General features: G+C 34.1%; 14 protein-coding genes, 3 long non-coding RNA genes and 1 pseudogene across 28 annotated transcripts in view; 9 read left to right on the forward strand and 9 right to left on the reverse strand.

Annotated features, from left to right (window-relative positions):
- Positions 1-1,356, reverse strand: part of LOC146953133 (uncharacterized) — a 1,606-nt gene extending 250 nt beyond the window's left edge. Inside the window, exon 1 of the mRNA XM_085707965.1 lies at positions 177-1,356. Coding sequence (XP_085564091.1) covers positions 177-1,356 — 1,180 coding nt within the window. The remainder of the gene's footprint in view (positions 1-176) is intronic.
- A 3,547-nt stretch (positions 1,357-4,903) lies between these two features.
- LOC146953134 (uncharacterized) lies at positions 4,904-6,214 on the forward strand. Its single transcript, XM_085707987.1, has one exon. It carries the CDS (start codon positions 5,023-5,025, stop codon positions 6,022-6,024), a length of 1,002 nt encoding a protein of 333 aa, XP_085564113.1. The 5' UTR covers positions 4,904-5,022; the 3' UTR covers positions 6,025-6,214.
- A 4,367-nt stretch (positions 6,215-10,581) lies between these two features.
- Positions 10,582-12,612, forward strand: LOC146953135 (uncharacterized). The gene is made up of 3 exons (XR_015008066.1): positions 10,582-10,966; positions 11,721-11,775; positions 12,441-12,612. It is a non-coding gene; the product is annotated as an uncharacterized LOC146953135 (long non-coding RNA).
- Positions 12,613-13,935: 1,323 nt separating this feature from the next.
- LOC146953136 (ras-related protein RABC1-like) lies at positions 13,936-18,501 on the forward strand. Its single transcript, XM_085708003.1, has 6 exons — positions 13,936-14,212; positions 15,373-15,441; positions 15,946-16,011; positions 17,578-17,699; positions 17,812-17,940; positions 18,224-18,501. Exons 1-6 carry the CDS (start codon positions 14,065-14,067, stop codon positions 18,335-18,337), a joined length of 648 nt encoding a protein of 215 aa, XP_085564129.1. The 5' UTR covers positions 13,936-14,064; the 3' UTR covers positions 18,338-18,501.
- Positions 18,502-24,285: 5,784 nt separating this feature from the next.
- On the forward strand, positions 24,286-26,699 carry LOC146953137 (chaperone protein dnaJ 10-like). Its single transcript, XM_085740972.1, has 7 exons — positions 24,286-24,315; positions 24,423-24,552; positions 25,025-25,183; positions 25,295-25,473; positions 25,791-25,871; positions 26,113-26,247; positions 26,374-26,699. Exons 1-7 carry the CDS (start codon positions 24,286-24,288, stop codon positions 26,512-26,514), a joined length of 855 nt encoding a protein of 284 aa, XP_085597098.1. The 3' UTR covers positions 26,515-26,699.
- Positions 26,700-27,715: 1,016 nt separating this feature from the next.
- Positions 27,716-31,763, forward strand: LOC146953138 (chaperone protein dnaJ 10-like). The gene is made up of 10 exons (XM_085708013.1): positions 27,716-28,053; positions 28,178-28,237; positions 28,321-28,403; positions 28,930-29,074; positions 29,322-29,451; positions 29,610-29,768; positions 29,889-30,064; positions 30,353-30,433; positions 31,207-31,341; positions 31,447-31,763. Exons 1-10 carry the CDS (start codon positions 27,967-27,969, stop codon positions 31,528-31,530), a joined length of 1,140 nt encoding a protein of 379 aa, XP_085564139.1. The 5' UTR covers positions 27,716-27,966; the 3' UTR covers positions 31,531-31,763.
- Positions 31,764-36,350: 4,587 nt separating this feature from the next.
- Positions 36,351-38,223, forward strand: LOC146953139 (uncharacterized). Its single transcript, XM_085708050.1, has one exon. The coding sequence runs from the start codon at positions 36,468-36,470 to the stop codon at positions 38,097-38,099; it is 1,632 nt and encodes a 543-aa protein (XP_085564176.1). The 5' UTR covers positions 36,351-36,467; the 3' UTR covers positions 38,100-38,223.
- Positions 38,224-49,308: 11,085 nt separating this feature from the next.
- Positions 49,309-50,718, reverse strand: LOC146953140 (uncharacterized). The gene has a single exon (XM_085740987.1). It carries the CDS (start codon positions 50,716-50,718, stop codon positions 49,309-49,311), a length of 1,410 nt encoding a protein of 469 aa, XP_085597113.1.
- Positions 50,719-61,462: 10,744 nt separating this feature from the next.
- On the reverse strand, positions 61,463-62,872 carry LOC146953141 (uncharacterized). The gene has a single exon (XM_085741002.1). It carries the CDS (start codon positions 62,870-62,872, stop codon positions 61,463-61,465), a length of 1,410 nt encoding a protein of 469 aa, XP_085597128.1.
- Positions 62,873-68,292: 5,420 nt separating this feature from the next.
- Positions 68,293-70,257, reverse strand: LOC146953142 (uncharacterized). The gene is made up of 3 exons (XR_015027049.1): positions 70,052-70,257; positions 69,890-69,930; positions 68,293-68,614 (listed from the first exon to the last, which is right to left on the reverse strand). It is a non-coding gene; the product is annotated as an uncharacterized LOC146953142 (long non-coding RNA).
- A 3,020-nt stretch (positions 70,258-73,277) lies between these two features.
- Positions 73,278-75,225, forward strand: LOC146953143 (uncharacterized). The gene has a single exon (XM_085708046.1). The coding sequence runs from the start codon at positions 73,381-73,383 to the stop codon at positions 75,016-75,018; it is 1,638 nt and encodes a 545-aa protein (XP_085564172.1). The 5' UTR covers positions 73,278-73,380; the 3' UTR covers positions 75,019-75,225.
- Positions 75,226-75,318: 93 nt separating this feature from the next.
- Positions 75,319-77,987, reverse strand: LOC146953144 (F-box protein SKP2A-like). The gene is made up of 4 exons (XM_085708055.1): positions 77,741-77,987; positions 76,656-77,004; positions 76,347-76,488; positions 75,319-75,929 (listed from the first exon to the last, which is right to left on the reverse strand). Exons 1-4 carry the CDS (start codon positions 77,953-77,955, stop codon positions 75,574-75,576), a joined length of 1,062 nt encoding a protein of 353 aa, XP_085564181.1. The 5' UTR covers positions 77,956-77,987; the 3' UTR covers positions 75,319-75,573.
- A 4,475-nt stretch (positions 77,988-82,462) lies between these two features.
- LOC146953145 (ACT domain-containing protein ACR3-like) lies at positions 82,463-92,959 on the reverse strand. Of its 12 annotated transcripts, none has more exons than XR_015008130.1 (9): positions 92,728-92,959; positions 87,373-87,482; positions 86,896-86,941; positions 86,275-86,389; positions 85,973-86,040; positions 84,885-85,520; positions 83,920-84,024; positions 83,495-83,646; positions 82,463-83,019 (listed from the first exon to the last, which is right to left on the reverse strand). XR_015008130.1 is itself a non-coding variant. In XM_085708060.1 (8 exons), the coding sequence occupies exons 2-8, from the start codon at positions 87,441-87,443 to the stop codon at positions 82,696-82,698; spliced, it is 1,365 nt and encodes a 454-aa protein (XP_085564186.1). In that variant the 5' UTR covers positions 87,444-87,482; positions 92,728-92,959; the 3' UTR covers positions 82,463-82,695. The 12 variants fall into 12 exon arrangements, 10 of the variants coding, with proteins under 10 accessions (XP_085564186.1, XP_085564210.1, XP_085564193.1 ...); XR_015008135.1 differs by lacking the exon at positions 92,728-92,959 and adding an exon at positions 89,370-89,651; XM_085708060.1 differs by lacking the exon at positions 83,495-83,646.
- Positions 92,960-106,860: 13,901 nt separating this feature from the next.
- Positions 106,861-108,605, forward strand: LOC146953146 (zeatin O-glucosyltransferase-like). Its single transcript, XM_085708031.1, has one exon. The coding sequence runs from the start codon at positions 106,976-106,978 to the stop codon at positions 108,377-108,379; it is 1,404 nt and encodes a 467-aa protein (XP_085564157.1). The 5' UTR covers positions 106,861-106,975; the 3' UTR covers positions 108,380-108,605.
- Positions 108,606-112,859: 4,254 nt separating this feature from the next.
- LOC146953147 (uncharacterized) lies at positions 112,860-116,002 on the forward strand. The gene is made up of 2 exons (XM_085708037.1): positions 112,860-113,690; positions 115,599-116,002. The coding sequence occupies exons 1-2, from the start codon at positions 112,963-112,965 to the stop codon at positions 115,663-115,665; spliced, it is 795 nt and encodes a 264-aa protein (XP_085564163.1). The 5' UTR covers positions 112,860-112,962; the 3' UTR covers positions 115,666-116,002.
- Positions 116,003-121,310: 5,308 nt separating this feature from the next.
- On the reverse strand, positions 121,311-123,695 carry LOC146953148 (uncharacterized). Its single transcript, XR_015008082.1, has 4 exons — positions 122,691-123,695; positions 122,310-122,547; positions 122,098-122,192; positions 121,311-121,633 (listed from the first exon to the last, which is right to left on the reverse strand). It is a non-coding gene; the product is annotated as an uncharacterized LOC146953148 (long non-coding RNA).
- Positions 123,696-123,979: 284 nt separating this feature from the next.
- Positions 123,980-126,743, reverse strand: LOC146953149 (bifunctional riboflavin biosynthesis protein RIBA 1, chloroplastic-like; annotated as a pseudogene).
- A 1,025-nt stretch (positions 126,744-127,768) lies between these two features.
- Positions 127,769-129,121, reverse strand: LOC146953150 (mitochondrial metalloendopeptidase OMA1-like). Its single transcript, XM_085745077.1, has 3 exons — positions 128,581-129,121; positions 128,337-128,470; positions 127,769-128,198 (listed from the first exon to the last, which is right to left on the reverse strand). Exons 1-3 carry the CDS (start codon positions 129,118-129,120, stop codon positions 127,949-127,951), a joined length of 924 nt encoding a protein of 307 aa, XP_085601203.1. The 5' UTR covers position 129,121; the 3' UTR covers positions 127,769-127,948.
- Between the last annotated feature and the right edge of the window lie 15,058 nt (positions 129,122-144,179).

A 144,179-nucleotide genomic window follows, 5' to 3' on the forward strand; every position in this document is an offset into this window, starting at 1 on the left:
AATCAAATTTTTAATAATTTGTGGTGTGTGTAAAACATTGTTAAGGTTTAAGGGTTTCTGTTTGTGAGATGTAGGTAAAGTTGTGTGACCAGACCCTTGAATTGGGATACCTTGTCCACTACCAACAATCAGTTTCTGATTTAAATGACTCAAATTAGAATAAGACGAGAGATTACCTTGCGATGCGGCTGTATGGGACGAAGCTCCAGTGTCCATGTACCATGTGCTATCCGGAGGAGTGAGAGACATGGTATGCATAGCAGCTGCAATGTTAGTGGGTGCTGGTGAAACCGTAGCAGTGTGAGCCTGAGGGCGCTGACCTAGAATGCCCGGCTGACTTGAAGGACCGGTGGGACGAGTCCACTGAGATGTAGGATAAGGGCAAGGAGGCACACCAGAAGGAGGTGGGGTCCAACCCCAAGGAGACCAGGGTGGATACTGCTGCTGCCAGGGCTGAGAAGGCCAAGAAGAAGCTGCTGCCGCAGGTCCAAAGGGGCCATCGGAGCGTGAACCACCACGCTGTCCACGCCCTCTTGGGCGATTCTGATTGTTGCGGTTGTGTCCAGATCTAGAGCGGTTGTTCTGACGACGATTTGAGTGCTGCTGAGAGGAGTCATCAGAGTCCTTTGGAGCTGCAGTGTGCAAGGCAGTATGAGAACTAGTGTTGTGCATTTTTGCCAAGCCGGATTCCTCCAAGGTAAGCATGGATCGCGCCTGAAAGAATGATGGCAATGGATTACTTTGGCGGATTAAGGTGGCAACCCCGCGGTACGGCTCAGAAAGACCAGACACCAGCTGAAGGACCAGACGGTGACTGCTGACAGGTGCTCCAACGTTTTTCAACTGATCAGAAAGTTGCTTGAGACGTTGACAATAGGCAGAAACATTTGGAAAATCCTCCATGCGAGTGGATGAGAAATCTTGCTCAAGAGCAACTGCACGTGAGTTTTGATTATCCTCAAAGATGTCAGCCAAACGTTTCCAGGCAGCCATGGCAGTGGATCCTTTTTCCATAATGGTGGTAAGGAGATCAAAAGAGATGGTGGAATAAATCCATTGAAGAACCGTTGAATCGAGAATTGTCCACATTTCAAAACTAGCATCAGTGGAAGCAGGCTTCTCTTTTCCAGGTTGAGGAATAATGTGATCGACAACCTTGTGGGCACGAGCATGAATCTCAAACAATTCAGCCCACATGGCGTAGTGATCCTTCTCCATTTCTAGCACAAAGGGAATGCTATTTTTTATATTGGTCACGGCAAGGGCCGGATGAAAATCAGGTTTTGCCGAATTGGAGGTCGCGGCAGTGGTGGAGGACACGGCGGCGGACGACGACATGGCAGGAGAGGAAGACATGGTGTGACAGCAATGGGTTGCGCAAGAGAGAGGCGCGACACAAGAGAAAGCTGCTAGTTGGTTTGGCTAAGGAAGACGCTTGAGCGGCAGTGGGCGGCTCAAGGGAGTAGGAAGCGGCGGCCTTGGTTGAAGAAAGTGGCGGCGGCTGTAAGGAAGAAAGAGATAGGTTACTGGAAATTAGACTCGTGATACCATGAAGGAAATCAATTCCGTGCCTTTCATTGATAATGATCAAGAGTACATATAGTTACAATAGGTAGAGTCAAACCTAGGAAAGTAATTACAAAATAATGGAGAGTAATTACCTAATAATAACTAACATAATGACTAACATAATTACATAAAGTCAAGCAATAATTACTAACATAATTACATAAAGTCATATTCTATCAATTCCAAGTTACAAAAATGCACGGACCTTGCATATTTCTCTGCCATTTTTCAATCCTTTACTCGCCAAAATGCACAGTCGTGTTTATTGAAACAAATGGTCATGCTCTATTTTCAACATTTGAAATTCTTCCTTTTCTTCATTATTTGATCCTGAAAAGGAAAAATAATGTTTTGTAGTATAATAGCTCCAAAGTAAGGTCAAAGTTCCACAAATATTATTGAATTTGAAATGGTTAAAAACACCCTAAATTAAAACTTATCACCTAGCACTCTCTCGTATGTCTACGGTGAATCAACATCCTCCTCGTCCTCGAGAGTCCCTAAATATTTAATCAAACCCTCCCAGATTGGGGTCCCCTGCCCCCAACGCCTTGTGTTCCTCTCTGTCCATCCTCTCATCTTTCTTTGATAAGTGCCAAAACTACTTAATTTTACCAATGGATTCTTAATAACTTGTTTGGCAAAAAATCTCATGAAAACCCCAATTTTGTGTAAATATTAGAAAGCTATATCACAAGTGAATTCCATTTAATATTACCCTTTTCAATATATTTTGTAACATTTAAAGATCAAGAATGAAGAGACAAAGAAAAAAAGAACAAAGAAGATTGAAGTCATACAATTTGTTTGGTGAGCCAAACCATTGGCATGGCGAGTTGTCATAGAGAGCATGAGTTTTCCAACATGGCCAATTAGCTACATTGAATTTCACTTCATATGACAAGTTGTGGTTGTTTAGCAACTCACATTGATGAGCTAATAAAGAATTTAAGGTGAAGAAACGTCAATTTTCCAACGAGTATGAAAATGGCCAAGCGGATTGTCACTTTTCAAAATATGCAAATATACGACTTCAATCACCATTTTTGCTCATTCTACCATTATTGGAGACATGGAATAAAGCTTTTGTAGATTTTAGTTGTGAGACATTGAGCTAGACTTGCGATCACATATACTATCAAAACAAAATGCTATTTTATTAGCTAACTGAGTGAGATATTGGAAGTTAAAAAATAAAATAGATCTTTTGTCATTGGTTAGACATCGAGATGAATGGAGAGGATATTCTTCTATGGTCACAAGGCCAAATCAATAGGGTTTGGACACACACATAAAAAGATTATCCACAAAATATTCAATCATTTTTTTTATCAATTTCCTCTTTATTATTAAAAAAAATTATTTCTTTATGTGTGTATAATCAAACACTATTTATTTAGTCATGTGACCATATTAAAATTCATTTGAATAGAGAGTGATATATGTGAAAGTATAATTGAAACATTAGAAGTATATAATCGATCAAGAAATGACATTAACAAAAAAAATAATCCCCACAAAATTTTCTCATTTGATATTTTCACCACGTCTTACATTGTTCTCATCTCCCTGCGTTTATGTGTGATTTATGTTTGTCTTCTACTTTTTTATCTCCATTGCATTTGTCTCCTACATTTTTAGTCCATATCTGTACCCTAATTCTATCAAAATAGTGCTCACTTAAATGAACAAGACAAAGAGTTGCCTTCATCAATTATGTCTTGGACACGTTTTCAACCACATGTCAGTTAACTTCTCCCATCTGCAATGTAACTGTCGTTAGATCACAGAGACAAATAAATGAATCAAACTGAAAAACGTTTGACAAAAATAATAATAATTTTAAAATATTAATATAATCAAATATTGAAGTGGTTTACAAAAGTATGAACAAATCTAATGATTTATTCCAAAAAAAAAAAAAAAAATTAATTTACAATGCATGACTAATTTACAATAGCGCGTATCGGTTTATCCATGCATGCCTCTAGACTCTTCCAAAGTCGTATGACTTTTATATGCATGATGTATATTTTAAAATATTAATATAATCAAATATTGAAGTGGTTTACAAAAGTATGAACAAATCTAATGATTTATTCCAAAAAAAAAAAAAAAATTAATTTACAATGCATGACTAATTTACAATAGCGCGTATCGGTTTATCCATGCATGCCTCTAGACTCTTCCAAAGTCGTATGACTTTTATATGCATGATGTATGTAGGTGTTGTCTATTCTTCAAGTTACCTAGGCTCATAACTAATTTCAGAAACATATGGATTGATTGGGTTTTCTAAATATAATATTTTTTTTTTACTGCATGTAAATAATATTTTTCAAATTGATCCAAGTAATTAATATTTTTTCACTTTTATTCATATTTTATTATTTAGGTTATGCTAACAAGTGTCTCAAAAACACTTGTTAAGGAAAATAAAAATAGTATGTTTATATTGAATTTAACAATGTTTTAACTTTTAAAAAGTTAAATTCTTCACTCTTCATCGTTTCTTAATAGGAATACAACTAAAAGATATTTTCAACCATGAAAGAGGTTATTGGGATGAGTTCTCATCCCATATTAGGTCGCTCGATCTCTTTAAAATATTGCGTGTCATTGCTTAAAATTATATAAACAAACTATTAATCACGAAATCCTAGAGATAAAAAATGACAACTCCATTATATCAACGTCTTACTGTGTTGTAGGATCCGTTCTAGAATATGGTGCTAGTGATATGACCACTCTAATATGATACTAGCTAAGACCACTCTAACATGTAACTCATTAATTGAAGGGACAATGATATTATAACCACTTTATATTGGTACTAGGATCACTTTAATGTGACACTAGGCCCTAAATATATACAAAAGGTATAGATAAAAATTAAGTATTTTTTGTGAAATAAAAAAAGGAAAGGTAAGTATTTGTTTTAATCAATAAAATATCTTCCAAAGATTTCTTATAGTATATACTTCCTGGAAAATGTTATTTCTCTAAAAAAATAACATCAATGATTTTTTAAGATACAACTAGCAAATTTTAATTGCATGATTTATTTGTTCACTTCCTATTTTTTGGTCACACCTCCTTGAATTATGACAAATAATGCATTGTGATTGACTGCTCTTTATTCTTGAAGAATTCTTGATGTTATTTTTTTAGAGATATAGCATTGCTTATACTTCCTATAGTTTGTCGGTCATTGATCATTTTATTTTAAGAGAAAAATACGCAATAATTCATTCATTAAGTAAAGAATAAAAATTTGTGAACAAACACATGGATGATAATTTAGAAAAGCATATACTAGTCCAAACTCTTCTTCAATCTAGATAATTTTTGTAGACTTTGACTCATTCTCTCTTTACCAATATAGACTTCTCCGCGTCTCTTCATCTTCACCACAACACAATCTCTTTTCCAAACCAAACACAAAACAAAACCATGGACAAAGAACAAGAAGACATGCAATTTCTTGGTTTCTTTGGTTGCTACAAAGAATCCTTCAAAATCATATATTCATGGAGAAAAATCTTCACACAAATCACCTTAACTCTTCTCCTCCCTCTCTCCTTCATCTTCCTCTTTCACATAGAAGTATCCAACCTCATCTTCAAGAAAATTCAACACACTGAAGAACAAATAGACCATACTCAACAAGGCACACCAAAATATGAAAAACTCACCGACATAGTCTCTTCACAATTCATCACTCTTTTGCTTTTCAAGTTAGTTTACTTCACTTTCCTTCTCATCTTTTCACTTCTCTCTACCTCAGCTATTGTCTACACAACAGCTTCAATCTTCACTTCAAAAGATGTTTCTTTCAAAAAAGTGATGAAAATTGTTCCTAAGGTTTGGAAAAGACTCATGATCACTTTTTTATGTGCCTATGCTGCTTTTTTTGCTTACAATGTTATAACTGTTTTTGTTATAATCTTGTTAGCAATTACTATTGGTATAAAAACTGGTGGTATTGCTTTGTTGATTTTCATAATGATATTTTATTTCATTGGATTTGTTTACCTTACTTTGATATGGCAACTAGCTAGTGTTGTCACAGTCTTGGAAGATTTATATGGAATTAAAGCTATGGTGAAAAGCAAGGAATTAATAAAAGGGAAAATGGGTTTATCAATATTTATATTTTTGGTGCTTAATGTTTCATTTGTTTTGATAAGGTTGGTTTTTAAGGTAGTGGTTGTGAATGGAAGATGGTGTTTTGGTTATGTGGACAGAACAGGTTATGGGATACTATGTTTCTTGTTGTTGTCTTGTTTGTTTTTGTTTGGACTTGTTTTGCAAACTGTGCTTTATTTGGTTTGCAAGAGTTATCATCATGAGAATATTGATAAATCTGCTTTGGCTGATCATCTTGAAGTTTATCTTGGAGAGTATGTTCCATTGACGGCTAAGGATGTTCAATTGGAGAATTATCGTGTTTGAGGAGTAGGAATCAAATTTGGTTATGTTATGTTAGATTTGTTACATATGATACAATGAAACATTAATGTATGTTTAAGTTTATTGATTATATTGTTGTTATATCTTTTGTAGTTTGTTGATGATAAATTAAATTTTATTTTGTGTGAATTTAAGAGAGGAATGAAGTGAATTCAAATGGTTGCTATGTTAATCTACACATTGATTATTTGTTTTACTTCGTAATAAAATTAAAATGACAAGGTCATATGTTTTTTTTTTGGTAGAATAACAAGGTCATATGTGGCTGCTATTGCAAATTTAGATATTAATCAATGCTCTGACTTTTATTCGTATGAATTTTAGACTTTCTTTTATATTAGTTTTATTGGCATATCAATCATGAAATTTTAGGATAGAATAGTTGTTGGCAAAGGAAAATTAGAAATTTAGAATCTCTCAACTGGGTAATCCTAGCTCAACTTTAGTCTCGTAGTCGGTCCAAAGATTCGAAACTTTGAGAATATTTTGTGGAGTCGCTAAGGTGTTAAAGACATTAAGGAGTATGTTAGTTTTCTCACCTTGCTTTGATGAGAATGAGAGGGGAGGGAAGGTGATGGGAAGATAACAAGTGTAATCGTTGGTGAATAACAATAACATTATGTCACTTGGGTTGGTCTGATGTTGTTAGTTTGAAACCCTACTTCTTTTAGGGTTTTAGGTTCGATTTTCTTGTTAGTTTTTTTTTTTTTTAATATAATGGTTCTTAAATATGGTCCATCGGGGACCATATGTTCCATTGATCCATGCTAGAAGCAACCTAGTCTTTGCGACTTTTTTTAGAAAAATGCTCAATCTTAGCAAGTTTATTGTGGAAGAAATGTATGAATGATGTGGACATCTAAACAATTAAATGAATGAACCTAAAAAGTGACTTTTGCTTATATTTAAAAATGGAGGGAGTATAAATTTTTTGGGGATGGGCTACTCAGGTTTTAATGGCTATATAGATAGATGCCTACTCAGGTATAGTAGCAGAGTAGAGGGCAATTATGATAGGCATCATTTTATAACTTTCTTGTTCAACCAAAATCTTTATGGAGCTTCACCAAAAAAATAAACTTTATGGAGCATAATGGTGATTTCTCTACCCCTCTTCTTGTGACGAGATAGGCCGATCTTATCGTAGATAAGTTTGTCAAGAGAAATGATATTTGTATGATTACTTTTGTCAGCTTTTAAACAATTATTTTTCATACTTTCATTATTTTTACTCTCTCTCTCTCTCTCTCTCTCTCTCTCTCTCTCTCTCTCTCTCTCTCTCTCTCCCCTATTGTTTTTTACATTCTAACACACACTTTCCAACACACTTTCTTTGATTGGTTAAAATTCATATGGGTCCCTCCAAATCATGTGAGTCCCATATAAATTTGATGGATCTCATGTGGATTTTAACCAATCAAAGAGAGTGTATTGAAAATTGTGTGTTAGAATATGTGTTGCTAGCATTTCTCAAGAATTAAATCAAGCTTTAGATTATAAACTGGATAAATACTTTATTAATGGAATCCAACAAATAAGAAGTTGTTTATTGTGGAACCTTAATTAAAGAAGTTTAGTTGCTCATGACAATCGACATCATTACAAAACAATAGAAAAACATACCCTAGAGAGAACAAGAGGATAATGGAGGTCCTTTTCCTTGAAGCTCCTGATGCTTGACCCTTGCCTTGTACCACTAGCTTTTGAATGAATAAAATAGCGTGCAAGGGTCTCTATTTACAGTGCATGATTACTTAGGGGTTAAGAGAGTGAAAATAGGGTTTTCCAACAAAATCGACTTGAAAATTAAGCAAATAGCACTCCCTGGTTGTTTCCATATGTGGGGCCCATGGTATGGTGCCAAGGGGCACATGGGACAATAGCTAAAGTTGTTCCCATGCGCAGGGCACATAGACACATGTGCAGTTACGTTTGAGGCAGCCTCTCATGTGTGATTTCAGCTGTTTTCGACCCTTTGAACTTGAAATGAATTCTATTAACTCTGTATTGTCTTCAAAAACCTTCTAATAACCATTGTCTTCAATCTTCATATCCTTGATCCTTCACGTGATTTCTCACCACAAAACACTCAAAACACCTATGGAGTTGCATGATTTAGGATAAAAATAAAAACAATACAAAAAGTTCCTCAAATCAATGACAACTCCTGTAATTGACTTCTAATTTGCCTTCAAATGCAAAGAATTAAACTAAAAACATAGCTAAACAGATTATATGTTATTCCATCATCATGTTTATAGTTTTAAAAAGAAAATTTAGTCATTCCTTTCCTTCCCCTCTGAAACCTTCAATCCAAACACACCTTTAAAATCAATGGCTATATCATCAACACTTCAATCCATACACTCTAAACTGAAGCTTCTAGTGTTATCTCTCGATTTGAATGTACTAACAATCATGGAGGAAAAGAAAGGTATTTTTGGTGTGTCAAATGTGACATAGAACTTCACATTGTATGAAAAAATTAGAAGTTTAACAACACATAACTGAAATGAGTGATATAACTAATGTTTTAAAGTTTTGAGTTAAGAAGTGATGTTCATTTTCACTTAAGTAGTTGCTTAAAGTCCAATGTGATGATGTCATGAATTCTCTCTTGACTCAACAATGGTATAAGTGCCACAAATTCAACTAAATGCATACCAATATGAATGGATGGACACTAATTTGAAGCATAGATGTACCTATATACATAATTTCTTAGGGTGTATTTTGGAGGGCTATATAAGTTTATGTCTATATTTAATATATATTAGACGTTAAAAAGAGTGGAAAGATTATCATGATATATGACCATACAACAATTTAATCACACTTCATTCATTTTTAAAAACATTTTATAGCTTGTTTAAACATATAAAAGAAAAATAAGTCATCCTTTTCCTCCCCTCCAAAATTCCCTTCCCAGGTAGACCCTTAAGGTTTTAAGTTAAAACGCGGTGTTTAATTCACTTGTGTGGTTTCTTAAAATCCAAAATGATAATCTTCCGAGCTTCTGTCATGACCTAACATGTGTTTGATTTAATTCACAACGAAAATTCCCTCAAAAAAAAAAAAAAAATTCACAACGAGAATTTTGAGTTATATTCTTTTAAACCCAATTGGTTAGGAAAATGACACCATGCCCAAAGGCATGACTATGAAAGGATTTGTATCAAGACTTTGTTGGCTAACTAAATCCTCCTCCCTTAATAGAATTTTAAATAGATTTATAGAAAACTATGCATTTGTTCGTTGAGTGGTTATATCAGTTGTGCCACCTACATTTTCTAGTCCCTTAGTTTCCTTTAGGAATGGATCTTGTGATTATTTGACAACCGAATTTGATTATCTTTAAGCACATAATAAAATATATGGCCAACCTTGGTAATATTATAGGCATACACAATTTTGTTTTTTGACGAGTTGGTGTTCTTCTCCTTGGTAGGCCTTAAGTCATGAAATGATCATCGTTTTCCTTTAAGGATTTATTCGTCGATATATCTATCGTTAGAGGTGAAAAATGGGTTGGCCCCGTCCGAGAGGCCCGATTATATTAATGGATTAGCCCGGCCCAACCCAATTATAATTGGGCTGCAAATTCTAGAGCCTGGCCCGACCCGTTTATGTTATATTTTTAAAAAATTTATTCACTCTTTTTTATGTATTTTTTTATTTATTAGTTACTCACCACTATTTTTTTTACTAAAATATGATTGGATGGACATAAAAATGTAAATAATTTTTACATTAACAATGAATAATAATTAAACTCTAGATTATTCCTTCAATTAAATCAAATTACTAATTTATAAACTTTAAAATTTTAAAAGTTTTAGCTAAATTCATCATATTTATTAAGTTTATTTATTTAAATATTATTTTATTATTAATAAATTTTAAATTAGTTGCTAATTTTTTAAGAAAATATACTGTTTTTTTAACAAAAATCAAATGAAATATCGATAACGGGCCGGCCCAAACCCGGATGGGCCATCCCAGCACGGGTCGCACTTTGGTATGGGCCAAAAAAGCCCAAGTGATTTTTGGGCTAGTTTTTTAGGCCCGACCGGACCCAAAATATGGGTTAATGGGTCGGCTCATTAGCTCGATCCAATTTTTAGAGCTCTATTTATCGTGGATTCCACTGACATATCGTCAAACTCTTTCATATTTATCGTGGAATCGACCAACATATCGTCGCACTCTTTCATCATGATTAAAAACTCAACAATCAAAATACAGTATTTGGCGAAATACACAAAATTTTAAGTAATGATACATTCAAAACATGACATGTGTAAGAACACGTCACAATCACTAATCAAAATACAATCATTGGCAGAATACATGTAAGTTTCTAAGTAATGGTACAATTAAAACAAGCCATGTGTAAGAATGTGTCACGGTTAAAAACTCGAAATGGTAATACAATGTTTGACAGAATACACATAATTTTCTATGTAACAAACAATCAAAACATCACATGTGTAAGAACACGTCATAATTAAAAACTCACCAATCAAAATACAATTGTTGTCGAAATACACGTAAATTTTTAAGTAATGATACAATCAAAACATGCCATGTGTACTTGTGATAGGTTTGTGTGCGGTTCAATAGTAATAAGTAGCAGTTTTCTTCTATTAAATTTCATGTCACAAGTCACAAATTACATTCAACACTCTAACTATCCTTTATGAACATCATTTCAATCTATAAACAATCGTAGACCAGACATTGTTCAGATTCATTTTCATTCTCCTATTTTCATCTTACTAAACACTTTGTTACTTACGCTCTAACTCCCTCTTTATAGGTAAACTTATATCTTTTCGATCTATACATTGATGGTTGCAGTTTGGGAGACCAATTGGAGGGTGATTCAACTGGCTTTGATCATCATTCAACTGCAATTTTATGTGTAATTCTCAATTCTCTTTTAGCTTTTGACAAACATCATGAGTAGCTAATTTTCATGTTGTTAGGGATGAGATTATCTAGATGACAACTTTTGTTCTATGACTTTCTTTTGATTATTGAAGAAGTTTATTGAATCATTTTTCTTATCTCTGTTCTTAATGCTTTTATTGCTTGCCCGCCTTTAAATTGATTTACGATTTATATTGTGAAACGGAAGTTGAATTTATATACGCTTGAGATAAGAAATTCTTGCCTTTGTAATCTAGAAATAGATGCAAACCCTTGAAACCAATTACGAATTCTTGTTCAATCATGCTTAATTCTAGTCTTAAATTCTCTAAGGAATTAGGGCAAGAATAAATTAGAGAATTCGGTAATGATTCGATACATCGATTCAATAGTCATATTCATGTTGATAACTTAAGATAATCATCTAGTGAAACTCATCCCTGCCAATTTTATTATTATAAAGTTCAAACCAATTTTATTTTGCTAAATTTTCATTATTGCCATCAAACAAACTCAGTACCTTTTTGTTCAATTAAGTTATAAATGCTATTCGACAGTATAACGCGATCCTCGAGTTCGACACTCGATCTTATCGTTTTAATTTTACTACTTGCACGATTTTGTACGCTTGTGAAAATCGCTATCACTTCCCTAACTATATTTATTGTTGAGATTCTATGTATTTAGATTGTAAATTGAGACAAAAATTATTATCTGATAAAAACTTGGTATTTGTCTCACAACAGATCTGATCAGTACAAATTTGTCACATCAATAGTGACAAATTAGTAATGCTAGCTGGTGAGTATCCCGTCTCTCATTTCCAATTTCTAATGTTGTCATCATAATTTGAATTTTCATTTCATAGTGACAAATTATTTTTCTAGTTTTGGGTTCGCCTACTAGTCTCTTGTTGTGTCATTTTACATTCTGGCTATTGCTTTAACTTGTTTAGGGATGTCTTTATAGCATCAATTTCGTAATTGATTTTCTATACCATGTGAATATCTCATAGAAGTCGTTTGTGTTTTTAAGTAAGAATTAAATTCACATTTGAAGATATTAATTGATTAAGAAAACCAAGATCCAATGAAAAATAAGAATTAAAATAAAATAAAAAATGAGAACACTCAATAATAAGAACAAAGCTAGCAGAAAGTCAGTTATTTTGTTGTTTTGGGTTTACGCTGTCAAGTGTGACAAACAAGCAATTTCTATCCATGCTAATAGTTTTTTTTTTTTTTTTTTTTTTTTTTTTTTTTTTAAGAAAATCAACGACAACTTGGATAATTAAGGGTTAAAACTAGAACTTGCACATTATAAAAGTTTAGGCTGAGGTGGACTATGACTAATAAAAGCAAATGAATGACATGGTCCAAACATGACACTGTTATTCTATCTGTATTTATCAAACTTTGTAAATTCTCTACTAATAATTTAATTTTTTAACTTGACAATATATACAGGGACCCATGATGCTTGTGTTCTAATGGAGAAATGTACATTATTTATAGAAGACCATCACTTATTCCTAACCCAGGTATAATTGTTCCATGTCCAGCACCTTAGTAGAACCAACATAACAATTCAATTTTTTTTTTGTCCATTAATGGATTCATATGATGGAAGAATCATAGCATTACTAAAATGTTCATGAAAGGATTGTTAATGAACAAGTATAATTCATACCATAACCATGGATGAATCTATAATTTTCATAGTGGTTATGAGGAGCAAAAGGTGAGATAAGGGATTGCAAATGGTAGTGGCATGACGACATTCCCATGCACTCCAGATATAGTAGTCTTACTTGAGTTTGTTTAATTTTGTGTTTAATGATTGGCAATATGCCATTGTGTTTGACTTCATGTGGCAATTACATATTTTAGATTTTGTACATCTTTCTCCATTTGTTCCTTCCATTACACATGTTTTGAACATAACTCATATATTTTATCGTATGAGGTATATGTACTCCCAATGATGGTGGATAAGGGAAAGGAATGCTTTGTGAATGAAGATATAGGCTAGAATTCGAGGTGAAGATGACAGAGATGGAGATGATATACATGCAAACACACCAATCCCTAAGTTAGTATACGATTGAGGTGGAAGTTATGTTAGAATAGTTTCCACCTCAAGCTTATACTGACTTTGGTATCAAAATGTTTGTAGGTATATCGCCTTCAACATCACCATCTCCACCTCAAATTCTAACCTCTATCTTACCTTCATTCACGGAACATTCCAATCTTTAGTCCACCATCATTGTGAGTATGGGTAAAACTTGAGTTATGTACTACACGAATGTAATGCAAGGAACAAATAGAAAGAGAAGTAGAATATCCAAAATATGAATATTCCACGTATAAAGGAAAACAAAATCATGGATTGTCCATCATTAAACACAAAAGTAAAAAAAAAAAACTCAAACATGACTACTATAACTCCAATGCACGGGAATGTCAACATACCTCCACAATTTGGACTGCATATAACTCCCTTTTGCATCTCATATCACCACTAGGAAAATTATGGTTCATCCATGATTATGGTATGAATTATATTTGGCAAAGTAACAATCATTTCATGAACAATTCTAGTACTAATATGATGTTGCTGCCTCATGATCCATTACCCTTCTTGTTTATTACCGATTGATTTGGTTTCTTTGATCTATGTTAACGAGTGCATCTGAGCACTCTTTAAGCATTTAAAATGGTAAGGTTTTATGAAAGTTTGTACGTATATTGCATTGGAAATTGAAGTTTTTAATTTATTTTTTAAAAATAATTTCTTCATTAGAAATGCTTAAAGAGTGCCCTAGAAGCACTCATTAACAAGTTCCGAAAAATGTTAACGGGTGCCCGGACCAAACCAAACCAAACCAACTTGCGGCAAAGAAGGAAAAACCGGTTCACCGCAAGAAAGCATAAATCTCACACAAATTTTCTTTGACTTTCGGCAAGCTTCTTCTAAAGATACTTTCCTTCTTTTTCAACTTTCCATATAATTCATTCAACACAAGTCTCGATTTTCGAATACAAAAGCACTTATCGAAGCTTAAACTCAAACGCGGTTTATTCTGAAATGGATGTTTCTTCTTCTTCGGCGAGTAACGCCGCTGAATTCGATTACTTGTTCAAGCTTCTTATGATTGGTGATTCTGGTGTTGGCAAAAGCACGTTGCTTCTTCGATTCACTTCTGATAACTTCGAAGATCTTTCTCCTACCATTGGTTTGTTCACAAAACCCTTGTTTACACTTTCATGATGCTTTTTTTTTCCTTATTCATGCATTTTGGATGAGATCTCTGTGTTTTTTCAATGTAGTGGTGCTCTAAATTATTCGTTTGAGGTGTTAACACGTACTATTCAAATTGATTTTGGTTCTGCAAGAAAATTGAATTTGCCTTAATTATTATTTTTTTTTTTGTAATTGATTTTGATTAAGAGTGACATTGTGATTTATGTTTGAATATATTCAGGAAAAAAAAATGATTTTTGTCAATTTGTGTTTGGATAGTTTTGATCAAAATTTTTGTGTGTGTATATATGCCTGCCACTTTGAGTGTATTTTTGAATTCTGAAGCCAAACTCAATAAGTGTATGGTCAAATCACATTTGATTTGACTAACCAAAACGTGATTTTAGGAGGTCTAGACTTGGAACTAAATGTAGGTGAAGCGCCTGTTTGGATCTGCATCCGTGTTCACCAAACGCGAGTTTATAGGATATCCGAGGCAAAACGATTGTGATTTTAAGAAGCTAGTAAAGGAAGCTTCTGTCGTATTGTGGTTTGTTGCCGTGATTTCAAGAAAAATGTGGATACCTTTTGTACCTTTTTCACGGAAAGACCCTTGAGATGGGAACTTTTGAGGGTTCATTAGGAGGTTTCGTTTGGTTTCGAGTATTCGTATTTGATCAAACTAGTAATGACTACTTGCAAGATATTGCATGAATGTAGGGGCTAAGTGACAAGAAAAGTGATGTGAAATTCCACCAAATGTCATTACTGGAGCCATTTTCTTAGTAATTCTTTGTTGTCTCACATGTCCTTTTTTTAGCTAGTTTACCATTTCATTATCTATCTGGAGTGTTGAGTTCGAACAATGGCATTTAGTCAACAGAAGAGCTTCTCTCTCATAGTGGGTTTTAGGCGAAATTTAAGGAATCAGAATAGTGGTTGAATCATGAACCTATAATGTTAATATAGACGTAAACAAACTTTATATTGCATTGGGGAAGGTCTTGATAAAACCTTTCATTTAAGAAGTCATATGAATGTGACGGTTTGTGTGGTCCATGATGCTGTTTTATCGTCCCTACCTATTCAATTTACAGATTAAAGTATAGCTTTCCTCATTTATTTGCATCGACTCTTTTGAACATAATGCAGGTGTAGACTTCAAAGTTAAATATGTTACACTTGGTGGAAAAAAGTTAAAACTTGCTATATGGGACACAGGTAATGCGACATATGCTGATTTAGTTTTTTGGAAAGTCAAAATTATGTTATTTTTCATCATTCATGGGATTCTATTCTGTTCTTCATTTTCATCGAATGTTTTCAAAATTCTGTAGTATTTAAGATGTGGAACTTCTTGTGTATTGAGTGTGGAAGTGCTAGAGCTCTCATTTACTTAACCGTTTTGATCTAATAATATCAATGCATGCCTACCAATATAAATCTTCAAAATTTATTCATGAATTTTCAAATCTATTTTGTTCGATTAAGAAGCTGATTGAAAGTTTCCCGTGTATATTTTAGAAAACATATTGCAGAGTGTGATGCTTTAATTGCTATATGAAATATTTAGCATTTCTTATAGACAGAAATTAGCAGCTTGTTTTGGCATACTATATTCTCCTCTCCTTGTTACAAAGTTACATGACTAAAACTTTTCAGAAGTCTGTTCAATCATATCTGGAATAAGTCAGTAGCATAATTTTGTGTTTTCTTGTTGTGCAGCTGGACAGGAAAGGTTTAGAACACTTACTGGTTCTTATTATAGAGGTGCACAAGGAATAATTATGGGTATGCTCCTTGATTTTTTTCCATTTTGTAGCTATGTTTCCTGCTCGTTATCCCATGAATATGATGTACCATTTTTCCCTAAATTTGTTTGAATTCTGTATTTCTGTTATCTTTTTGAGCTGTAAATCATGCAACATAGCTATGTGTTAGTTCATATCGATTTTTATTTTATTCCCTTTATGTTATTATGGTAATATTCCCTTTATGTTTTTATGGTAATGGATAGCAAACTTGGTGACTAAAATAGATTAATTTGATGATTTTGATTGTTATTATTATTAGCATTTGTGTTGTTATTCTTTAATCTTTAGTCTTATAAAACTTTCGTAATTACCATAGATAGCCTAAGGCCCTAAGCTAATCAATCTTATTTCGAAATTCAGGGATCACGACACTATTTCCTCTTGTACATTGCTTTGTAAAATAATAATGATATATTGATTTTCAAGCTGATCGATTGCGATACTTTCTTGAGGTTGAAGTGGCTCTATCAATGAGACTATTTCTATTTTCAAGAAGATATATGCCCTCGATATTTTGGATGAACATGGATACTTGATTGTGAACATGTTGATATTCTTCTGCAAATAAGACGATTTACTACTCACTTTCTCATTTTTGAAATTTGAGAATCATTGGAGAATCAAGGGCTTATTTTATATAGTATGATAGGGTCATACAAATTTCATTGCTTATAGCCTTATACAATATAGTTTGAGTAAGATGCTAGTGAACCTTGTGCTCAAATTCAAATTTTATTTTAAAAGAGTGAGGGCAACCAACATCTCAACTTAAGATATCAAGGTTAGGAGGCTCTGATACCATACATTGATCAAATACTTTGAAAGCTTAAACTGTTGGTGAAGGAACAAAAAATGGTTTGTCTGTAACAATATTTTTATGTATATAATAACTTGAAATGCAAGAAAGCTGAATAGTGAATTTAGGACCAAGTATTATGTTACTATATCTTTTAGTTGAGTGACAATTAATAATTCAGTCTTCTTGTTAATATTATATATGATCTCAATACCATAACAACAACAACAACAACCCAGCCTTTTCCCACTAAGTGGGGTCGGCTACATGGATCAAATGACCTTTTGGTTTTTCTAGTTTTTTTTTTCCTCCTCTATTTAAAGAATTCCTTGTACCGTAGAACTAGTCAGTCATAGTATGTATATTGTGAAGAAGAGTATTTTACTTCGGTTCTTGTCTTTTTTTTTCAACTCTACAATTAATTCGAACATATGATTATGTCGCTGTTTTCACATTTCAATGCTCTAGAATAGATATCTATTAATCCTTTTCTATTGTAATAGAATTAAATTCCACTCAATACCAAACCTAAAAAAAATAGGCAGAGAATCTTATATTAAGTAAAGTAGAACTAGGGAAAACAGGATTCTAGGATGGATAATTTGTCTTTTCCTAGATGCCTAAAATGCTATTTCGGTGACTTGTTTTGCTTCTAATGAGATTGTCTCTACTCTTTAGCTGTAGCTACCACATTTATCTATCGGTTTATATTGTAAACTTATCAGTGAATCTGGGTTATGAATACAGTATATGACGTAACGCGACGTGAAACTTTTACAAATCTATCTGATATATGGGCTAAAGAAATTGACTTATACTCAACAAATCAAGACTGCATCAAGATGCTTGTTGGAAACAAAGTTGACAAGGTACATCTTTTATGACTTTACATTTGTAATAATTTATTCTACCAAATTGTGTGTTAAGTTTTGATCTGTAAAAGTTTGATTATGAATATATTTTGCTTATCTCATATTTTAGGAAAGTGAAAGGGCTGTTACCAAAAAGGAAGCGGTGGACTTTGCAAGGCAATATGGGTGCCTCTATACTGAATGCAGTGCTAAAACTCGAGTAAATGTTGAGCAGTGTTTTGAGGAGCTTGTAATGAAGGTACATGTTCAGCTCTCCTCCATGTCCTCAAAAACATGAAAATTAATAAATAAACTTAAGCTTCCTGAAAGTTGGTGATTTTATGTTTCTGTCCTCTCTTGACAATTTTTTCTTGTGAAACATATTTTAAGATAAGTGCCTTCAAGTAATGAAACTTATCAGTAACTCAAATGATAATAAAATGAAAAATGGTTTTGTTTCCCCCTATCCAATCACCCATTTGCAGCATTTTCAGAAAGTGGAAGTAATGTTTCAATTTTGGGATTCCTTTTGTTGTTTCCAGATTTTGGATACACCAAGCCTCTTGGCTGAGGGCTCATCTGGTGTGAAAAAGAACATCTTCAAGCAGAAACCGCAAGAGTCAGATGCATCACCTAGCAGCTGTTGCTCATGGTGATTATGATGTTTTTAAGGAGCTGTCACCCTCCACTTTTAAGTATGATGTGAATTTCAAGTACTATGAAATTTCATTGAATGCACCAAAAAATTAATTTCTTTAGTCTGTATATCATGATCAATCTTCAGAATCTGCCTACATTTTTAATGCTTTGATGTTCAACATATGGAATCTGTCTCTACATAGGAAAGTAATGTATATGCTTGAGTTCTATCCCTCATGATAACCACCCATTCTCCTCTGCACTGCAGAAGAACCTGAATTTGGTTTCTTCTGCGGTTGTGGCAAAATAGTCGGAATAATTTGCCATTTTGCTTTCTGTTTCATTATTATGTGAACCAAAAGAAGGCTTTCTTTCGCGAAGCATAAGACATCATTACTTTGATGTCTAAATAGCTAGTAGTAGAAGGTATTGCTATATCTATGCACTAATTAGCGAAAGAAGACAAGAGGCCTTGTCTACAATGTGGTTGCTGCAACTCAAATGTCGTGCCATAGTTCATATTTGGATATGCTCTACAATTATTTTTCGTGGCTCAACATGATCCCAAAACTGTGATTTTTTCGTTACCTTTTCGTCATAACCACATTCGGTAAATGGTAATGTCTGCTCTATAGACATGTAGCAACCCAATATGCAGATTTCCATATAACCGATTTTTAATTTTTTGAGTGAATATAACAGAAGGGGTTTGTTAAAAGCAATCTCCTAATTCCTTTGAGAAATTATACTCGATGGTTTTAACAGGAGAGATATATAGACATGAAGACTTGAAATGATAATACTTTTTGAATAATTAAAGGTAACTGTGTATCTCCTACTAGAGCCGATGAGTACTGGAGAGAATCATTTGTCATGGCTCTAAGGTCCATGACAAGGGTGACACTAAAACGCGCGCGCGTGTGTATATATATGTCTGTTTTGAACTGGAAATATAAAATATATTCTCGTAAGAATAATTTTGATGCACAGTTAGTGAAAAATATTTTATACCTTCAATAAACAATAATCCATCATTTGTATGACTTTGAAGGTAGTTATGAGCAAAATTAAATATATATTATGTCGATGCATGTTGAATTAAAATCCTATTTATATTACTTTATAAAAAGTAATTAATAAATGAAAATGCTAATGAGTCTTACTTATTATTTTTCTTTTTAACAAAGAAAAATGGCCCTGATGCATTTGTTAAGACACCAAATATAATACTCCATCCGTTTCAAAATGAGTGTCATTTTAGCCAAAAAAATTTGTTTCAAAATGAATGTCACTTTACATTTCTAATACAACTTTAATTTTTTTCTCCCAACTTTACCCTCAATAAATACTTCAACTGTTCTCTCACACAATTTTCTTTTTTTTTTTTTTTGATTACAAGGAGGGCTAAAAAGCCCGGAAGGAGAAAAAACTACACCGAGATTAAACGAGGGACAGAAACCCCCAAAGCATCAGCTATAACCAAATGACTAAATTGAGTCGGACAAGACTCATAAAAACAAATATTTGTATGCAAGGAACATCCAAAATCAGCTAAAGCATCTGCACACCGATTTGTTTCTCGATAAGAGTGACGCACCACCACCTCACAATCCATCTGAAGAAGACGACGAATCTTTGCAACTAAAGAGCTACCCATGATACTTCCATTCTTTAAGTTTATCTTTTTCTTGGGCAATTTAGTAAAAGTGTTATGTCTAATGATTATTTCACTCCATTCCTTAATTTGTGTGCAATTGGCTAAAACAATACTCATTTTGAAACGGAGGGAGTAAAAAACTATTGGAGTTTATTTGTGTATTCAACCTCTTAGAGGTGTAAAAAAAATGCATGTTTTTAATATAACACACCTAATTCCCGATGGAATGTCTAATAGGCATGGCAATGGGGCGGAGCGGGGACGGTTTTTACCTACCCCATCCCCAAACCCAATTCCCTGATAAAGCCCCGTTCCCCGCCCCGTACCCCAACGGGGATGAATAATTGAACCCAAACCCCATCCCAAATGGGTTCGGGTATCCCTGCCCCGCCCCCATACCAGCAGTGGATTCAGATTTTTAATAAACATAATCCCTTGGCCCAAACTAGAACATATATCATGAACCCAAAATTCGTCCGAACATACAAAAAAAATATTTCAAATAAAGTGCAGCAACCATACAACTCGTAATCCAAATTATCAAAACCAATATCAAATTTATCAAAACCACATAATATTGTACTAGTAGATAAGAGTATTCCAAACTACCATCAAAACAACGACATAACCAAACCAATATTCCAAAACTGCCAACAAAACAACCACATAACCAAAAATATTCTACATCATTGTTCATTGAAATTGCTAACTAAGTAGATAAAAATCATTGTTCATTGAAATTGCTAACAAAAGTAGCTAGATAAGCTGCCACCACCAATGTAGTCTTCTTTCTTTCTCTTTTCTCAAAATACTACTGACCATCTTCAAAGAGGGAAGTAACGCCACTAGCTAATATTTCACCTATATAAAATATACAAGTTATAATATAAACATTAATATTTCACCTATATAAAATATACAAGTTAAAATAGGGGTAATTATGTAATTTAATATAATCGGGGCGGGTTCGGGGTGGGTACATGTTTCCCCATTACCCGCCCCACCCCCATCCTTTAAAATCGGGGAAAACCCAAACCCAAACCCAAACCCAGTCAAAGCGGATTTTCCCCGTCAAAATCGGGGCGGGTTCGGGTGGGTACCCGCGGGTACGGGTTCTGTTGCCATGCCTAATGTCTAACAAAAGAGTAAGAAATTGATCATAGGTTGCTCACAAGCCCCTTCAATTGATCTTTGGCCTTCTCAAAAACTAAAAAAATGCCCCTATCGGGAGTTGCTAACATAATCTATCAAGTCGAAACTTCCGATCGATCAAGTTCGGAGGTTACATCATAATCTTCTCTTACGTATATATCAGCCAACCTCACTTTACACTGCTTTACCTACACTCTACCTTTCTATTTCCTCCGCAATCCAAAGTTTCAATATTTTTGCAAGAAAGTGTCTCAAATCATCCTTGAATGATTGACAAAAGATTTCTACACTTATTTAACGTCAAAGAACATATATTACATCTTTTTAACCGATTACATTGTTGTTTTGCGTTTTTTTGGAGTTGTGTTGTTTTAACAACCATTTGATTGACAACTTTTGGGACAACCATAACTTTATAAAGAAAAGAAGATATCGACATAAATCAAAGCAATAGAGAGAAAATAAAAACATAATGTGAGTATGAGAGAGAAAGTTGTCACAAAAATTGTTAAAAAGTGGTTGTACAAATATCATTTCTCTATTTTTTTTTTAACATGCACCGGCCTAACTCAGAGCCTAACTCCCAAACTGTTTAACACACTAATTCCCTTGTTTAAATAGACTCAAAATTTGATGGATGAAGAATATTGTTGCTAAAAATATAAAAGATTTGTTTCAAATATATTTTGTGCTTCCATAAAATTGTTGCTGAAAATATATTTATGGATAATAAATATATTTTTGTACCGTATGAAGGAAGATTTGAAGCAAATATATTTTTAAAGGGAATATTTGATGCAAATATATTTTGCGCTCAAGGAGGAAAAAAAAGAAACGTATTTTTAGCGTGATATCTGTTCCAAATTTATGAGTTATATTTCTCTATAACCTTTTGATATCTCCTTTTAAAGTTACTAATCATTATAGTGGAACAAATATCTCCCCAAGAGTAGGTCAGTATTAGACCAATCTGAGTAAACAAATTTTTGTGTGTTCTCTCTCTCATTCTCTTCTGTTGTTCTATCTTTTGCTTGTGTTTATAACTGTCCCACATTGTTTTGGTTGCTTGATTAATTTGCTCCACACATCAAGTATTTTATTGGTGTGATTTTTAACGAATTCATATCAGGCTCATTGTATTTGCATGTTTTGATGTTTTAAATTATAGGGTTAATAGGTCTTTACCCCCTGTAATATAGGTCATTTCTGGTTTTTCCTTGTAATTTTTTTTTTTGATTTACCTCTTGTAAAAAAAAATTGTTTTGATTTACCCCTAGTAGGCCAAACAAAAACCAATTTAATTTTTTTTTTTCAAGAAATTTTCGTTTTTATTTGACCTATTAGGGAGTAAATAAAAACAATTTTTTTTTTACAGAGGGGTAAATAAATAAAAAAATTTATAGGAAGAAAACCGGAAATGACCTATATTACAGGGGGTAAAATCCTATTAACCTTAAATTATAATTAATTTTGTTTTGTGCTTTATTTATAGTAATAGTTGAATATCCCGTTGATAAAAAATACAGATATCTCCCGCGGAAAAGCACTTGGCGTGATTATGAAATCATAACATATTACGATAAATCCTACACTCCTCGTCACTCGTGACTCACTGACTCACCGATTTCTCTTCCTCATTCTTTCTTTCTTTATCTCTTCTTCATTCAGTTCAGCGTCATTCCTCAGAAGCTTCAATCGGTGAATAATGGTGAAAGAAACAGAGTATTACGATATCCTCGATGTTTCTTCTTCTGCTTCCGATAATCAAATTCGCAAAGCTTATTATCATAAGGTTCAAAAATTCGTTTCTTGTGTTTCTTTCTTTTTTCAAATTCTATATTATGAATATTGAAATCGCAATTGTAAATTTCCCATACTTTCTTGTTACAGGCAAAGCAAGTTCATCCTGATAGAAACCAAAACGATCCTAATGCTGCACACAAATTTCAGGTATAGCAGTTACTCTATATATCTCATCAAACTTTTTATTATTTCTTTCTTTTTTTATTTATTCTGTTTTGAAAGATATAATAATGATCCATATTAATAATATATAATTATAATTATGTTGTTCGCAGAATTTGTGCGAAGCGTATCAGGTTTTGAGCGATCCAGTACAGAGAAATGTGTATGATCAAAATGGGAAGAATTCTGTATCTAGGTACACATCAAATATTATTATTGTTTGTTGCATGCGATATTATGTAGAAATGATGGTTTGGACTGATGGTGTGTTAATATCAACACATGTATGTAGCTAGATGCAATCACTTCAGTATAGTATCATGTAGCGTCATGTTTGGTGTCTGTATCTTTGTCGGTACTTCATAAGTGTGATATGACCGAATCGTTGTATAAAAAAAGTTTACCTGATTGGTATATAGATTGAATACTATACATGATCACTTGTATTCTCTGATTTCGTATATGGTACATATAACAACATGAATTTTTCTATTACCTGAGTAAATGTCAGAGTTTCCATTTTTGTTATTTGATACTCACTATAGTTAATTTTCAAAAGAGCCTTTGCTGGCTATGCTAATACATAGGTATTATAGATTGGTGCCTAAGTCACAATTCTTGTCTGGTTAGAAACACAGCGCATTAGCCTTTGTTGCTGTGGTTCATGATCATGATAAATATGATTGTGAGTCCCGATCGATGGAGTCGCCTAAAACTAGTAGTTTTGGCCACAATGTAAAACTATGACATAGACATCATACATGATCACTTGTCAACAGTTCCTAAATACAATGCAAATTTCTCAAAATGAACAGGAAAAGAGAAAAAGAAAACTAGGATGTATAATCAATAAAAATTAAAAGAGAAGTGTTTTCGCAAAATATTAAAATATGGTTTCACAAAATATGCTTCCCTTAAGGTGAAGATGTTTTCACAAAATATTAATTTTTGCTTTCCTTGACAGAGAAACTATGCTTGACCCAATGACAGTCTTCGCCCAGCTCTTTGGAAGTGGATTGTTTGAGGACTATGTTGGGCATCTAGATGTTGCATCATTGGCTTCTTCTGGACTAGCTGATGGAAGTGAGGATTTTCAGGAAAAGCTAAAGGCAAGCATGTTTTGAAATTCAGTTTTCGTTATAACTTTGTTTTTCGCATTGTAATTTTGGTTAGACAAAGAGAGCTCAGGTTATGTTTTGGAGACCTATTTATATTTTCAAGGTTCTTTCTATATTCTTTACGTTTCTAGAACACAATAAGTCAGTAGCACAACTCAAAAGACAAAGATTGTTTTATTGAATTTAACATTATGTTGTGCTTCAATATAGGCTGCCAAGAAAGAAAGGAAAGAAAAGCTAGCAAGATTCTTGAAAGATTTTCTCAACCAATATGTTTGTGGTGACCAAAAGGGTTTCTATCAGAGCGCAAAATCCGAAGCAAGACGGCTTTCTCATGCAGGTTAGTGAATTCTACCTGCATTTCTTTGGTGCCAAACACATCGTGCAATTGCTTATCATTCGAAGCTGTTCATATTGAATGCCCCACATTTAACTTCTAAGCTTGACATAACACTTCTCTTACTGAAATTTTAAACGAGTTGATTCTTACATTTCTCATCAAAACTGGAATGCTTTATATTTACTTCCTGCCTTGCAAGCCATGAACTATGCTGATTTATGCGCGCAACTAGCGTCTGTACAATTAAACAGAATTTGCTTTATAGCATGTTATTGTATCAAGGATATTACAATGTCAAAATTGGATAACACTATAATGTAGTGGAATTTGAACAAATCAATATTTTTATGTGATAAGCTATTTAATAAATTGTGGGTTAGATAGCAGCAATATCAATGTAGCATAGTGGAATTTTAACAAACCGTTATTTCACCGGATATTACTAACTAGTTATCTGTGTCTCTGTTTGCAGAGTTTGGAGTTGACATGTTACATACCATAGGCTATATATATTCAAGACAAGCAGCACAAGAACTAGGGAAAAATGCCCTTTATCTGGGAGTGCCATTTCTGGCTGAATGGGTTTGCAGTAACGGACATTATTGGAAATCACAGTTTACAGCTGCTAAAGGTATAATGACAGACATCTCCATTAGCAACCCTTCCCTTAATGTCAGTTTCTTCTTATTGGAAGTTAGTTAGTCAGAACAATGTTTGATTATATTGTGCACATATGATTTAGGTGCTTATCAGTTGTTCCAACTTCAAAAAGAACTCAGCAAGCAATCTGAAATGGGTGGTAGTTGCCCCGAAAATGTTGACTCACATATTCGTCCTGATCAGGAGACATTTATATTGAATTCTTTGTGGAAGATAAATGTAGCAGACATAGAAGTAACCCTTGCACACGTGTGTCAAATGGTGAGTTCTTAATGCATATTGAAGTAACAATTCTTTGTGCACATATGGTAAAGTTGTTGATCGGCAAACATGTTATTGTATTCAATGCCTTTTGTTTAGACCATGAAGCTATTGGTATGAAAATAAAAGGTTCTCACCATATGATGAAATGTGGAATTGTCAGCTATAAAGACTTGAGCCTAAAGTAATGTATCTGAAACAAGTGATAGTGAATTTTGGATATGACCTTTTGTGAAAACTGTTTTTTCATGACCAACCAGCATAATATAGGAAATGAAAAGGCTAGAAGATTCTTACTGATAAATCTGCTATTGCAGGTGCTAAAGGAAAACAACGTTAGGAAAGATGAACTTCAAGGTCGGGCTGCCGCTCTTAAAATTCTTGGGAAAATATTTCAGGTGCACATACTAACATATTTAACATCAAGTTTTCTAACTTTCAGCTTTCTAGGAACACATGCCAAAAATTTGAAGAAAACTACTTTCCGTGATTGATGACAGCACCAAATTGCTATCCCATAAACGCAATACTTCTTAAATGATTAACGATCAAGAAAATTTGACATCCTAATATAGTCACAATGATGAGACATTTATTTTTGTGTCTAGTAAATGATATAAAGTGACGTGCTTACTTCAGGAAAAGAATTCAAAAGGAGAAACACCGAAAAAGAAACTTGCTGATGATTCTGATGACAAAGGAAGCAGCTCTGATTCATCAGACGATGAATCCCATAGAGCACCACTAATCGATCAAACTCCCTCTTTCAATCAGGTACGATAGTTTTACATTTAATCGGTTTTATTTTCTCATATTATTACTGGTATCTATATATGTTGGTGTTTTCATAGGTGTTGACGCTTTGATTACACAAATATGTAAATATTTCTGCTTCTGCAGGGTATGGGTAGGCTCTTCAAAAAGGAGAAAGTTATCGTGAATGATGAAGAGGAGAAAGTTTACAAAAACAAATGTCTTATCTTTTTGTCTCTTGCTATTTTCATTGCTATTGTGGGTGTACTTCTATCTTCCCTTCCATAGCAAACTTGACTACATGTAATCTCTCCTTCAAGAATTACTCTTAGCTAGAAATATTGTATTATGACAATAGTTGTAATTTTACAGGATTATTACCGTTAGTGGGTTTATCAGCTCTATTAGAGTATCACCGACGCCGTATCTCATTCATAATCAATTCAATATGATTCTATATGATTTTTTTTTTCTTTTTCAAGTTCTAAAGCATCCCTTTTCCTTGTTTCCTACATTAATTAGTGAAATACAAGAGACTCTTGTCTGCAATGTGTTAGCTGCAACTCAAAAGTGGTGCCAGAGTTCTGCACTAGGTTCTATACCTGTCAATTACTTTCTTTAGCCCACCATCTTCCTACAACCATAAAATCTTTTTTACTTTACTAGTGAATAAACTTTCAATTTAGTCTCTAAACTATCGCTCTCTTTTTAATTTAGTCCACAAATTATAAAAATATAGTATCAAATAAAAGTTTTTAAAATATACAAAATCCGTCAATTTAGTTCCAAAATTATATGGAAATTCTCAATACCAGAAACTAAATTGATGGATTTCATATAATTTATGGACTACTTATATATTAGGGACTAAATTGGAGAGAGATTGATTTAGCATTTCTCTTTGAGAATTGAGACTATAGCTTATCATTTTTTTCTTTCATATTTACCCTTATTATTTTATTTAAAATCCGTTTTTATCCTTTATATATAACACATTTGTATAGCCTAAAAAGCCCTCCTTAATGCGAATGGTTCTATTCTAACGCAAGAGAGATAGACACAAAGGCTTAAAATGAAAATACTTCCTTACATAATAAAAAAATTGTGTATCTCTCTCCTGCTAGTAGACACTGTACGGTTAAGTATTGGAGTCTGGAGAGCAACATTATGTGAATTCTTTTACTTGGCCTTTGGGGTGTTCCACGTACAAGGGTGACAGTAAAATGTACGTATACATGAAATGATGATGATATAGCTTTGTGTTTTGAGCTGGAAATATAAAATACGTTAGTATTTGTATTATTTTTTAATAAAAAGTAGCAGTTAAAAATAATACTCAATTCCCCAAGTAGAGCCCAACAAGTCCAAAAGTGAACTCAAATCCCACTGACAGCTCCTAAAATCACTACTATCTTTTTGACAAATAAAAAAAGCGAAAATTGAAATGATTAATGAGCTGCATTTTTCATTTTGATGGAAACATTAAAATAAAATAAAAAAAATTAAAAAAGAAAGAAAGTTGAATAATGAAATAGGAGTATGATGATGAAAGAAGTTAAAAAACAGTTATCTCCCGCGAAAAAGCACTTTTTGTAATGTAATGATGAAATCATAACATTTAGAACTGTAAAGCCTACACCTCCTCGTGACTCACTCACTACCCATTTCACTTTCTCATTCTTTTTCTTTCTTTCTTTCTCTTCTTTCCGTTCCTTTCTTCACAGTTTCAATCAGTGAACAATGGTGAAGGAAACTGAGTATTACGATATCCTTGGAGTTTCTCCTTCTGCTTCCGATGATCAAATTCGCAAAGCTTATTACCACAAGGTTCTTTTATATAATTTTATTATTCTTCAAAATTTCGTTTCTTGTGTTTCTTTTTTTCAAATTATATATTATGAATATTGAAATCACAATTGCAAATTTCACATACACTTTCTTATTGTTACAGGCAAAGCAAGTTCATCCTGATAGAAACCAAAACGATCCTAATGCTGCACACAAATTCCAGGTACTACTAGTTACACTATTAAATCTATAATTATAATAATTGATAGAATAATTATAATATAATTTAAATTATGTTATTGGTAGATTTTGGGAGAAGCATACCAGGTTTTGAGTGATCCAGTACAAAGGAATGGATATGATCGAAATGGGAAACATTCTGTATCTAGGTAGCTACACATCCAATGCTACTTTATTTATTTAATTATTATTATTATTATTGTTATTAATTATTATATATATATCTCGACAAATATCTGTGTTGTGAGATTCTGTCACAATGACACTTTTGATTGAAGGTGTGCACCGATGCGACAATGAGACATGTGATTACATTTAATTCAATCACTTAAAATTTAAATTATTACATCTTTATGTGTCGGTCTCACTCGTGTCCGCATTTGTGTCGGTGCTTCATATGTGAGATATGACTAAATCACTGTATATAAAAGGTTTGAAGGATTCGTATATAGATTGAGTATTAGAAGTGAACACTTGTTGAAATAGTGTACTAGAGTTTCTATTTTTGTTGCTATTTGATTTGATACTCATTATAGTTAATTTCCTCAAGAGCCTTTGCTGGCTAATACAGAGCCATTACCAATTCGCGTCTAAGTTACAAATCTATATCTCTTCACTTAAGGTGAAGATGTTTTCGCAAGATATTAATATATTATTATATGGGTTCCTTGACAGAGAAACTATGCTTGATCCAATGGCTGTCTTTGCCTTGCTCTTTGGAAGTGAATTGTTTGAGGACTACGTCGGGCATCTAGCTGTGGCATCGATGGCTACTTCTGAACTAGGTGATGAAAGTGAGGATTTGCAGGAGAAGTTAAAGGTAAGCGTGTTTTGAAATTCAGTTTTCATTGTAACTTTGTTTTTGCCAATATCATTGTGATAAGACAAAAAAAAAACTCAGTCTATGTTTTGGAGGTTTATTTGTATTTTCAAGGTTCTTTTTATACGTTTCTAGAACACAATAAGTAGCAAAACTCCAATTCCACAGTTTCTCGTATTGTGAAAGAAAATATCAATAAGTAAGGATCTTTTTAATGAATTTTACATTATGCTTTGCTTCAAAATAGGAAGTCCAAAAAGGAAGGGAAGAAAAGCTAGCAAGATTTTTGAAGGATTTTCTCAGCCAATATGTCCGTGGTGACCAAAAGGGTTTCTACCAGCGCGCAGAATCTGAAGCAAGACGGCTTTCTCATGCAGGTTAGTGAATAGCGGCTATAACGTAGTGAAATTTAAACAAATTGTAATCGTTACGCAATACGGTATTTAGTACATAGTTTTGTTAAATAGCAGTTATAATGACGCTATGGCAATGTATCGACGATATTACTAACTAGTTACCCGTGTCTATGTTGCAGCCTTTGGAGTTGACATGTTACATACCATCGGCTATATATACTCAAGACAAGCAGCACAAGAACTAGGGAAAAAGGCCCTTTATCTTGGAGTTCCATTTCTGGCTGAATGGGTTCGCAATAAAGGACATTTTTGGAAATCACAGTTAACAGCTGCTAAAGGTATAATGAAAGACATCTCAATTCTCCATCAGCAGCCCCTTCATTTAAATGCCAATTGCTTCATATTAGAAGTGTATTATTCGGAATTTTTTTTTATCATATTGTGTACATATTATTTAGGTGCTTTTCAGTTGCTCCAACTTCAAGAAGAACTCAGCAAGACATTTAAAACGAGTGGTAGTTGCCCTGAAAATGTTGACTCCCATATTCGTCTTAATAAAGACACTTTGTTGAATTCCTTGTGGAAGTTGAATGTAGTGGACATAGAAGTAACCCTTGCACACGTTTGTCAAATGGTGAGTTCTAAATGTGTTTTAATTATATATGATAAAACATTGCATGCTTCTCTGTACGTGTAATCTGATATAAGTAGTTCATCAGCAAACATGTTATTGTATTCAATATTCAGTGCTTCTTGTCCCGATACCATGAAGCCCTTGGTATGAAACGATAAGGTTCGTACTTGAGCCTAATGTATCAGGGATTAGTGATTGACTGATTGTGACTTTTAGACATGACTTCTTTTATGAGAATTGAAACGAAAGGGCTATAGAGGATTCTGACTCATAACTCTGTTATTGCAGGTGCTAAAGGAAAACAATGTTAGGAGAGAGGAACTTAAAGTTCGAGCAACCGCTCTTAAAATTCTTGGGAAGATATTTCAGGTGCACATTTTAACTTATATAGCATTAAGTATCCTAACATTCAGCTTTGTAGGAGTGACTAATTATTTCTTTATATCAATCCTTGTTATCCACAACTACATTCCATTTAATTGGACTAAGACCCTCTTTAGCCGGCTTTATAATACAGTCTACAGACCGTTAGACGAGAGAGAAAAACCATAAAATCGGCTGCAGAAGATCCATTTTAGTTTTAATGCAAGCATTATGCCTATCAATCTTTGACGAAAGATTAAGGTACCGATTATTGAGATCTGGTGAAAAATTGGATTGAATATCTTTCAAACATAGTACTTTTCTTGAACAAAAAAGTAAAACATTTTGGTTTTCATCTATGATTTATTTCCACATTCCAAGTTAATAAATAGCAGCATTATATAGTAGAACAGTGTTTGAACAAATCATTATTGTTCTGCAATATGCAATTTAGTATATATTGTCAAATAGTGGCTATAATGTAGCATAGCCGAATTTGACTGAACTAGTTTCCGTGATTGACAACACCAAATTCTTATCCTATAAATGCAAGACTTATTAAACTATTAACGATCACCAAATTTACCAAAATTTAACGTCCAAATCCTCTATTTTTACCATAAAATACTATATAATTCTCTATATTTTAATTTTTTTTTTTTACACTTGCTTTTTTATTGATAACACACAAGGAATTTAAGCAAGTTATCATATAGTAACAGTGATAAGAAACTTATTTTTCCTCTATTAACTGATATAAGGTGATGTGCTTCTTTCAGGAAAAGAATGCAAAAGGAGAAACATTGAAGAAGAAACTCGCCGTTGATTCTGATGATGAAGGAAGCAGCTCTGATTCATCAGACGATGAATCATCACATAGAGCACTAACCTATCGAACTCCCTTTTTCAATCAGGTACGATAGTTTTACATTTAATCACAATTGATATCTACATGTGAGTGTTTTCACAAGTGTTGACACTTCCATTACACAAATATGTAAATATTTCTGCTTCTGCAGGGTATCGGTAGGCTCTTCAAATGCCTTTGTAATCCCGCATTTGATGTGGATGATGAAGAGGAGATAGTTTACAAAAGCAAATGATCCATTTAAACATATGGAATATGAAACCAAAATTCAGCCACTGTCAATATTCCATTGGATGATATACAGAAAGAAATTGTCTCATTCCCTCTGAACGTGTAGTTTTGTGGAGACAATGGTGCAAATCGTTGATATTTTGTTGTTTGTTGTAATTACATTGACATCAAATTACACGGGCATACACAACATTTAATCAAATGTTAATTTCAGTCAATTCCGCATCTCTTTTGTTCACGTATTTCCTCAGCTTTTGTTTGTTACCTAATGAAGATTCATAGCAACTTCTTTCTGTTTGGGATGAGATTGGAAATTCATGACGAACTATGTGATTGATATTGTTAAAATCTTTCAGAATGAAAGGACTAGACGCTGTTTGATCTCGTTATATTATATGACTTACTGTGTGTTACTAAAATGGAAATCAAAATTTGAAATGAGTAAAAAAAGCTGAAGTCAATGACTCCTTGTTGGTGTTCAACACATGCTACATAGTCAATTCATGGAAATTACCACAAAAACAATCTGCAGTAGACCTTAAGTACTAGTTTAAGAATAAGAACTTCAATTTACAAATTTTCTGTTTGCAAAATAGACATTTTTATCATAGATTCCATTTTCCTTCAATTTAATCCAGAAAAAACATTGAGCTAAATCAGTTCCAAGAAGTACATTTCTCATTTAGAAAAATCCTAATCAAAGAAATCTAACATCATATTAACATTGCGCCACTGATGATGAGTGAATCTGACCAACTCCAACAGAAGAAACTTTCAAATAGACACATATATTCCAACCATCTGCTTACTCACAATCCGAACATACTTCGGATGTGATTTCACACTTCTTATTCCATTAAAATCGTCGTTAATTAATTGGTAATTCAGAAAAAGTGTCATTTTCTTCATCAGATACATCAACAAGGGAATCAATACTTGAGGCACCATTTCCTTTTGCACTATCTACCAAGTTAAATCTAATTCTAGCTGAGCTACTTAGTACTCTACGCAATTTCGGAATCAAAGCAACATGGTGGATTGTATCTAAGTATAGTTTTAAGATCAATGTCATATATTTTCCTCAATTGAAAATTCTTCTATATACCAATTATGCTTTTCTCTTCCTTCTTTTTTATCTCATCATCATTGTCTAAAGTTTGTATATAGTTCAGATGATTTGTTTAGAGCTCTTCGAATGATTTGCTTGCCATTTTGGGATTTGTTTATTATCCTCTAATCCAAACTTATTTCCATTATTCAATGAAACTGCATCTTGGAAACTGTTATTAACAACACATAATAATGAGTTAATATTTATATATTTATAACATTTAACTCGCTACATTTAGCATTATTTATCATCCGATGTATGTTGCTTCCTGAGCAAGAGTGAAGTACAGCAGAAGGGGTGAGTGATGTACACTAGCTAGCTATAATGTTCAAGAAGTTTTTTTTTAACAAAATATTAAAACAAAACAAAAATAAAAAATGATTTCAGGAGGAAAAAAAAAGTTAATGTTATTTTAGTTGATTCTTAATTAGTTTAAAAAAAAAATATGAAAGAAATATGTTTACGTGCTTTTAGGTGTTTTTGTTTAGACAATGCAACATGTAAACTCACATATTCTCAAGATAAATGATATTTGTACAACTATTTTCTAACAATATTTGTGATAACTTTCTCTCTCATATTCACATTATATTTTTATTTTCTCTCTTTATTACTTTGGTTTTTGTGACAATACATATTTTTCTTAGTAAAAATATTGTTGCCCATTTGGTTGTCAAACAAATTGATGTTCAACCCTGAAGCCCAGATACTTCAAAATGGATGGCTTACCGGTATTCTATCGTATCTTGCACCGATACTCCTCGATACGTATCGAAAGAGTATCCGTAAAATTAAAATTTATTTTTTATAAAAACAATTGTCTGATACTTTTCAGATACATCGGGGATACGGGAGGATAGACAGTAGAAAATCGATACGCTCATGATACATGATGTTTCTATTATTTTTTAGATATATGTAATTAACTAGGTAATAATGTTCTCTTTTTGGGATATATCATATAAGTGATTGACTACTATCATTTTCTTTATTATCAATATTGTTTATATTTATATTTATGTTGTTGTCCACCGTCTATTTTGTGTTCTTTTATTTGTGTGAGACGCTCCTATTGTTGATTATCGTGTAAAAGCAATTTCTTTGTTGTACCTTATCGTTGTTCTATGTTTGTTTGGTCTAGGTTTTGTGCTTATTCTTTTGCTTTTGAGTTTTAGTCCATAGTTTGTATCTTGAATTTTAAAATTTTTCCGTATCGACGTATCGGCGTCGTATCGTATCAGGTATCTGGGCTTCATTGATATTCAAATAACACTACTCTATTCTAAAATTGGAGACGAATCGTTGAACAACATAAGACATATCAACACAACATAAGACATAACAACAACAAACTTTTATGGTATTGAACAATTTTTTATCTTATACGATGTTTGGTGGACAAAAGACTATTTCAATATTAACATTTTGCACTTGAGACAAAAAAATTGCGTTGTGGTCTAAGGAGAGACAAAAATTCCAATTTTTGTCCTGTTTCTTGCTCCTTGTTTGTCTAGACTCTGAAATAGTTTTACAATTAAATTAAATTCAATACAATTGAAATTGTCATGTTCAAATCCTTATTTTTTTACCAGCAAATCAAACACACCATAACAGGATCAAAATATGTTATAATTTAGAATAAAATTCTATATTCTGTTTTGTTGGCAAAGCTTTTTTTTTAAGATTTATGTGGCAAGTATATTTTTAACAAATTTTGATGGTTAAATATTATTTTTCTTAGAGTAAATTACACTCCCCTCCCCTCAAAGATGCTTGAATTACACTCTCCTCCCCTCTTATGTTAAAATATACACTCCCCTCCCTTGCAAAGTAAAATTTATACTCCCCTCCCTTATAAGATGCTTGAATTACAACCCCCTCCCTCAATAATTAAATATGCACTACACTTTAATTTATTTTAACATAAATAAATATTCTTATGATATATATTAATAATAAACCACCATGTAAGAAAAATTAATTAATTTCTTTAAAATTTAAATGTCAATGATAATTAAATTAAAATATTTTTCTATTGATTTTATAATTTAGAGTATAAAATTAACTTTTAAATAACCATGTTTTATTGTCTTTAGTAATTTTTCACATTTATTATTTTATTTTGGATTGTTTCATATTTTATAATAGGGTTTAAAATTATACGTTAATGAAATTGTGAATGAAAAATAGCGAAAAATATGTATTTGATTTTTTATTATATTAAAATAGACTCGTAATATTATTTTATTAAGTGTGTTTAATTTTTTTTCTAGATTATTAGAAATAAAAAAAAATATTGAGGGAGTAAAGTGTAGATTTTAACATAAGAGGGGAGGGGAATGTAATTCAAGCTTCTCTTAGGGGAGGGGAGTGAAAAGTTTTCTAATATGTTTTGAATAAGAGGGGAGGAGAATGTATATTTTAACATAAGAGGGGAGGGGAGTGTAATTCAAGCATCTTTGAGGGGAGGGGAGTGTAATTTACTCTTTTTCTTAACGTACCTAAGTCGTATATCATATCATGAATTTCAAAACGAATTCACTTACATAGTTATTTGTGGGCTAAATTACATGAGAAGTCATTTAAGTTATTTAAATGTAATAAATTGGTTCTTTTAATTTTTTTTTGTACCACTTAGGTTCTTTAAGTTAATTAATTATAATAAGTTGGTCTTTTAAGTTTTTTCCGTACCAGTCAGGTCTTTAAGTTATTTAATGTAGCAATTTGGGAGATTTCAGAACTTAAAAATGTAGGTTATTCAAGACCTAAAAGTTACAATTAAATAAGTTAAACGACCTAACCGTTACGAAAAATACTTAAAACACTAACTTGTTACAATTAAATAACTTAAAAATGTAAATGGTACTAAAAAAAACTTAAAAACATTCAATGTAATTTGACCTTATTTGTATTGTATCACGTCCCACACATTGTTGGTCGATATTGTTTTTTTTTTTAGGAAAAAATTCATTGCTTTTCATTAGCTATCAGGTCTCGGATACATGAGGTACATCATCATAAACGTGGGAGCTAGCATGAGATGGGGCTACCCTAGCTAATTCATGAGCGACCCCATTGGCTTGCTCCTATTGAACTCGACATGAGAGTTCTGAAAATTACAATCGAACAACTGCCTACAAGCCTGAATAATACAACCTAGTTCACTACTATCACCTAGGTTTGAATTAAAACGTTCAACAACAGACTTGGAATCCAAAACAAAATCAACATTGTCATAATGAAGATCAGCCACCCATTGTAGTGCCGTGTGAAATCCAACAGCCTCGCCAACATCAACATCACAAAGAGGAGAGAAACAATCTGTCTTAGCCATGACAAAATCACCCTGATCATCACGGATGCATATGCCAATACCTACCATATTCAGAGAGTCAGAAAAGGAGGCATCAATATTACATTTGTACCTACCATATACCGGTTTCGATATTGTTAAATTGAATATTTGGTCGATATTGTTAAATTGAATATTTTCATCCGCATTCAAACAGACCTAAATTTTCCCAACAAACATAAGAAGCTGTAACCACCTTTTGATCATAAATTGACAAAATTTTCATCAAAAGTTCAACAGGAATACGTGTACACAGGCACCAGTTAACTGAAGTGAGTGAGATTTGAAATGGAAAATGCTATTTAAAGCAAAACATGTGGCATGTATGCTATGCCACTCATTCATTGTTTCACGATTTCCATTTTTTTCTCCCCACCTCCCATGATCAATCCGGGACAATTCTTCTCGCTATGTATAGCATTGCTGGATTTGAAATTTGTTTACACACGCACACCAGTTCATTGCAACCCAACTGACAATGTCATTTTTAACATTGAGGTATGTTGGTGACTTTGTTTTCAGACCCATTTTGTCTCATCTTCAACATCCAAACCATAGATTTTACTCTCAAATACATAAACAAGACGAGCATAGTCTCGTTTCCTCGTTCAATCACATGCTTCATCAAAATCCTATCCCACCCATCTTCCATTTTGGAATGATTTTAGGTTCCCTTGTCAAGGCCAACCATTACACCACTGCTGTTTCACTTCATCGAAAAATGGAATTAAACGGAGTTGCATCAAACTTAATCACTATGAGCATCTTGATCAATTGTTTTTGTCATTTAGGTCAAAACTCTTTTTCCTTTTCCGTATTTGCCAAGATTCTTAAGATGGGTTACCAGCCAGATGCTATAACTTTAACTACACTCATTAAAGGTCTCTGTCTTAAAGGTGAGGTCCGTGAAGCATTGCACTTTCATGACAAAGTGGTAGCACAGGGATTTCAGTTGAATCAGGTTAGTTACGGAACCTTGGTTAATGGATTATGTAAAATTGGAGAAACTAGAGCTGCCCTGGAATTGTTGAGACGAGTTGATGGGAAACTGGTTCAGCCTAACGTGGTAATGTATAACACGATCATTGATGGTATGTGCACAGATAAACTTGTTAATGATGCATTTGATTTATATTCTGAAATGACCGCCAAGAGAATTTCTCCTGATGTTGTCACTTATAGTAGTTTGATTAGTGGCTTTTGCATTGTGGGTCAATTGAAAGATGCAATTGATTTGTTACATAAAATGATATTGGAAAACATTAACCCAAATGTTTATACCATGAGTATATTGGTTGATGCTTTTTGTAAGGAAGGAAAACTGAAAGAAGCTAAAGCAGTGGTTGCCGTTTTGATGAAAAAAGGCGTAAAACCTAATGTTGTTACTTATAGTTCTTTACTAGATGGATATTGTCTTGTTAAACAAGTGAGCAAGGCCAAGGTTATATTCAACACTATGGCCCAAAGTGGAGTGATTGTTGATGTTCAAAGTTATAGTATCATGATTAATGGATTTTGTAAGATTAATATGGTGGATGAAGCTATCAATCTCTTCAAAGAAATGCAACGCAGACAACTCATTCCTGATACGATAACTTATAGTTCTCTTATTGATGGCTTGGGCAAATCAGGGAGAATCTCATATGCTTGGCAACTTGTAGGTGAGATGCATGATAGAGGTCAACAACCTAATATAATTACATACAATTCTATATTGGATGCTTTATTGAAAAATCACCATGTTGACGAAGCAATCGCATTGTTAAGAAAATTTAAAAACCAAGGTATTCAACCAGATTTATGTACATATACTATTCTTATGAAGGGACTATGTCTGAATGGAAGGCTTAAGGATGCACAAGAGGTTTTTCAAGTTCTTCTAATGAAAGGCTACAATCTAAATGTCTATACGTATACTGTTATGATCCAAGGATTCTGTTACAAGGGCTTATTTGATGAAGCGCTGGCTTTGCTGTCAAAAATGAAAGACAATGGCTGCATGCCAAATGCTAAAACTTATGAAATAATTATTCTTTCTTTGTTAGAAAAAGATGAAAATGATATGGCGGAAAAACTTCTTCGTGAGATGATTACGAGAGGCCTATTGTAAGATCAAACTTAGGTCCACATGTTTTTCTATTTATTATACATTGTTATTTTGAATTATGTATCAAGTATTAATTAACATTATACCAAAATCTTCATTAATAGCAGCTTGTTGTATGTCTAGTGAAGGGAAATTGAACTTGGAAGTAGAAGGTTGTGTTTGTTCTCTTCACTACAATTTGCTAAGGTAAAATCTAAATAGATTTGGCTAGAACATTTTCCCTTCATCTGTCTCACTTGCTTGGTTGCGACAAGAACAGATGGCAACCTAATCATGCAAAAGGGAATTGCTGAGATAAAACTCTATTCAATTTTGCTGAGATAGTACATTTTCCATTCAATCTCCTCTCACTTGTGTGAATAAATCATGCCTTTGCAGTAGCCTCAAAAGGGATGTTATAGAACTCAAACCCCAAAACCCAATATGTAGTGAAATGGTCTCTTCTAGGCTATAGGAAATTTCTCTATAGGCCACTCATGTTTGCTCAAGAGTCTCAATTTATCGAAACTATATCTTCCGATGGCACAAACCTGTCCGAAGTTACATTCTCTCAGAAACTATCTTCCGATGGAGGCCTATAGAGCAACCTTCTATATGCTATAGTTTCTTTATACCAGCACAGGACTCCCATTTTCCCTCAATTTACTCGGGAAAAAAAATCAGCACCATCAATTCCAAGAAGTTCATTTCTCATTAGAAAAATCCAAATCAAAGAAATCTAACATCATATTAAAATCCTTCCATAAAATTAATTTGATTTTGATAAAAATTAGGTATAGATAATAGATATTTTGTACTTTCATATTGCAAGAAACTATACTTATTTTTTCAGTGATATGAACAATATAACAAATATAATATCTTTTAACAAAATATATCTATACCTATTAATAAAGGCAATACTTTTGTTTGGTGTAGCCCTTTTTCTATTCCAAAATTACCCTTCACATTTATTTGGTAACCGCATGCAAGTTAGTAATTTAAATCTGCAATAACCACTTATAGAAGTTACGAGAAAGGAGTAACTGATTTGTTGATCCTTTACAACAAATAAAAAATTGTTAACTATAGTATATACAAAAAAGAAAACTAAAATTGAAACGTGCATGCAGGTTGAGGAAATTGGGCAAGGAAGAGAGGATCTGTGGTGGTAACTAAGCACTTTCATGGTGTTTCTTCTTTCTCAACATCTATCCGTATCCCTTCTTCTCAAATATATTTTTTTTTCTCCTTTTCACTTACTAACTTTTTTTATAGACTCCATGTTTATAATTCAGGTTTGTTTAGTTTTGATTATTTTCCTCACTTCTTTTTTGTTATGTCAATTTCATCTTCAATATTTTTTTTTGTTTTGTCAGGAGACCTAGATTCAGCGAGTTAAGGTATTGTTCAATCCTTCTATTTCACAATATAAATTATATATTCTTTAATTTCCTATTTCAATTTTTCATGTATCATTGTTTTGAAATTTTTTATTTTACTATCATTAATTATATTCTTAATCATCAACCTTGAATTGTAAGAGATGCACATACCACTCTTTTGTAAATGCATAAAGATAGGTTGTGTATGATGTCAGGAATATTGATAGTATATGATGGATAGTCTGATACTTTACATAACTATTGCACTTAACCACTTGCTATGCTGTCTTTTCAATTTCTCCAATAAATTATCCAAAATTAATTTCCCATTTGTTTAAATATTTTTTGTCCTCTTTGTTGGATTTTAGAACATCCTTAGTTGTCTTTATTACCCGTGAAGATGAGGAGTGGTTTTCTTATTATCAACCTCCAACACAATAATTTTATACACATGAAATGATACACACATATTCAGAGCATATATTCCACATTGCTTCAAGGTACACACAAAGCTATTTTTCTTCTTTTCCTTCTCTATGTTGTCCATTCACATGTTTACTATCTTACACTTTTGCAATGGTTCACCAATTTTTGAGACATTTTTTAAAAGAGTTTACAACAGACTTTATTGGTGCCATTGTGTATTACTTCCTTCTCCAACACTTATTTACCTAATAATTTAGTAATTTTTTTTAAGAAGATAAATTAGCCCTTTAAAAGAGTTTACAGCGGGTATTATCGGTGCCTTTGAGTATTAGTCTTAATCCAACATCATCCGACCAACACAAGTGGGTTCATAAAAAAAAATTATAATTTGTTTTTTTGTGTTTTCTAATGAAGCTAATTCTTATACATGATTTAGGCATTAAAAGTATATATGTTGCCTTAATTATCTTGCTTAGTAACTATTGTTTTGGTGGTAATGGTGGTTTTTTAGGCCTTTACTGATTTCTTCTTTAAATATTTTTGTCTCTCTTGCATTCTTTGTGCTAAATGTGTTTATGATGTGTAATTTGTTTTTGTGATGGAATTGATGCTGTGAATTATAACAAAGTTCATTCAATTTTCACTGTTGACACCACTTGATTCTGTTCATTCAATTTTTTTCTCCCTTATATTCTTTTGGCCTTTATGTTCTACTCATTTTTTTCCTGTCCTTATCTTTATTAAGTAATTTTTGCTTCAAGAACTATGGGATATAGAAGTTACAAGAAAAATTAAGATATTTATTGTTTCTATTTCTTTGCATATTTTTATTCCAAATATACCCCTACATTTCAGTTTTTTTTTATTTTCATCTCTAACTTCTGATAACTCAAAGTAATTGATTTATGGCAGTTTCTCTATCTATATTTGCTAATTGCTAATGAGAATTGAGTGGTTCTGTTGTTCTTTCTTCAAGACAAAAAAACCAATGAAAATGGGAGCAGGTACGTTCCAAATTACAATTACAATTGCAAGAGACATTTCATCTATATTTACAAAAGAAAACTGACAAGGTTTCACCAAAGATTTATATTTCTTATCACTTTTATCATCCATTGTTTTCAGAACAAAGAGAAACGTACATTTCATCCATTTGGCAACAACTGGTACATACTTTCATCTTACACTTCTTATTTTTAATTTCAATTTAAATATGAATGGATGATTTAGTTGGTGATTTTATTGGTCAATTTTTTTTTTGGGTTAATTAAGTTTTTAGTCCATGTAAATATTCACAATTTTGTTTTTAGTCCCTATAAAATAAAATCACACTTTTTAGTCCCTGTGACATTTTACTTAAGCATTTTAGGGACTAAAAATGCTGATGGAAAAATTTTATAGGGACTAAAAATGTTGATCGAAAATTTTATAGGGACTAAAAATGTTGATTTTATTTTGTAGGGACTAAAAAAAAATTATGAATATTTATAAGGACCATTTACTTAATTAACCCTTTTTTTTCTATTATATCCTTCGTTAATTTTTTCTTCAAATTTCCCTCACATTGATTTATTGTATTCATTTGTTTTTCTTTAGTTTTCATGCAATTCCCATTATATTTTAATCCCTTTTTTAGTGTGGAAAATTGATGTAACTTCTATTCGTTTCAATCTTCGGACCTTTCCTTTTCTTTTAACATCTTCTAATATCTATCTATGTGATTCTATTTATTCTTTTTTTTTTTTGGTGGTTCAACTCTTATATTAAGGGTGTGTTTGGATTGAGGGTTTAGGAAGGGAAGGGGTGGGAGGGTTTGCTTTTCTTTTTTTAATTACGGATTATATAACATGTTTTTCTAAAATAAATTTAGTGTGATTGAAGTATTATATGATTGTTTATCATGTTATTATTTTAATTTTTTAAAAAACATTTCATAGTGTCTGTAATTTCAAAACGAAAAATAAGCCCTCCCCTCCCTTCCCCTCCTAAACCCTCAATCCAAACACACCCTAAGAGAAAGTATCCCAATAAAATACTCCATCCGTTATTAAAAAATGATCACAAAAAATTCAAATCTCTTCTCAGGTTTCAAGAGAGGTTACAAGTGGACTCCACTCCACCATTTCAAGAGCATGATTTACATTCATTTATACTTCCACTTAAGAGTTTTAGCATAACCAAGATTTCTATACGCTTATAATAAATCTTAATTTTGTTGGAACCTGTCGCGTCATTTTTCGGAGATCAAGGCTATTTGATTAGCGTTTGACTCACTTTTGATTTCACGACTGAACATTTAATTTTTTAAAGAAAAGGGGAAAAAAGTTCGAACTACCCCATTTTGAAAAGATTTTGGGTTCGGGGGTTAGTTACATAAAGGGAAGGTGTTAGCACCCTTTATGTCCGTAGTACTCTACGGGAACCTCTTGATTTTATTTAATTAATGTGTTATAACTTGCTTGTTTTTGAAAAAAAAAAAAAAAAAAAGGGAGTTTGAAATGATCAAAGAAAGGAGACCTAGTTTATCTACATTTTATTGATTTGGAAGGACGAATGTCCTCTGCCTACGTACCCGTGAGGGATCAAAACCTCGTAGTTCGGGGTTAAAAAAGACGTTTGATTGGTTGAGTGTTTTTTTAGGTTTTTGAAAAAAAGGTTTTAAAAATGAAAGAAAGCCAAAGTGGCAAGTGAGAATTTGTTTGTGTTTTTTATATTTAAAAAGAGACTCAAAATAAAATTAAATTGATTAATGTTTGATTAAAAAAATAAAAGAAAAAAGACGGCACTTGATTTAAGATCAAGGTTTATTTAAAAAAATATTTTGTTTGTGGTTTTCAAATAACTAGAATATAATTAAACTAACGGAGCGTAAAGAAATAAAAGCGTAAAGACCCCATGGTGGCGTTGGACCACCACAAAGGCCTTTTACCTAAACTAACAAGCATAAAAAGCATACACCTACGCACGCACACATGCACCTAAGCTATTACAAAAAACCTATTATACATGCTATGGTCTGCGATAATAAAAATAAATTATAAAAATAAATTACATTCAAGCCTATTTTACATTCTAAATTATGTGCAAAGAAAGAAAATGAGCGATAAATTACATTAAAGCCTACTATACATTCTAAATTGTGTGCGACAAATATAAATAATTTAACATGCAGAATGATAGTAAGTAACAATAAACCTAAACTAAAAACATGAGGTAAGATTAAAACCTAGATAAAACTAAAGTAACTAAACAAATGCATGAAGTGAGGCTAAAACCCTAGATAAACTAAGCAAATGCGAGAGATAAAATTAACCTAAATGAACTAAGATAGACTAAATAAATATATGAAGTAAAGTTAAATGAAATGAAATGAACAAACGAAATGAAAGAGATGAAACTAAGATGAAGAGGACTAAAAAATGATGCAGGGGGGATACAGCAAGCAGTAAAGGGGTGCAGTTAGCAAGAAAGGCGAAATTGGGCTTAGGGGACACACAGAGGCGCATGTGGGCCTCAGGGTTTGGCCGGTTCACAAGAGAACCGGGTCGGTTCACAAGCGAACCGGGTCAATGGATCGGTTCATTCTATATATAGGCTGTAGCTTCTCTCCAATTCCCACTTCTCAATCTTTTCTCACTACCTCCCTACAGAATGAAAAGCTCTCTGTCACATGTTCTACTTCTTCTCAACAAGAAATTGCTCTTTCTTTTCCTAGATAAGTCAGACACGCTCCCCCTATATTGCTTCTTCTCTCTCGGTCCTTCTATAAGGCTCTCAAGCTCTCTGTTCTCTCTTTTTATGTTACAAGAACACAGACGTGTTCTTTCTCCTTTTTTCCTTAATTTGTTTTTTGTTTTACAATTTGTTTGATCCTTTCTACTCCTTCTTTTTATTTTCGATTTATTTTTACTTTAAGATGAGAAAGGTTTAAACTTTACCCTATATCTAATGGAAAGAGAAAAAAGTACTACCTTTAAAAAGGATTGAATCCTGTTGCTTGCTGTTGTTTGTGACGGCGACGGATGTGTTGTTGTTATAGTCGACCTACGGCCTGAGCGGCTCCGCCTTACTGTTTGTAGGGTTTGGTTGTTGTGTCTGTGATGTTGGCGCCGATTGTGTGTTGGTATCAGGATGTTGGGTTGGAATCGGTTCAACTTGATTGGGTTGTTGACGGGTCGATTGGCTTGCGATTTAGAGATTGAAAGCTGCTTTCGGTTGATGACTTGTATTTGTTAGATTGAGGTTGTTTGGTCGATGAAAGTGTGCGTGAAATTGGTGTGTGAATCGACTCTGAAATTGGCTGTGAAAAATTGGTTTTTTGTGCGTTGAGTTTGACTGAGTTGTGATGCTGCAGGTCTGATGTTTGTGAATTGGGTCGATTGGATATGTGTGAGAAAAAATCAGAGTTTTGGAATCGGTGATGATGGTTTTTTGTATTGTGAAAATCGGCTCCCCCCCCCCCAAATGTGTATTTGCAGGCTTGGTTTTTATAGGACTCAGGTTATGAGTTAGGGTTTGTTGAAAGATGCAGAAAATTTGCACTTTGGATTAGAATGAAAGCTGTTTGCCGCGGATGAGGATGGAAGAGATTGAAAATAGGCGTGTGGCTTGTAGCTTGATGGAAAAGTTCCTGCACTTGGACGTTTTTTGACCTATGGACACTATTTGGACTCTTTTTTTTGGATTTTTATGAATAAATAAAAAAAATAATAATAGAAATAATGAAATATGAATATAAAATAAATAAAAAAATGATTATACAGACTTTTGGACCTATCTAAAAAAAGAGAAATAATTAATTGAAAAATAAAATGAATGACTAATTAAAATGAAAATGACTAATTAAAATAAAAATCAAATTAATTTAAACAAGATAAAAGATGGAAATAACGACTAAAAAAGAGAGGGTCCGACTCAGAACTAAAAATGAGGTATTTTAAAATACCTCTCTGCCGAATCTTTCATTGAAACGTCAGAGATCGATCGACATGTGTCAATGGTATCTTAGGTCAAAAATTGGGGTATGACAGATGCCCCTATTTAAGTTTCTTCGTCCGGAGATTTGAAGATGAAATCTTTAATTCGATCGGAGCGAAGAGACTTAAATACAAAGTACACCAATTTTGGACCTAAGATGTATGAATGCTCGTGAAATGCTTGTATGAATGCAGGACGGCAAAGTTGACTTGACTGAGACGAGAAACAACGACGGGATACCCAAATTCGTTGAAAAATGGGATCCGACTCCGCTAGGGAGAATGTAGTTTCACTGGGGAAAATGACCGTCTACTATCGTATTGATTGAGAGCGGTAACTTTTAATGAAGACGAAACTTTTTAGTGACAACTCTTGACCAGACACACTGGGGATGACAGTGGATGAAATAAAATGTGATTTCAAATTGTTCATTGGTCGGGACTAACCGTTTGAAACATGACAAAATGTAAACTCAAGCAGTCCGTTGTTTAGGACTGGTAGCTTGGAACAAGATAAAAAGTAGACTCAAGCGGTCCTTGTTTAGGACTGGCAGCTTGGAATAAGATAAAAAGTAGACTCAAGCGGTCCGTTGTTTAGGACTGGCAGCTCGAAATAAGATAAAAGGTGAAGTCAAGCGGTCCATTGTTTAGGACTAGCAGCTTGAAACAAGATAAAAGGTAAAGTCAAGCGGTCCGTTGTTTGGGACTGACAGCTTGAAACAAGATAAACTCAAGCGATCCGTTGTTTGGGACTGGCAGCTTGAAACAAGACAAAAAGATAAACTCAAGCGGTCCGTTGTTTAGGACTGGCAGCTTGAAACAAAACTAGAAGGTAAACTCAAGCGGTCCGTTGTTTAGGACTGGCAGCTTGAAACAAAACTAGAAGGTAAACTCAAGCGGTTCGTTGTTTAGGACTAGCAGCTTGAAACAAGACAAAAAGATAAACTCAAGCGGTCCGTTGTTTGGGACTGGCAGCTTGAAACAAGACAAACTCAAGCGGTCCGTTGTTTAGGACTGGCAGCTTGAAACAAAACTAGAAGGTAAACTCAAGCGGTCCGTTGTTTAGGACTGGCAGCTTGAAACAAAACTAGAAGGTAAACTCAAGCGGTCCGTTGTTTAGGACTAGCAGCTTGAAACAAGACAAAAAGATAAACTCAAGCGGTCCGTTGTTTGGGACTGGCAGCTTGAAACAAGACAAAAAGATAAACTCAAGCGGTCCGTTGTTTAGGACTGGCAGCTTGAAACAAAACTAGAAGGTAAACTCAAGCGGTCCGTTGTTGGGGACTGGCAGCTTGAAAGAAGATAGAAAGTAAACTCAAGCGGTCCGTTGTTTAGGACTGACAGCTTGAAACGATTGAGGACTGAGACGAAAGGACACGATCAAACAAGACTTTGGATGACAGATGCAACCCTGTATGAATTGATATTGTGTATATGTTGTGTATATATGAATGTATGAATACGTGACAGTATTAATGTATGAATGTATGATTGTATGAATGCATGAATGTATGGATGTAGCTTGTATGACTGTATAAATTGGATATGACAGGCGACTCGATGAAATGAGACAAGATATGTAGGATGGGAGGCGGACTGACATCGCAGTACAAACACTCGGCAAACTTCCCTGGAGGTAATATTATTGTGAACAAATCGAGCCGTTGACGGTGTAAAATCCGGCACAAGGTAGCAACTGATGCCTCCCGGGGAGAGAGCCATTGTTTAACCAAAAGTCTGGAAGAAGTCGCCATTTGTAAACCGACGCAGAGTGCTTTTCCCTTGGCATGCTTCAGCAGTCTTTTTTTGTTTTTTTTTTGTTTTGAAAATCCCTAACTTTTGCCTGGACCGCCCTTTCAGGTTTTCAGTCCACCGGGAGTATATTCCTTTTTTGTGCCCCTAATTTTTGCCTGGACCGCCCTTTTGGGTTTTCAGTCCACCGGGACGCTCTCTATTGCCTAAGCCACCCTTTCAGGTTTTCAACTTAGCGAGCTTTTATTTTTGTATCATTTTTTGTATATATTTTGACTGTGAAAGCATCTTGCTTGAAGCAGAGGTCGCCTCCATTGTGTTTAGACATGTTTCTCTTTTGGAGTGTAACCGTTCTCAAGGCGCATACTGATGTACGCTTCAACTACTCATAAGTTCAAAGAGAGTGTGTTTGTTGTTCACACTTTTCAAAAGATGTAAAAAAAAGTTTTGTATTTTGAAAAATTTTGCTTCGAGTATTGCCATCAAAAATAGAAGAAATTTTGCAAATAGAATAAATGAGAGTTCCAAATAATTGGGCACAGGCTCAAATTTGATGAATTGAGTGGGGACCTGCCAATGGCATGGCTCCACGGATCTTTGAAAAATTTGGAAAATGGTAAATATATTGGAAGGTACATTGAACACAATAACCGTTATACTCCCTAACAACTTTGAATGCCCCAGTTCCGAGTCTTTGACCAGCAGATGCTTCGAATCGGAGGTTCTTTTGACGACTGGATGCCCCAAGAAGACTGTGCTGGCTGATGCAGTTACTTGTCATGATCCTTAAATTTTGCATAGCTCGCCCTTTTGGGTTTCAATCTATCAGGATAATCATTATTTTTATTTTTTTTGTCTCTAATTTTTGCCTGGACCGCCCTTTCGGGTTTTCAGTCCACCAAGACGCTCATTTTTGCCTAAGCCGCCTTTTCAGGTTTGCGGCTTATCGAGCCTTTCTTTTTTTTGTATTTTTGACAAAGTATTTCTTGACTGCATCGGCGTTCGCAGGACGTGCTAGCTCGTCAACATCTGTAGTCACAAGAGTCATTGCACACGAGCCTTCATAGTCGTCCACTTGCCCTTTGGAGTCTGATTGGAAGGTAGTACAAAGTTCCATTCTTGAAATTCATGGGGACGAATCTTTTTGTTAGAAGCTTGTTTCAAACCTCTTTTGATATATTTGTACAAGGTCGTCATGCGTTTAAATTTGATCAAGCTTGGACTTTAGCAGAACTCCTATTGATGGGACTTTGACCTCCACGGGAAGCACGACCTCCATGCTGTATATTGAGGAAGGAGGGGGTTTGCCCCTGTTGAAATGTGCACTGAAGTACGATATCTGAGCAAAGCGAATGGTAGCACCTCAAGCCAGCTTTCGTCCATGAATGCCATCTTCTGGACAATCTTCTTGATATTTTGTTTGCAGCTTTGACGGCTAAGACGCCCTAGTATGTGAGAGATCTCATCGGAAGTCTCTTCATTCTTCCCTTCTTCAGCTTCGGACACAGGGAACTCAAAGTTGGAAGAGAGTACATGGTTAACGTGTTCAAAGGGTTTATTAATGCATGATTTGATTATTGATTTTGACAAGTGATGATTATGCAGATATTTGAGAATGATTAAAGAAAGTTTTTTTTTTATTTTTTTGGTTTTTTGTATTACCATTTTTCCAGAAAAATCACAAGATAAAATCAAAGTCGGGATCAAAACGACCTTTTTATTAATGATGGAAAACACATGAAGCAAAAAGCCCTACACAAGTTCACTTTCGTCTCGGGCGGGACGAAAGGATGTTTTTGAAAAGCGAAAAGCAACAAACAAACATTATTTGAACAAATGAGTAGTAAGAGGAACATCAAAAACGAACCAATTGCAGTTATCCACTCCGTGTGTCACAATATTAGGCAATATAATTTGGCAGTGGATTAATCTGCACATCTGAATTCAACCTTCAAAGAGCAACGTATTGGCTTCAATCAGCTTCTGGACTTCAATCTTCAAAGATAAACAGTGCTCGATGTCATGGCCGGGTGCTCCTTGATGAAAGGCACATGAGAGGTCAGGTTGATACCCAACCGGCAACTCGATAGGCACTCGAGGAGGCTTTCTAGTTTTGACAAGGTTCTTCATGAGCAAGATGGGAAGCAGCTCCGCATACGTCATTGGGATTGGGTCAAACTGCATCTTTGGAGGCTGTTGTTGATGTTGGCGTTCGAGCCCCTACTGGAACTGCGACTGCTTCTGCGAAGCTACCAGTGAAACCACCAGGGTGTTCAGTCTCTCTGACTCGGCCTGGAGTGTTGTGATCTCTTGTTCAGATTGATACGTTCACTCTTTTTGTTTGCACGAGTGTTGTAGCTGCGAGTCGACTGAGAACGGTCGGACCACTTTGTGACACGGGTTGACCTTTTTATGGAAAAGAAAAATTTGTGAGACTCGGAATTGAGACTATGAAATGCAAAATGATGCATGATGTTATGCAAAAATAGACACATTTTTATTTATCGAAGGACTTATAAAAGCAAATTTGTAAACATCATAATTGAAAATTTATTGAATAATTAAAGTACTACAATATAATTCCCTTTTAACAAAACTGAGCCAAGGGATAGGCTCCAAAGTACATCACAAAAAAGCTTGAAAATAACATAAAGTGGTGAAACAACTGGGAATATCTTGAGCTTTCGTAGTGGACTACTCCTCGAAATCCGGGTGTGCCCCTGTGAAGAAATCCATGCGCTCCTTCTTGCTGATAAATTGTGCGAGCCTCGCGCTTTGAGCTTGAATCTGAGCGTCCTTATTAGCTATTTGTTCCTTTTGCTCGAGGAGCTCATGCTCCTGCTGTTCTATTTTACCACTCATAGTTTCCATCTTGAGCATAGCTTCATCATATTTCCTTTTCAAGGTGGCATTTTCAAGGATTAACACAGCTTCCCGCTCTTGGCTTTCCTCCTGAGTTTTTGGGGGTAAAGGTAAGGGCATGGTCGGAATAGTTGAGGTTGTGAGCCTTCGTTGAGGGTAAGGCATCTTCAGTTTGTTTGCTCGATCGATGACCCATTTGACATAAGCTTCATGGGCGGTATTCGACTTTCTTCCTAACTGGTTCCTATCCATCCTGATAATGGAATGCCAAGCTATCACAAATTGAGCTTTTTGGTTCGTACCATCCTCCTTGTAGAGGAAGAAATCTCTGTCTAGGATGCGGTACAGAGGCTTCATCTTCATAGGGTATCCGAACTGACGTCTAGCAAGAACTGGGCTATAGCTGATTCCTCCACGTATACCTAGGAGGGGTACGTTGTTAGATTCTCCGCACCTGTAGATGATAGCTTCTGGGTCACAAGCTGGGTTGAACCAAGTTATGTCATTAGGGGTAAGGGTCATGAACTTTTGGGACCATGGAACATATTCTGGCCTAAACTTAGGACGGGGTAAGTGTGAGGTGATCCACATGTGGAGTAAAGGTGCACAACAAATGATGGTTCCTTTCCCTTTACTGGTTCGCTCATGGATAGAAACATAGGTGTCAGCAAGCAGAGTGGGAACTGGGTTCTGAGTTAGGAAAATTTGAATGGCGTTCATGTCAACAAAATCGTTAACATTTGGGAAGAGCACAATGCCATAAATGAGCAAGGCAAGGATAGACTCAAAGGCATCAATCTTTGATCTATTAAGACAAGTGGTGGCTTTTTGGTGGAGGAAGTTGTAGGATAGGCACTGAAGACCGGCTCTAGGGACGAACTTGTTTTTTATATCTGCTATTTCAAGGTGAAGGGCTTCTGCGAGAGCTCGGATTTTAGGGGTGAGTTCAAGGCTATGAAAGGGCACTTGGTTGAGTACAGGTAAACCAACCCAATGAGAATACTCCTCTAGTGTGGGGAAGAGCTGAAAATCTGGGAATGTAAAGCCATGGCAGATCGGATCATAAAACTGGACCAAAGTATTGAGGAGTCCCTCATCCACCTTTGTCATGAGAATGTCGACCAAGCAACCGTACCGCCCTCGAAAATGATCTGGATCCTCCAATCTCCTTGCTAATTTCCTTAAGCTCTCCAAGTCTGGTTTTTTGAATTCATACCTATGAGTCCTCCTTACATTCTCCATTTCCTATGATGTTTACAAAAACTACATAAGTCCTTTGATATTTTATGAATGAGAAAAAGAACTATTTGTGAATGAATGAATGCATGTATGATTATGCATGGAAAACATGATGAGGTTTAAGGTATACAATGTTGGAGTCAAGGGTAACAACACCATTTGGTAGGGACTATGGTTTCAAATGTACTTGCAACAAGGGTTCTACCAAAGTTCCCGAATTCCGACCGCCTTTGAACTTTATCGGATACCGAGACAACACCCGGTCCAACATCGTTCGTAGGAAAGTCTAGTTCGAGTGTAGTATCGCAGTCGACTAATACCGAGACAACACCCGGTTAGCCACCGCACTACGTCCTAAAAAGGCCAAGATGGGTTAAGGGTTACTAAAGGTCCTTAGCGTTCAACGGAAACTTAAGAGTAATAAAGTCTAAGCGTGACAACACCCGCCGACATATATCACTTCAAGCTCCTCCGCTAAGTGTGGTTATCTCACGTGTGACAAGACACGAGAATACTCTCGGTATGCCACTATGAGTCTACCACTCCTATCTTATGTTTCACTCAAGTCCGGGTTAGGACTCATCTCACCACTCACGTTAAAAGAAAGAAGAAAGAAGAAGGAAGAACATATATACAGGTATTTCCATCTTTTATTTTTATTTTTTTTAAGCAAGTAATAGCACAAAAATTAAATAAGACCAAGTTAGGCTCAACCCTCTTAGGGGTATCCCCAGTGAAGTCGCCATTTCTGTCGCGTCATTTTTCGGAGATCAAGGCTATTTGATTAGCGTTTGACTCACTTTTGATTTCACGACTGAACATTTAATTTTTTAAAGAAAAGGGGAAAAAAGTTCGAACTACCCCATTTTGAAAAGATTTTGGGTTCGGGGGTTAGTTACATAAAGGGAAGGTGTTAGCACCCTTTATGTCCGTAGTACTCTACGGGAACCTCTTGATTTTATTTAATTAATGTGTTATAACTTGCTTGTTTTTGAAAAAAAAAAAAAAGGGAGTTTGAAATGATCAAAGAAAGGAGACCTAGTTTATCTACATTTTATTGATTTGGAAGGACGAATGTCCTCTGCCTACGTACCCGTGAGGGATCAAAACCTCGTAGTTCGGGGTTAAAAAAGACGTTTGATTGGTTGAGTGTTTTTTTAGGTTTTTGAAAAAAAGGTTTTAAAAATGAAAGAAAGCCAAAGTGGCAAGTGAGAATTTGTTTGTGTTTTTTATATTTAAAAAGAGACTCAAAATAAAATTAAATTGATTAATGTTTGATTAAAAAAATAAAAGAAAAAAGACGGCACTTGATTTAAGATCAAGGTTTATTTAAAAAAATATTTTGTTTGTGGTTTTCAAATAACTAGAATATAATTAAACTAACGGAGCGTAAAGAAATAAAAGCGTAAGGACCCCATGGTGGCGTTGGACCACCACAAAGGCCTTTTACCTAAACTAACAAGCATAAAAAGCATACACCTACGCACGCACACATGCACCTAAGCTATTACAAAAAACCTATTATACATGCTATGGTCTGCGATAATAAAAATAAATTATAAAAATAAATTACATTCAAGCCTATTTTACATTCTAAATTATGTGCAAAGAAAGAAAATGAGCGATAAATTACATTAAAGCCTACTATACATTCTAAATTGTGTGCGACAAATATAAATAATTTAACATGCAGAATGATAGTAAGTAACAATAAACCTAAACTAAAAACATGAGGTAAGATTAAAACCTAGATAAAACTAAAGTAACTAAACAAATGCATGAAGTGAGGCTAAAACCCTAGATAAACTAAGCAAATGTGAGAGATAAAATTAACCTAAATGAACTAAGATAGACTAAATAAATATATGAAGTAAAGTTAAATGAAATGAAATGAACAAACGAAATGAAAGAGATGAAACTAAGATGAAGAGGACTAAAAAATGATGCAGGGGGGATACAGCAAGCAGTAAAGGGGTGCAGTTAGCAAGAAAGGCGAAATTGGGCTTAGGGGACACACAGAGGCGCATGTGGGCCTCAGGGTTTGGCCGGTTCACAAGAGAACCGGGTCGGTTCACAAGCGAACCGGGTCAATGGATCGGTTCATTCTATATATAGGCTGTAGCTTCTCTCCAATTCCCACTTCTCAATCTTTTCTCACTACCTCCCTACAGAATGAAAAGCTCTCTGTCACATGTTCTACTTCTTCTCAACAAGAAATTGCTCTTTCTTTTCCTAGATAAGTCGGACACGCTCCCCCTATATTGCTTCTTCTCTCTCGGTCCTTCTATAAGGCTCTCAAGCTCTCTGTTCTCTCTTTTTATGTTACAAGAACACAGACGTGTTCTTTCTCCTTTTTTCCTTAATTTGTTTTTTGTTTTACAATTTGTTTGATCCTTTCTACTCCTTCTTTTTATTTTCGATTTATTTTTACTTTAAGATGAGAAAGGTTTAAACTTTACCCTATATCTAATGGAAAGAGAAAAAAGTACTACCTTTAAAAAGGATTGAATCCTGTTGCTTGCTGTTGTTTGTGACGGCGACGGATGTGTTGTTGTTATAGTCGACCTACGGCCTGAGCGGCTCCGCCTTACTGTTTGTAGGGTTTGGTTGTTGTGTCTGTGATGTTGGCGCCGATTGTGTGTTGGTATCAGGATGTTGGGTTGGAATCGGTTCAACTTGATTGGGTTGTTGACGGGTCGATTGGCTTGCGATTTAGAGATTGAAAGCTGCTTTCGGTTGATGACTTGTATTTGTTAGATTGAGGTTGTTTGGTCGATGAAAGTGTGCGTGAAATTGGTGTGTGAATCGACTCTGAAATTGGCTGTGAAAAATTGGTTTTTTGTGCGTTGAGTTTGACTGAGTTGTGATGCTGCAGGTCTGATGTTTGTGAATTGGGTCGATTGGATATGTGTGAGAAAAAATCAGAGTTTTGGAATCGGTGATGATGGTTTTTTGTATTGTGAAAATCGGCTCCCCCCCCAAATGTGTATTTGCAGGCTTGGTTTTTATAGGACTCAGGTTATGAGTTAGGGTTTGTTGAAAGATGCAGAAAATTTGCACTTTGGATTAGAATGAAAGCTGTTTGCCGCGGATGAGGATGGAAGAGATTGAAAATAGGCGTGTGGCTTGTAGCTTGATGGAAAAGTTCCTGCACTTGGACGTTTTTTGACCTATGGACACTATTTGGACTCTTTTTTTTGGATTTTTATGAATAAATAAAAAAAATAATAATAGAAATAATGAAATATGAATATAAAATAAATAAAAAAATGATTATACAGACTTTTGGACCTATCTAAAAAAAGAGAAATAATTAATTGAAAAATAAAATGAATGACTAATTAAAATGAAAATGACTAATTAAAATAAAAATCAAATTAATTTAAACAAGATAAAAGATGGAAATAACGACTAAAAAAGAGAGGGTCCGACTCAGAACTAAAAATGAGGTATTTTAAAATACCTCTCTGCCGAATCTTTCATTGAAACGTCAGAGATCGATCGACATGTGTCAATGGTATCTTAGGTCAAAAATTGGGGTATGACATTTCTGTCGCGTCATTTTTCGGAGATCAAGGCTATTTGATTAGCGTTTGACTCACTTTTGATTTCACGACTGAACATTTAATTTTTTAAAGAAAAGGGGAAAAAAGTTCGAACTACCCCATTTTGAAAAGATTTTGGGTTCGGGGGTTAGTTACATAAAGGGAAGGTGTTAGCACCCTTTATGTCCGTAGTACTCTACGGGAACCTCTTGATTTTATTTAATTAATGTGTTATAACTTGCTTGTTTTTGAAAAAAAAAAAAAAAGGGAGTTTGAAATGATGAAAGAAAGGAGACCTAGTTTATCTACATTTTATTGATTTGGAAGGACGAATGTCCTCTGCCTACGTACCCGTGAGGGATCAAAACCTCGTAGTTCGGGGTTAAAAAAGACGTTTGATTGGTTGAGTGTTTTTTTAGGTTTTTGAAAAAAAGGTTTTAAAAATGAAAGAAAGCCAAAGTGGCAAGTGAGAATTTGTTTGTGTTTTTTATATTTAAAAAGAGACTCAAAATAAAATTAAATTGATTAATGTTTGATTAAAAAAATAAAAGAAAAAAGACGGCACTTGATTTAAGATCAAGGTTTATTTAAAAAAATATTTTGTTTGTGGTTTTCAAATAACTAGAATATAATTAAACTAACGGAGCGTAAAGAAATAAAAGCGTAAGGACCCCATGGTGGCGTTGGACCACCACAAAGGCCTTTTACCTAAACTAACAAGCATAAAAAGCATACACCTACGCACGCACACATGCACCTAAGCTATTACAAAAAACCTATTATACATGCTATGGTCTGCGATAATAAAAATAAATTATAAAAATAAATTACATTCAAGCCTATTTTACATTCTAAATTATGTGCAAAGAAAGAAAATGAGCGATAAATTACATTAAAGCCTACTATACATTCTAAATTGTGTGCGACAAATATAAATAATTTAACATGCAGAATGATAGTAAGTAACAATAAACCTAAACTAAAAACATGAGGTAAGATTAAAACCTAGATAAAACTAAAGTAACTAAACAAATGCATGAAGTGAGGCTAAAACCCTAGATAAACTAAGCAAATGCGAGAGATAAAATTAACCTAAATGAACTAAGATAGACTAAATAAATATATGAAGTAAAGTTAAATGAAATGAAATGAACAAACGAAATGAAAGAGATGAAACTAAGATGAAGAGGACTAAAAAATGATGCAGGGGGGATACAGCAAGCAGTAAAGGGGTGCAGTTAGCAAGAAAGGCGAAATTGGGCTTAGGGGACACACAGAGGCGCATGTGGGCCTCAGGGTTTGGCCGGTTCACAAGAGAACCGGGTCGGTTCACAAGCGAACCGGGTCAATGGATCGGTTCATTCTATATATAGGCTGTAGCTTCTCTCCAATTCCCACTTCTCAATCTTTTCTCACTACCTCCCTACAGAATGAAAAGCTCTCTGTCACATGTTCTACTTCTTCTCAACAAGAAATTGCTCTTTCTTTTCCTAGATAAGTCGGACACGCTCCCCCTATATTGCTTCTTCTCTCTCGGTCCTTCTATAAGGCTCTCAAGCTCTCTGTTCTCTCTTTTTATGTTACAAGAACACAGACGTGTTCTTTCTCCTTTTTTCCTTAATTTGTTTTTTGTTTTACAATTTGTTTGATCCTTTCTACTCCTTCTTTTTATTTTCGATTTATTTTTACTTTAAGATGAGAAAGGTTTAAACTTTACCCTATATCTAATGGAAAGAGAAAAAAGTACTACCTTTAAAAAGGATTGAATCCTGTTGCTTGCTGTTGTTTGTGACGGCGACGGATGTGTTGTTGTTATAGTCGACCTACGGCCTGAGCGGCTCCGCCTTACTGTTTGTAGGGTTTGGTTGTTGTGTCTGTGATGTTGGCGCCGATTGTGTGTTGGTATCAGGATGTTGGGTTGGAATCGGTTCAACTTGATTGGGTTGTTGACGGGTCGATTGGCTTGCGATTTAGAGATTGAAAGCTGCTTTCGGTTGATGACTTGTATTTGTTAGATTGAGGTTGTTTGGTCGATGAAAGTGTGCGTGAAATTGGTGTGTGAATCGACTCTGAAATTGGCTGTGAAAAATTGGTTTTTTGTGCGTTGAGTTTGACTGAGTTGTGATGCTGCAGGTCTGATGTTTGTGAATTGGGTCGATTGGATATGTGTGAGAAAAAATCAGAGTTTTGGAATCGGTGATGATGGTTTTTTGTATTGTGAAAATCGGCTCCCCCCCCCAAATGTGTATTTGCAGGCTTGGTTTTTATAGGACTCAGGTTATGAGTTAGGGTTTGTTGAAAGATGCAGAAAATTTGCACTTTGGATTAGAATGAAAGCTGTTTGCCGCGGATGAGGATGGAAGAGATTGAAAATAGGCGTGTGGCTTGTAGCTTGATGGAAAAGTTCCTGCACTTGGACGTTTTTTGACCTATGGACACTATTTGGACTCTTTTTTTTGGATTTTTATGAATAAATAAAAAAAATAATAATAGAAATAATGAAATATGAATATAAAATAAATAAAAAAATGATTATACAGACTTTTGGACCTATCTAAAAAAAGAGAAATAATTAATTGAAAAATAAAATGAATGACTAATTAAAATGAAAATGACTAATTAAAATAAAAATCAAATTAATTTAAACAAGATAAAAGATGGAAATAACGACTAAAAAAGAGAGGGTCCGACTCAGAACTAAAAATGAGGTATTTTAAAATACCTCTCTGCCGAATCTTTCATTGAAACGTCAGAGATCGATCGACATGTGTCAATGGTATCTTAGGTCAAAAATTGGGGTATGACAGATGCCCCTATTTAAGTTTCTTCGTCCGGAGATTTGAAGATGAAATCTTTAATTCGATCGGAGCGAAGAGACTTAAATACAAAGTACACCAATTTTGGACCTAAGATGTATGAATGCTCGTGAAATGCTTGTATGAATGCAGGACGGCAAAGTTGACTTGACTGAGACGAGAAACAACGACGGGATACCCAAATTCGTTGAAAAATGGGATCCGACTCCGCTAGGGAGAATGTAGTTTCACTGGGGAAAATGACCGTCTACTATCGTATTGATTGAGAGCGGTAACTTTTAATGAAGACGAAACTTTTTAGTGACAACTCTTGACCAGACACACTGGGGATGACAGTGGATGAAATAAAATGTGATTTCAAATTGTTCATTGGTCGGGACTAACCGTTTGAAACATGACAAAATGTAAACTCAAGCAGTCCGTTGTTTAGGACTGGTAGCTTGGAACAAGATAAAAAGTAGACTCAAGCGGTCCTTGTTTAGGACTGGCAGCTTGGAATAAGATAAAAAGTAGACTCAAGCGGTCCGTTGTTTAGGACTGGCAGCTCGAAATAAGATAAAAGGTGAAGTCAAGCGGTCCATTGTTTAGGACTAGCAGCTTGAAACAAGATAAAAGGTAAAGTCAAGCGGTCCGTTGTTTGGGACTGACAGCTTGAAACAAGATAAACTCAAGCGATCCGTTGTTTGGGACTGGCAGCTTGAAACAAGACAAAAAGATAAACTCAAGCGGTCCGTTGTTTAGGACTGGCAGCTTGAAACAAAACTAGAAGGTAAACTCAAGCGGTCCGTTGTTTAGGACTGGCAGCTTGAAACAAAACTAGAAGGTAAACTCAAGCGGTTCGTTGTTTAGGACTAGCAGCTTGAAACAAGACAAAAAGATAAACTCAAGCGGTCCGTTGTTTGGGACTGGCAGCTTGAAACAAGACAAACTCAAGCGGTCCGTTGTTTAGGACTGGCAGCTTGAAACAAAACTAGAAGGTAAACTCAAGCGGTCCGTTGTTTAGGACTGGCAGCTTGAAACAAAACTAGAAGGTAAACTCAAGCGGTCCGTTGTTTAGGACTAGCAGCTTGAAACAAGACAAAAAGATAAACTCAAGCGGTCCGTTGTTTGGGACTGGCAGCTTGAAACAAGACAAAAAGATAAACTCAAGCGGTCCGTTGTTTAGGACTGGCAGCTTGAAACAAAACTAGAAGGTAAACTCAAGCGGTCCGTTGTTGGGGACTGGCAGCTTGAAAGAAGATAGAAAGTAAACTCAAGCGGTCCGTTGTTTAGGACTGACAGCTTGAAACGATTGAGGACTGAGACGAAAGGACACGATCAAACAAGACTTTGGATGACAGATGCAACCCTGTATGAATTGATATTGTGTATATGTTGTGTATATATGAATGTATGAATACGTGACAGTATTAATGTATGAATGTATGATTGTATGAATGCATGAATGTATGGATGTAGCTTGTATGACTGTATAAATTGGATATGACAGGCGACTCGATGAAATGAGACAAGATATGTAGGATGGGAGGCGGACTGACATCGCAGTACAAACACTCGGCAAACTTCCCTGGAGGTAATATTATTGTGAACAAATCGAGCCGTTGACGGTGTAAAATCCGGCACAAGGTAGCAACTGATGCCTCCCGGGGAGAGAGCCCATTGTTTAACCAAAAGTCTGGAAGAAGTCGCCATTTGTAAACCGACGCAGAGTGCTTTTCCCTTGGCATGCTTCAGCAGTCTTTTTTTGTTTTTTTTTTTTGTTTTGAAAATCCCTAACTTTTGCCTGGACCGCCCTTTCAGGTTTTCAGTCCACCGGGAGTATATTCCTTTTTTGTGCCCCTAATTTTTGCCTGGACCGCCCTTTTGGGTTTTCAGTCCACCGGGACGCTCTCTATTGCCTAAGCCACCCTTTCAGGTTTTCAACTTAGCGAGCTTTTATTTTTGTATCATTTTTTGTATATATTTTGACTGTGAAAGCATCTTGCTTGAAGCAGAGGTCGCCTCCATTGTGTTTAGACATGTTTCTCTTTTGGAGTGTAACCGTTCTCAAGGCGCATACTGATGTACGCTTCAACTACTCATAAGTTCAAAGAGAGTGTGTTTGTTGTTCACACTTTTCAAAAGATGTAAAAAAAAGTTTTGTATTTTGAAAAATTTTGCTTCGAGTATTGCCATCAAAAATAGAAGAAATTTTGCAAATAGAATAAATGAGAGTTCCAAATAATTGGGCACAGGCTCAAATTTGATGAATTGAGTGGGGACCTGCCAATGGCATGGCTCCACGGATCTTTGAAAAATTTGGAAAATGGTAAATATATTGGAAGGTACATTGAACACAATAACCGTTATACTCCCTAACAACTTTGAATGCCCCAGTTCCGAGTCTTTGACCAGCAGATGCTTCGAATCGGAGGTTCTTTTGACGACTGGATGCCCCAAGAAGACTGTGCTGGCTGATGCAGTTACTTGTCATGATCCTTAAATTTTGCATAGCTCGCCCTTTTGGGTTTCAATCTATCAGGATAATCATTATTTTTATTTTTTTTGTCTCTAATTTTTGCCTGGACCGCCTTTTCGGGTTTTCAGTCCACCAAGACGCTCATTTTTGCCTAAGCCGCCTTTTCAGGTTTGCGGCTTATCGAGCCTTTCTTTTTTTTGTATTTTTGACAAAGTATTTCTTGACTGCATCGGCGTTCGCAGGACGTGCTAGCTCGTCAACATCTGTAGTCACAAGAGTCATTGCACACGAGCCTTCATAGTCGTCCACTTGCCCTTTGGAGTCTGATTGGAAGGTAGTACAAAGTTCCATTCTTGAAATTCATGGGGACGAACCTTTTTGTTAGAAGCTTGTTTCAAACCTCTTTTGATATATTTGTACAAGGTCGTCATGCGTTTAAATTTGATCAAGCTTGGACTTTAGCAGAACTCCTATTGATGGGACTTTGACCTCCACGGGAAGCACGACCTCCATGCTGTATATTGAGGAAGGAGGGGGTTTGCCCCTGTTGAAATGTGCACTGAAGTACGATATCTGAGCAAAGCGAATGGTAGCACCTCAAGCCAGCTTTCGTCCATGAATGCCATCTTCTGGACAATCTTCTTGATATTTTGTTTGCAGCTTTGACGGCTAAGACGCCCTAGTATGTGAGAGATCTCATCGGAAGTCTCTTCATTCTTCCCTTCTTCAGCTTCGGACACAGGGAACTCAAAGTTGGAAGAGAGTACATGGTTAACGTGTTCAAAGGGTTTATTAATGCATGATTTGATTATTGATTTTGACAAGTGATGATTATGCAGATATTTGAGAATGATTAAAGAAAGTTTTTTTTTTATTTTTTTGGTTTTTTGTATTACCATTTTTCCAGAAAAATCACAAGATAAAATCAAAGTCGGGATCAAAACGACCTTTTTATTAATGATGGAAAACACATGAAGCAAAAAGCCCTACACAAGTTCACTTTCGTCTCGGGCGGGACGAAAGGATGTTTTTGAAAAGCGAAAAGCAACAAACAAACATTATTTGAACAAATGAGTAGTAAGAGGAACATCAAAAACGAACCAATTGCAGTTATCCACTCCGTGTGTCACAATATTAGGCAATATAATTTGGCAGTGGATTAATCTGCACATCTGAATTCAACCTTCAAAGAGCAACGTATTGGCTTCAATCAGCTTCTGGACTTCAATCTTCAAAGATAAACAGTGCTCGATGTCATGGCCGGGTGCTCCTTGATGAAAGGCACATGAGAGGTCAGGTTGATACCCAACCGGCAACTCGATAGGCACTCGAGGAGGCTTTCTAGTTTTGACAAGGTTCTTCATGAGCAAGATGGGAAGCAGCTCCGCATACGTCATTGGGATTGGGTCAAACTGCATCTTTGGAGGCTGTTGTTGATGTTGGCGTTCGAGCCCCTACTGGAACTGCGACTGCTTCTGCGAAGCTACCAGTGAAACCACCAGGGTGTTCAGTCTCTCTGACTCGGCCTGGAGTGTTGTGATCTCTTGTTCAGATTGATACGTTCACTCTTTTTGTTTGCACGAGTGTTGTAGCTGCGAGTCGACTGAGAACGGTCGGACCACTTTGTGACACGGGTTGACCTTTTTATGGAAAAGAAAAATTTGTGAGACTCGGAATTGAGACTATGAAATGCAAAATGATGCATGATGTTATGCAAAAATAGACACATTTTTATTTATCGAAGGACTTATAAAAGCAAATTTGTAAACATCATAATTGAAAATTTATTGAATAATTAAAGTACTACAATATAATTCCCTTTTAACAAAACTGAGCCAAGGGATAGGCTCCAAAGTACATCACAAAAAAGCTTGAAAATAACATAAAGTGGTGAAACAACTGGGAATATCTTGAGCTTTCGTAGTGGACTACTCCTCGAAATCCGGGTGTGCCCCTGTGAAGAAATCCATGCGCTCCTTCTTGCTGATAAATTGTGCGAGCCTCGCGCTTTGAGCTTGAATCTGAGCGTCCTTATTAGCTATTTGTTCCTTTTGCTCGAGGAGCTCATGCTCCTGCTGTTCTATTTTACCACTCATAGTTTCCATCTTGAGCATAGCTTCATCATATTTCCTTTTCAAGGTGGCATTTTCAAGGATTAACACAGCTTCCCGCTCTTGGCTTTCCTCCTGAGTTTTTGGGGGTAAAGGTAAGGGCATGGTCGGAATAGTTGAGGTTGTGAGCCTTCGTTGAGGGTAAGGCATCTTCAGTTTGTTTGCTCGATCGATGACCCATTTGACATAAGCTTCATGGGCGGTATTCGACTTTCTTCCTAACTGGTTCCTATCCATCCTGATAATGGAATGCCAAGCTTTCACAAATTGAGCTTTTTGGTTCGTACCATCCTCCTTGTAGAGGAAGAAATCTCTGTCTAGGATGCGGTACAGAGGCTTCATCTTCATAGGGTATCCGAACTGACGTCTAGCAAGAACTGGGCTATAGCTGATTCCTCCACGTATACCTAGGAGGGGTACGTTGTTAGATTCTCCGCACCTGTCGATGATAGCTTCTGGGTCACAAGCTGGGTTGAACCAAGTTATGTCATTAGGGGTAAGGGTCATGAACTTTTGGGACCATGGAACATATTCTGGCCTAAACTTAGGACGGGGTAAGTGTGAGGTGATCCACATGTGGAGTAAAGGTGCACAACAAATGATGGTTCCTTTCCCTTTACTGGTTCGCTCATGGATAGAAACATAGGTGTCAGCAAGCAGAGTGGGAACTGGGTTCTGAGTTAGGAAAATTTGAATGGCGTTCATGTCAACAAAATCGTTAACATTTGGGAAGAGCACAATGCCATAAATGAGCAAGGCAAGGATAGACTCAAAGGCATCAATCTTTGATCTATTAAGACAAGTGGTGGCTTTTTGGTGGAGGAAGTTGTAGGATAGGCACTGAAGACCGGCTCTAGGGACGAACTTGTTTTTTATATCTGCTATTTCAAGGTGAAGGGCTTCTGCGAGAGCTCGGATTTTAGGGGTGAGTTCAAGGCTATGAAAGGGCACTTGGTTGAGTACAGGTAAACCAACCCAATGAGAATACTCCTCTAGTGTGGGGAAGAGCTGAAAATCTGGGAATGTAAAGCCATGGCAGATCGGATCATAAAACTGGACCAAAGTATTGAGGAGTCCCTCATCCACCTTTGTCATGAGAATGTCGACCAAGCAACCGTACCGCCCTCGAAAATGATCTGGATCCTCCAATCTCCTTGCTAATTTCCTTAAGCTCTCCAAGTCTGGTTTTTTGAATTCATACCTATGAGTCCTCCTTACATTCTCCATTTCCTATGATGTTTACAAAAACTACATAAGTCCTTTGATATTTTATGAATGAGAAAAAGAACTATTTGTGAATGAATGAATGCATGTATGATTATGCATGGAAAACATGATGAGGTTTAAGGTATACAATGTTGGAGTCAAGGGTAACAACACCATTTGGTAGGGACTATGGTTTCAAATGTACTTGCAACAAGGGTTCTACCAAAGTTCCCGAATTCCGACCGCCTTTGAACTTTATCGGATACCGAGACAACACCCGGTCCAACATCGTTCGTAGGAAAGTCTAGTTCGAGTGTAGTATCGCAGTCGACTAATACCGAGACAACACCCGGTTAGCCACCGCACTACGTCCTAAAAAGGCCAAGATGGGTTAAGGGTTACTAAAGGTCCTTAGCGTTCAACGGAAACTTAAGAGTAATAAAGTCTAAGCGTGACAACACCCGCCGACATATATCACTTCAAGCTCCTCCGCTAAGTGTGGTTATCTCACGTGTGACAAGACACGAGAATACTCTCGGTATGCCACTATGAGTCTACCACTCCTATCTTATGTTTCACTCAAGTCCGGGTTAGGACTCATCTCACCACTCACGTTAAAAGAAAGAAGAAAGAAGAAGGAAGAACATATATACAGGTATTTCCATCTTTTATTTTTATTTTTTTTTAAGCAAGTAATAGCACAAAAATTAAATAAGACCAAGTTAGGCTCAACCCTCTTAGGGGTATCCCCAGTGAAGTCGCCATTTCTGTCGCGTCATTTTTCGGAGATCAAGGCTATTTGATTAGCGTTTGACTCACTTTTGATTTCACGACTGAACATTTAATTTTTTAAAGAAAAGGGGAAAAAAGTTCGAACTACCCCATTTTGAAAAGATTTTGGGTTCGGGGGTTAGTTACATAAAGGGAAGGTGTTAGCACCCTTTATGTCCGTAGTACTCTACGGGAACCTCTTGATTTTATTTAATTAATGTGTTATAACTTGCTTGTTTTTGAAAAAAAAAAAAAAAAAAGGGAGTTTGAAATGATCAAAGAAAGGAGACCTAGTTTATCTACATTTTATTGATTTGGAAGGACGAATGTCCTCTGCCTACGTACCCGTGAGGGATCAAAACCTCGTAGTTCGGGGTTAAAAAAGACGTTTGATTGGTTGAGTGTTTTTTTAGGTTTTTGAAAAAAAGGTTTTAAAAATGAAAGAAAGCCAAAGTGACAAGTGAGAATTTGTTTGTGTTTTTTATATTTAAAAAGAGACTCAAAATAAAATTAAATTGATTAATGTTTGATTAAAAAAATAAAAGAAAAAAGACGGCACTTGATTTAAGATCAAGGTTTATTTAAAAAAATATTTTGTTTGTGGTTTTCAAATAACTAGAATATAATTAAACTAACGGAGCGTAAAGAAATAAAAGCGTAAGGACCCCATGGTGGCGTTGGACCACCACAAAGGCCTTTTACCTAAACTAACAAGCATAAAAAGCATACACCTACGCACGCACACATGCACCTAAGCTATTACAAAAAACCTATTATACATGCTATGGTCTGCGATAATAAAAATAAATTATAAAAATAAATTACATTCAAGCCTATTTTACATTCTAAATTATGTGCAAAGAAAGAAAATGAGCGATAAATTACATTAAAGCCTACTATACATTCTAAATTGTGTGCGACAAATATAAATAATTTAACATGCAGAATGATAGTAAGTAACAATAAACCTAAACTAAAAACATGAGGTAAGATTAAAACCTAGATAAAACTAAAGTAACTAAACAAATGCATGAAGTGAGGCTAAAACCCTAGATAAACTAAGCAAATGCGAGAGATAAAATTAACCTAAATGAACTAAGATAGACTAAATAAATATATGAAGTAAAGTTAAATGAAATGAAATGAACAAACGAAATGAAAGAGATGAAACTAAGATGAAGAGGACTAAAAAATGATGCAGGGGGGATACAGCAAGCAGTAAAGGGGTGCAGTTAGCAAGAAAGGCGAAATTGGGCTTAGGGGACACACAGAGGCGCATGTGGGCCTCAGGGTTTGGCCGGTTCACAAGAGAACCGGGTCGGTTCACAAGCGAACCGGGTCAATGGATCGGTTCATTCTATATATAGGCTGTAGCTTCTCTCCAATTCCCACTTCTCAATCTTTTCTCACTACCTCCCTACAGAATGAAAAGCTCTCTGTCACATGTTCTACTTCTTCTCAACAAGAAATTGCTCTTTCTTTTCCTAGATAAGTCAGACACGCTCCCCCTATATTGCTTCTTCTCTCTCGGTCCTTCTATAAGGCTCTCAAGCTCTCTGTTCTCTCTTTTTATGTTACAAGAACACAGACGTGTTCTTTCTCCTTTTTTCCTTAATTTGTTTTTTGTTTTACAATTTGTTTGATCCTTTCTACTCCTTCTTTTTATTTTCGATTTATTTTTACGTTAAGATGAGAAAGGTTTAAACTTTACCCTATATCTAATGGAAAGAGAAAAAAGTACTACCTTTAAAAAGGATTGAATCCTGTTGCTTGCTGTTGTTTGTGACGGCGACGGATGTGTTGTTGTTATAGTCGACCTACGGCCTGAGCGGCTCCGCCTTACTGTTTGTAGGGTTTGGTTGTTGTGTCTGTGATGTTGGCGCCGATTGTGTGTTGGTATCAGGATGTTGGGTTGGAATCGGTTCAACTTGATTGGGTTGTTGACGGGTCGATTGGCTTGCGATTTAGAGATCGAAAGCTGCTTTCGGTTGATGACTTGTATTTGTTAGATTGAGGTTGTTTGGTCGATGAAAGTGTGCGTGAAATTGGTGTGTGAATCGACTCTGAAATTGGCTGTGAAAAATTGGTTTTTTGTGCGTTGAGTTTGACTGAGTTGTGATGCTGCAGGTCTGATGTTTGTGAATTGGGTCGATTGGATATGTGTGAGAAAAAATCAGAGTTTTGGAATCGGTGATGATGGTTTTTTGTATTGTGAAAATCGGCTCCCCCCCCAAATGTGTATTTGCAGGCTTGGTTTTTATAGGACTCAGGTTATGAGTTAGGGTTTGTTGAAAGATGCAGAAAATTTGCACTTTGGATTAGAATGAAAGCTGTTTGCCGCGGATGAGGATGGAAGAGATTGAAAATAGGCGTGTGGCTTGTAGCTTGATGGAAAAGTTCCTGCACTTGGACGTTTTTTGACCTATGGACACTATTTGGACTCTTTTTTTTGGATTTTTATGAATAAATAAAAAAAATAATAATAGAAATAATGAAATATGAATATAAAATAAATAAAAAAATGATTATACAGACTTTTGGACCTATCTAAAAAAAGAGAAATAATTAATTGAAAAATAAAATGAATGACTAATTAAAATGAAAATGACTAATTAAAATAAAAATCAAATTAATTTAAACAAGATAAAAGATGGAAATAACGACTAAAAAAGAGAGGGTCCGACTCAGAACTAAAAATGAGGTATTTTAAAATACCTCTCTGCCGAATCTTTCATTGAAACGTCAGAGATCGATCGACATGTGTCAATGGTATCTTAGGTCAAAAATTGGGGTATGACAGAACCCCTAGGTGTTTTTACACATTCCACAACACCAATAATGTTAATTATAAATATTTATCTATAAAATGGTAATTGTGTAATGCACTTCTACTTTATAGTTTGACACATGATGCCTAAATATAGAAAAATTATGGTTATAGATTATTTAATTTCATGACTTTTGTTCTTGATTTTAAGTCGTTAAGGGAATGCTTAGTTCATAAGTTGGTTTTCTTCATAGCAATTAGCAAAGTCTGTGAAGGAAATTTTTAGTCAAGGAAAATTGAAGAAAGTGCAAAGAAGAAGAGAGTATGGAAAATGGTAAGAAAATAAAGGACCATTGAGATCATCCTCCAATGACAGCCTAAACGCAAACTTCTGTGGCAATCACACAAGATGATGAAAGGGATAAAGTTGCAAACTTACATGGCAATAACACAAGATGATGGAAGCGATAAAGTTGCGCCAAAGACCGAGATAAGGATTAACTTACTGTTTCAATAACATTGAATGTTGCCACAATATTTACTTTTTTTCAAAAACATAAAGGTTATGTTCCTTTACTTTTTTTGTAACCAGTTTTCTTTTTTCCCTTAATTTAGCGAAACAGTGATAGTGAGTCTTATAATTATTGTCACATTATTTTTATCTGATTGTCTTCTTGCTTTGGACGTATTAAAGGTATTTAATTTCATTAACTAAAGAGTTGTAGTTTTCTTGAATCATAGCAAACTTGAGAAATGAGGCATTATATAGTTGAAATTTTCAAGAGAAGGTGCAAATAACAAGAAGATGCACACAAGACATATCAAGAAAAAGTAAACCAAAATTAAACAAAAACATATTGTTTATGAGTTACATGCGTTAGCGCAGTAGAAAAAGCGGACAGACGGGCACGGGAGTGCCCGTCTGGACGCTAGTATAATATAAATATAATATAATATCTTTTCATGTTTCAACATTTCTTATTCTCTTCCAATTATTCATCTCCATTCAAAGTTGAATCAATCTCTCTTTCCCCTCACCTTCGAGGTCAAGATCCAATGATTCATCTCCATCAAAATCTAAATCAATTTTTCATATCCAGTAGAATCAAAACTAGTCTTTTCAATATGTTTAAAATCAAAGTTCATGTAAGAATCCACGGTTTCATCTTTAGTACTCTAAGGAGCAATAACTTTAGCCATTATCTTTATTTAGGCCGAAAATACGACGAAAAAACTATGCAAAACTAATTAAGAATTTGTAGCATGAATAAATAAATAAATAAGGTTAAGAATGCATTTGGATCCTCTATTTGTTATTACTATTCAAAAGGCAAGAGAGACGATGAAGAAAAATAAGTCTGGAGAAAGCATAATGATAAGATGTGAGGAAGCGTTAACACATTGGTGCATGGGGACGGGTATGACTCACTTAAGTCATGTTTTAATCTCAATCATTTCTTTCTTTTAATACGAGGGCTACCATTCATTCTATTTGTTCTCACATAAATATATTATTTTCATTTGACATGTTCTTATTATATATATACTAGCGTCCAGACGGGCACTCCCGTGCCCGTCTGTCCGCTTTTTCTACTGCGCTAACGCATGTAACTCATAAACAATATGTTTTTGTTTAATTTTGGTTTACTTTTTCTTGATATGTCTTGTGTGCATCTTCTTGTTATTTGCACCTTCTCTTGAAAATTTCAACTATATAATGCCTCATTTCTCAAGTTTGCTATGATTCAAGAAAACTACAACTCTTAAGTTAATGAAATTAAATACCTTTAATACGTCCAAAGCAAGAAGACAATCAGATAAAAATAATGTGACAATAATTATAAGACTCACTATCACTGTTTCGCTAAATTAAGGGAAAAAAGAAAACTGGTTACAAAAAAAGTAAAGGAACATAACCTTTATGTTTTTGAAAAAAAGTAAATATTGTGGCAACATTCAATGTTATTGAAACAGTAAGTTAATCCTTATCTCGGTCTTTGGCGCAACTTTATCGCTTCCATCATCTTGTGTTATTGCCATGTAAGTTTGCAACTTTATCCCTTTCATCATCTTGTGTGATTGCCACAGAAGTTTGCGTTTAGGCTGTCATTGGAGGATGATCTCAATGGTCCTTTATTTTCTTACCATTTTCCATACTCTCTTCTTCTTTGCACTTTCTTCAATTTTCCTTGACTAAAAATTTCCTTCACAGACTTTGCTAATTGCTATGAAGAAAACCAACTTATGAACTAAGCATTCCCTTAACGACTTAAAATCAAGAACAAAAGTCATGAAATTAAATAATCTATAACCATAATTTTTCTATATTTAGGCATCATGTGTCAAACTATAAAGTAGAAGTGCATTACACAATTACCATTTTATAGATAAATATTTATAATTAACATTATTGGTGTTGTGGAATGTGTAAAAACACCTAGGGGTTCCAACAAAATTAAGATTTATTATAAGCGTATAGAAATCTTGGTTATGCTAAAACTCTTAAGTGGAAGTATAAATGAATGTAAATCATGCTCTTGAAATGGTGGAGTGGAGTCCACTTGTAACCTCTCTTGAAACCTGAGAAGAGATTTGAATTTTTTGTGATCATTTTTTAATAACGGATGGAGTATTTTATTGGGATACTTTCTCTTAGGGTGTGTTTGGATTGAGGGTTTAGGAGGGGAAGGGAGGGGAGGGCTTATTTTTCGTTTTGAAATTACAGACACTATGAAATGTTTTTTAAAAAATTAAAATAATAACATGATAAACAATCATATAATACTTCAATCACACTAAATTTATTTTAGAAAAACATGTTATATAATCCGTAATTAAAAAAAGAAAAGCAAACCCTCCCACCCCTTCCCTTCCTAAACCCTCAATCCAAACACACCCTTAATATAAGAGTTGAACCACCAAAAAAAAAAAAAAGAATAAATAGAATCACATAGATAGATATTAGAAGATGTTAAAAGAAAAGGAAAGGTCCGAAGATTGAAACGAATAGAAGTTACATCAATTTTCCACACTAAAAAAGGGATTAAAATATAATGGGAATTGCATGAAAACTAAAGAAAAACAAATGAATACAATAAATCAATGTGAGGGAAATTTGAAGAAAAAATTAACGAAGGATATAATAGAAAAAAAGGGTTAATTAAGTAAATGGTCCTTATAAATATTCATAATTTTTTTTTAGTCCCTACAAAATAAAATCAACATTTTTAGTCCCTATAAAATTTTCGATCAACATTTTTAGTCCCTATAAAATTTTTCCATCAGCATTTTTAGTCCCTAAAATGCTTAAGTAAAATGTCACAGGGACTAAAAAGTGTGATTTTATTTTATAGGGACTAAAAACAAAATTGTGAATATTTACATGGACTAAAAACTTAATTAACCCAAAAAAAAAATTGACCAATAAAATCACCAACTAAATCATCCATTCATATTTAAATTGAAATTAAAAATAAGAAGTGTAAGATGAAAGTATGTACCAGTTGTTGCCAAATGGATGAAATGTACGTTTCTCTTTGTTCTGAAAACAATGGATGATAAAAGTGATAAGAAATATAAATCTTTGGTGAAACCTTGTCAGTTTTCTTTTGTAAATATAGATGAAATGTCTCTTGCAATTGTAATTGTAATTTGGAACGTACCTGCTCCCATTTTCATTGGTTTTTTTGTCTTGAAGAAAGAACAACAGAACCACTCAATTCTCATTAGCAATTAGCAAATATAGATAGAGAAACTGCCATAAATCAATTACTTTGAGTTATCAGAAGTTAGAGATGAAAATAAAAAAAAACTGAAATGTAGGGGTATATTTGGAATAAAAATATGCAAAGAAATAGAAACAATAAATATCTTAATTTTTCTTGTAACTTCTATATCCCATAGTTCTTGAAGCAAAAATTACTTAATAAAGATAAGGACAGGAAAAAAATGAGTAGAACATAAAGGCCAAAAGAATATAAGGGAGAAAAAAATTGAATGAACAGAATCAAGTGGTGTCAACAGTGAAAATTGAATGAACTTTGTTATAATTCACAGCATCAATTCCATCACAAAAACAAATTACACATCATAAACACATTTAGCACAAAGAATGCAAGAGAGACAAAAATATTTAAAGAAGAAATCAGTAAAGGCCTAAAAAACCACCATTACCACCAAAACAATAGTTACTAAGCAAGATAATTAAGGCAACATATATACTTTTAATGCCTAAATCATGTATAAGAATTAGCTTCATTAGAAAACACAAAAAAACAAATTATAATTTTTTTTTATGAACCCACTTGTGTTGGTCGGATGATGTTGGATTAAGACTAATACTCAAAGGCACCGATAATACCCGCTGTAAACTCTTTTAAAGGGCTAATTTATCTTCTTAAAAAAAATTACTAAATTATTAGGTAAATAAGTGTTGGAGAAGGAAGTAATACACAATGGCACCAATAAAGTCTGTTGTAAACTCTTTTAAAAAATGTCTCAAAAATTGGTGAACCATTGCAAAAGTGTAAGATAGTAAACATGTGAATGGACAACATAGAGAAGGAAAAGAAGAAAAATAGCTTTGTGTGTACCTTGAAGCAATGTGGAATATATGCTCTGAATATGTGTGTATCATTTCATGTGTATAAAATTATTGTGTTGGAGGTTGATAATAAGAAAACCACTCCTCATCTTCACGGGTAATAAAGACAACTAAGGATGTTCTAAAATCCAACAAAGAGGACAAAAAATATTTAAACAAATGGGAAATTAATTTTGGATAATTTATTGGAGAAATTGAAAAGACAGCATAGCAAGTGGTTAAGTGCAATAGTTATGTAAAGTATCAGACTATCCATCATATACTATCAATATTCCTGACATCATACACAACCTATCTTTATGCATTTACAAAAGAGTGGTATGTGCATCTCTTACAATTCAAGGTTGATGATTAAGAATATAATTAATGATAGTAAAATAAAAAATTTCAAAACAATGATACATGAAAAATTGAAATAGAAGAATATATAATTTATATTGTGAAATAGAAGGATTGAACAATACCTTAACTCGCTGAATCTAGGTCTCCTGACAAAACAAAAAAAAATATTGAAGATGAAATTGACATAACAAAAAAGAAGTGAGGAAAATAATCAAAACTAAACAAACCTGAATTATAAACATGGAGTCTATAAAAAAAGTTAGTAAGTGAAAAGGAGAAAAAAAAATATATTTGAGAAGAAGGGATACAGATAGATGTTGAGAAAGAAGAAACACCATGAAAGTGCTTAGTTACCACCACAGATCCTCTCTTCCTTGCCCAATTTCCTCAACCTGCATGCACGTTTCAATTTTAGTTTTCTTTTTTGTATATACTATAGTTAACAATTTTTTATTTGTTGTAAAGGATCAACAAATCAGTTACTCCTTTCTCGTAACTTCTATAAGTGGTTATTGCAGATTTAAATTACTAACTTGCATGCGGTTACCAAATAAATGTGAAGGGTAATTTTGGAATAGAAAAAGGGCTACACCAAACAAAAGTATTGCCTTTATTAATAGGTATAGATAAAGAAAACTACCCCTTTCAGCACTTCTTTCTAAAAATGCCCTCAATTTTCAATACAAATAACATATGTAACAAATAGATAAGAAAAATTTAAATATTAAAAAAATGTAACAAACACAATATGAATATATATATGTCTGATTTTTTTTCTTAATCATTTAAAAAGTTTAACAAACTAAATGAGTATATTTATAGTTACTTTTTTATTATCCCAATTATACCCTTAAACAAATTTTTCTATAAAAAAGATTGTTGTTGGTTTTATTGAAATAGATAATCATGTTTAATTTGGTTTGTTATAACTAGAAAGCAACAAACATTTATATTTTTAGTTTTAATCAAAATCAAATTTCATTAAAAAAAACATAGTTCATAATTTTCAAATTTTAGCGCAGTAAAAAGAGCGGAAAACGTGCCCGTCTTTTCGCTAGTGTGTGTGTCTCTCTCTCTTTATATATATATAATTCTAAATAAGACAATTTCCAAATGAAATACCCATGTCAACGGAACTGGGCGGGAGCGATGAGTACTTTTTGCTCATTGTCCTTGTCAACTAACATATTGGAGAATGTGTTTGGGGGGGATCACAAACTTATCAAGAATTTGGACCTCCTCCTTATAACGTGATCTCTCCATGTCAGAAGTAGCCAATATAACCATGTACATCAAACTAACTTACTAGACTCATTTGTCTCAAACTTCCATGACAGAAATTCCTCTTCATGGAGAGACTACAATCTTCGGTTATTAACCTTATATTGTCCAACTAGGGACAAAATTGATTGACATTTGACAAATTCAAAGACTAATTGGCTATTTCGACAAATTAGGGAACAAAATTGATGGGTCTTTGCAAATTCAGGGACAAAGTTGACTATTCTAATGCCCAAATCTTATCTAAAATGAGAAAATTGTGTTACATCTGAAATGGGGAATAAATTGTACTATTTTTCCTTTTCCAGCAGTTCTATATCTCTAGAAAAGTAACAGCACGGCATCTTCAAGAATAAAGAGCAGCCAATCACAATGTACTGTTTGCCACAACTCAAGAAGTTGTGGCTGAAAAATAGAAAGTGAACAAATAAGTCTCGCAATTAAAACTTGATACATTTCTATCCCATTGCATGGATGGAACATAATACAACGACCACTAAAATAGGAAAGTTGCGTAAGTCAGAAATGGGAAGAGAGAGAACCGAAGAAGAGGGTATGTGTTGCATTATTGTGGTTGCCTATTATTCGGATCGCTATAACTTGTGATCCAAGTTAGACCAATACTTTCATGGTTTATGCTTAACGTAAACAGACCCGTAATCACAGTTTGATAATCTGAAAGTGACAATTTTCACCAAAACCTCAACTGGATTATTTTGTCCCTAGTACACACCAGAAGTGAGATTTGTACAATTTGTAGTGACAATGTCCTTTGCAACATTGAGGTATGTTGCTGTCTCTATTTTCAGACCGGTTTTGTCTCATTTTCAACATCCAAACCTCAGATTCCTTTGTTGCTTTCCCTCTTCAAACCAAGATGAACACAGCCTCGTTTCCTCATTCAATCACATGCTTCATCAAAATCCTATCCCACCCATCTTCCATTTTGGAATGATTTTAGGTTCCCTTGTCAAGGCCAACCATTACACCACTGCTGTTTCACTTCATCGAAAAATGGAATTAAACGGAGTTGCATCAAACTTAATCACTATGAGCATCTTGATCAATTGTTTTTGTCATTTAGGTCAAAACTCTTTTTCCTTTTCCGTATTTGCCAAGATTCTTAAGATGGGTTACCAGCCAGATGCTATAACTTTAACTACACTCATTAAAGGTCTCTGTCTTAAAGGTGAGGTCCGTAAAGCATTGCACTTTCATGACAAGGCAGTAGCGCAGGGATTTCGGTTTGATATTGTTAGTTACGGAACCTTGGTTAATGGATTATGTAAAGTTGGAGAAACTAGAGCTGCCCTGGAATTGTTGAGACGAGTTGATGGGAAACTGGTTCAGCCTAATGTGGTAATGTATACCACGATCATTGATGGTATGTGCACAGATAAACTTGTTAATGATGCATTTGATTTATATTCTGAAATGATCGCTAAGAGAATTTCTCCTGATGTTGTCACTTATAGTAGTTTGATTAGTGGCTTTTGTATTGTGAGTCAACTGAGAGATGCAATTGATTTGTTACATAAAATGATATTGGAAAACATTAACCCAAACGTTTGTACCCTGAATACATTAGTTGATGGTTTTTGTAAGGAAGGAAAACTGAAAGAAGCTAAAGCAGTGATCGCTTTTGTGATGAAAAAAGGCGTAAAACCTAATGTTGTTACCTACAGTTCTTTACTAGATGGATATTGTCTTGTTAAACAAGTGAACAAGGCCGAGGTTATATTCAACGCTATGGCCCAAAGGGGAGTTATTGCCGATATTCAAAGTTATAGTATCATGATTAATGGATTTTGTAAGATTAATATGGTGGATGAAGCTATCAGTCTCTTCAAAGAAATGCAACGCAGACAACTCATTCCTAATACGATAACTTATAGTTCCCTTATCGATGGCTTGTGCAAATCAGGGAGAATCTCATATGCTTGGCAACTTGTAGGTGAGATGCATGATAGAGGTCAACAACCTAATATAAATATATACAGTTCTATATTGGATGCTTTATTGAAAAATCACCATGTTAACGAAGCAATCGCATTGTTAAGAAAATTTAAAAACCAAGGTATTCAACCAGATTTATGTACATATACTATTCTTATCAAGGGACTATGTCTGAATGGAAGGCTTAAGGATGCACAAGAGGTTTTTCAAGTTCTTCTAATGAAAGGCTACAATCTAGATGTCTATGCATATACTGTTATGATCCAAGGATTCTGTTACAAGGGCTTATTTAATGAAGCGCTGGCTTTGCTGTCAAAAATGAAAGACAATGGTTGCATGCCAAATGCTAAAACTTATGAAATAATTATTCTTTCTTTGTTGAAAAAAGATGAAAATGATTTGGCGGAAAAACTTCTTCGCGAGATGATTACTAGAGGTCTATTGTAAGATTAAAACGAGGTCAAATGTTTTTCTATTTTATACATTGTTATTTTGAATTTTGTATCAAATATATCAACATTATTGCATCATTTTGTTTGTTTCTTTTGTTTTGTAAAGTGTGTATACCAATATCTTCATAGATATTAGGTTACCTCATTGACGATGCCATTATTGCATCAACCTTTTATATGCTATAGTCTCTTTATACCAGCACATGACTCCCATTTTCCTTCAATTTACTCCAGGAAAAAAAACATTTAGCACCGTCAATTCCAAGAAGTTCATTTCTCATTAGAAAAATCCAAATCAATGAAATCTAACATCATATTAAAATCCTTCCATAAAACCACACAATTTTGAAAATCCATGTCTGATATGTTACCATAAGTTTATAGCCAAACTATGAAGAAACTAATATTTACATCCAAAATGTTCTAAACTATAAACTAGAAAAGTTCAAGTTCTTCTACATATAATTTACAGCGTCAACATAAACATCTAATAGAGGTAAACATTTTCACACTATCTTGAAGTGTCTTTATGCATCAAAACCTTTCCGGTTCAATGAGCCGAGTGAGGAAAAGTGTTTATAGCTCGGTGTGGCCGGACACAACAAGCACAATGCACAGATGTAAGATTAAGACAGCCACTGATGATGAGTGAATGTCTTCCTGAGCAGGTGTGAAGTGCAGGGGATGAGTCACAGACAGCCTGAACAGCAGATGGAGTGAGCGATGTACATTGGCTAATGTTCAAAGTCTTAAGTCCATCTTCTTCATTCACGGATCCCCACATCTTATTATTCACTTTGCTTTGTGCCAATGAGTACATTGCTCTGTCTGTTATGTTTTTGCAGTAGTAGAGTCCAAGGGACTTCAGATGAGGACACCTATCCGCCAAGGCAATTACACTGTCATCTGCGGCAACAACATTGAGTTAAGATTGCACTTATGGTAATCTAGAGATTAGTGTTGTCAATCGCGAATCACGGAAAATAGAAGGTTGTTCAAATATTTCTACACTAAAGTGCTATAGTAACTATTTGACAACAATTTGTACTAAATAGTGTATTGTGGAACAATAGCATTTAGTTCAAATTCCGCTATAACATAGCGGAATTTGATCTGAATGCTATGTTATAGCGGCCGTAGCTGCTATTTGACAACACTGTTAAGAGATGAAAGAATCAAAGAATACATCTGTATGCTAAACTAAGCTCAAGTAAATAAGGAACAACATGGAGATGAAACTTGCACATTAGTAGAATCACAAAAGTTAGAACACCGGATCTAATTGTCAGTGGATGTAAAGTGCTGCAATTTCGAATGAAATACCTGTTATAAGTACACAACCACATAAGTCGAGTGTTCTAAGATCAGGGCATCCATATGCTAAACTCATCACTCCAACATCGCTGACTTGTTCACACCATCCAAGATTCAAAGACTGTAACTGATTACAGTGACACCCAATTGCCTACATTTTGTTTATTTACAGGATCATAGTTCATAACCATCTTAAGGCCTTGTTTGGATAAAGGCTATAATTAAGGACTTATAGCATGAGTGTGTATCATATGTGTTTATGTATAAACTATTTCTATGACAAAATTAAATTTTAGTCAAATTTTTAATCACTCATACCTGTAATGCAGTATCTGATACAGCTTTAACACAGCCACATAGATTCAAAATTTTCAGCTTTCTGCATAAACTGGCTAGGTAAGAAAGAGCTTTGTCACTAAAGGATGAACAGCCACTTATGTTGAGTTTTGTAAGATCAGAACAACCGAGGGCTATTGCATACAGAGAACGATCGGTAAGCTTGAAACTTTTGCTGAGGTCCAGGATCTGCATGTCGCGACAGAATTGTGCAACAGCCTCAACAGCATTGTCCTCTAGTTGTGGCATGTCTTGTCGGAGGATTAGAGTTTGCAAATTTGTGAACTTAGGTGCAAGAGATAGGACCAAGTTATTCATGTTCTTCCTACACCTAGAAATGAATGGAAGTAACTTAATGCAATTACCAAAATTGAGTAGTTATTTCATACACCATCAATGTAAATAATTTTACACAGTCAATCAATCATAATTGTCAGATCATTAGAAACATTTGGTAACACATATAGTTGGTTGTAATTTGCTAAAACTTTTTAAACTTAACGTGTATCAAATTGAACCCAACTAAAGAATTCTAGTACCAAACCAAACCAACCCAAAACAAATTATCCATTACCATGATTTTAAAACTACACAAAGCTAAATAAATATTAAATATAACACAGAAGACACCTATTTATACATTATCATGTACGAATATTCCGTTGCGTCGAATGAAATCGGACTCAAATCTCTTAAGTAAGGTCTCGAGTTCAAACCTTATGAATAGAAAAGGTTGTTGGGAGCAGAAACTCCACTAAAGATGGTCAGTCGTAGTTCCGAGTTACTAAAGGTGGCAAATACAGACTCTAATACTTTATTATACCAATAAAGTAATAACATGGTTGCCCAAAAAAATCTCATGTGAAATTCCTAACCTATTCTTAAAGTATTGAAAAATATGCAAGTTCCAGACTCCAGAGTCATGCATATAAAACCTCTCAAATGCTTATAAACACATGAAAGCATATATTTCAAAATTTAAATCATATATATATATACTATAGAATCAAGAGAGAAAGCATTAGAAAAGGAATAAAAAAACATGTATGAAGATAAAGTATATATACCATGAGAGTGATAAACGAGTAAGAGCAAAAGAAATGGAATCTCTCCAACCATGACAAACATGAGAAGCTGTAATCACAGTTTGATCATCCAAAAGTGACAAAATTTGCATCAAAAGTTCAACTGGAATATCCTTCCACTCTCTCACTGTCATCATCTTCTTCATTTCTTTCACAAAATTTTCACTACCGCCACACCTAGTAGTAGTAAGCAGCATCACAAGCTTCTAGTAGTTCTAAGAAATTCTTTAACTATTCCCACCTTCACCGCTATTTAAATACAAACAAAAGAGAGAAATACCAAATTATTGTTACTACTCAGCTTTTTTTAATTTATTTTAATGTTTAAACATATATAGTACAAAGTGACGTAAGAAGGTAAATGGATAAGGAGTAACAAGTTCTGGAACATGGGTCAAAACAACACGTCCTCAAATTATTATTACTGTAGAAAGTAACATATAGGACATAGGATGCTGCTGCTAAAGATTGTAGTAGTAGTTTTTAATGTGTACTTGATAAGAGTGAAGATATTTTGGACATATGTAAATAATAATATAATATGTTGGTGATATCTAATCTAATCAGACTAAGATTATGAACATATAATATCAGTACACTCATTAGCGTGAGTAAAATATTTCTAAAATAAATCATCATTTAGTCCCTGATCTATCGATTTCTCTTTAATCTAGTCTATAAATAAAAAATGAAAGGTAATATCTTTATAAGGATTAAAAAAAACTAATGTTAAAATAAGTTATTGATCCCTAGAAATCCATCTAACTACGTTTGTACATATAAAATGTCACGTTTAACTTATTTTACAACGATGTCTAAATCCATTGGATGAAAATATTTGAAGCGTTATTTAAAAAAAAAAATTGGGAGATAAAGACGAAAAATGATACATTTGTTGAAGCCAAAATTTAAATTAACTTCTTTTTTTTTTTTTTACGTAAAAGATATTTGTGATCAAAATATATAAAATTTGTCAATGTAAATATTCGTGATGAAAAAAGAGTTGCGCCTGTCTACTGACTTAAATGAGTTAATTCCAAGATAAGGAAAAATGTAAGAAAATTATTGTGAATTAACACAATTTCTATCAAGTGATTAATTTGAATTTCAAATTATATTTAGCTTATTTTGTTAGTAAGAGAATGAGTCCAAAAAATAAAAATTAAGAATCGGGAACCAAACGAAATAGTTCCTCAATTGTAAAAACAAAAGTTCCATTTTACTTAATATAGTCAATTTCTTTTGGAGAAATTGTTATTTTTACAATTATTTTACACATATACACAACTTTCGATTACATACAAATCTACATTTTAGTTTACATATAAAAGCATGATATCTCCTCAAAATATACGGTAGACCTCTAAATCAAAAACATGCCGTTTTTATGGCTAAACCAAGCTCTTGGAGTTATTAAATTTTATATTATGATTTGAGGGGCTTGCACATATTATGATTTATGTATGAATCTGGACAGAAAAGAGTGATGAGTATGTGAAGAATCGAAACCGTGCGTAACAAGACAAAATGATGAAGAGGGGAAGAGCTTTTGTTGTTAACGCAATTGTTTGTGTTTTGCTTTTAGTGGCTGTTGGATTGAATGGATAGTGTGAGCTGAGAAGTTTGAGTGAGCTATCCCATGTTTCACAATCACAATTATTGGAGAAGAAAATTGTGGTATTTTCATATATAAATAAGACCAATATTTTTTTATAAATTTTCTTATAATAAAGACGGGAGAGTAGATGTTTTCTTAGGGGAATATAATAGATGTTGTTAATATCTAACGGTTTTAAAAAAAAAGTTTAATAGTTTTGTCAAAAAAAAAAAGTTTAATAGTGGTGAGTTGACAGTCCAAAACAATTTTACATATACAACTAATCAAAACATTCTTAATTGTCACGTAAATTAAAAACATTAATTGATATGATAATTTATCAAATTTATTGAGTGTGCGTAAAATAATTTTAAAATAAACTATCATTTTTTCTTCAATTTAATTTATAAACCATATACATATAAGGTTAAATAAGATTTTGATCCATATAATATAACATCTATGGTTTTTAGTCAACATCTATTGTTTTTAGTCACTTTAAGTTTTTTCTTCAAATAGTATTTTCCAAATATTATCCATCAATAAATTTTATCTTATGTTGTTGCAGATGTGATATTACATTAAAAGACTAAAAGTAAAATATAGTATATTTATAAGGACCAAATATTTATTTATAATTTTTTGCTCCTATAAATATATCATTTATCAGATCTTTCAAAAAAAAAAAATCATTTATCAGATGTTAGTTTCCATCATATTTCATTTTCAATCTCCTTATAAAAAATCATTTTTAGTCTCCTTAAAAAATATGAGAGACTACCGTTTGAGGAAAAAGTTTAGAGGCAGAAGAATAACAAGAGAAAATGATGCGTATGGTATAGGTCTATGGGATAGATAGAGAAACATAAGAGGGGAAGGAAAAAGTATAAAGAGGTTCAGTTTGTAACGCAATTATTTGTGTTTTGCTTTTAGTGGGTGGATTGAATGAATACTGTGATGAGTGTGAGCTGAGGAGGAGTCTTAATGAATCATCTCACATTTCACAGCCACAATTATACTTGTTTTTTTTTTCTTATTGCTTGATTGGAATTTATCAAATTTAGCGTATGAATGATTATGTAAGAATTTATAATTGCTGGTATATTTAGATATATGTGTTTAACATTAAAGATATGATAAATTGTCGCTATGAGTTTAACTCAGTTGGTAGAGACAATATATTATATATGAAAGAGTCGAAATTTAAACCTCAGTTTCTTAATTTATTCAGGTTAAGAGGATGAAATTCTAGTCATTAGGTCATATAAAAAAAGAAGTGATAAGTTATATGCATGTGGATATATTTTAAAATTGACTTGAGTGCCAATTTCCAACTGTTTTAAAAGGTTGGAGACCCGTTGCCTTTTAATAAACATCTCTCTCTCTCATTGTATGAATCATCGTTCATCTCTCTTGTTTTTTCTTAGCTGCATTATAAGATAATTTTAGTTCAATAATGCTTCAAATATTATGTAAGGGTTCCCAAAATTGAGAAAGTGAATGATGGATAAATTTAAATTGATTATTAGTTCAAAGGTAAAATTAATAGATAAAAGTCTGATGAAAGTTTATGTTATTATTACATAAAAAAATAAAAAATAAAAAAATAGAAGAAGACTAAGTTTAAAGACTTATTACTTCACTCTACTACAGAGTAAGGAGAGACTTTGTCAATTTTCTTCGTTTCTTCCTTACTAATCATTGTTCCCCTTTTATAGACGGTTAAGATAATGTTTCTTGTTTACTCTATTCTCTTAATCGTTGAATCAAGTGACACATGCCCTTTCTATCTAACAATTTTAGTGACCCCACTTTGGTGACATGACTTTCCCTCTATTAGGATCATAACATATGATTAGGAGCATCCGTTTTTTTATCTCAGGTTGAGACAACCTTTGATCATAATTTACGATCACTTTTAATATATTATGGTCCACTTGTAGTAAAAATCAGAGGGTTAAGACAAATAATGCTTCAAATTACAGATGAAAACCCTGTTATCTCAGTGATGGTTTACAAGTGATGGTGAAGATTTCTAATGAAAACAAAATCATTGCAACAATTAAGCAACTTAAGACACAAACCTTTTGGTGATCATTGATGAATGACAGTGGCAAATTCTTCTCCTTGAGAATGACATTTCAATAATGTAAGATCATGACTTTGTCTATCTACCCAAGACTCACCTTTTCCAATATTTTGTGAATGATGTTCATGTGCTCCTGCAATTGGGTATAATACACATGAAAACAAAAATTATTATTAAAGTAAATTTGTAATGCAATTGATAACATTAGAGCCATCAGATAAAAAGCTCACCTAGTCATTCAACAGTTTTTTATGACAGAGTTGTTTCCAAATGGGTAAAATTGAAATAAAAAATCAACATTTCAGATGTAAAAGGAAAATCAAAGTAAGTAAATGGCTTCAAGTGTATATGGAGAAAATTAGATCCCTTCTTGGACTGTTTTCTTGAAGCCTGTCTTCAAAGTAAATGAAAGTAAAATGAATAGAAAATGAGGGAGCGCCATGGTAGTTTCAATATGATCAATCTGTATGGTGTCAATGTCTAGTCTACGAGTGAAACAACGGTGACAGCTCAACCGCTCCTCGCTGCCTAACCTCCACCTTTCTTTCTATGTCGTAACCCTGCTTTGTCACTGAGACCATAGGTACCTGTTTCCATTAAGACGCGAGTCACCATTTAAATCATTCCTCCATGCAAGCCTTATTTTTGTAAAGCTACCGCGCTACTTCATGCACCACATCTTTCCCCTATCAAAACCATGACTGAATAGAGGCAGCGACAATGCAGATGGGCACGGACTAATTTAGCGTCAAAGTAAACTGCCTTGCGCAGATGGGTATGGACTAATCCATGGGAGCCATATCATGTCAAAGTTTGATGGTACGAAAAGCTAATCTTGATTATACAATAGATTAAAAATGATGGTTTTAATTAAAACTAATCTTAACCCTATCTTATTATTGTAATTTGCATGCTCAATATCAAGTTTTCAAGTGAGAGTATACTCTCAATTGTCTATACATTTCCTGCATATATACTTCAAATGTCTGTCTCCTTGTATAAATACAACACACTCATGTAGAAAGACACTAAAGACTATAGTTAAATTAAGTAAGATGCATGAGATGGACATGTTATGATAGGGAAGATGGAATACAAGTAACATCTTACAAGCATTGTTTGGTTTAAAACAAAAGGACCAAGTTCAAGCACTGTCCAAGTTTGACACACAACAACTTTATTCTTATTCATACATTTGTGTTGTGTCATTTACAAATCACAAAATAGGTACATGATTCTCAACCCTTTTAATTAAGTCAAGAACCTTTCCAACAAGTTCCCAAAGAAGAAGCTTACTCTAGCCCATCCTCGAGAGGTTTCTGGTGCTTTGGTGTTGGCTGGTACCTTCTTCACATTGACCATCACAGACTGGCCAATTTCTTTACGCAGTGCTTCAATGATGTTCATATCCACAGGGTTTCCATATGCATCTCTCACATAGAAAACATTTAGTCCTTTCTCTCCTATGGTTGACACACCTGCCCTACAAACTGTTAAGCTGTTCTCTCGTAGAATCCTAGTCACTTCAGACAGCAAGCCCACTCTATCCTTTGCGCACAGCTCAAGGCTCACACCCTGTGTCCATCACCCAGAGGATCAATGGTAACGACACTATCATCTTGTGTGTTAGTTTCTTCATCATTCATTAATTTATTTATTTATTTATTGTATGAAGAATAATTAATGTAAAATTTAGAAGATGATAATAATATGCATGATAGCTGGTCGAGCATAAATATGACTGATGGTGACATGCATTTGTCACATTCAACACCATTAATTAATTATAGTCCCTACAAAATCACGATAGTTCAACCTTTGGTCTATAAAACTTTTACCATCTATAGTCCTGTAAGATATAAAAACTGTGGTTTTAGTCCCGTCGAAAACTAATAAAATTATGCAGTTTTTGTTAAATATAAAGATTAAAAATGAATAAAAAAATTGAGGAGGACTAAAGTTAGACAATCATGATTTTATAAGGACAAGAATATATTTTAACATTTTTTTCCTTCAAATTTTGAGGTTATAGGGATTTGAATGATATTACGTGTGGAGCATAAGGATTCTTAAGCTCTAGTGAAGACAAAAGACCATCAACCGTCACCGATTCATTGGTGGATACGATGGTCAGATACAATCTGAGTGGAACTTATCACCGTGTATGTATACCGTACCATTCGCAACAAAACAAGCAGATAGCTGCAGGTTCAAAATGTATTAATTTGGTCAAACTCAGAAGATTTTCTGCTAAAGAAAATGAGAAGAAAAGAATAGTAGATCGCTGGCGTCAGCTAGAAGAACACACATGAAGCTATGGGGAATACATGCCAAGAGAAACATTAAGTCACTAACCAAGTTCCATAATAGAGCATGAAAGACTTACTAATAAGAGCTGAGAACCGGAAGTTCATCCTTGTCTATTTTAGTAATGGTTAAAGTAGCATAAAATATAAAAAATAAATCGTACATTACCTCGCTTACTCTTCTTTGAATGGCTGCTTCAATGCATTTGATGACCCTTTCTTTCTCCCCTTCAGTGTCAAGTGTGCATCCATCCACGTGCCTGATGAAGTACTCCTAAGAATTACCACATCAACAACTTAGTCTACATTTCTCCATTTAGTCATTCTACCTCAAATTTTGTCAATTAATTTTGTTTGAGTTTTTTCAACTAAGACTTCTGTTACTTCCCTTACTACATACTTCAAACATAGTATTAGTCCCTGTTGGGATAAACAACTTAATCTTCTACTAACATAAGCACTTATTATAATAAAGTTAATTGTTTTTGTATAAGCTATAAGTTGTTCTCATAAACTATCTTGGAGAGGCTATGAAAATAAGCTGAAAACAGCTTCTGAACATGTCATAAGATGTTTTCATAAGTTCTCCCAAACAGTTTCACAAGTGCTAATGCCGGTAGATAAGCTCAAATAAGCCAATTCAAACTAGAGTAGCTATAAAATTGAAGCAAATTTAATGAAACATAGATTTAATCTGTTAAATTAAAAGCAAACAAAGGATGTGTTCAAGGATCAAAACATTAGGGTTTTATGGTTTTAGAAAATACTTTCTAATCTCCTTTTCCGTTTTAATTGCAAAACCCTCATCTTGTTTTTAGGTTTTGCTTGTTTTCAAATTTTTGTATAGGACTTCGTAAAAACAATAAACGAGCAGACCCTTAGTCTTTTTACAAGAACAAGATAACTAATTTCTTTATTCCTTCCTTTGGCCAGCTGAACTAAAAAATTCCTCGCAATATTTTTGTTTCCTGTTTTTCAGAAAATTCAGACAATTTCTTTACAAACTACACCCTAAGGATTTTGCTTACAAGACCAATTCAAAATATTACTGTAAATAAATAAAGCATGTCTGTGTTATCAGTAACTATAAAATAAAGAATGGAATATTATTGTCGATAAATGATGTATGCATACCTGTGAAGCATATGGCCCTTCAGATGAGATGGAGGCATGAAAAACAACATATTCCATGTCAGTAAGAGTGCAGACAATGTCAAACATCAATTTTGCCCGATCTTTGCATCTCACACTAACCACTGAGTAGCCTTTTTCTTCAATACGTTCTATTTCGATATTGGGCCTGAAAGAGGGAGGAGAATCAACATTTGTTGCTGTTGTTACTCCACCAGCACTCTCATAATCCCTATCAGCAAACAACATTTGGTGGAGCCTTCTGTCCATGTGGGTGAAGGTGAAACCCATGGAGAAACTGGTCCTGGCCACATTCTCATCATCCTCACAACCACGAAGGATGTGGTTGAGCTTCTCGTCAATAAGAGACAATCTTTTTGAATCATCATCCACAGCTTGGTTTGTTGCATCATTGACATAAAGGACACATGCTATTCGCCTGTTATGAGTCCAAACTTCAGCTGCAATCACATTGAATTGGAAGCTCGCCAGGACAGCTGATATCTCAGACAAAAGACCTGGGCGGTCCCGACCAATGAGCTCAATGGCTGTATGATCACCAATGGAGTGAATGCCAACCCGTTTGCCTTCCCAACTCTTCACACCTTCTGGGCTCTTGCCACCCTTTGGTCCTAGAGCCTATTTAAATGTTCACAACTAGTTGATACAAGGGTGCGATTCTGCTTTATGTAATTATAGAATATAATTAAATCATCCAATTGATATTTAGAGTCTGTTTAGGAAATAGCAGGGTAGATACTAGCAGGAACTCAATCAACTGTTTCTTTTAGAACTATGACCACTATCAGTAAGGGAATTTCTACTGTGTTTGGATGTTCCTAGCTGTGTTTATAAATTCTGTCCAAAGATTGTAAGTGCATTACACACTCAAAAGGGGAGACGGGTGTAGTGCTTAACTGGTTTCAACTCATATCAATGCATTTGAAAGAACAAAAATAAGAATTGGTAAATCATGCTACCATATACTTAGGTTTCTTTTCCAAAACAAAGATAAAGCCTACTAAAAGCATTGCTACCATATCATATTAAAAGCATGTCAGATAAAAATCGAGGAGAAAGAAGATGTATACCTTTTCAATGAAGTCAATAATTTTGTTGTCTGTTATCTTTTTTCCTTGCTGATCCGTGACATGAAATACTGTTCATTACATTAACGAAACATATTAACTATAATTTTTAATATGAAAGTTTCTGTTACATCTAAGCACGAATGTGTATGTTGTAGGCAAGGTTTGCATGGTTGTCCCAATATTTGCATATGCAACAAATAATCACCATATTTTAATTAAGCAAACAAGCAAGAACAAGACACATCTATGTAGTATACATCAATGCATTGCTTGTTCAAGTTTGAATTCAATTGCAAACGTACCATCCATAAACCAACTACCATCAGAAGATATGTAAGCTTTGGTAATTATGAAGTCAAGGTCTGTCAGGATTTGCACGACTTCCAGCAGAATTCCGGGTTTATTGACGCTATCAATCTGCATTATTGTAAAAAAGAATCCATTCGATATTACATCAACTTATCTACATATGAAAACCATGGAAATGAAATAAACTAATGATGATGGCCACTTGGGGTAGCCTAATGTTTAGCCTAATTTACTAGGAATAAAAAAATTATTTAGCAATTCACTGAAAGTGGTTTTAACAGGAGTTCATTCTGCTCAACAAATTTTCAGTTCAAATTTGCAACTACGTTTTAGTAAAGAAAATATTGCTAAAGATGGTTTCTGAAAAAGTTGATCTTAGGCAATCTTGAAAATGTGTCAGAATTGATTGAAGACCAATAAGTTAAATTCAATGATGTTAGGTTAGTTAAAAAAACATCGTTGCACATTTTTTTTTTCTGTTTTTGGTCAACAAAAAGCCACAGGACACAAGTGACGTAAAACTCCAGTGGCTAGGTTTCCTTCAGATAGCAAATCAAGACTCAAAATGAGGCCATGAAAAATGTTAGATAATTAATTATTTTGAGGAATTATACCTTGATCAGTGTACAATCATGGCAACTATCATTGTCCATAGAGACCCTGCGAATTGGAAACAGAGTTTACCATAAACGAGCAACTTCTTCTGGATATTACAAATTCCCACCATATACCTCAATATCACAAGGAGTGTAACCTATGACGCCACTAGGGATTGAACTGATGACATCTACCTTGTAACAAAGGACTAGTTATTTTTGTCAAAACAAGGGCTAGTCGTTATGAACAAAAAGAAGCATTTAATTTTATGTTCTGCGGTTCTTTCGCTTTTTGACGTTTAAGATTATGTTAAAGCAGTCAAATGACACTGAAAATATGATAATATATAAATATTCATAATGATAATGCCAAAAATCGTCATACTGTTATTTATTAAAAAATAATATATCTGTCAATTTTTTAGAGTTTAAATATTTTGCAGATCATTGGAAAAGAAAACAAGCATTGTATTTCAAGAGAAGTTAACAGGGCACCTTGGAGGATTGATTCTGTTGCTGAAGTTCTCGTACTCAGGATCAAAGTATGGCCAACAAACTTTTGCCATTCAACCACCTTCTCTCGTCAATAAATTGCTTAGTATTCCCTTAATCAAAAGCAAAAAAGTCTAGTTAGAGGGGGAAGCAGAACCATTACTTTCTTAATCTAATCTGCAGAATTCACTGCCTTACTGGGTGAGATACAATAAGCACATAGAGGAAGAAAAAAAAAAAAATTTCTAGAGCAAGAGTTAGCAAAGGAAACAATTTGTTTCGATTTGATAAAATATATCTTGGACTTGGTTATGTTACCATAAGAATGGAATAAGGTTTCATATAGGAATATAACCGCAACCAAAGGTCATATGTATCCATATCCATGACTATGTGACAGACAATGTAAACCATATTGTTGTTTGTGACTTCAAAGATTATTAAGTGTTTGCCTGAAGCTGCGCTGCGTAAAAGTGTTGAGATAGTTCATATTCAAGCAAACACTATCACTGTTGGGTGCATAGATCACGCATTAGCTTTCTCGAGTGTGTGCAATCAAAAATTGTAAAAAAAAAAAAAAAAACACTAACTTTGAAAATAATTAAACAACTAGATATCACATCTGGAAGAAAGTGATACGAAGAATTTTAGCTTAAATGGCATTTTCTCAAGAAAGTGCCATCTAAGTATTCGATTTTGTAAACGCAGACTTTCACATTTCCCTCTATACCTCTCTGCTCATTTCACTAGTCCTTTTGTTTGCGCCGCTATCCCCTAGTTGCCACTGTTGGCACTTCAAAGGATCGTTCTCCACTGAAGGATTATTAGATGCACAGTTACCAAATGCACATTCACAAGATGCAGGATTGTTAGATGCAAGGTTACCAAATGCAGAGTTACCAGATAAAGGGTCACCCAAATGCAGGATAGTTAGATGCAGGGTTACCAAATGCAGGATCACAAAGATGCACGATTACTAGATGCAGGGTTACCAAATACATGGTCACCTGGTGAGGGAAAATCCTATGAAAACACATTCTTTTGAATGAAAGACCGACTTGTAACTATTTTAGAATCAAAGACGTGGAAAACAAGCACAACCAAACACTTTAAGAATTTATAATCAGGAATTTGTTGAAACAATCTGAAGTAAGAGGACTCAATGTTGTGGGCATGCGGTTAACGAGGCAGGTTGCAATTAAGAAGGCATAATCCTAATAACAGAAGGGAAGACCGGCTCGTGGAAAAAGAGTAAGCCCAGTCTCCACAATATATTTGTGTTTCTATTCTACCGAACCATTCATATTTAGAGTATGAGGCTAAGGCCCTAAACTCAACCCCTCCATATGTCTAATAGTCTTCAGTTTGATGCCAAACTGAACTTCTATCAAAGTTTTGAAGTGACAAAAGACACGAAACACATTTGACTTTTGTTTTAAGGGAAACACCGATATAAATTGTGTACAAGCATCTTATAACAGAAACATATTAATTTATGAACTAACATACTATTACAGTATATAACTATAACTATTATGAACAAAGCTACCGAATAGTCGAATACTACTTGTGTACTATATTAGTTTTAAAAATGTGAAACTTTGGAGCAAATGTTTGGTATCATGATGGATTTGTCGGAATTACACCGAATCACATGATTTTGCAAAAGCTACAAACTATACTTATCTATCAAGCTTCACCGTGATTCTGACAAAACCACCATGATACCAAACATGCACGTGGCATTTGCAATCACAATAGTTAACGGTAATTCTGACAAATCCACGTGACCCGCAATGATGCCAAACATGCACAGAGTGTTGATGATAGTTGTTGGATTCAGTTTCAGATATTCAAATATACTATCATTATTAGGTCATTCTCAAACTATTTAATTTTTTTCTTTTTTCTTTTCACAATTCACAAATTCAGTTTTACTTAATGTTTCTAAAGAATGTGAAATTGGAAAACTAAAATAGAAGATGCATCAAGATGATTACCAATCTAATCATCTTTCACACGCGCACTTGAAGAAATCAACAACAAAGGCTCTCAAGGAAAACACGAAGAAGTTCAGATTGATTAGGCGATTTAGTTTGACCATTTCATCTGTCGGTGACGACGATGACGGAACAATCTGCACCGGATGGAGACATCGCGCTATGGAAAGTGAATCTAATAGTACTGATTGCTTCATCTTCATGCCATGTAAGCTAGGATTTTGCGGTGGATCAATGAAGAAGATGGTGGTGGTGGTGGTGGTGGTTTTTCATCCAACATGACTACGGGTGTTCGCGGTGCGGTTTTGTTCGGTTTTGAGGAAAAAAGTCATCCAAACCGCGAGATAAAAAAACATGTGGTTTGGTTTGGTTCGGTTGATTTTTAAAAAGTCATCCAAACCAAACCAAACAAATGCGGTTTGGATTGGTTCGATTTGTGCGGTTTATCGCGAGATAAAAAATATTATCGCGAGATAAAAAATATTACATTAACTCTAATATTGCCAACTTGTTACAAAATAAACATAGGACATTTTATTTTGATGATGTTTATACGATAAAATATTAGGTAAAACTTATATCAAAATAGGTAAAATTAAGAAGAAACATGAGCATGAAACAAATTATTGGGAAGTAAAGAAAACAAATTCATCACTAGAAATGAATTGAAAGAGATGGAAAGGAATTATAATCGAACTTGATGGTGCAACGATGGAAAAATCGAATCAAAAGAGATTATTCTTGAGCTATGTAATTGGGCTAGTACATATTTAAGTAATATTCATTATTCTTGCGGTTTGGTTTGGTTTGGTTCGGTTGCTGAGATGCAAACCGCAAACCGAACCGAACCGCGCGGTTCAGTGCAAAAGTCATCTGAATTCATCCGAACCACGTGCGGTTTTTTGCGGTTTCAGTTTGGATTGGTTTGGTTTGCAGTTTTTCTATTGGGTTGGTTCGGTTTTGAACACCCCTAGACATGACGGTACACGGTGGTGGAGAGAAGAAAAAAGTAAAAATCTGATGCACATGACTTACCTTAACATCTGGTAAGTCTCATAATCTAACGGTGACGGTAAAATTATGTGCATCACTTCCCCATACACCAAAGAGGAGGTATCTTAATTAAAACTCTTATTAAAATTAGATTCTTAATTAAAAACAATGTATTTTTTTAAAAGAATATCATTTATTTAAATCTTAAATAACATAAAAAATAGTCAACATTGTAATTGTTGTTTGGTTTCAGTTTTGTTGTTGGTGATGGGATGTGCGTGGGTTAAGCTCAAGTTATGATCTTATTCGTTTATCCTTTTTTTTATCGGATAAAATGTGTTTGGTTTAAGACTACCATATAACCAAAAAAATTGAGGCTCCGTAAATTGAAGACGTGACTTCGATGGAGGTCCCAGCTTGGTTCACCAATATGTAAGTTCAAACACCCCACTTGTTCATCAAATCGACGTTGGAGTTTTCCACAGGTAGCACAACATGTCATCCCCATTTCTTTCTAAAGTATTTGTTCCGAGATTAGTTTATGAATAAAAAATTACTATTATATTTGTTTGTTATTCAATTTAGATGGTTGAAATTGAGAAGAACATGTGTGTTTTATAATATGATGGGAAAGTACAATTTAAATTGAAGGGAAATTCGTATTGGACACCAATAAGTCCATCGATATTGTATGAAACAAAATATGTGGATGGTGAAAAACCAATATGCGAGTAAAATAAGCGTAGAATATATGGAGATGTTGTGTTGGATGTTTGATAAAACTATATGAAATATGACTACAAAGAGAGAGTTGGGGTTGCACTTGTAGTAAAACAGATGTTGGGAAATAGCCTTAGGTGGTTTGGACATATAAAGATAAGATCTATAGATTTTGTAGTCAGGAAGGAGACTATATCGTCTGGAGGATAATCATATTACTAGATACATAGAAAGACCCGGAAAAACTATCAAAGAAATTATCAAAAAAGATTGAGAAATCAATGAGTTTGATCAAAGTATGGTTTATGATATAAATTAATGAGTTGGATTCAAATTAATAATTTGATCCATGTAGCGAACTTCACTTAGTGAAAAAAGACTTGATTGATGTTGTTATTGTTGTTACATGTGAGTTAAACTTGTGGGACTAGATATGAGTTTGTAAGGAGTTGCATCATTAGAGTAAAAAGTGGCCAAGCTGTTTCAAAATGATCCGAGTTAATGAGACCTAAAAATATTATTTTTTTGTGGAGATTACCATTGGAGATGTTCTTAGACACATACACACAAAAAGACACTTTTTTCTCACACAAAAAGACACTTTTTTCTCAAAATGTTATCTCTGTGTGTCTCTAAATATTAGATTTGATTTTGTGACCATATAAAAATACGTCGATGAGATATGTTGAAATTGTAAACTGTTCACTTTAGATATTGACAAAAATAATATCAATCGTTAATGAATAAAAATTGTTTTTTTAGGTAATGAATAAAAATAAAAATATATTACAGTTGGTTGGTTTTCTTATTTCACTAATTTAGTTCATAGGAGTCAAATGCTAGAAGTGTTGTAGAGTCTTTTTTTTGTTAATTATGCTATTAATATGAAATAATCACACTTTATTTTTATTTTTTTTAAGAAACTAAATTAGTAAATCTAAATTGACATCATGGTGAATCAAATTTGAGAACTTAAAAATGAGCATACTTCAAGATCACAAGATAATACCACCAGACCAGACCATCAGAGATAATATATCACGCTTTGTTAAAGATCAATCTTTGTAGGAAAATTAAGTTCGCCGCTTTGTTAAAGATCAATCTTTGTAGGAAAATTAAGTTCGCCATATGTAATAGAATCTTTCATTCCAATTACATTTTTTTTTATCCACAAAACTCAAACTCACTTCATTTAAGGAAATCAAATACATTCCTATACAGAACAATTTCATGCTGGTCGTCATGCTGTTGAGTCTAAGAAAAGTTGTTTTTGAACAATTTTTCAAAGAGGGAGGGAGGAGTGCTAAATACTACAGGGATTATCCTCAATGCATCATATAATTTTTTTGACATGAAGATGAAGCATCATATAGTTACTTTGTTCTTTGGCATAAATTTATGGATGGATAATATTGAAATTACATTGATGAAGTTAGGAGATTTACAGCAATTTTCTTGATGAGTTAAAGTGTTTATTAAAGCAATTATGTATCCTTTCAAATAAAAATGAGTAGAATTTGATACCATATAAATAATTTGAATTGATTTGCACGATATCTACTATCACGATATTGTGTAATAGAACTCAACCATTAAATTCAACAATCATAATACACAAAGAAGAACAAGAAGAATAAACACATACCTCTTGTGTATCCAAAAGAAAAAAGTCCAACCCCAAGACTCTTAATTCTTCACATCCTCCAAAGTTTGGCTAAGGATTATATCTATAGAAAGAGAGATGAGAAACAATTAACAGAGAAGTACTTCAGAAGAAATCTTTGTGCTTCTATTATGCTATCCACGTTGGAATGACAAACAATAGAACATTTGGGTTGGGGCATTTGGCAATGGCATAACAAAAAAACAAACTCGTTGAATAAAGCTCTTGAATCTTGGTCCAATTTAATGGAAGATATTGTCGCACTATTGCATATCGTCAGCATACAAACATATTTAACCAAGCCAATGATAAACTTCCACGTATTCCAAGTAGTGCATAATAATTTATTTTATTTGCATCACGTCTCAAACCACCGAAAGTAATCTTATTCGAGACAAACTGACTACTAAATATTTGATGGGATTTAAACTTTGATTCGTTATGTTGTGGAGTCTGATTCATCGTACTGAGGAGTCTAATCATTTCCACTAGACTAAACATGTTGGTAGTGGATAATAGAATTATTGTTAAAGAAAAAAAGTAGCGCATAATTGTTTAATTTAGTGTCACGCATATTTAATGAACGGTGTTGGTGGTTTTGAATTTTTATTTTATTTTTTGTTTTGAACTCCAACTCAAAGTTATGAATCATTAGAACCATATGTCTAGTCACTAGTAGTGGAGATGATTGAGCATTGGTGGATGAAGTACTTCCACAAACTTGCTCATATACCTCTTGTGTATAAAAGAATCCACATGCTTCCTCTCTTGACCTTTGAATGTGAATTTAGGAATAATAATTTAGGCATTGAACGTTCGTTGTCCACTACATTATCAAATGTAGAGAGATAAGAATAAGAAGCTATACTATGAGCTAGGAGAATCATGGCATAAGTAAAAGGAGACATTTTCGGTGCAAAATTTGGATGGGTGTGTAGTTAAGCAGTACACTATAAAGTAGCACAAAAATAGTATACAAAAAAAGGAGCATAATTCCTTAAAAATAAAAAAAGCATAGAAAGTATATAATAAAGAGTGAAGGTTTTCCTTGCTAAAAAAAAAAGTCAAGTTTTTTTTTTTTTTTTAAGGAAGTGAAGGTTATTTTTTTTTAAGTGGCAAAAATGGAATATATTAACAATAACAAAGTTGCTTTTTCAGCACAAGACGTGTCAAAAGAGTGCAGTTAAAGTTCACAAACAAAGACCAAAAATAAAATAAAACTGACAAGGCTAGCCAATGCCCAAACAAGCTAGCGGGCATGCTGTAACGCCCCGTTTTCCCAACTTAAAAATTTCATAAAAATTATCAGAGTTTATCAACATAACGGAGCATCACATACATCCATACATCATTTCCAACAAATATAATAATAGGAAATACTATTTATTTAATCAAACTGTCTTTATAAAATTCAATAATCAAAAGCAGCAGAAATTTAGTTTGCAACGTCACATAAAATCTTTGGCATAAAAGGCCACAACTTAACCTCTCAAATAGTCTTCATAAAATGTTCAACATTTATTAAATAAAATACGTAACAAGGACAAACAATCATCAGACACCCCCACCCCGTTACGTATCAGAGCATCCTAGACAAGATGTGAGGAGTCTACTCACGAACACAGCTAGTCCTGGTTACCTGCAAGTTACCCATACGAAGGGCAACATTTTCAAGCAGAAGGGGTGAGATTTCACATTCATTAAAAACAAATAATAATTCATAAAAGATAATCAACAGCATATATCTAACATTAATAGCATCATTTTAACATCATTTAGCAAGGCTAACAACTTCATAGTTATTCAAGGTAACATATTCATCTTAATTCACTTCATTTACATCATTATGATTATTGGGACAGCAACAACAACAACAAGGTAGCAACATCATCACATCATTGATCATTTATTTTAAGTTATGATGACTCTACAATGCAACAACAACATCAACAACAACTTAGACAACATCAACATGCATGTGGAACCACCAGGGCATTAAGCCCCCATCGCTAAGGTCATATTTGGACCGTCGGGCATTAAGCCCCCATCGCTAAGGTCATAAGAACCTGTCAGACATTGAGCCTCCATCGCCGACTATGCAACAACTCGACTCTAAATGCAACAATCTTCATTTTTAATGTTAAATTAATTAACAAATAATTCACAAAAACTCATTACATCAAAACAGCATCACTGGAACATCATAATTAGCAGCATCATCACTAATATAAACATCAGAAACTAATTCATCAAAGAAACGGGTGAAAGGACACAATTTTGCACAACATCAGGTCTGTACAGCACTAGCTCGCAACGGCGAGCTATTCTACTCGCAACGGCGAGCTGAACGGGGAAGCTCGCAACGGCGAGCAGGGTTACTCGCAATTGCGAGTTGGGGATTGCTCGCAACGGCGAGCTGAATCGCTCGCAACGGCGAGCGATGACAGAACTGGGTTCTGTCGCAGCTCTCATCTCTCATCTCAGCACTCGAATTCTCACCTCCCAGCCCTCTAATTCATCACCAATCAACATCTAAACGTGTTCTATGACTAATTAACATCTGTCTACATCAAACTACATCAAAATTCACTTAATTCTTCCACTTTTAATAATTTTTGACCTAATCCCAATCCCTTAAACCTACAACAATTGATCACTTCTATGAATCAAAACTTGTTAATAATGAGAGTTAGTCTCACCCTTACCTTAGATTATGTTTCTGAAATCCAAAAGCCGCGTTCTTCGTTCTTTAGGGTTCTCTCTGACTTCTCCTCTTTCTCTCTTCTTTTCTCTGGTGTACGCGTTCTAATTTTCTCTCCCAATTACAGACTTTTATTCTTTCCCTAATTGCTCTTCTCACCACAACTTACTCCTTCCCCTAATAATTTAATTATTTCTACTAATAACAATATTTCTCCCCCACTTAAGAAAATACTTATATTATTAACATATCTTCTACCAATATATATATATATATATATATATATATATAATAATTCACATATTATTCTAATAAAAACCATAAATCACTTAAATATTAATTATGAAAAAGTGGGCATTACACATGCCAGCCAGTTGTGACCTCCTAAAACGAAAACATCATTAGATGCCTTCATCCACCAATACGAGTGAATCTTGACTTTTTCCAACAAGCTACACATATTGATTTCCTTGTTTCTAAAAAGCCTATTACTACGTTCATTCCATAAAACCCACAAACAAACGAGCCAAATAAGTTGCATAAAAGATATGCTTTTTACCGAACCACCTGTCAAATAAATAAATTGGAGAAAATGGTCAGCAGTGCTATAAGGGTCTGCCCCATAAACTCCAATCCAATCACAAACCAAGTACCACAACTCCCCAAAAATGCGACAGGAGAAAAATAAATGTTGCGTTGTTTCCACTTCTCCGCACACAGTCACACACAACTGAGCCTCCTGAGCAATGATCCCACAAGCCATCAGATTTACTTTGGCTGGCAACCAGTTGCGAAGAAGTCTCCAAGCTAAAATCGACACCTTTGCTGGAACAAATTTGTGCCAAATCAAATCAGAAGCCGCGTCAGAAATATGACTGTCATCGGTCGTCAACATCTGATATACACTGCGAACAGAATAACCTCCATAAGGATCAAGTCTCCACCTCCACTAATCAGAAGTCTGCTCCTGCAAAGTAACATCAAATAACAACAGCCAACACTCTCCTAGCAACTCCTCCTCCCAATCCCACAATATTCCGGTTAATATTTTTGCCACATTATTAGCTAGTCTCACTACTTATTATGTTGTACCTCGTTGTATTGAACAACTTATTATTAATAAAATGCTATGCATCTTTTCTTTTAAAAAAAATCCTTGCAAAACTTGTGCTTGGATTAGTATTTTGTTAATAAGTCCCCGTGAACTTAGCTCAGTTGGTATGAACAATGCATAATATATGCAAGGTTCAGGGTTCTAACCCCGACCACCACAAAAAAAAAAGTATTTTGTTAATAAACCTTTAATTTAAATAAAAAAGTAAAATAATTCCACATGGTGATGTTGCACACGTTTTATTTATTGACAAAAAGCTCGAGACAACGTTAAATCGCGGTCTAACCCAATGTAAAATGCTTTAAATAACACCGGCAAACAAAATGTTTTTATGGGGTCTTGAATCATAGCAGCATCCAAGGTAACAACGAAGCACAACGTGGCAATTTTTTTTCTTCAAATAGTCAAGTGAAAATTCACATTTTAGGAGAGAAGTTGTGAAGAGAGAAGTTATGAAGAGAGAGTATAGGAAGAGAGAAATCGGTGAGAAATAGAGTAGATTTCACCTATTGTTTGGTATAAGAGAGAAATGAGAGAAATAGAGAAGAGAGAAGTGTGTTAAACTTTTGAAAAGACCAAAATATCCTTACTAAACTTTAATATACAATTTTATTATATATGAATTAATTTCTTATAAAAATTGATATAATTATTTACATTAATTTAATTTAGAAACTAAGTAATTTTTTTACAAAGAAATTTGATAACTTATTTGCTTAATTAATTATTTATTACAATTTTACAATTTAGTCGGTTAAACTGTTTCATTAGTTAACTAACTAGTTTAATTTTATTTATTATAATAAAAGAGGATTCAAATAAAGAGGTAAAGGCAAGAGAGTTGCGTATCAGTTTTTGTTTTCACCTGCTACAACAAAAACCATGAAAGCAGTACAATAGTGGTAACAAAAAAAAAAGGACAATAGTTTTATATCAGCCACAATACCAGGGATAGTTTTGGAAAAGAGAAAAAAGTTCACATCTCTACTGTATTTCTTCCCACTTCAAGAGAGAAATAAAACAGGCATGGGTCCCACCATATTTGGTCTCTCTCTTCAATCTCTATTCTCAACCAAACAGGAGAAGTTGCTTCTCTCTATCCAACTTCTCTCTTCCCTCTTTCTCTCTTTCTTTTTTTTTTTTTTTGAAAAAGCAAAGAAGATTTTATTAATCAAAGTCTCACCACAAAGCATAAGGCATACTTTGGCTGAGACAAAAGATACAAAGAATGAAAGGCATAACAACACCTCTAACCAAAAGATATACAAACACGAGACTCCTAGAGGTAGGAACAACAAAAAAGGATCAAGCCAACACAAAGCATCCAACAAGCTCCTACTAAAAATCAATATGCCCACAAAATCAAATTAGAAGACAAGTTCCTGCACTCACTGAACCAGAATTAGCAAACAAAACAGCCAGCAACAAAGAAAACGCCTTGAAGCTAAAAAGAAAAATATAAAATGCTCCTAAACTGCAATGAAATGCTGCACAAACACTTCTGAAACAAGGATTTGATTCCATTTGACAAAAGAAAGCAGCTGCTGAGAGAATTACATCTCCACACACCCTAAACAGGCCCTTGGGTTCAGACACCACGCACTGATGCTATAATTAATAATGCTTGATTTAATCCTAAGCCAATTCCACGATGTCACCTTCACAAACTCCAACATATTGTCTAAACAAATCACCTTGTTACGAAAGATGCTTTCATTTCTTGCCTTCCATATACTTCACACACAAGCAAACCAAATCACTCTGACACGACTTGAGAATGCTCTGCCGCTACCGATCAGACCTTCAAATTGTTATATATGAGCCAATCCTTCCTTTTGAAATGCAGAGGAGATCCCGAGCCAATGACAGATTTTGTACCAGACACCTGAAAATTTTGGACACTCAAAAAACAAATGGGTTGTTGTTTCCTCTCTCCCACATTCTCCTACACAAAGCAAAGACCCCTGCCCAATGACTCCTCTCCTACATAAATTGTCTCTTGTAGCTAACCTATTTTGAAACAATCTCCAAACTATACAAGAGACTTTTGACGGAATTGATTTATGCCAAACCTTCGACCAAACAGCACTAGTAGAACTTGGAGTTCTACCAAACATAGTGTAAAAGATGAATAAATAGTAAATTCGAGAGTCAAACATCAACACATCAACACATATATACATTTTAGAGGGGAAATGCTAGAAACACTTGCTCACATACTCTCTTTTACACACTCTCTTGGTGTATGGTTCCACGTGTCCCACCTTTTCAATTTTTTACTTACAACCGGCTCATCAGGTAGAGATATGTTTCAAACACAATTTTTTTTTTTTGTGTTTTTTTTTTAATTCTTTATTGTTTTTACACTTATCGTTGTTGTGAATCCAACTCCCCCGTCATCGTCCTCGCCGTTTGCGGTACCTGGTTCTTCCTCTTCTATAGTGATTGCACCATCGCCTTTCTCAGCTACTCGGTAGACGACCGTTCCTCCTCGTCGTACTCTTCTCTCTCACCGCCGTTGCTCTTGTCCTCACCGATCTCTGGTTGTCCTCACCGGCGGTGGTTGTTTTCAGATGAAGTAGAAACCTCTAATGGTTATTTGCTATTTGGACGGGAAGCCAAGTGAACATATTTTTCCACTGTTGTGGTAGGATTCTTGTGTGCGGCGGAGTCCGATTGACCACCATCGTAGATCTCATCCTCACACTACAGCAACCCAGAAAATTTGGAGTGATGCAATGTTTGAATGTTAGCTAATATTTCAATAGAAAATCGATTGAATGCTTTGCTTTATACAATTACTAATTGAAGATTTGAACATGGCAGCTGTGTAATCTTTTCTCCATGGCAGCAGCGGTCCGTTTGGAGAGATGTTTTTTTTTTTTTTTTGACAAGTGCAGAGATGGCTTTTGAGATGCCAATAATAAAAAAAAAATAAAAAAGTAATAAAAAAATGGGAAATGTTAACTTGTGCCCTCAAGACACAAGTTAATGAAACAAATATAGAAATAGCTCGTTGGAATGTGTGTATTACATTTAATCTTTAGTTTTTTAATGAGTTGAATACACAAAATTTTATAAAATATTTCTTCTTTTAGATTTTTTAACATGTGCCCTAAGGACACAAGTTAACACTATCCTAAAAAAATTTCATTCTTTAAATGCCGGCAAACAAGGTAAAGAGATAAATAAGTGGAAACGTGGCACCATACACATGGATAGTGTTAGTTGGAGAGTGTTTGAATGAGTGACCATATCATTGCTCCATTTTACAATATACTCCCTCCAGTCTCATGTGTAAGCAACTTTTCACTTTTTAGATTCATTCAATAAATGATGTATGTTACCACATACATCATTTATTGAATGAATCTAAAAAGTGAAAAGTTGCTTACACTTGAGACCGGAGGGAGTATTTTTTAACTGAGATAAATTCATAGAGATTGTGACTAGGCATGACAACAAAACTCATACTCGCGGGTACCCGCCCAAACCAAATCTAATTTGACAGGTTTTTCCTACTTTAATTGGGTTTGGGTATAAGTTTGAGTCTTCTCCGATTTCAAAACATGGGTACAGGACGGGTAATGGGGATATAAATGTCCACCCCAAACTCATACACAAACCCGTCCCAAATGTTGAAAATCAATTTATTACCCATTTTTTATAAATAAAGACTCAAACTCTAAATCATTTCACTCACACAGTTAACGTCTCAGTCTTTCAGATGACACTTATTTATCATAGTTCTCTCTTTTCTCCTTCCATATCTCACAATTTCGGCATCTCTTTTCTCCATCACCATAGTCATCGATTGTCATCGTCTCTTTGCTGGATAATGCATTACAACATTGCGCTCGGGGATGAAAAATACTTTTATTTTTATTAAAAATAATATATCCATTACGGGGATGGATATAAGGAGGAGATACCCGAACCTATCGAGGATGGGGATGAGATTCGATTTCTCATCCCTACTGGGTATGAGTAGGGTAACATGTAAGTATACAGGAGTAGAATATAAGGTCGGGAAAGGTAAAACCCGTCCCCACTCCGCCCCATTGCCATGCCTAATTGCGACATTGATTTTATAGAAGAAAAAGGAGTCTAGGTCTAACAAATTACATAAGTCCAGACTGAGATGCGACCATAATTTCAAAAGAACTTTAACAAGGTCGTGAGGGTGAAAAATTAAATATATAGATGTCAATACTTTTTATAATTAATTATTAAATCCAAAGTATCAATTAATTTTGTAGAAATTTGACTCAAAATGGAGTGTTGAATTCTCTGAAAAAAATCGTGATATGATTTTACAAGTTGGGAAAATTGATGTTGTTGACTTGTCAAAAATCGTGGTACGTTTTTTTCTATTGGTACCAATAGTATTGTGTAAGAATTGGAATCATAGCACGGTCTACTGCAATCGTGGTGCAATTTGCACTAGATCTGAATACTATACAAGCAATTTTTATCCATTTATTGGGGATTCTCAAGGAACCAAAAGAGGGGACCGAGAGAAAAGGCATAGGTTAAGGGTTGGTTCCTTTTGGAGGTTAGATTCTAGAGTTGGAAAATATATGGAAATCAACAAGTCTCTTGGTCATTGAAGGATATTCGGGAAAATGGTAGGAATTAAGATTGATTTTAGAGTGCTTGTTGAAACACAAACTAATTTCTTTTAACTCTTTTGTATCTCTCTATAAGAAATTCATTGATGGTGAAATAGAGAGATCTTTCTCCTCAAGTCGTAGGTCATTTATTGGACCGAACTTGGTGAATAAATTATAAGCGTGTTGTTTCCAATTCCCTACTCTCTTTATCTTGTTGTTCTTTGATTCAATTGTGATTTTGCTTTACACTTGGTTTCTAAATTTGATCTAGATCTATTATTGATGTTTGCAATTGTTTTGATTATTGGTTGTCATTGATATTTGCTCCATCTAATTTTATTGGTATGATTTGGAGCTCTAAATTCACAAGAAATTTTGCATATGATTACTCTTCGTTGGAGAACTAGACTTGCTACGTTTTAGTGATCTTGCCATGGCTATAATTATGGAGGAAATCTATTAACATAACAAGCTCAAAAGAGGAAATTTCTAGGGAAAGTCCACCTCATTCTAATTTATTTTTAATCAAAACCTTATAGTTTAATTGAGAATAGTACATGTTATAGGCTATGTTAAAGTCAAAAAGGCTAAATTGCTAGACTTAAATAGGTTCATATAATATCCAATCACACAAATTGTTGTTAAATGTACAACAAAATAAAATATGTTTTTTTTAACGGAATGTGTTTTTATTTTTTTATGATAGGGCAATTTATTTGAAAATACTCCTTCCGTTTCAAAATGAGTCGCTTTAGGTTTTGACACACAGATTAAGAAATGAAATGAAATAATCATTAGATATAACGCTTTTACTAAACTGTATTTACTTTATAAGAAAAAGACAAAATTAAAGTTGCATTGAAAATTGTGTGAGAAAAAATTTAGAGTATTTATTGAGGGTAAAGTTGGAAGAAAAAAATTAAAGTTGTATTGGAAATGTAAAGTGACATTCATTTTAAAACAAATTTTTTTGGCTAAAGTGACACTCATTTTGAAACGGAGGGAGTAGTAATATGCATTCTTTTCTTATAAAATGAAAATATACATTTGAGAAAATGTATTTTTTAAGTAAAGTCATGACTCATGATGCAAATTATTATTTTAGAATAAAATATATTTTTTCATCTTAAAAATATGAGTTTTACTAAATGAAGACTCATTTTAGTCACTGATAAAATTTGCGAGACTCAATTTTAGTCTTTGAAAAAAATTAAAACAATTTATAGTCATTGAAAAAAATAAATGAGAACAACTTAAAAAACACGAGACAAATATTTTCCATTGATAAATATAAAAATCATTGGACAAGAATTTGTCATTAATAAATATAAAAATTTATATTTAAGTATATATATATTTTAATAATTTTTATTCTTTTTTAGTTCATTTGTATTTTTTCAACTCAAAATCGTATTTTCATTTGTAGTCCACATATATGATGTTATTAAAATTTATGATTCATATGATATAGTTAATATCGTGTAGATATGATTTTTGTTAAAACACTCTTTTCGTGAGAGTAGGATTCGTTTTGGAACATGGAATATAGGTACTCTTACGGGTAAATCTATGGAAGTAGTAGACACTACCAGGAGGAGGATTAATTTTATGTGCCTACAAGAAACTAAGTGGGTGGGGGAAAAAGGCGAAAGAATTAGATAGTTCAGGATTTAAGCTTTGGTACACAGGCGAAGTTAGATCGAGAAATGGGGTAGGCATCATTGTGGATAAGGAGTGGAAGAAAGATATTGTGGATGTTAAAAGGATAGGAGATCGGATTATAGCCCTAAAGTTTGTAGTGGAACAAGACACCTTTAACGTAATTAGCGCTTATGCACCTCAGGTAGGATTAGAAGAACACCTTAAAGTAAAGTTTTGGGAGGAGCTAGAAGGCTTAATTCAGGATATCCCATTAGAAGAAAAGATTTTTCTAGGAGGGGATTTGAATGGGCATGTAGGGAGGGTTTCGAGAGGTTTCGAGGGCGTGCATGGGGGGTATGGTCTCGGGGAGGTACATGCGGAGGGTAATTCCATCTTAGATTTTTCATCGGCTTTTGATCTTACTATAGCAAATACGTGTTTTAGGAAAAGAGAGGAGCATCTCATCACTTTCAAGAGTGGGGCCTCATGTTCTTAGATCGATTTCTTTCTCATTAGGAAAACAGACAGGAAGATCTGTTTAGACTGTAAAGTCATACCTGGAGAGGGCTTAACTACCCAACATAGAGTAATGGTGATGGATGTAAGGGTTAAGAGGAGGGAAAAGAGAAGAGATCGTAGCGGGGCTCCGCGAATCAAGTGGTGGCATTTAAAGGGTGACAAACAAAGGATATTCCAACACAAGATATTAGAGGGAGGTTTCGGGCAACCACATGGAAGCGCTAATGATATGTGGGAGAGGATGGCTCATGAGATTAAGAAGGTGGCAAAAGAGACGTTGGGAGAATCTAGAGGTTTTGGACCTAGCGGTAAAGAATCTTGGTGGTGGAATGACAGTGTTCAGAGTAAAGTTCGGATCAAGAGAGATTGTTTTAAAGATTGGTCTAAGTGTAAAAATGCCGAAACTTGGGATAAATATAAAATAGCTAGGAAAGAGGCTAAGAAGGCGGTGAGCGAAGCGAGAACTCAAGCATTTGAAGGATTATACCAATCTTTAGGTACGAAGGAGGGGGAGAAATCTATATACAAGCTTGCGAAGGGACGAGAACGAAAGACAAGAGACCTGAACCAAGTGAATTGTATTAAGGATGAAGAGGGTAGAGTTTTGGTGTAAGAAAGAGATATTAAGGATAGATGGAAGAAGTATTTCCACAACTTATTTAATGAAGGATATGAGATCTTACCAGACTCTAACAGGTTAGACATCGGGGAGGAGGACCGGAACTATAACTATTATCGTCGGATTCAGGAGCACGAGGTGAAAGAAGCGTTGAAAAGGATGAGTAATGGCAAGGCAGTTGGGCCGGACAACATACCTATCGAAGTGTGGAAAAGTCTTGGCGATAGAGGAATTGTGTGGCTCACAAAACTTTTCAACGAGATTATGAGGACGAAGAAAATGCCAGACGAGTGGAGAAGAAGCACCTTAATTCCAACCTATAAAAACAAGGGGGATATACAACATTGCGCGAATTATAGGGGAATTAAGCTAATGAGTCATACCATGAAGTTATGGGAAAGGGTAATTGAGCGAAGACTAAGAAAAGAGACTCACGTTACGGATAACCAATTTGGTTTTATGCCTGGGAGGTCGACTATGGAAGCGATCTACTTACTTCGACGCGTGATGGAGCGATATCGGACGGATAAAAAAGATTTACACTTGGTTTTCATTGATTTGGAGCAGGCGTATGATAGAGTACCTAGAGAGATTTTGTGGAAAGCCTTGGAGAAGAAAGGGGTGAGGATTGCCTATATTAGAGCTATCCAGGATATGTATGAGGGGGCTTCGACTAGTGTGAGGACGCAGGATGGGGATACCGTAGATTTTCCGATAACAATAGGACTGCACCAAGGGTCAACCCTAAGTCCTTATCTTTTTACTTTAGTTTTGGATGTGCTGACGGAACACATCCAAGAGTTAGCACCGAGATGTATGCTTTTTGCAGATGATGTAGTCTTGCTTGGTGAGTCGAGGGAAGAGTTAAACGGGAGGCTAGAGACTTGGAGGCAAGTCTTAGAAGCGTATGGCTTCCGCCTGAGTAGAAGCAAGATGAAGTATATGGAATGTAACTTCAACAAAAGGAGAAGTGGGTCCACCTTGGAGGTGAAAGTTGGAGATCATATCATACCCCAAGTTACACGGTTTAGATATCTTGGGTCCATAGTACAAAATGACGGAGAAATAGAAGCTGATGTACATCATCATATTGAAGCCGGGTGGTTGAAATGGAGAAGAGCCTCAGGTGTTTTGTGCGATAAGAAAGTACCACTTAAGCTGAAAGGAAAGTTCTATCGGACAACAGTCAGACCAGCAATGTTGTATGGTACGGAGTGTTGGGCGGTTAAGAGCCAACACGAGAGTAAAGTAAGCGTAGCGGAGATGAGGATGTTGCGTTGGATGAGTGGTAAGACTAGACAGTATAGGATTAGGAATGACACCATTAGAGAGAGTGGGGGTAGCACCTATAGTAGAAAAGTTGGTAGAAAATAGGCTTAGATGGCAGTGGCGTATCCAGGACCCTGGGTCAGGGTGTGCGAACAATTTAGCTTCGATTAATATTTGTTTAATTACACACATATCTTACATATATTCCTATGGTGGGCTGAGTATGAGGCAATGCATAATGCAATAAGGTTGAGAAACATTGGAGGTTGTTAGACATATTTCAAAACAATGTAGAAGATGACTATTGTTGTGGAAGTGAATATGTTATAAAAGAAGATATTTTGTTTGTTTGTTGAGGGAATGTTTTTAAAAGAGATAACAAGTCACTAGCAAAATCCATATGTTAATTTAAATTTGAAACGAAATTAGTTCATATTTTTTTAGGGGAAATCAGTTTATATTTGATTTAAAATTTAAAACATGACTAGATAAATTTTTTGATTCAAATTATAAATAATAAGGATTAAATTGCATTAAAAGATTAAAACAAAGAGTAAATTTGGAAGAAAAAAATTACACAAATAGATAATATTTATCATGACTATACTAAAAAATATGATGACTATATATAAAAAATTTGTTTCATATATGAATGGTGTGTAGTGATATAAGTTTTGTTTAGGGGGTGTAGTGACAAGAACATTTCCGTCAAAAAGCATGCTTATAAATTAAAATTTGTAAAGCCCAAGCCCATAGTAACATACATACACTTAACCCTAATTATTTAGTTTATAAGCATGCTTTTGTTCTCTTCTTCTTCAGCCGTACGTGCAATGCTTCTTCACTTCTTCAGCCGTTTCAAAAGAAATCAACCTTTCTCTTCTTCAATTGTGCCATACTTGTTTTTATCAAAGTTTTTTTTATTTCTTTGCGAGTGAGATGAAGAGTGAACCAGAGGTGCAAAGTGATATTTTCAGGGTGTGCAAAGTGCATAAAATATAAGATTATGTGTAGATTTTAAAATTTCAGGGTGTGCAGGTGCACACCCTCATCACCATGTAGATCCGCCCCTGTTAGATGGTTTGGACATGTAGAGAGAAGACCCGTAGATACCGTTGTAAGAAGAATAGATCAAATGGAGGAGAGTCATGTTAAAAGAGGTAGAGGAAGACCTAAGAAAACCATTAGAGAAACCATTCAAAAAGATTTAGAGGTCAATGAGTTGGATCTAAATATGGTTTTTGATAGAACACTATGACATCATTTGATCCATGTAGCCGACCCCACTTAGTGGGATAAGGCTTGGTTGTTGTTGTTGTTGTACTCTTTTCGTGTTAAAAAAAAATACATACATACTTTATAACATTAATATTTCATTAGTATTGTAAATCAACTTATAATTTGAGATTTTTTTTTTCTCACAATCGTGCATTAGCCATTCATAATTATAATATTTATTAATTTATTTATTTATCACGTAGTGAGTACCATGCTAAAGTCATTAAAATGTAGTAAAATAGAAATTTCCTAGAAATTAACCTAAAATAAAGAAGTTGACCACGTTGCAAGCAAATGCTGACTTGCCAAACATTCCAGCCAGTCGCGCATGCCGGCAGCCCTAGAAAATAGTACACTTTCTTATATTAAAATATAAAATACTCTTTTTTCACCTCTTGTAAAGTATATATACCAAAAGATTACTTACCCAGTTTCAAATTTCAACACTTGATTCTAGCCAAAAAAAAAATTCACTAATGGCTTCCAATGGCCAAAGCAATTCCAAAAACCAAGTGGTGATTGTTATGGTACCTTTCCCAGCACAAGGCCATTTGAATCAGCTTCTACACCTCTCACGCTTAATCTTATCACACAACATACCTGTCCATTATGTTGGCACTTCTATACACAATCGTCAAGCTACAATTCGTGGCCAAGGTTCGGATCCAAACTCCATTTCAATCTCAAACATCCATTTTCATCACTTCGAAGTTCCTCCCTTTGTTTCACCTCCTCCCAACCCAAATGCAGAAACTAAATTTCCTTCTCATATGGTTCCGTCTTTTGAAGCCTCTTTACATCTTCGCGAGCCTGTGGCGGAACTCATGCAATCACTTTCATCTGTTTTCAAAAGGGTCGTTGTAATTCATGACACATATATGGCATCAGTGGTACAAGATGCTAAGAACATAGCAAATGTTGAGAATTACACATTTGTTAGCACATGTGCTTTTACAGTTTTCTCTTCCATTTGGGAGAGAATGGGAAAAACTCCAATTGAAAGCTCGCATATCATTGATGTTCCTTCTATGGAAGGATGCTTCACAAACCAATTCGTTGATTTCATGATGGCTCAAAAGGAATTCTGTGAATTCAGTAATGGGAGCATCTACAATACAAGCAGAGTAATCGAAGGTCCTTACTTGGAGTTGATAGAGAAAATCACTTGCAATAAGAATCATTGGGCAGCGGGGCCCTTCAACCCTCTAAGCATTGAGGAGATTAAGAAAGATTCAAAGGGTAGGCACTCATGCATGGAATGGCTTGATAAACAAGAAACAAACTCAGTTATATATGTATCTTTTGGAACAACAACAACCTTGACAGAGGAACAAATTGAACAGATTGGAATTGGGTTGAAACAAAGCAAGATAAAGTTTATTTGGGTGTTAAGAGATGCTGATAAAGGAGACATCTTTGATAAAAATGAAGGGAAAAGAGGTGAACTTTCAAAAGGGTTTGAAGAGAGAGTTGAAGGAATGGGCTTTGTTGTGAGGGATTGGGCACCCCAGTTGGAAATTCTTAGCCACCCTTCAACGGGAGGGTTTATGAGTCATTGTGGATGGAACTCCACCTTAGAGAGCATTTCAATGGGGGTGCCAATAGCAGCATGGCCTATGCATTCTGACCAGCCAAGAAACTGTGTTTTGATAACACAAGTGTTAAAGATTGGTTTGGTTGTGAAGGATTGGGTTAAAAGACATGAATTGGTTACTGCTTCGGATATTGAGAATGTTGTTAGAAGGTTGATGGAGACAACGGAAGGTGATGAGATGCGAGAGAGAGTAACAAAACTTAAAAATGTTGTTGGTACATCAATGGATGAAGGTGGAGTTTCTCGTATGGAAATGGATTCTTTCATCGCTCATATTACTAGATAGTTGTTGTGTGTTTTTTGGCTCGACAAACGTTAGTAAGTTAATTGTTAAGTTAATATTCAACTTAATCTCGTTAGGAGGAGGATTATTGCTAAAGTTAGTGGCTAGAATTGTGATTTTTGCTCCACTACCTTGGATAATTTGAGATCTATTTATTTGTCGGGTGTAGTTTTTCCATTTCAATTTGGTAAGCTTTTTTTTTAGGTGGTTAAGGGAGACTTGGCTCAGATTTTATATGCTCTTTATTTGTGGCATCTTTTATGCTCTTTAATCATCTTTATATTTACTAGCAAAAAGACGTGCCCATCTTTACGCTATTTTTATTGTGCTAACTCACGTTAAAATCAGCCAATGTACCGAACGTGACTTAAGTCACGCTGGTTATACACCTACGTGAGTTAAGTCATGCAGGGGTATTTTGAAAAGTTTCTTCATAAGGGAGCAATTTTTGTTGGGAGAAGAGCAATTTTCTTTCCCTTGGACATATATTTGATGTGAGGCCTTTTTTTCAATGTAAAAAAGACATTTTTTTTAGTCTTAAAACCCTTGCTTTAGTCAATTGGCCCTTAGGCCGGCCCTACTCATGCGAATGTGCTAATTTTCCCACTCATTCCTACCTTATTTGTTTGTTTCTTTTAATTTCTCAATTTGATTCTTCCACATTTCTATTTTTTTTTCTTTTTCTTTCAGTTTTATCTTCGAAAACCGTAGACATCAATCTCCATTTAGAAGTTGAATTTTTCGTTAACACACTTGATAGATCCATAGATCTTAACCTCTTTAGGTCCTTATCATCCTAGGAGTTGGCTAATCACAGTATGTTTATGATTATGAGAAAAAAACACAAGAGAAATTAAGCTAGTTAATATCACGTGTGGTCCCTCAGACTATTTTGGATATATGCAAAAGAAAAGTCAAGTTTTGATGATTTAATCTTGTCATATTAAGTCATACATAATATTTAATATTTAATTTTCTAATAGCATATTTTACTTCTATGAAACAATTTTCATGAAAGAAATTTTGGAGAATGCTATTATTTTTTGAATTTTTCTATCATGTGCAAATTTGCACATGTTAAGAAGTTTAAAATATAAATTTTATATTGAAATTTGTACATTTAATATTAAATATAAAACTTTTGAATAAATAATTGCTATTTTTCAAAAGAGAGTTACTACTATCAGTTGTTTTAATTAACATGTGCAATGTTGCACATGTTAGACAAACCATTATTTTTTTTTTTGACAAACCATTATTTTATTATTATTATTACATAAAAAAAAATGACATTATCTACTAGTATACTCTTAATTAGTGCGATTTTTTTCAATAGACAAATTTTATGTTGTGTTAGTATATGGTTGAATTGACAGCAAGATTTAGATAATCACGGCTAATTTAAGTTGAGATTCTCTCCATTTCCTACAATAAATGGCAATGTCCATTACCATAGTTTTATACTAAATACATGATATAAATGCACACATTTTTATAATATGTGATATTAATTGAATATTTATACACCAAAAATATAGTAATGGACTTTGCCATTTATCCTGAAATCATTCTGAATATATACTTGTAGTTAGGGTTTTAAATTTCCTTGCTCTCAAGCTCTTTCCATTGTTCCAAATCGATCACTAGCTTGAACTGCAAGTCTACATCTTAAAAATTACTACATTTTATACTCAATATTTGATGACGTAGAAAGAAAGTAAAAATTTCAATAATTAAAACTACTCTCATAAACTCTCAATTCATGATTTAAACTATCCAAAACTTCTAAACGTTTGGTTGTGGGAGACACCAAGGCATGCCATTTTACTCATGTATCGGTTCGTATCAACTCAACATTATTAGCTACATCCGAGGGACTAAAATGATAGCTTTTATTCCAACCATTCATCCAATACCAGCAATACATCAATCCATCCTTCAGGATTAGACGCCATATAGGCATCTGAATGTGCCACCATTTATAGAGCTCTCATTCAAATTTTTCAACTACACATATAATGAAGCTGTATAGTTTTGAAGAAGTCAAATTCGTCCACCAAAATAATGAATGAGACAGTATATGTTGCAAGGTTTCCTGCAAATTGTATTATCTCGAACAATTATATTTATACAATCACCTTATGTATATGTATGTTGTCTCAACGATTATATTTTAAACGAATACCTCTCAACTTCTATAAAAGGAACTTCATTTGAATGGATGAATGAAATTGACAATTTAAAAGAAATCTTAAGAGTGTGTTTGGATGAGGAATGTTTTTAGGTAATGTAATGTTTTGAAGGAATTAATAAAAGGAACTTCATTTGAATGGATGAATGAAATTGACAATTTTAAAAAAATCTTAAGAGTGTGTTTGGATGAGGAATGTTTTTAGGTAATGTAATGTTTTGAAGGAATTAAAATACATTTAGATGAATTTAGTTGTTTGAACGATAATTTGAAGAATTTTCAAAACGATCGAATTTATGAAGTATTTTGTTCAAGTTAATTTAGAAAATTTCAAATGACACCTAAAAGTTAAGAATTTCATATTTCTTCATTCTTATAATTTTTCAAATTTTACATTATGGTCTTTAAATTTTCCAAAATTTTCAAATTGAACCCAATAAATTTCTACAAATTGCAAATGGACCTTTTTTTTGGAAATTACAAATTGACCCCTCAATTCTTTGAAAATTATAAATAGACCTTCAAAATTTTTGAATTTGCAAATTGACCCCTAATTTCAATTTTTATATTTGGCTCAAAAAATTAAAATTTATAAAAGTTCCCAAAAATGATGACAATGAAGTTTTTTTTACTACATTCAAACAATAATATTTAAAAATGAATGAAATTTAATTGAATCATTTGAATTGTCTAGAATTTTAAATTTTTTAAAATTTACTTCATCCAAACACACACACTTAGGATTTTGATGAAAAAAAATGAGAAAAAATGGATAAACTCCAAATCAACTAAAATGATAAAAAGGGAATCCAAATAAAAGAAAACGGTGTGTACAATGATGAAATAAACCATTAGAAAAAGCCTTTAACATTCTTCTAGAATTTAAATGTAAATCCTCTCTTCTGAAAGTTCAGATGATGAAAAAGGATTAGATATTTTTTTCTATAGAATATAAGGGCTTTTAGTGGTCCCCGTGAGTAGGGATGAGAATAGGCTAGGCCGAGTTAGGCTTTGCAAGACATATTTTTTTAAAGACTAAGTCTGGCCTGCGGCCTGTCATAAGCCAACTTTTTAGGCCTGAGTTTGGCCTTCTGAAAGTCTGATACGACCTACTAGCCTGTTTAAAAGCTTATATCTTATGAATATCTTTAAATAAGTAATGTAATCTAAGTTTAAAATGGACTAGCGAACTAATAGTTCAATTATATTAAACCCTCTTTTGATAATCAACACGAAGTTTTAAGGAATTCAACTATATATTGTATTATATTTCTATTCTAGTTTATAATAATACATTTATATATGCAAAAAATTAATTTATACTAATAAAAGTTAAATGATTGAAAAAGTTTACAAATTTATATTTTAATTCAAAGTACAAAATATAATATAATAATAAATAATATTATTCATATTACTTAAATAGTTCGGCCTAATAGGCTTAAGAGGCTTTTTGGAAGGCATGTGGCATGACCTTTTAAGCTAAATAGGCTTGAAAAAAGCCTAGACCTTCTTTATTTAAGAAAAAAGTCTGGTCTGGTCTGTCGTAGGCTAGGCTGTAGGCCTCTGTATGCCGGCCTGGCCTATTTCCATCCCTATCTGTGAGCTTTGCTCAGTTGGTAAGGACAATGCATAATATATGCGAGGTCTGGGGTTCAAACCCCGGTCACCACAAAAATAATAATAAGGGTTTTTAAGTGAATAATAATTCAAATGATATTTGTTCAAAAAAATAATAATTCAAATGATATTGTGATGTGGAAATTAAGTGATACTGATATGTCTAAATTATTATAGTTAACATTTTGCAAACTATGTCGGCATTGATTATATGTGATGTGATTTGTTTTCTATGTTACTATGAATGAATGTAATTAACCCAAGTAACACTATTACTCCTTTTGTTGTTTAAGGAGAATGAACATATTTTAATCACCAAAATTACCAAGACAACCTCGAGAAACGGTCATTGGTTACCGCGTTATCTCCTTGTAATTGGATAACAAAAATATTAAAAGAAAGAAAAGACAAAGTAACACGTATTCAATTGAAAAATTATGAAAGACAAAAAATCGAAAATTGAGGAAGGAATTGGACCCATGTGGCATTCTCTCTAGAATCCATAGACTTTTTTGAACGCTCTCTCACTCTCACCAATCACTCATTCTAATTCTTTCTTTTAAAAAACTTAGTCACCAAGAAATTAAAAAAGCTTCATTGTCACCTTTCAATGTGTTGTAGTGGTTGTGAAGATACTATACTATATATTAGAATAAATAATATTAACCCTTCACCCTCTTTCAAAATCTTTCAAAACCTAACACAAAAATCTTACTCATATTAATTTCTCTTCTTGAAAAAAAAAGCATATGTTATAAAATATAATATAACAAAAATGCTTGATCCACGAAGATACCATTACCAACCCACAATTTCTTTTCCAGTTTCTGATGATAGAATACAACAAAAAACTCACATCAACAATAACAAAAACTACAACAATTTTCATCATCATGATCAACATGTTGAAGATGAATCTGGTATGTGTTCACCACCTTTATGGACAACAAAGAGTAAAAGCAACAACTATAGAAGTCTTTCACCTGAATCAAAGACACAAGCCATTGAAAGAGGTCAAAGAGAGTTAATGGAAATGGTGAAGAACATGCCAGAATCAAGCTATGAACTTACTTTGAAAGATCTTGTTGAGGAACATCATGTTGAAGAAAATAACAAGGTAAAAGAGAGGAGTTTGAGCAACAAAAACACACGAAAAAGAGAAGGAATTAGGGCTAGTAGAAATGTGGATAAGAAGAATATTGACAGTGGAGGGCTTTATTTGAAAATGATTTTTCCAATTTCTTTGGGATCATCTAAGAAACATGATAAGAAGAAAGAGTTATTGGTTAGTAATAAAAGTAGTAGTAATTCAAAGGTTTCACCAAGAGCTTCTGTTTCTGATGGACCTGTTAGTAAGGATTGGTGGAAGAAGAAACTGGGGAGTAGTGGTTCAGAATGTGGAGGTGATCAAAGTGATCATAGTGGTGTATCTAGCATGAGTGGTAGCATCAAAAGATATGGTAGTAGCAGAACCAGTAGTTGTAGCAGCAGGAGTAATAGCAGGTATGTTTCTTAATTACCATATAATTATAAGTAATTTTTTTTTTTAATTTTTTATTGAGTTTATATATAAATGTTTGAATGGATATACAAAATCAATTAGCTAATAGCATACTCTATTGTATGTTTTAGATTTTGGCATGGTAATTAAGAAGCATATAAGGAGCAACTTTTTTTTCTTCTTTCTTTCAAACTATGATATTAGTTTCGTTAGACGACAAGAGAATACATTGACTCGTATTCTAGCGAAAGAGACCCCAGCTAGTCATGTTTCGCTGAGTTTGGTCTTTGATTATCAATGATATGAACTGATTTCATATCCCAATAAAATTTAATCACATACTCTTCTTAATATTCTCTGAATTTCACTCGGACGCGACTTTGTGACTAATCCTGGTTGCATCATCAAGATTTTTACATTTTGGATCAGTTTGGATTGGTTTTTCGTACTTAACTACTGACATAAATCATAAACTCTTGTGAGACTCTTTGAGTGAACTTGTAAACAGTTTATGACACGTTTATAAGTTATTTTTAAATTATTTTCATAAACTCTCAAAAAGATAATTTATGGAAATGATTTCCAGCTAATAAACACATTATTTTTAATGGGACTAATTGGCATTGCTTTAACATTGTAGTAGGCCAATGCTGATTGATAAGTGGATGCAAACAACTAAACATGTGACAGAGGTTAAAGCTAGCCTTAAAAGGAAAGACACCACCAAATTGATAAAGTAATAGGAGTATATTGTGGCGTTTCTTTTTAGAACTTTATATAAAGAGAAATGATATTTGTACAACCAATTTTTGACAACTGTTGTGACAACCCTCTCTCTCATACTCACATGTGTTTTTATTCCCTCTCTTCTTCATTCTCTCTCTATTCTTTTTATCCAATAAGAAGAGAGAAAAAGGGGTTGTCACACAAGTTGTACAACAATTGATTGTACAAATATCACTCCTCTTATATAAATCAAGTCAAATTTTCAAGGCGTGCACTTCATGTTGGTCGATAAAGAAAAAGGAGCTACAGTTTTGTTTGTTTGTTTATTAGGTTCTGTTTTGTCTGTGACACTTTTCTGATTAGGTACAAAATGGTTGCTAAAATCTTTCAAAAAAAAAAAAAAATGGTTGCTAATTAATCTAAGAACAAAAATAGAAGTATCTGACAAACCATGAAAAATAACTAAATTTGTGTTAATTGGATTATGCTTTATCAATTAATTCATTTTGAGTAATGACAAACCATGAAAAATAACTAAATTTGTGTTAATTTGATTATGCTTTATCAATTAATTCATTTTGAGTAAAAAAGATTAAAATAAATTCATTTGTCCTTACATGTTATGTTAGTATACAATAGTGAAATAAGGCCACTAAACACCTTTTGAATGATATTTTTCAACACACTTTTTTCTAGTATTCATCAAAATTTACATAGGTTCCATCAAATTTATATGAGATTCATATGATTTAGTAGAATTCATGTGAATTTTAACCCATAAATGAAAAAAGTGTACTTGAAAATTTATGTGTGTGGAGATTGTCTTGTTGGTATGATCTCTAACAAATTCATAATTTAATAAACTTAATTGATTTGGCTTGTAACATTAAGCTCATCAACAATGATATTATGTTTTTAAAAAAAATTAACTATGTTTGTTGCAACTTAATTGATTTGTTTGTTACATCATTGTACACACCGTTTTCTTTTATTTGGATTCCCTTTTTATCATTTTAGTTGATTTGGTGTTTATCCATTTTTTCTCATTTTTTTTCATCAAAATCCTAAGTGTGTGTGTTTGGATGAAGTAAATTTTAAAAAATTTCAGTTTGGTGTGTATTTTCATATGCTTGTGATTGTCGGTTAATAACAATAATCATGATAAATTTTTGGATGCAATGCAGGCATGAAATGAGTACTAGCAGATGTTGGCCTTTCATAAGAAGATCACAAATTCTATCAGAGAAGTAATGGTGGATCAAAAGCTACATATTTGAGCTTCTAGAATTTATGGTGAGAGAAATCTAAATTCAAGTGGTGAGAGAAATCTAAATTCTAGTGATATTGTCCACCACTCAACCAAACACATTCTAAGTGTTGCCACTTTTTTTTTATGAGAATTCTAAGTGTTGCTTTGCTTGTAATGTTTCTGATTCCAAAGTATTTCAAATATACTAAAGTTATTTGGAATTTAGATATGATGAGTAGATAAAAGCAAGTATGCAAATATTGTATTTGGACTATTGTATGAAATATGTATTCATCAAACACCAGATTGAGATGTGATAGTTTATCGTTGCTTCTCTTATCTTATCTACCTAATGTACCCTAAGGCTGTGTTTGGTAACAACAAGAAGCTAGCTTATAGCTTGTTGAATTAGCTTATAAGCTTGTTGGATCAAAATGTGAAGTGTTTGGTAACAAGCTTTTCTCGTGAGCTTATAGCTTTTTTTGAGAAGCAATTTCAAGTAGCTTTTTAGCTTATAGCTTGTAGCTTCTTATAATTTCTTCCAATTTTAACCTTGTTAATTTAATTTTATTATTTTTATATAAAAACAAACCACCCACGTTCCCCACGTATTGCTTACAGCAACCAACTCACAGTTTATATACATATAGTTTTCTATATTATGTTGTTCTCTTTTTTTTATGACCTTCCCTCTAATTCATATAATATTTAGTTTTAAATAAAATAAATGATAAATAAAAATTGAAGCAAGTATAGTTAATTAAAACTCGTCCAAAAATGAAAATTTATCGAATAAAAAAAGTCAATTAAATTCATAAAGCACATTTATTATTATGAAGATGAAAATATTTTGAAATAAATTTAAACATTTAAAAAGAATTACATCAAGTAATTAAAATTGTATATACGATTTATAAAAAAATAAAAATACACAAACATGCCCTTTTACGTCAATTTATATTTATCAGCTCTTCAACAACTAATATTACCAAACACTTTTTATTTTAATAAGCTAACTTTTCAGCTATAAGCTACCAGCTACCAGTCATCAGCTATAAGCTAGCTTATCAGCTATCAGCTAGCTTATAGCTTCTTTTTACCAAACACACCCTAAACAGAATTGACGATACAAATTAATTAATTTAGGGCAAAATTGTCATTTTAGGTGGAATTTGCCGAGTCAACGTGTCTTTTTCAGTTAGTTTGTGCCACATCACTAATCACATCTGCCATCACTAATTAAATAGGATTAGGACCAAAACTAAAATATTAAAATTTATAGTGGTTTATTGAAATGATTAGTAAGTTCCGAGAGAAACTCAAATGACACTTATTTGCAGGACAAATTACATAAATAAGCCTTGAATTTATATATTTTTAAAATATTTGGGCCAACAGATTGGATCAGGCAAGCTAATTAATGGTGGGCACTAATAATTTTCAAGCCTTGGTTGAGTTGAGTCTAAGCCTGTGTAGTTTGAGAATTTCTTTTCTCACCCTGACTTTTTTGTGCTCCATCTGATTTGACCTTGAAGGTGAGAAAAACACAAGAAGGGTTATGTTGTCTTTTTCTGAAAATCTTTTCTAAGTTAAAACATATTAAAGGCAGGAAAAGAAAGCAGCAGAGGAAGAGAAAAATCAACACTTTATCATGGTTCACCGCACAATTCGGAATTACGTTTAGTCCCTTCCCACCTGAGAGATTTTCCCACTATAATCAAACTTGATTACAAAGCACTTAGACACACAGTCTAAGATTTCCTACGTCTCTTTGAGGATTTCCTATAATGCAACATGATTAAGAGTTTACAAAAATTTGTTGTTCTTGTTTACACTTCAAACTCAAATAATTGTAAACTTAATTAAGCACAATACAAACAATTTGTAACTAAAGAGCTTTTCTAAACACTTAAGAAATTCTAAAATGAGAGTTTGTAAAATAAAAAAAAATTCTAAGTTTTTTCATGCTAGAAAATTGATCAGAGTTTTGGCATAGTTGAAAACTTGGAGTTCTATTTCTTTCTTCAAACACTTAATGTCTTTTTATAGGAGATTTGAATAGAGGTCATTGTTTATAAAAGAGTGTCTGTGCATAAAGTTCCCTTGAGAAGTTTTCTTCAGATTTCAAATCATTGCCTCTTAAGGATAATTTTGTTGAACAATACTTCAAAAATCCTTTGCTTATTTGAGATTGATCTGTTGCATCCACTTTGTCTTTCGTAAAAGTCTTTCCGTTTTTGCAACATGTCTTCTTTTAATTCACCAAGGAAAAAATGTACTACTGATCGTGGAGATATCATGGATTGTGACGTTCCTTTGGAAAAAGACAAAACTGATCAGATGATCTTTAGAGCGTTGACCATTGACTTGATCCTTCAAAGCTTTGTATTCATGTCAGAGCTTGGCTACATAACTTGATGCATATTTGATTAGAACTTTGACTTGTTGTTGACCATCTTCATATCACAACTTTGTCATCAGAGCTTGTCTTGAGCATCAGAGTCTCTCTTCTTTGTTTAAAGCAGTGTGTTTCAGGGTCAGATTGTTGACTTCAGAATCATATTTTAATTTTATAGAACTGAACACTTGAACAAACTTCAAGTACCCAATTGCTCTTATATACATTGTAATCATCAAAAACTTAGAGACATTGTTCTGAAACCCATATTTGTTCAGCTGACCATTTTACCCTTAATAGAGTTTTATAATCTGAAGCATATTTGATATTTTTTCAAATTATAAAATTCAAACTGCATTTACCGTTTTGATCAGTTCGACTTAATTTATTAAAATGGCATAATTTAAAATGGCATAATTTAAAATTGACAACAAAATTTAATAATTCAACACAATTTGTTAATTGACCAGAATACATTTGCATTAACATAATGTTATATAATACAAAATGTTTAGAAACTGAAGCTAAATTTGTAGTTCAAGAAAATGGTGGGGGAAGGTTCGTCATCCATCTCACACACCCTCTGAAAAATTTGGGAACAAAAGATTGGGGAAGAGGAGAAGGTTGAAACTGATATGAACAATCCATAATTCAAAACGATATGGAATACAAGATATATATAAACAACCCCCTTTGACCATTCATACTAACCCTACAAGATGACATGAAGATCTATGTTGACCTTTTGTATGAAAAACCAATAGTGAAACCATGACATCTTGGCCGCCCCAAAATAGTAAAGATGAGAATGGAAGAAGATAAGTTTTGAAATGAAGTATATGAAAGCAATGAAGGGTATTTATAGGTAGATATTTTGTATGATATAGAGAGATAATTTTCTATGGCTTCTTGGAAATCTGTTGGCCTTGGGGGGTCTTTTGTCTTATCCATCATGTTAAGCATGTGAAGACGCACCTTTCAGGGTTCAATCATAGTACTTAACATGCAACATTACTAGGTTAGGACATCATTATCCTTCCATCCAGGGAGAGGTTGATTTGTGGCCTATGACAACAGTCCTAGATAGATCTTTGCGCATCTTATGCTTTTCCAAGATCTGGTTCAGTTCAAACAAACTTTCTTCTTCTTATCTCCTTTTGGTACTTAGTGATTTAACTCACATTAAGAAAACATTTCCATTCTTATCTCTTTTTAGTCTCAAGGAATTCGGCACTAAAAATAAAAGTGATCAAGTTTTACATTCAAAGAGTATTGTTAACATAGTTTGTTTAAAAGAAGCCTGAAGCTATATCTCTTGAAATCATAAGCAAATATAATCAAAACCTCATCACGCCTAATCCACTAAAATGGGTTTAGCTTATGAAGAGTTTAACCACAAAAAAGAAGATGGAAGAAGACATAAATGAAAAAATGAATAAGTTAAATTAATAGATAAAGAAGAGTTATGAATAGATTACACTCCAATAAGGAAAGAGGTGAGCTTTAAGCATGACTAAACTGATCCAAACTCTAATTCACTAAGAACTAGCATGCATGCTCATCTATGAAGATGAGATCGAGTGAGAACTCTAGTGGCTACTAACCCTAACTAGAAATCGACCATTCATTTAACTAGCAAATTTTGGACCATTGGTACTGTCTTATTGTTGTCCTTTTATAGTATAAGACCAACCACTACAAGTTGTACCCTTTAGTCATTTCCTAAACGAGGTGTACTTATCTTATAGTGTGAGTACATATCATATTCCTTTATTCCTCATACTGTAATGGTTGGATCCATCTCATTGAACTTAGCCCTTAAGCAATGATAAACATTGGCCTCATGAGTTCGAACAATTGTAGGACCATTCTGGATGATACAGAGTGATACATCTTCAGACATCTTTCCTAGTGTTGTATCTTCATACATTGCCAGGCTCCTTTTCCACATTGTATCTTCTTGTATCTCCAGAGCAAATCCTTAACATGTTCCATAAACCATCCATAAAGAGCATTACTAGTTCAAAAGGATTGAAAACTAATTAGAAACCATAAATTTCAAAATAGTCACTAATTAAACACTACATGCCATGCAATCACTTAATTTGTCATAGAATGTGAGAGATAAGTGCAATTTAATAAACTGTAAAATTTTCAGTCATCACCAACAAAAAGAAATAAGAACACCCCACAAACACCCAGAGAAGAGAAGAGAAAAGAAAAGGAAACCACCACATAAAATAAAAATAACCCCCAGTAACTGAAGAAAAAGGTAAGGGTACCTCACACTCGCAAAAACACCGCCTAGAAACCCACCATAAAAAAAAAAACTAACTTTTAGGGAAGATGGACCAAGCCTACTATCTCAAGAGCATTGACGTAGAATTTATAAAAAATCTAGGACCTCGCTCAAGCCTACTATCCCACCACCCATTCCTAATCCGAAAAAGGATGACTAGAGTGCCTTCAAAAAACCAGTACCTAGAGGTATACTACCAATTTCTTTACATCTATTATCCTTCCAGAGAACACCATCTCATTGCGAACAGACCAGATAGACCAAACCACAGAATTCCAAATCAACATTTCTATCATAAAGATTGTTGTTGGTGTCATTAAAAAAAAGAATTTAGATTATATATTTTCTTATATTATTGGTGTCATTGAAATAGATAATCATGGTTAGTTTGGTTTGTTATCACTTGAAAGTAACAAACATTTATATTTTTAGTTTTAATCAAAATCAAAATTTCATAAAATAAAAAAAAATCAGTGTTCATAATTTTCAAACTTTAGCACAATAAAAGAGCAGCGTGTAAAATGATTTTTTGTGGGTCAAATGCTTGTTGATAGGGTTTATTTTTCACAACTCACTACAAGAAATTTTCCATTTAGCAACGGCAGAAACCGTTGGTAAAAGTCCAAAAAACCGTTGGTATAGGTCATAAAACTTATACCAACGCCCACTTGCTGCCGTCTAGGATACTATGCTTATACCAACGGCAGAAGTGCCGTCCCAATAGCTTATACCAACGGATAACTAGCTTGTTGCTAAAAATTTCAGAGTTATAGCAATGGCATTTTACACCTGTTTAATTGCTTTAGCCAACCTGTATATCCGTTGGTATATGACCAGACTGCCCGTTGCTATAAGTCTTTTTTTTTTTTACAAATAAATATTTTTGTCTAAACCAAATATTTTTTAATAACAAAAGTTTTACTCTGTTTTATTATATGCACCACACAATATTTAAAGCAAAATAAAAGAAAATTTCAATTATATTGTCAAATTAACAAGTCTTACAAACATGTGAAACTAAAATCTTACAAACTAACAAAGCTACATGGTACCAAACTCTTATCCTTATAGAATTAACTTAATACAACCTATTTATGACTTAAGCTCGGATTTCTATTAACGATTTAAGCATATCCTCTTAAGGAACTGGAACGGAGAATGTTATCAACACAGTCGTTGAATCATATTTGAAGCCGGCACACACTTCAGCGGATGCTGCAAGGAAGTAAACTTCAAACTTGTCACTGCCTCTCACCTTAACAAATTCACTCGTCTGCAACATGGGAGAGAGAGAATTATTAGAATCCAACAAAAAACACACAACACAAAGCCTACATCCTACGATAACAAAACACAACAAGGAGAAAAATACACTCAATCCTAAAAGAAATCTCAGTAACAAAAAAACACCTATGACATGTAAAAGTAGGTTTAACATTTTTCCCACTATCATCTCGGTCATATTTTAATATCAATATTAACTCAGCATAAAAATCACAATCAGAATGACAAAAATCAAAATCTCCAAATAACAATTATTAAAAAGCTAAAAAGAGAATTAGGAAAAATAACTTGGTCTATTGTATCCTTAGCACCTAATTTCATAGCAATCACAAATACATATTTCAGTGGTTGGCAAAATATCATACTACCAACAACTTCAGTGTATTAAAAGTTCAACTCCCCACAAAAAAAAATGCTAATTAGTACCTCGGATGATAATGGTACAGGAAGTACCTTGCAAGGTCTGAAGAGGAAGTGGCTTTCTCTTAGTAAAAATTCACATGTAGTGCTTGAAACTTAGTAGTTTTATTTTTCAAGGAACTTTCAAACTGCAGTCATGTAATCAAAAAAGAAGAATTAAACAAGTTTTCTTCAACACATATTTCCCTTCCTGCTAATGACTCAGTTAACAACATCATTCATAAACCAATTTGTATTTTAAATACCTCTTTGGAGATGATATTCAGGTGAAAACTTCTCTTTGGACGGTGATGGTGATGGATCATAGAAGATCTGCCAAATAACATGAAGAAGCATTGACACGAAACTGCAACATAAGATTGACAAGACCTTCATTAGCTGTATAATGGAATTCTCTTATACCACGCTCGATTCAATGTGCTTTCCATTCTTATTCTTTTGAAATTTAGCATTCTCTTAATGCCTATCAGCCTAGTAGCAAACCTGCAATAATAATTTCAATTTCAGACATATCAATTGCTAAGGAGCAAAATGCAGCCCCTAAACACAAACACAACACCCCAACAGGAATCAAAACCAAACACACAACACAAAAAGAAAGCAATAAAGAAACTATAACATCTGACCTCTGGCATATGTGAACCAATTATAAGTAATGCTTTGGAAGAAGTGACATGCAACTGAACAGAGCCTTCAAATGACATAGTGTTCCAGGAACCACAGAATGTCTTGACTAATGACACAAGTTTAGTCGATCCTTCTAAGGACTTATTTTTCTCCAACTCTGACTCAAAGCACTTCATTAAAAATTTGATCATGGCAACGTATGTGCTTGAAGGAAAAAGAAGGTGCTGGTCTCTAACTTCAGATCAAAAGAAACTTCAAAGTTAAATCACCTCAGAAACCTAATAGTGCTAAAAGCACAACTCAAAGTTTTCAAACATTATCCAACGAATGAAGTTCAGAGATAATCACTATGAGATAAAGTAATTATCTACAACATAAAAAAAATGCATTACAGGGTGAAGATACACTTTTACTAATAAAAAAAGTAATAAATTAGTGTCACTAATACCCAAGCAAATAGCGTAATAATCACAGTGAAGTCAAATAGTGTAATAATCACTAATAAATTAGTTATACTCTTAAGGATTTGTGTAATCTAAATAAATTCCTAAAACTTAATTCCTATCATGATACAAAACACGAAAAACATCAACTTGTTATTTTCCATACAATTTCTTCTCCTAGTAGTATGTATAACTTTATATAACTAATGAAGAGACATTTTTCCCTTATGACTTTCATAACTTTAAATAACTCTGGAAACAAAACAACATATCAGTCACTATTATGACAATTAACATAATTTCCTAACTTCAGCAACAAGCAAACATACAAAACCAAATGTATAAATTAATGTGATTCAAACGCCCCCAATAATTATTCAGCATATGCAATCAATCAAAAAACATGCAAAATTCCAGATAAATAAAACCATCAAAAAGTCATACAAATATAAAAAAAATATATGCATAAATTTGAAACAATTTAAGCTCACCAGTTCCAGAAGCACGTGCGGTCAAGAATCTCATATTCTCACCTGAAATTTCTTCAAGAATCTCTTCAAATTAGCAGGGGTTTAAAAGTATAAGTTTTTTGTAACAAAAGAATAGTATAAGTTTTTTGTAACAAAAGAATAGAGATTTTGGGGTTTTTACAGTACCTTTTGAACTTGAAATATAAAAAAAACACACACACACATAGCTCTTTTAACTTTCATCAGTAATAGATGCATCAAACCTTTTATGTTTAGGAATAATGCTAAACATAATGGAAGAGCTATTTGATGATTTGCAAGATTTTTTAACCAAAAAAGACTAGGAAAGGTACAATCATTCATACATAGTAGAGCTACAGAACAATGTGAATCTTTCTATCATGTATTATACAGACCACTGACATGAGTTATTGTAGCAAAAATAATGAAGAAACTTGGTAGATTATATTCCAACAAGCAAGGTAATACAATGAACCGCTGTAACAGACACCAAAGAAAGACAAGAAAACCTGAAAAATGTATTGGTAATGGCCTTATCTATAATGATTGGCACTATAAGTTTCTGAATGAAGTGTAATTTAGTAGTGCCTGCTTGAAGAAAACCAGGCAAATAAATTACACAAATCAATACAAAAATAGAATTAATTTACTGTCACTTTTTTGATTCATCTGTAGTGTTGATTTCTACTTCCTCTTTTGTTGTGTATGATATATGTAGGTAATAGGTAAAAAGAAGACTTGGTCAAAAGCCAGCAACAACATTTGATTCTTCAACAATATTGGTTTTACCATTGCCGTTGTTAAGTTCCATGCCATAGACGTGGCCCATTTTCACACGTTTGGTCTCCAAGTATCTCTTGTTCTCGGAGGTGATAAGAGTTAACAATGGGATCCTACCAGAAACAGTCAAACCATAGCCTTTGAGGCCAACATATTTTGTTGGATTGTTTGTCATCAACTTCATAGATTTAACGCCTAGATCCCTCATTATCTGAAAAAGTAATAGCATTTCAAGTTGTAAGCCATGCCTGTGATAACTTTCCATAACAACAGTGATCACCATGTATTTAAACAGTTAAAATTCTATGATGAGCATAAATATTACGAGTAAATGAGCATTTCAGTCATTGAAACTGTAAGGGTCGGTCTCAGGCTCTAAAATTTGCAAAATAACAATTTAGTCCATTTAATTGAACAATGTGAATTTAGTCATTCGGCCAAAATATCTCTTTAATAAACATGCATCAAAAGTAATGAAAGATCTACATATTAACTTTAATAGTATCTTGCTGCGTCAAAACAAACATAGAACCTCTCAAAATGTTATTGTAAAAAAAATCCTTTATGGAACCATTGAGCAATTCTAATATATTACCTGTGCGCCTATGCTATATTCCTTAGAGTCAACAGGCAATCCCAACTCCTCATTGGCTTCTACGGTATCGCGTCCATCATCCTGTAGGTTATAAGCACGGAGCTTGTGGCCCAATCCAATACCCCTTCCTTCATGTTCGCGTAGATATACAAGTACTCCCCTACCGGCAGCCTCAATCTGTTCCATTGCAAGTGCAAGCTGATTTCCACAATCACATCTGGCAGATCCAAATATGTCTCCAGTTAGACATTATGAGTGTAGCCTCACAAGAACATCTTCTCCATCTCCAATGTCACCATGTCAAATTACAAATAGTCAAAACCTTGTCAAAAACCCATCACTAAGTGTTGCAAAATATAGGTAGTTGCACGGAAACTGTATTATATACACAAGAAATTCTCACCTTAACCTTTGCAATATGCTCAATCCCGTCTAACAGAGACTTATAACAGTATGATGTGAATGGCCCCCACATTGTAGGTATTCTTGCAGCAGAAGAACGTTCCACTAATTGATCTCTCTTTCTTCTATATCTGCAATACCAATAAGTTTTAATCTCCTTGTTATGACCAAATAAGCAACAAGAAGTATCCCAGACAGCAAAAACCTTGAAAAACGAGACTTATAAAGAACACAAAATCACATAAAGAACACAACAATGAATTTGACTACCCTGTATCCGGTCTACCTTCCTAGTCAGTGCTTCTATATATGAATGTTCGTCATTCGTACTTAAACCGCATAAGTCAGGACTCTACCATTTTCCTACAGTGGGAGCTACCCCAATTTTCGCTCTAATGACTTGATTCCTGATTATGTCTTGTCTTGTGTGACAACTCATTCAATGCAACGTTCTCACCTCATCTCTGGAATACTGAACTTACTATTTTGTTGGTTCTCTGCTATCCAACATACAGTCTCATACAACACTGTAGGAAGAAGGAACCGATGGAAGTAGCAATAGATTTGGAATGAATCTATTCTGAAATCAAGAACCGGTTCAAGTATGAGAGATTAAAGGGTTATGAGAAGAAATCTAGAATAGATCTGAATCTGGAATCGATTGAAGATTTGTGAGAAGAAACCCCAAATCGATTTGGATTGAAGGGTTACGGGAAGGGGTTGAGCGATTGAGTTCAGGGAAGGAGTTCAAGGAATCAATCTGGAATCTGAGAAGATTTCAATCTGGAATCTGAGAAGATTTTGGGTGAGGAACGGTTCTGGAGTTTTTGTGGTTTGAGAGAAAGAAAAAGGTGAAAAAAATTAGAAGAGAGTGAAAAATTGAGCACGGATTGTTTAAAGTTTTGGAGGTATTGAAATATATTGGGGCGCGTTTTACCCAAGACCCTATACCAATGGCAGGCTTGCAATTTCGGTCCCAATATGCTATCTATACCAACACATTTCTTTACGGTCACTAAAGGTGACCGTTGCTATATGGCAAAGAATTATGCTATATGGTACGACAACTTTGTCGCACCGTTTGCACGAATAGCTTTAGCCCGTGTATATACTCATACATCATGCTGTTTTTCAATTATTTAACAAAAGTAAATTAAAATATTGATTTTTGACATAGGTAAAATAAATATTTAACTATCTTTTTTATTTTTTTCACAATATGAATTGTGTTGTCTTTGTTATGGATTTACTATAAAATATTCTCCACCAACCGCTTCCACCGATTCTCCATATAGTTTGCAGTGGTGCTCCTGCAACAATAACAGCCAGGAGACTTGGCATGTACGGTGTGTGTATCACACAAAACATCATAGTCATTTTATTTTTCTGCTATCAAAAGGCAAGTGCAGTAACCAAAAACCAAAACTTAATATTAAAGTGATAAGGACTATTATCATTTAAATTAATGGAGAATAAGAAAGAGAAAGATGTCTGGAATTGAACTTTAAGAAAGAGAGAAATTGAAGAAGAAACAAGGAATCGTGCAAATTGTGCGACAAATGTTGTCGTACCATAAATCATTTTCCTATGGCAAATTTCTTATAGTGACTCCTCTAGATCAAATTAGTTTTACGAGACGACTAATCACAAAAGTATAACAACATTTTTTTAATAGAAAAAAAAACATTGAAACTCACAAGTACAAGTAGAGAGGTTGGGGTTTGAACCATTGGTCACGACATCCGTCTTAATAGTTTTGATATTTTTGTCGGTTGAGTTAAGACTAGTAGAACTTTTTTTAACAACATTCTAATTAGTTGTATTAATAAATGTCATTAGTTTAGCCTTCTTGTAATCTAAGTTGTATTTAACTTCATGGTAGAGAGTCAACCACATACATAAAATTAATGTTGACATGTTTGGATGATATTGATTGGAATTGATTTTGTATTTATGATTAATTCCTTTTTTTTTGCTTTTGCACCGGTTTCCGACCCACCAAAGGTGGACGACTAATCCAGCTCGTGCGTAGAGGCATGTTTACTGGTCAATCATTGTTCCCCCTGAGAATCGAACCCGGTATTCCCCGAATATGTCCTTGGAAGGAGCTCCTTGCCACTGGAGCCCAAGCAACTTGGTTGTATTTATGATTAATTCTAACTTAACTATCATTTATAGATTTTGACTCTAATAAGTATGATTCTGTATATTCAAATTTATTGTACAATTAATTTTTAGGTGAATGTATTCAATCATAAATCACTTCACATTCAACTCATTTTTAACTAAAATCAATTTTTTTTTTTTACAAAGAACCAATGGATCACACAATGTATTGGTACAATGCAATAAAGAAAACAAACATAGAAGTGCAATGGTTTTTTTCATAGGCCAAGTTCCTCAGAGACTGAAACAAACATATAAGTTAATTGCAAATATAGGTGAAATTAAAATAAATTTGAAAATAAAAACCTTTCCTAAAAATTTCAACTGCATGCACTTTGTAGTTTGTATAGCTGACAAATGTGTTTTCCTGAAGAATGAAATCATTCAACCCCAAGCCTGCCTCTTGCATCTTTATACAAAATAAGAGCTTCCTGCATTATCTCAGGTCGAGCAACTGTTTTGGCTCTTTCTCTACCTGATGGATGGCTTACTAAAAACCTTGCAAGCATAGGAAATTTTACAGGCGCGTCAAACATTGCCAACTTCTCATAGTATTTAGGAGCTTGCCGGGGATCATAACCAGCTGCTGCCATTAGTAGAAGCCCAATGTAATCCGCTTCAAATTCAAACCTGCAAATTGTGAATAAATATTCCTAGTAAGGTGCAACTCAAAATAAACCAAAGAAGGCATGACATTAATAATGAACAAATAAAGAACTAAACGGTAAATCAATGGATTAGAAAAGAGAGATAATGAATTAATCTTACCGATGATCAATCCAATTGCTCACTGTTTCGCAAAAATCAACGGGGACAAATAGATTAAGCACACAGTGTATCATAGAAATCAACTTGACCTTTGTACACCCTTCACAACCATGCCGAGCCATAATATGCGCAATCTAATGAACGAGAAAACCAATATTATTTTTCAACAACAAAAAAAGAGTCAAGATTCACAATGCAACCGCAACTGCAACAAAGAGTTATACAAAGGAAGATTGTCAATTACCTCGTGTGCAAGCATAGTTGCTAACTCTACATCACTTGAATGAAGCTCAATGAAAGCAGCAGATGCAATAATCTTCCCTCCCGGGAAAACTAAACCAGGAAAATCAGTAACATCAACACCGGTCACGATGAAAATCTCCCAATTCAATCCATCCAAATGAGACAAAGAAGGCGGTAGCTTTCGGGTCATACGCAACCAAACACGACGCAAAAAGCCATATTGAGAAATATCCTCAGAAATAGACCTCATTTTATTGATCTCTGTATGCATTGCACCAATAATATTTTCGGCAATCCTTGTAACCCTAACAACATGTGAATGTGTTGAAGCCAATATCTTCCCTTGAAACTCTTGTTTCCACTCTTCAACCATTGTCTGACCAGCAATCCTCTCGATGGAAGCTTTTGTTGGATCAATGTAACGCGTTCTATTGATGTAAGGAATAGTTTCAGCGTTTTGTAAGCGGAATACAATGCGTCGAGATATTGCAGCTGAAGCAAACGAAGCAGCAGCGAGAGTAAAATATTTGAGCTTTTCCATTGTTGTATGAAGAGTAACCAGAAGCCATATTGTTAATGGTAAATCTCATTTCATATGTAAAAGTAAGTAATTATTTCATATAATTAAACAGATAAAGTATGTGAGCCTACATCAATCTAGTTATAATAACAGTCCATGATTCCAAATAAACCAGCAAACAAATCCAATGGATTCTGACGATTAGAATATAATTTTACCTATTCAAAAGGAACTACATAACAGTATACTATCATTGATAGAACTCCCAAAAACAATGCCAACACTAACCTCGAGCTTCGAAAAGAGTTTAATTTATAATACATAGAAAAACAAACATGAACACTAATCCCGAGCATCAAAAAGCAATTGGTGTCCGACACCATATTACATACTCCCTCCGTTTCAAAATGAGTGTCGCTTTAGCCAAAAAAATTTGTTTCAAAATGAGTGTCGCTTTCAGTTTCCAATGCAATAATAACTTTTTCTTTTCAATTGTACCCTCCAATTAATACTCTGTACACTACTTCCAAAGTATTACTTTTAAAACTAACCAATAGTTAATAAGGATAATTTGGTAAAATAATCATTCTCTTTCCCTTAATCATTGCATTTCTTAATATGTGTGTAAACACCTAAAACGACACTCATTTTGAAATGGAGGGAGTATATGGTATAGATACAATTTCGTTTTTGAATTCGTTTTTTCTTTGTCTCCAAGTCACATCGATTGTTATAAATGTATTTTTATACAGTGTCAAATTTTAGATATTCAGATAACATCACTCATTGAAAATCACTCTAAACAAATCCAGTTATAAATGATGAAATCTGAAAAGTGATGAAATTGTTACCTGAAAACCCCTAAATTTCCTTTAGCTTTGTGTGGTGATTGAGAAGAGAATGAGGAGAAGAAGGGTAGTGACGAGCAAGGTTATCAAAATCGGGACTTTACTTCAAGTCGAAGGGGAGTAGCAAAATCGGGACTCTTAAAATCGCAATCAAAATCGAAGGATTTTACTCAAGGACTTTTGTAGAATCGATATAGGATAGTAAAGTCGGGACTCGTAAAATCGCAATCAAAATCGAGGATTCTACCAAAACAAAAATAATGCTAAATATATGTTGATTGAAGGAAAGGATGATGGATTGAAGGAAGGAGGCAATCTAGTTAGATTTAGTTCATTTTGAACTAGATGAAAAGTGAACAATCCCGTGTAACTATTGAGGAAGTGTGGGGGAAGTGAAAGAATGAAAATGTTTGGCCTTTAGGGTATTTATAGAACCGGCAATGGATTTAAATTGAGTCAATTTACGAACCGGATTTAAAATTGATCCTTATAAAAAAAAAATGAACAAAATCCTTCAAAATCCATCAAAATCCTGCGATTTTGAACGATGTCATACCCCAATTTTTGACCTAAAATTATATAGTGGGAGTGTATCTTTAATTAATGGGGGTACATAATTGTGTGAATGAAGTAAGCACTAGAAAAATATTATTTGAAAATGATAAATTAAATAATTAATTTGGTCATTATTAAATAGTGCTTTCTTGGTCCCCAAGTTTTGCTAAATTATTTTAGAACGCAATCTAGAATATTTTGGAACACAATCTGAAATATTTTGGTAGGCAATCTAATAAATTTTAGTGCTTGCTTGATCTGAAATATATTTTGATACTCAATAATATATATTTATGTAATGAATATCATATTTATATTCTGAATAATATATTTTTGTACTCAATATGATATATTTTGGTACACAATTGGGATTTTTTGTACTAGATGAATTACTTGTTCCCAAAGTTTCTTACTTATTAGTTGTGAATTTTCTCTATAAATAGAGAGCTCACACAATGTATTCTGGACCCCAAATTTTACAGTTGATGCTTCCTGTGCTTTTCCTCTCTTCTCCCTCCTTCGACTTGTGTTGACTTTCTTCTTTTTCTACTCCTTTCTGTCCCTTTCGGTTTCAAGGTATTTTTTTTTATTTTGCTCTTCTGTTATACAAAAAATGCAAAAAGTTAGATCAGGTTAAGAGATTTTGTGGTGATCCAACCTCACTACAAAATTCTCATGCTTTAGTTTTAGGTTTTATTTATCATTCAAAATAACAAAATACACTCAAAATAACAAAAACATTCAAATAACAAAAGTCGCAAAAATATTTTCATAATAAACCTTGATTATCAATCAAGTGATCGTTCTTTTTTTTTATTTTCTTTCTTAATCTAATTTCAAATCAATTTTAATTCTACTTCAAGTCTATTCTCTTTCAATATAAAAAATACAAACCAATTCTTATTTGCCACTTGACTTTTTTATTTTAAAACTTTTTTCAAAACTAATAAAAAAACACAAAACCAATCAAACGTCAATTTCTACCATGAACTACGTGGTTTTGATCCCTCACGTGTACGTAGGAAAAGGACACTCGTCCTTCCAAATCAATAAAAAATGTAAATAAAAAACTTTTTTTTTTCTTTTATTTAATCTCCACTTTAATTCCTTCTTTTAAAAGCAAGCAAGTTTAAGCACAAAAAGTTAGATAAATTCAAGAGGTTCTTGTAGAGTGCTACAAACATAAAGGGTGCTAATACCTTCCCTTTATGTAACCAACCCTCGTACCCTTAATCTTTAAAAATGTGGTATTTGAACCTTTTTCCACTTTCTTTTGAAAAAATTAAATGTTCAATCGTGAAATAAATTAGTGAGTCAAACACTAATCAAATAGCCTTGACCTCCGAAAAATGACGCGACAAACGGATTTCACGATTTTGTACGATTTTGATAGGATTTTGCCTGTTTTTGGGACTTTGCTATGGATTTGAGTCGTTGAAGCTACACAAAGTCGCAAAAACCAAGATTTTGGGACTTAAGTCGCGTTTTTGATAACAACGGAGAAGAGTGTGAGAGTAAGAATGAAACAAAAAACCAACTAGCTAACGTTGTTTCAATAGGAAAAAAAAAACATTCCAACAATTTGGAATGAGACAGGTGGCACAGAAAAGCACCAAAAGCGTTCTTCTTCTATCTGTCTCCATTCTCCCCACACACCACACACCAGAAAATATATTACGTGCATTTTTCTCTTTCTTAAACTTGTTTTTTATTTTTTTGTTTACATTTTTCCCCATTTCTCACTGACTTTAATACAAGAAATTATCGTGTGGTCACAACCACAAATATAATTGGTTTAGCACACATATTTGATATAGCAAATCATTGTTGTTTTACAAATTTAAGTAAGCTAGACATTTGGAGTTTAATTGTTGTTTAGACACACATACAAATGGAAATAAGTAAAAAGAGAAAAAAAAAATCAATTAACTGTTATTATTGTTGAAAACATTGGTTAATGTGTATTATTGTATGTCACTACAAGAAACATTACATTTTGCCAGGGATTTTGAAAGGGTCATGAAACCCCTGGGAAATATCCCACGACCTAAGCCAAGGAAAATCCCTGGGAAATGGACATTGGAGAATCTGGGACCACATACATTTTGACAGGGGTTAACCCCTCACAAATAACCACACGCCCTGGCTTAATTTGAGCGGGAAAATGGATTCAAATTGGCTGACAGGAACAGCAGTTGCAGGAGGTGTACAGAGCAAAAAACCAGGGCTTATAACACGGCCTGCCGCTCGCATAGCTTAAAGCAGCAAAGAATCTCTGCATTTGGCAGTTAGTTGTCTAGTCAACTGCACAAAAGCTGCACAAATCTGACATGACAGGGGTAAACCCCTCGGTTTTGCCGTGGCATTTTTTCTGCCTATATATTCCTCTATCGTGTGTGTAACGCCCCATTTTTATTCTAATATTTTAGTAGATGTGTGAGTATTTTTTATATGATTTTATTTGTTAAATAGATGATTTTATGTGAAATATGTGTTTTGGGTGATTTTATGTGATATATGGTGTGATGCTATTTTATTATATGATTTAGGGAGTTGTATATTATTTAAATGAATATGGCATTATTATTTGTGGAAATATTAGGAGAAATAAAAATAGGAGTAAAATATTAATATTTTGGTTAATGGGAGTTAATTAGTAATTATGTGAAATTAAGGGAGTTGGGTGAGAAAAGAAAAGAGTTATATTTTTGGGAGTAAAAGAAAGAAACGTGAGAACAGAAACATTTTTCACGTACAATTGAGAAACAACTGGTTTTGGAGAGAAAGAGGAGAAGAACCAAGAAAAAGCTAGGAGAAGAGCTAGGAAGAGAGAATTCAACCGTTTTTGCTGTAGAATTTGTTGAGATAAGGTAAGGGTGGGATTCCTTTCAATAATCTTGATATATAATTTGAAAATTGATGAATTTGTTGTTCTTGGTTTTTAGGGTTTGAGAAGTTATGTTAGATGATGAATTATGTTGTTGAATTACATAATTGTATGTTGTTTTGCTCCCTATGTTGTATACTAAACCTGTAAACATGTTTGTAAACCAATTTGGGTGATTAAGGGATCAAAGCTAGGATTTTTGGGGTGAAACTATGTCGAAATCGCAATTTTTTTGAAATCTGAAGCAGGACGCGAAAGCGTCGCATTAGCGTCCAGAAAGCGTCCACACCTTGTAGCTGCCCAGAAATTTTTGTGGAGGACGCGAAAGCGTCCATTTGGCGCGAAAGCGTCCTACCTTTTGTTGAGGACGCGAAAGCGTCCCATTAGCGTGCAGAAAGCGTCCTCATCCTGAGTTACGACATTTTGGATGCGAAAGCGTGCTTTGCTCGCGAAAGCGTCTTGTCCCTTTTCGTAGAGGACGCGAAAGCGTCCTTCTGTCGCGAAAGCGTCCCTGGTCCTGTACTGCCATTTTCTGAATCTTGTTTCGTGCACTAGGAGTCTATTCTAATCATTTTAATAGGTTCCCTTGATTTATTAAGTCATGTTTATGAAGTGAATATTATTATTGAAGGTTGTACTATATGAGATATATGTGTAAACACTTTTGTATAATAAAAGTTGTTGTTCCATTGTTGAAAATTATTGTGTCGTTGAGTCATAGTAAATTATGCACATTGTCGTTGTCGTAGATGTTGTTGTAGTTGTTGTGATGATAAATGATTATTGATGATGATGTCTTGATGATGATGTTTTGATGATGATGTTGTTTATGATTGATGATGATAATAGTATGATCCTAAATGATTATTAATACTGATGTTTATGATGTCTGAAGTGGTTAAATATATGATGATAATTGATTATGAGTAATATTATGATGTTTTATGACAATTATGTTGATGTAATTCATTCCTTAAATGATGTTAATGCATTCTATTATGCTATCTTGATTCCATTTTGTCGTTGACGTTGTTGTATCACCTGATGTCGAAGTTGGGGAGTGTGTCATAATTATTTATGCACATATGTTGTTGTTGTAGTCGTTGTTGAAGTTGTATGTTGATATACACAAGTTGAGTCCATTTGCATACTCACATCTGTTGGGGGCTCATGCCCTGGAATGTTTATCATTCAACCGTTGGGGGCTTATGCCCTGGAATGTTTATCATTCATCTGTTGGGGGCTTATGCCCTGGGATGCTTTAACCATCCAATTTGTTGGGGGCTTATGCCCTGGAATGCTTAGCATTCAACGCGCGTAGATTGGTACCACATGCATGATGCATTACTTGTTGTCATTGTCGCATTGTCGAGTTGTTGTTGTCGTTGTCGCATTGTCGAGTTGTTGTTGTCGTTGTGGCATTGTCGAGTTGTTGTCGTTGCCGCATTTTTGAGTTGTCGGTGTCGTTGTGGATAACGTTGTTGTTGTTGTTGTTGTTGCTGTACTTTTGTTGCTGAAAATAATTATGTTGTTGCTTATGTATTTATTTATATACTTTATTAATGATGTATGTTGTGATATGTTGTTGTTTTCATTAATTCGATGAATTATATATTATTATTATTGGATAAGTTTCTCACCCCTTCTGCTTGAAAATGTTGCCCTTCGTATGGGTAACTTGCAGGTAATGATGGCTTGTAGGTTTGGTCGGCTCAAGTGTCTAGGGCTTTGATACATATTAGGATGGGGATTCGTCGCGAATGTTTTCGTTTTCTTCATTTCTTTTATGTATCATATTTTTGGTAAAAGACTTAATAATGGAGTTTATCGTTGTTGAAAATAATGTTGATCACGTTGAGGCCTTTGTGCCAAGATTTTCCTTTATGTTGGATTTGGTTGAAACTGTATTTTCTAAAGAATTATTCCGCTGCATGTTTTGGAGATATTTTAAATATTGGTTTAAATAAATAGCTATTTTCTATTTATGAAATTTTGAAAAGCAGTGTGACACTCCATTGTGTTGTTTACTCCGATCATTTTAATTAATATTAAGTTGTTGGGAGAACGGGGTGTTACAATTGGTATCAGAGCAGGTCGGTCCGTCCGACCAATTAGTAGAGTCGTGTCGAGTCTAGTAGTGTTGTGTGACAATTTTGTATTGTCCTTGTTGTCCTGATTGTTGTTTGTTGTTTGTTGCGCAATCCCTAGTATGAACTGGTTGGAGTACAACCATGTTCATATTAATTGTTTTAGGAAGACGGTGTACTTTTCTTCTGCTGAAGAAGAGAGTGGAGCAGAATTTTTATCTACCAAGCAGCTGAAGCAGTTAGAACATGATGGAGACTTGATGTTTTCTTTAATGGCGTATTTGTCTGTGGAAAATCAGTCGGTAATTGATAGATTGCCCGTTGTGAATGAATTTCCTGAAGTTTTTCCTGATGAGATTCCAGATGTGCCACCAGAGAGGGAGGTTGAATTTTCAATTGACCTTGTGCCGGGTACGAAGCCTGTGTCGATGGCTCCTTACCGTATGTCAGCTTCCGAGTTGGCAGAATTGAAGAAGCAGTTAGAAGAATTGCTTGATAAGAAATTTATAAGACCAAGTGTGTCACCTTGGGGAGCGCCTGTGTTGCTAGTTAAGAAGAAGGATGGTAGCATGAGATTTTACATAGATTACCGTCAGCTGAATAAAGTGACGATAAAGAATAGGTATCCACTTCCGAGAATTGATGACTTGATGGATCAATTAGTGGGTGCACGTGTGTTTAGTAAAATCGATTTGAGGTCAGGTTACCATCAGATTAAGGTGAAGGATGAAGATATGCAGAAGACGGCCTTTAGGACACGGTATGGGCACTATGAATATAAAGTGATGCCTTTCGGTGTTACTAATGCGCCTGGTGTGTTCATGGAGTATATGAACAGAATTTTTCATGCTTTTCTAGATAAATTTGTGGTTGTATTTATTGATGATATTTTGATTTATTCTAAGAATGAAGAAGAACATGCAGAACATTTGAAGATTGTCTTACAGGTGCTGAAAGAAAAGAAGTTTTATGCAAAACTGTCAAAGTGCGAGTTCTGGTTAAGTGAAGTAAGTTTCCTTGGCCATATTATTTCGGGTAGTGGTATTGCAGTTGACCCGTCGAAGGTTGAAGCGGTATCACAGTGGGAGACTCCTAAGTCAGTTACGGAGATCAAAAGTTTTCTTGGTTTGGCTGGTTATTACAGAAGATTCATCGAAGGATTTTCGAAGTTGGCACTTCCATTGACTCAGTTGACCTGTAAAGGTAGAGCTTTTGTGTGGGATGCTCAGTGTGAGAGTAATTTCAATGAGTTGAAGCGAAGATTGACGACGGCTCCGATTTTTATTTTACCAGAGCCAGATAAACCTTTTGTTGTATATTGTGATGCGTCCAAGTTGGGCTTAGGTGGTGTGCTTATGCAAGATGGCAAGGTAGTGGCTTATGCTTCGAGACAATTGAGAATACATGAGAAGAACTACCCTACACATGATTTAGAGTTGGCTGCTGTGGTTTTTGTGTTGAAAATTTGGAGACACTATTTGTACGGTTCCAGATTTGAAGTGTTTAGTGATCATAAAAGTCTGAAATATTTATTTGATCAAAAGGAGTTGAATATGAGGCAGAGAAGGTGGCTAGAGTTGTTGAAAGATTATGATTTTGGCTTGAATTATCATCCGGGTAAAGCCAATGTGGTTGCAGATGCCTTGAGTAGGAAAACATTGCACATGTCGGCTATGATGGTGAAAGAATTTGAATTGCTGGAACAATTTAGAGACTTAAGCCTTGTTTGTGAATTGGCACCTCAGAGTGTGCAGTTGGGTATGGTGAAAATTAATAATGATTTCTTGAAGAGTATCAAGGAAGCACAGGAAGTTGATGTGAAATTTGTAGACTTGATGGTTGCTAGTAATCAGACTGCAGATGGTGATTTCCAGGTTGATGATCAAGGAGTGTTGAGATTCCGAGGCAGGATTTGTATCCCTGATAATAATGAATTGAAAAAGTTGATTTTAGAAGAAAGTCACAGAAGTAGCTTGAGTATCCATCCGGGAGCTACAAAGATGTACCATGACTTGAAGAAACTGTTTTGGTGGTCTGGGTTGAAGCGTGATGTCGCACAATTTGTTTATGCGTGTTTGACTTGTCAGAAATCGAAAGTTAAACATCAGAAGCCTGCTGGTTTGTTGACGCCTTTAGATGTGCCGAAATGGAAATGGGATAGCATCTCCATGGACTTTGTGACGAGTTTACCAAACACTCAAAGAGGGCATGATGCCATTTGGGTTGTTGTCGATAGATTGACTAAGTCAGCACATTTTATTCCGATTAATATCACCTATTCAGTAGTTCAGTTGGCGGAGATCTATATTCATAATATTGTGAAGTTGCATGGTGTCCCGTCGAGTATTGTGTCAGATAGAGATCTGAGGTTCACTTCGAGATTTTGGAAAAGCTTGCAAGAAGCTTTGAGCTCTCAGTTGAAGTTGAGTTCAGCGTATCATCCGCAAACGGATGGTCAGTCAGAAAGAACGATTCAATCATTAGAAGACTTGTTGAGGGTGTGTGTACTTGAGCAAGGTGGAGCTTGGGACAGTCACCTACCATTGATAGAGTTCACGTACAACAATAGTTACCATTCAAGTAATGGTATGGCACCTTTCGAAGCTGTATATGGTCGAAGGTGTAAGACTCCTTTATGTTGGTTTGAGTCGGGTGAAAGTGTTGTGTTAGGACCTGAAATAGTTCAACAGACTACGGAGAAGGTCAAGATGATAAGAGAGCATATGAAAGCGTCACAGAGTCGACAGAAGAGCTATCATGACAAGCGTAGGAAGGACCTTGAGTTTCAAGAGGGTGACCATGTGTTCTTGAGAGTCACTCCTATGACCGATGTGGGTCGTGCATTGAAGTCCAAGAAGTTGACTCCGAAGTTTATTGGTCCTTATCAAATATCTGAGAGAATTGACACGGTGGCTTATAGAGTTGGTTTGCCACCACATCTTTCGAACTTGCATGATGTGTTTCATGTGTCGCAACTTCGGAAGTATGTAGCGGATCCTTCACATGTCATTCCTAGAGATGATGTGCAAGTTAGAGACAACCTTACGGTAGAAACTTTACCTTTGAGGATTGATGATCGCAAGGTGAAGACATTGAGAGGCAAGGAGATACCTCTAGTGAGAGTTGTTTGGGGAGGAGCAGCTGGTGAAAGTCTTACTTGGGAGTTGGAGAGTAAGATGCAGGAGTCATATCCTGAGTTGTTTGCTTGAGGTAATATTTCGAGGACGAAATTCTATAAGTTGGGGAGAGTTGTAACGCCCCATTTTTATTCTAATATTTTAGTAGATGTGTGAGTATTTTTTATATGATTTTATTTGTTAAATATATGATTTTATGTGAAATATGTGTTTTGGGTGATTTTATGTGATATATGGTGTGATGCTATTTTATTATATGATTTAGGGAGTTGTATATTATTTAAATGAATATGGCATTATTATTTGTGGAAATATTAGGAGAAATAAAAATAGGAGTAAAATATTAATATTTTGGTTAATGGGAGTTAATTAGTAATTATGTGAAATTAAGGGAGTTGGTTGAGAAAAGAAAAGAGTTATATTTTTGGGAGTAAAAGAAAGAAACGTGAGAACATAAACATTTTTCACGTACAATTGAGAAACAACTGGTTTTGGAGAGAAAGAGGAGAAGAACCAAGAAAAAGCTAGGAGAAGAGCTAGGAAGAGAGAATTCAACCGTTTTTGCTGTATAATTTGTTGAGATAAGGTAAGGGTGGGATTCCTTTCAATAATCTTGATATATAATTTGAAAATTGATGAATTTGTTGTTCTTGGTTTTTAGGGTTTGAGAAGTTATGTTAGATGATGAATTATGTTGTTGAATTGCATAATTGTATGTTGTTTTGCTCCCTATGTTGTATACTAAACCTGTAAACATGTTTGTAAACCAATTTGGGTGATTAAGGGATCAAAGCTAGGATTTTTGGGGTGAAACTATGTCGAAATCGCAATTTTTCTGAAATCTGAAGCAGGACGCGAAAGCGTCGCATTAGCGTCCAAAAAGCGTCCACACCTTGTAGCTGCCCAGAAATTTTTGTGGAGGACGCGAAAGCGTCCATTTGGCGCGAAAGCGTCCTACCTTTTGTTGAGGACGCGAAAGCGTCCCATTAGTGTGCAGAAAGCGTCCTCATCCTGAGTTACGACATTTTGGACGCGAAAGCGTGCTTCTCTCGCGAAAGCGTCCTGTCCCTTTTCGTAGAGGACGCGAAAGCGTCCCTGGTCCTGTACTGCCATTTTCTGAATCTTGTTTCGTGCACTAGGAGTCTATTCTAATCATTTTAATAGGTTCCCTTGATTTATTAAGTCATGTTTATGAAGTGAATATTATTATTGAAGGTTGTACTATATGAGATATATGTGTAAACACTTTTGTATAATAAAAGTTGTTGTTCCATTGTTGAAAATTATTGTGTCGTTGAGTCATAGTAAATTATGCACATTGTCGTTGTCGTAGATGTTGTTGTAGTTGTTGTGATGATAAATGATTATTGATGATGATGTCTTGATGATGATGTTTTGATGATGATGTTGTTTATGATTGATGATGATAATAGTATGATCCTAAATGAATATTAATACTGATGTTTATGATGTCTGAAGTGGTTAAATATATGATGATAATTGATTATGAGTAATATTATGATGTTTTATGACAATTATGTTGATGTAATTCATTCCTTAAATGATGTTAATGCATTCTATTATGCTATCTTGATTCCATTTTGTCGTTGACGTTGTTTTATCGCCTGATGTCGAAGTTGGGGAGTGTGTCATAATTATTTAGGCACATATGTTGTTGTTGTAGTCGTTGTTGAAGTTGTATGTTGATATACACAAGTTGAGTCCATTTGCATACTCACATCTGTTGGGGGCTCATGCCCTGGAATGTTTATCATTCAACCGTTGGGGGCTTATGCCCTGGAATGTTTATCATTCATCTGTTGGGGGCTTATGCCCTGGGATGCTTTAACCATCCAATTTGTTGGGGGCTTATGCCCTGGAATGCTTAGCATTCAACGCGCGTAGATTGGTACCACATGCATGATGCAATAGTTGTTGTCGTTGTCGTTGTCGCATTGTCGAGTTGTTGTTGTCGTTGTCGCATTGTTGAGTTGTTGTTGTCGTTGTGGCATTGTCGAGTTGTTGTCGTTGCCGCATTTTTGAGTTGTCGGTGTCGTTGTGGATAACGTTGTTGTTGTTGTTGTTGCTGTACTTTTGTTGCTGAAAATAATTATGTTGTTGCTTATGTATTTATTTATATACTTTATTAATGATGTATGTTGTGATATGTTGTTGTTTTCATTAATTCGATGAATTATATATTATTATTATTGGATAAGTTTCTCACCCCTTCTGCTTGAAAATGTTGCCCTTCGTATGGGTAACTTGCAGGTAATGATGGCTTGTAGGTTTGGTCGGCTCAAGTGTCTAGGGCTCTGATACATATTAGGATGGGGATTCGTCGCGAATGTTTTCGTTTTCTTCATTTTTTTATGTATCATATTTTTGGTAAAAGACTTAATATTGGAGTTTATCGTTGTTGAAAATAATGTTGATCACGTTGAGGCCTTTGTGCCAAGATTTTCCTTTATGTTGGATTTGGTTGAAACTGTATTTTCTAAAGAATTATTCCGCTGCATGTTTTGGAGATATTTTAAATATTGGTTTAAATAAATAGCTATTTTCTATTTATGAAATTTTGAAAAGCAATGTGACACTCCGTTGTGTTGTTTACTCTGATCATTTTAATTAATATTACGTTGTTGGGAGAATGGGGTGTTACAATGTGCTTTACTAGCTATTTGAGACTTAGAAAAAATCTACTCCTTTATTTCATCTATGCATTCCACTCTTAGACAACAATACACTTCTCTACTAACAGCAATACACTTCTCTACTTTTGGTAAATTTCTCTTCACTTATTATATTTTTCTGTTTTTATTTTTTACTACTTATTTTTCTAATTTGTTTCTCTTCACTTCTCTAATCCTTTTTATGAATATAAATGATGTTATAATTTTTGCAAGATCTGTTTTTAATTTGTTAAAATATATTTCGTTTTTTTTTATAGAAGAAATAATTGTTTTGTTATAGTAGTTTAAACTGTTTTTAATAAAATCTGTATAACAAAACTGTTTTTTAAAATCTGTTTAAATTTGTGTAATAAAATATGTTTGTTTAAAATGTGTTTCTTAAAAATTTGTTTTTTTTTTAAATTTTTCTAATTTTAAAAACTGGTTTTAAAAAAAAATACTTCATAAAAAATAATATGCTAAAAAGGGTTATGGTTGGAAAACAATTTTTAAAAATAGTGTATTAAAAATCAGGTTTTTTTTTTTATATTAAAACTATGTTAAAATTGGTTTTTTTAATATATTAAAATCTGTTATTATATTTTATCAATTTATAAAATAAAACAATATAATATAATAATGCCTATTGTTTTAAAAGGAGCGACTTAAAAATAGTATAGTACAAGAAAGTTGTTTATTTAAATTGAAACTATGTTACAATTATTTTTGTTAAATTAAAATCTGTTTTTTAATAAACTAAAAAGAGTTTTTTAATTAAAATTAATAATAAAAAAGCAATATACTAATAAGCCCTTTTATTTGAAACATTTAATTGTATCTCAAAAACAACTTTAAAAAAAAATTGATTTTTCCTTCAAAAAAAATTGATTTTATAATTAATATAAATACATTTCATTAATTAAAATTATTTTTAAAATATCTAATTAATTAATAAAAAACGGTTTAATAAATAAAATATTTTTTTAAAAAAATAATATACCGTTTGCCAGGGGTTAAACCCCTCTCGCAAGTCCCTAGTATATACTGATCTGATTTAAACTTCCATCAGTCAGATCAGTCAGTCAGCAGCAGTCAGAGCAGACTGCACAGTTGCAGAAAAAAAGTGATGGAATATGGGTTATGACAGGGAAAAAGCCAGGCCATATACCAGGGGTTTAGCCCCTCGTTTTTTTCCCAGGGGTGTAACCCCTAGCAAAAGGTTAGCGACGAATGCTTCTGCGAGTGCTTCTGCCCTTGGGAAATTCCCTCACAAACGTCCAGTTTGCCAGGGATTCTGTCCTTTTCTCATGGATTTTCCCCTGGCAAAAAGTAATGTTTCTAATAGTGTGTGTCTAAATGATTTAAATTTTTGTTTGTGACTATCTAAGAACTATCCCTTTAATACATGTAAGATCGATTAACTATCATATCATGTGTACTAATTAATGTAATTATTTGACCGAACTAGATAAACAAATATTATGTGTTTTTCTGTTCTCTGATAGGCCAAACCGCAAGTGCACGGTCTATCGAAGTAATAGTAGTAAAAGTGTATCGTTCCGCTAGGGAGTTGTTCAATCTAATTAACTTTTAGAAAATGATTAGAGGAGAAGAAAGTTTATAAAAAGGAGGTTTAGTTGGATGAAGGTAAATAACAATAATAATAAAAGAGCCTTGGGATCATTGGTTCATCGTAACGACGAATCCTTCACAAGCAAGCCTTAAACTTATAATTCTACGTTAGTCTTAATTTCTAAAGACAAGTTTCTCTTTAGCGTATCAAAGCTTCTCTCGAAGTCAGTGAGTGTATCCCTCCAACAACCACACCTATTCTCATGGGTGATTGCCTTTGGGACCCTTGAAGATCGAAACTTTATATGTCTCAAGGTTTGCTAGACTATTCTCATGTTTCGCAAACCTTGTCTAAATTCACTTATTCGAATATCAAAGCTCCGTGTTTGCTTTATGAATTGATATTTGAGATAATGAATTAACAATTATCAAACCCTCCGCATTCGCTTCCACATTTTGATAATGTTAAAGCAGTGAATTTAGATTAGAAATTAAGGTAACATATAATTAGGGTTTAAGGCATGGATTGATTCGGATTACGTCATTAGACTTATTCAACAATCCCAAGACAAAGAAGTCTACTCACTCATGTTCATCGTAGACATGGGGGAAGAAGAGAGAAAACAATAAAATAAATTGCGAGAAAGAAAGTAAAGAAATAAAAGAACTTTATTAAAATAATTGTCACTAAATAAATTCTAAGAAAAGGTGAATGTTTATGATGGAGTGCTACTCTATTTATAGCTTTACAATTGACTTAAAATCTAAGCAACTATAAAGGCTAATCAGTAAAACTACAACAGAGTAACTTGGGCCCGAAGAAAAAGCAGTAAAAGAGGCTCTGGAGGGTGGCACGGCCGTGCCACATGTTGGCACGGGCCGTGCCAAGCTTCTGACTTTGTGGAGACATATTTTTGTCTCCGTATCTTCATATTCTTGCACTGTATTTGCTCCAGTCCTCTTTCTTTTGCTCCAAGACACCTTCCACCATATATTCATTCCTGAAATAAAATAAAATGCAATTTAAAGTAAAAGATTCAAAAAGGAAATAAATTTGCAATAAAATAAAATCAAATCTTAATAAAACTAAACTAAATAATGCATTAAAATAGACTAAATTATGACTCATCAAACTCCCCCACACTTGAATCTTTGCTTGTCCTCAAGCAAAAGGCAATAGACATAGCAGCAACAAGAAAGATTAAACATGGCAAGACAATTGAAAAACTCAAGCTTCTCCTAAGGTTTTGTTTCAAGTACACTAATCACGACTTCAAGTATTCCTTGTGAACCTATTCAACCCAACAACAAGTCTTAAGTGA

This window comes from Medicago sativa, chromosome 1 (assembly GCF_051527215.1).
Source record: "Medicago sativa cultivar Bolivia chromosome 1, Bolivia_mono, whole genome shotgun sequence".
Taxonomy (NCBI): Eukaryota; Viridiplantae; Streptophyta; class Magnoliopsida; order Fabales; family Fabaceae; genus Medicago; species Medicago sativa.

Excerpts from the sequence above, each read along its gene's own strand:
- LOC146953134 (XM_085707987.1), top strand. The coding sequence starts at position 5,023 with ATGGACAAAGAACAAGAAGACATGCAATTTCTTGGTTTCTTTGGTTGC.
- LOC146953136 (XM_085708003.1), top strand. The coding sequence starts at position 14,065 with ATGGATGTTTCTTCTTCTTCGGCGAGTAACGCCGCTGAATTCGATTAC. Across the intron at positions 14,213-15,372 it reads AGATCTTTCTCCTACCATTG|GTGTAGACTTCAAAGTTAAA; the intron begins GTTTGTTCACAA and ends AACATAATGCAG. Across the intron at positions 17,700-17,811 it reads TTGGAAACAAAGTTGACAAG|GAAAGTGAAAGGGCTGTTAC; the intron begins GTACATCTTTTA and ends CTCATATTTTAG.
- LOC146953137 (XM_085740972.1), top strand. The coding sequence starts at position 24,286 with ATGTTTTGGAGACCTATTTATATTTTCAAG. Across the intron at positions 24,553-25,024 it reads AAGACGGCTTTCTCATGCAG|AGTTTGGAGTTGACATGTTA; the intron begins GTTAGTGAATTC and ends CTCTGTTTGCAG. Across the intron at positions 25,474-25,790 it reads TTGCACACGTGTGTCAAATG|GTGCTAAAGGAAAACAACGT; the intron begins GTGAGTTCTTAA and ends CTGCTATTGCAG.
- LOC146953138 (XM_085708013.1), top strand. The coding sequence starts at position 27,967 with ATGGTGAAGGAAACTGAGTATTACGATATCCTTGGAGTTTCTCCTTCT. Across the intron at positions 28,238-28,320 it reads ATGCTGCACACAAATTCCAG|ATTTTGGGAGAAGCATACCA; the intron begins GTACTACTAGTT and ends TGTTATTGGTAG. Across the intron at positions 31,342-31,446 it reads GAACTCCCTTTTTCAATCAG|GGTATCGGTAGGCTCTTCAA; the intron begins GTACGATAGTTT and ends CTGCTTCTGCAG.
- LOC146953139 (XM_085708050.1), top strand. The coding sequence starts at position 36,468 with ATGTCATTTTTAACATTGAGGTATGTTGGTGACTTTGTTTTCAGACCC.
- LOC146953140 (XM_085740987.1), bottom strand. The coding sequence starts at position 50,718 with ATGGAGAATGTAAGGAGGACTCATAGGTATGAATTCAAAAAACCAGAC.
- LOC146953141 (XM_085741002.1), bottom strand. The coding sequence starts at position 62,872 with ATGGAGAATGTAAGGAGGACTCATAGGTATGAATTCAAAAAACCAGAC.
- LOC146953143 (XM_085708046.1), top strand. The coding sequence starts at position 73,381 with ATGTCCTTTGCAACATTGAGGTATGTTGCTGTCTCTATTTTCAGACCG.
- LOC146953144 (XM_085708055.1), bottom strand. The coding sequence starts at position 77,955 with ATGCTGCTTACTACTACTAGGTGTGGCGGTAGTGAAAATTTTGTGAAA. Across the intron at positions 77,005-77,740 it reads ACTCGTTTATCACTCTCATG|GTGTAGGAAGAACATGAATA; the intron begins GTATATATACTT and ends ATTCATTTCTAG. Across the intron at positions 76,489-76,655 it reads TATCAGATACTGCATTACAG|GCAATTGGGTGTCACTGTAA; the intron begins GTATGAGTGATT and ends AACAAAATGTAG.
- LOC146953145 (XM_085708060.1), bottom strand. The coding sequence starts at position 87,443 with ATGGCAAAAGTTTGTTGGCCATACTTTGATCCTGAGTACGAGAACTTC. Across the intron at positions 85,521-85,972 it reads TTATTGACTTCATTGAAAAG|GCTCTAGGACCAAAGGGTGG; the intron begins GTATACATCTTC and ends ACATTTAAATAG. Across the intron at positions 84,025-84,884 it reads AAGGGCCATATGCTTCACAG|GAGTACTTCATCAGGCACGT; the intron begins GTATGCATACAT and ends GGTAATTCTTAG.
- LOC146953146 (XM_085708031.1), top strand. The coding sequence starts at position 106,976 with ATGGCTTCCAATGGCCAAAGCAATTCCAAAAACCAAGTGGTGATTGTT.
- LOC146953147 (XM_085708037.1), top strand. The coding sequence starts at position 112,963 with ATGCTTGATCCACGAAGATACCATTACCAACCCACAATTTCTTTTCCA. Across the intron at positions 113,691-115,598 it reads AGCAGCAGGAGTAATAGCAG|GCATGAAATGAGTACTAGCA; the intron begins GTATGTTTCTTA and ends GATGCAATGCAG.
- LOC146953150 (XM_085745077.1), bottom strand. The coding sequence starts at position 129,120 with ATGGAAAAGCTCAAATATTTTACTCTCGCTGCTGCTTCGTTTGCTTCA. Across the intron at positions 128,471-128,580 it reads CAACTATGCTTGCACACGAG|ATTGCGCATATTATGGCTCG; the intron begins GTAATTGACAAT and ends CTCGTTCATTAG. Across the intron at positions 128,199-128,336 it reads AGCAATTGGATTGATCATCG|GTTTGAATTTGAAGCGGATT; the intron begins GTAAGATTAATT and ends CACAATTTGCAG.